The 144,179-nt window shown below is 40.8% G+C and overlaps 2 protein-coding genes across 17 annotated transcripts in view; both read right to left on the reverse strand.

The window, feature by feature from the left end:
* Positions 1-501: 501 nt before the first annotated feature.
* On the reverse strand, positions 502-78,041 carry dab2ipb (DAB2 interacting protein b). 13 transcript variants are annotated; one of them, XM_077497371.1, is made up of 21 exons: positions 77,975-78,023; positions 76,941-77,034; positions 75,380-75,657; positions 71,510-71,634; positions 69,957-70,080; positions 40,839-40,957; positions 34,010-34,128; positions 14,799-14,952; positions 12,727-12,825; positions 11,472-12,026; positions 8,146-8,290; positions 7,244-7,388; positions 6,910-7,146; positions 6,149-6,350; positions 5,021-5,208; positions 4,536-4,944; positions 3,918-4,373; positions 3,187-3,324; positions 2,225-2,427; positions 2,072-2,159; positions 502-1,287 (listed from the first exon to the last, which is right to left on the reverse strand). In XM_077497371.1, exons 3-21 carry the CDS (start codon positions 75,423-75,425, stop codon positions 1,120-1,122), a joined length of 3,720 nt encoding a protein of 1,239 aa, XP_077353497.1. In that variant the 5' UTR covers positions 75,426-75,657; positions 76,941-77,034; positions 77,975-78,023; the 3' UTR covers positions 502-1,119. The 13 variants fall into 13 exon arrangements, with proteins under 13 accessions (XP_077353497.1, XP_077353495.1, XP_077353498.1 ...); XM_077497369.1 differs by having other exon boundaries at positions 40,830-40,957; XM_077497372.1 differs by lacking the exon at positions 75,380-75,657 and having other exon boundaries at positions 40,830-40,957; positions 77,975-78,041.
* An 11,134-nt stretch (positions 78,042-89,175) lies between these two features.
* fibcd1b (fibrinogen C domain containing 1b) overlaps positions 89,176-144,179 on the reverse strand; it is a 207,701-nt gene continuing 152,697 nt past the window's right edge. For 3 of the 4 annotated variants that reach the window (XM_077496741.1, XM_077496740.1, XM_077496739.1), the window contains 2 exons: positions 130,867-131,046; positions 128,976-129,455 (listed from right to left, as the gene is read on the reverse strand). In XM_077496741.1, coding sequence (XP_077352867.1) covers positions 129,190-129,455; positions 130,867-131,046 — 446 coding nt within the window. In that variant the 3' untranslated portion in view covers positions 128,976-129,189. Of the gene's footprint in view, positions 89,314-128,975; positions 129,456-130,866; positions 131,047-144,179 lie in introns of those variants that run through there. The other variant, XM_077496742.1, reaches the window with a different exon arrangement.

Genomic DNA, 144,179 nt, shown 5'->3' on the forward strand with positions numbered 1-144,179 from the left:
AGAAGGTTCTCCTTTAACCAAGCCACATTTTGGAACCTCAACTTGGGTTGAAGTTATGACTGACTTGGAGGATTTGTTGGCGTATACAGGAGTTCAACTTTGGGATTTGGAGGTACAGTGGTAAGTTTTTTTTTTTTTTTAAGTTTCTCGGTAGGTTTATGGAGGATCCAACAACCCGGAAATAAGAAGACTCGCTTGAACCAATCACATTTTTGGACCTAAAGGAATCAGCAGACAGGTCCGGTCCGGTCCGGTCCGTTCCGTTCCGTTCCTTGATGGTCTGGTCAGTCCAGTGTATATAAGCATGTCCATCAGCACGACATCCAGCCGGTGCAAGAAAACCAACGCGCTCTCGTCAAGTCATCCTTTTAGAAGCATAAAAATAAAACTCCTAAATACAAGTCTGCTTTTACCTTTGACATTATCAAATATAGCCGCGTGTGTATACTCTAGAAGCCCAAAAAAAGGAAATGCATACATCTATATTAAATTGCATCAATATAGTATCACATAAATCTCGTTTACTTACATATTACATACACGTTTGTACAAGCTCTATCCTTTACAAATCCACATATGTATATAATTGTGCCTTTTTTTTCCTTTCTTCTTAAACTTTTTGCAGAAATTGGGAGCTGTGGAATCAAGTCACCGTCCTTAGCTTAAGGCGTTGCATGTACCAATAGCTTTCACAAAGTGCACTACCAGGGGAGGAGGGGGGGTCCGAGTGGGGCTGCAAGGGGTGTGGCGAAGGCGGACCCGCCCAATGGCTGAAAGTGTCATTTTGGACGTACAACCATCAGGATTTTTAGCTCCTATTTGGTTCTTTAGAAACGTCGACTTGAAGCTAAAGCGCTAGCGAAGTGTCCTCGACTGGCTTGTAAGTTGTCGTCGAGAAAGACGTAGTGGTTCGTCCCCGGACGTCAAATTGTCTTTTTTTGTACATACGCGTTCATATGTACAAGCTCCGACCGTGCCCTCATGGCCGAAATCCCATCCGGCGAACATCTACCGTTCTGCCTCGCGAAGGGGGTCCGGCTTGTCCCTTCCCATCGGTGGCGAACCGTCCAACACCCTCGAGAAGAAAATGTTTGGGTCCTAGGTCCCGCTTTTTTGCGTCTAACAGTTGCTGCTGTTGCGGAACTCTCCGTTCTCGGTGATCTGCAGCTTGGTGGGATTGGTGGGCGAGATGCCGTTGCGCGACTGCGTGCTGTAGCGCTCCTTCAGCTGCGTCAGAGCGCTCATCAGGCGAGCGTTGGCGGCATCCAGGGACGCGATGCGCTTCTCCTGCGTAGAAACAGACAAAAAAAAAAAAAGTTTGATGCAGCTAAAAGTTCTTTTTTCAGTTCATTGTAGCGTACCCAAAAACCATTAGTTAGTCCCTGGCGCCACCCGGTGGTTAATGGGTGTAAACACATTCAAACCCTAATTTTTGATTCACTTCACAAAACTCAGCATGGTCGGATTTTTTATTTTATTTTATTTTTTTAATGTATTAACAACGCTGGGGATATTGATGCTCCCAATTGTTTTTTCCCAGATGCTTTTTTTCTTTGAATGAAAATCAAATATCCAAAAAATGGACATGGAATCGCTTAAGGGTTAATACAGCAAAACAATTTCATTGTGTGAATGCTGAAATAATCCATGATATATTCCTACCTTTCCTCCGGCCATTATTTTGACATGCATCTACTTCCACGTCGTTCATCAGTTTCACATCATTCCAGTTTCAACATGTTCCAAAAATTCACATCTCACGGTCTATTATTTTTCTTATTTTAAAAATGCGCAGTTTTCCCCAAATGTAATTACCATTTCAACCAAAAAATTGCCCATTCATTCCCAATGGCACATTCAATATAACGAATTCACGTCGTAGATATCCACAACAGGAATCCCCAAATTACAGCTATCGGTATAAAGATGATGATTCCCTTTAACAAATACTCATTTTAATAATTGTATGTCATTATGGGATCAAATTAGGCCGGAATTCCACAGCATTTCTAACCGATCTCCATGAACTTTACCATAGCAACTGTTGCTATGCTGGCAAACGTTTCCATACCTGTGCGTCAATGATTTTCTGTTTCGAGTCCACTACCGCTTGCATATCCGAGTGGTCTTTTTTCAGCTCCTCCTCCACCGACATCAACCTGGACAAAAACACATGGAGTCAAAACGGCGGCGTGAAAAATTCCGCTTCCCTGGTTGTCCATACCTGCTGATGATGCCCTTCATCTGGAGGTCCTTGTCATCCTGCTGCCGGCGCAGGCGCTCCTCCGACTCCTCCAGCCGGGCCTGGTACTCCATCAGGACCTTCTGGGCTTGCTCGTCCTGGCCCTTGAGACGGGCCTCGTACTCCTCGAGCTTCTGCACCGATGCCCGCAGCTTCTCCTGAAGCAGCGCGATCTCCTGCTGGTACTGGACCATCGGGAAGCGTCGGCGTTAAAAAAATGCACGTCAAGATCTCAGGTGAGCTCGTCTGCGTTTGATGACATTTGTTGAGGGTTCTCAAACTTTTTAGGTCCACGAACCCTCACAGGAGAGATTTATAATTTTATAATACAATTAAACGTTCGGGCTGCACCAATTGATCGACTGATAGACGACTGATTTTCTTCATGTTGGGGGTTCGGTAGGTGACCTATCCCTTAAAATAAAAACATTCTTGTCCACCGATATCGATATTGTTTGCTTTAGTGGTGTCTCATATGAAGTTATTTTATGTTATGCTATTTTTACAAGTGGCACGACATCATTGGTGACATTATTTTGTGGACCCCCTGAAATAGAGCTCGTGGACCCCTTGGATCATGGGACCCATGTTTGAGAACCAATCTACACATCTACACGCCTCCTCAACACTAAGCGCAACCTGCAGGCGCAGTACACAGATTTCTTCCAGGACGGAGGCAGTTGATTGCGCAATGATGGTGCGGTGTTTTTTTGTTTTTTTTCTTTTTATATTGTTATTGCGGACAAAAATGCAGACGCACACATAAGCTGCTTTGCAAATGTACACGACAAGACACACACGTTCATACACGCACACTACGTCCACTCGTGCCGAGAAATAGTGCTTCTTTACTCAACTGCAGTCTCAGTATATATATTAGTGGGGTGGGGGGGATTGAGGGTGAAAGGAAGGTGGAAAATTAGGTTAATTTAAAGGCAGGTTACCTTCTGCACCTGCGTCAGATCCTCTCTGTGCCTCAGTGAGTCGTGCTCCATGGCCTCATGGTCTAAATACTGCACATTCATATTCAAAAGCCACGCTGCCGTGCGGTCCAGCGCACTGGGGTTCACGGGGGAGGGGGCCTAGTGGGAACCAACATACGCACACAAACACACACATACACATGAGCGGAGTGCACGTGAGGGGGGTGGGAGGTGGATTTGGGGAGGTGGGTGGTTGGTGGGGGGAGGGGGAGTTGCAAACAAAAACAAAAGCACAGGTACAACATAAAGAAGCTCGTAATGCACGTCCGGAAGACAAAAAGCGGGTGGAATGGACGACCTGCATGTTCTGTTCAAGGAAGCGGGAATACTGTGCCCCCCCTAAATTTGTTTGTGGCGACGGATACGTTCCACACCCACAAAGAGGTACAAGTAACATCCCACAGCCTTTAAACACAATCAAACTTAAAAACCAATTGTCTACTGTGCAGTGAAAACAAATTCACAATATTCATATTGGCAGATGCTTAAAACTCCTTCAGTGCCATTGCCGACTATAGACGTCAAAAATCCATTTGAACTGGGCGGGCAAATGAGATGGGTGGAGAAGGTCCGCCTCCGTTATCTTTTTGGAAACAATTTCATTTCAGTCATCCACCAACATGGACAACAACTATCATCTCCGTTTACCACCTTTGTTGTGTCATTGCGAAGCACTAACAAGAACCCCGTACCTGTTTGTGCGGCCCCCTCTGTTTGGTCTCCGGACTGTCCCCCTTGGACGAGGACGACTGTTGCCGCAAACGGGCGCCACACATGGGCCAGTCTGGCGACGAGGTCATCATACCGCCGCCCGAGCCGGGCCGGGCGTAGGCGCCGCTGTTGAGCAGATTTGGCGGCGTGCGGCCGCGCGTCACGCTCTGGGGCGGAGGCGGCTGGTCGATCCGCCGCTGGGGGCCGGCGCTGTTCTGCCGGGGGACGGCGGGCTGGTGCTGCGCCTCTGTGAGGGACAGCTGTCGGCGGGTGAACTCGCCCGAGCGTCTGGTGTACTCGTCACCGCTGCTCCCGCCGCCGTGGTTCAGGAAGGGGAGCTTCCCGTCTTCGTTGTTGCTGTGGGAGCTGACCGAGCTGTGGCACTCGGAGCCCGAGTCGGTCAAACCTCGAGGGGAAACCGGAAGGCAGGTGGCCATCTGGTGAACACCAAAGTGAAGAGAAAATTGCAAGAATTAAGACGTGAAAGCATGCATGGGGCAGCATGGCTCAGTGGTAGAGTGGTTATCTCCTCCCGTTCAGTAGTTAAAGCGCTATATAGAAAAAGCCAATTTTTCCAGTCCATGATCACATTTAGTTACCTGGTAGACCGGATTCTGGAAGGACAGCGGTGCGAGTAGCTGAGTGGGTCGGCCCGGAGCGCTTTCCGTGCTCGGCGTGGTCGGGGTCTGGCCGGGCCGCCTCATGTTGGGACCGCCGGGGAGGTTGCACTGCGGCACCCTGGCGGACCAGCCTCCCACTGAGACCGGAACTTCAGCTAAGGTGTCAGAGGGGCCGGGACTGGGGCCGCCGCCTTCCAGACTGCGGGGGTCTTGCAGGTCCACCATGGACAGACTCTTGCTGCCGTTGGCCATGCCCAAGTCGGGCTCGTTGGTCTCGGAGTAACTAGAGCTGCGTGCCGGGGACGGCTGGATCCCTGAGCTCCTTGTCACGAAAAATAAGTCCTTGTTTTCAGGAGTCGGGGAGGGTAGCCGTGTGAAGTCAACCAATCTGTTTGGGGGGAGACACGTGATAAGAATAACTCTAGCTTGGAACTGACACAATCTCACTGGGAGCACCGTTTTACCCCGTGAGATCGTTGTCGATGACCATCTTCTGCAGCCCCGTGGAGATGCTGCAGCCGGCCTCGGCGGGCGACGAACCCATCTGCTCCGGCGAGCCCGTGGGTGCGGCAGGGACGCCGGACGGGTTGCTCAGCGCCGCGCTCACTTCCCGCAGGATCCTTGGAAGAGGTCCCAGCTTAGAGGCGGAGCTCTTAAAGTACAAAATGGAATTTGTTTAGTGGTGAGAGCCAAATAAGCACCTGCTTTGGGCCCCGCGGCCACTTGGGGGGCCTCCAAGCAATTAAATGTCAACAAGGCCTGATGTTTATTTCTTTAAAAGACGTTCTATGTTCATATACATCCACATCATGGGTCTACTATTCAGACCTTCTACTGCCCTCTGCTGTTGACTAAAATTGTTGTCAAAAGGCTCGCATTGCGAGACCGAACCCATAATACAGGTGAGCCCTTGAGATTATGTCAGGCTGATCAGAGGATAATGTAAACACCACCAGAAATGGATTAGCAGTAGGCACACGAATGATCAATAATCCGTATCAAATTTTGCTTGTGGCGGCGTTGGAAGGTTGTGGTGAGCACTGAATTACAAAAGCCACGCAGACCGACGGATGGCTGAATTATTGAATTTTTCCTCTTCCCCAACAGATGGAACACTTGATCTAATGATTAGCAGCTTCCCCATCTGCTACCGAAGCAAATGTCCCCAAAAAAACATGATTACGACCTCCGTGGGCCATTCGCAGTGTTCCGTGCTTCCGCGCTGTTTATGTAACGCCATCATTAATTATTGATCGACGCCCCGATAAGCATCCCAAAGTATTCCGAGCACGATTCGAGGGAGCCAGTTTCTTAGTAGCTGCGGTAATTTATCCACCAGCAGCTCAGAAATACAGCTCATTTTTCTTTTCTTTTTTTTAAATTTTTTTTAAACATTATTCTTTATTATTAAGTATTGAATATAGTAAAATGAGTTTTACATGTACATTCTGGAGCGTAGAAAAGGAACAAACATCGCAGTAGGCTTTAGTCATGTTGACTAAGGGTGAGCTACAATATTTGCACACTGATCTGCGTCACCATCAACCCGATCAGCCGGTATTCCCCGCATTCCCGTGATCGGCGTTTCGTACCTGGTCCATCTGGGAGACCACCTCGGAGAGGAGCGAGTGCAGCGTGGAGAGCTCGCGGCCCAGGTCGATGTAGCCCTCGAAGCCCGCCGTGTTGGAGATGGTCTCTGGGTTGGAGATCTCCAGCAGGAAGCGTTGCATGTTGGTCCACTCGTGCTCCAGGAACTGGTTCATGAAGGACATGTACTCCTCCTTGTTCCCGAACCTGAGGAGTTCAGCACAATCAAAATTCTAAAGTTGCATTTAATTTGCCAATTGAAATGAATGGAAATGCTATTAATCTCTTTTGGTCTCAACCAAAAAAATAAATAAAATAAAATGTATAGTTTTTAATGTGTTCTTTAAAGGGATACTTGACTCACCGGGGGCAGTATAATACAGCCACAAAGACACAAACAAAGAAGACTTTCACAACTACTGTAAAGGTTAGTCATTTTTTTGCAGACAATTTTTGGTTTTAGGCCTGACTTCCTCACCATTTTTCATGGAACAACTATATTTAATGTTTATTAAGTGTTTTTGAAGATTATTTGGGGTTTAACATTTTTTTCCCCCCAAATAACCATTGCCTAATGGCTGAAAACACAATTATCAATGTTATTAGGTAGACTTTCAGTGGTGTTTTGCATTGTGTGCTAGCATTGAGCTAACTAACGTAAAACAAAACGTGTATTTTTCTGTCAGTTGAGCTAATTAAGCTACCCATTTTTATTCATTTTCTTGCTTCCAAGAATGTCAAGAAGTCTCAAAGCTCAAAGACTCACTTGGCAAAATTGGCCAGGTTCTGCGTGACCTTGGCGATGAGCGTGAGCGTGCGCGCCGTGCGGTCGTCGGGGTACTCCTGCATCAGGTTGAAAAGCGACGGCGACATGATGGCAGGGCAGAGGAAGCGCAGGAAGAGCGAGGCGCTGATCAGCCGCTCGCTGATGTCCGGCCGGCCGCGGTTGCTGCACTCCTGCCGCCACGACGCGAACACCTCCTTCAGCTCTCGCGGGAAAACGCTGGTCGGCAAAGGACAAAAAAACCCCAAAACAAAACACGTTAGCTTTCGAGGAGCGCAAACGCAGGACAGCTTGGAGCCACGTTCCCGCCGCTCACCAGTACGAGTTGATGATCTTGCAGAAGGCCAGCTCGCAGCACATTTTCAAGTTGCTCTGGTGCTCCGGGAGGTCCCCCGAGGAGCACTTAGACGGGTCCACCTCGCAGTTTTCGTCAGACTCGTACAGCGCTTTTATGAACTCGCCTTGACAACAAGTGAGATTGCACCTTAAAGTGTGAAATTATTGCCATAAACACTGAAGATGGAAAAAAAAAAACACACCAAGAGGTGCTGTTTTGTGAGGCTGGTCAATCTTTGGATCCCACTTCTGAAATTAGTTGTTACCAAGATTATTTTTTTATATAACTAAAAATGGGAATTAAAAAAAATATATTTCTTGTTGGTGGTTAATTGCTGGATCCCACTTTTGACACCAATTCCGTTTACAGTTTATGTTAAAGTAATAAATGCAGCGAAATGCCAAGAGTTGTATTTTTGTGGTTTAGTAGTAAGGTCAGTCCTTTAATCTCACTTCTGACAGCGACGATTGTGGCAATATTTTCTGTTATGTAATTAAAGTACTCAAAAAGCAGCTTGACACAAAAAAAAAGACACAAAAAGAAAAAAAAGTCTCGAATGTGGAGGCAAACGTTGCTGAAACGAGGACGACAGTTTTTTTTCGCGAGGGAACTAGCGGGTCTTTTTTTTTTTCCTTCTGTTTTTGTTTTACCACAATCTCAAGCTTTCCAAAGATTTCAACAGTTTAGCTGACGTCAAACAAACAAAAACTTCACCAGCACAGTGATGCATAATTTACAAGCCTGCTCCAATATTCCCGTCCAATCATCCCATTGAGACGGGCCCGCTTTCAACAAACAAGCCTCGCTTGTGGAGAAACTCCAAGATTGGAGTAAACGCGCCGACTATTCGTTGAAGTGTCAGAAAAGCGCTGGGCACTCACCAAGGGCATCCTGTAGGTACTTCTGGCCCACCAGTTTGAGGTACTCCTCGATGGCTTTGGTCGCCAACGTGTTCTCGCGGAAGATCAGGTGCTCGTTCTCCCCGCAGCGGTCCACTTCCGACATCATCAGGTCTGTCAGGAAGTCCTGAGGGGTCAACGGGTAAGGGGTCAGACCACAAAATTAACGTAAACGTTCATTGCAGGTATGGACACATTGAACTTATGCAAACGCAACAGACACATCCATGTCAAAATTTAGCAGTAACAAATTTAATAATTATGTATATATTTGTGGAGACGGGTCAAGTTGTATATAAATGTCCAGAATTTCAGAAATTACTTCATGTTAAAGCTTAGATAGCGTTAATATGGAAAGAAAAATGCACTGAGCTGTCACTAATGTCTTACAAAGGCAATTATGCCATCTAGTGGCATAAAAATGACCTCAACACAAATCTATCACACTCGTTTTTTTACAGTTCAGTCATTTAAACTCAATTTTAGGAATTATTATGAAATTACTGTTTAAATGACTAAAAGATGCAGCCATATTTAGTTCAACTTTTTTTTCCCCAGTTTTGTTAAAGAAGAATAGGAAAACACATTTTATTCTACATTTAGAACAATATAAAATTTGTGATTTGTGATTCTTGTCAACCAATTGTGCACTGTCTGCATTTTCATTCTCAACCAGCTTCCAGCCTGCCTTCATCTCTTCCATGCCTGCATTGGATCTCGTTTTCTCTGTGCCTGGACTCTGAACTCTCTGACCCCATAGAGCCCTTTTCCCTCAAGCCACCACAGGTGTCAAATCCAGATGCAGAAGGTAAAAACCCTGCCACAGTTTGTCTTTAGTCACATGTGCTTCGACTCAGCTGGCAGTTAAACAAGCTTGAGAGTAGAAGTACCTGTGACTCTAGTCAAACTGAGGAAGGGTTTTTATTTTCTGGACCTGGATTTGGAGCTTGCAAGCAATGTATTAGAGACTCTTCAATGAACCTCATGAAGGTTTTTGTGAATTTCCCTGGAATGAAAATGGATCTAAGAAGCGTTACGGTTACGAAACGAACCGCAAGTCTTTTCGCTTTAAAAAGAAAGTGACGCATCCTCCTCTCCCTTTTGTCCTCCATCCATCCGCTCGCTTCAGCGCTAATAAGCAGAAGTGGAACGCGCTTTGTATCGCTGCCACATCTCATCAGGCATCTAGCTTGTCAAAAAAAAAAAAGAGAGTATGAAGACACGGCTGATGGCATCTAATGAATAGAGTCCCGAGATGCTCTCTATGGACGGGCTTACTCGCCAAAAGAAATCTGTTGACATGCAGATGAATGATTAGAATATATTCTTAAAACGGGTGCTGGTGACTCCATCGATGGGACAGGATCATTGTCGCAATGCTGACACGACGTTACTTGGGAAAAGTTGTCAGAAATAACCCAATACGCTATTTCTGATGTGTTATTTATTCCCTTCGTAATGACTTGTTGAGGACACAGTGGTAAACAAATGTGATATGACAAAAATAAACACACATGCTAACGTTAGCTTAGCGCTGTTGTCGTGCCACAATCTCCACTTCACTGCAACCTCCAAATGCCCCCGACTTTGCCGCACGCGGGATGTGCGGAGGAACCCCAAACGCTCCGCACGGAAGGAGGGAATTAATGCAAAGTAATTAAGGATGCGAACCTCTCTCCGGGGTGGGGGAGGATGCTGTGCCGACTTCTCCCTCATCAATCAGCCGGAGACAGACATGACTTCTTAAAGCGCTAATCATTCACCGCGCCAACCAACTGCGATCAAGTCAAAGAAAGTTTCAAAAAGCTCCTCTCCGGTATCAGGAGACGGCGACTGATGAGGCAGCAAAAGACAAAGACGATGATGACGGGCGACTAAAAGCCGACAAGAGTTATTTTTGGTCTCCAACAACAAGAGCAACACGACGTCCTCATTTCCTGTCCTCATTTTACCGAAACGTAAATAAATCCAAGGGTCAGAAAAAGAGATCGGGAGGGTGTGGTTAATTCTGCAAATGATCGTGTCCAATTTAGATTGTTATTTGTATCACGTTTTTGAGGGCAGGCTCAGACTTTCAGCTTTAGACTTTTTATCTTACACAATCTAACTGGTGACTTAGCAACCTCATATAACGGTATAAGAAAAGTCAGATGCTTCAAGTGAGATATTTTAGTTTTTTTCACAATGAAAATATGAAAGTATGGAGCGGAAATGTACCACTTGGTGGTAGTAATGCTTCATAGTGCATCTCGCCGAGGCAGCATCGCTGGTGCGTGACGGTGTCTTGCGCCGGAATGTCACAAGGGGGTGCGGGGGATACGCATAAGGGATTCGTCTGTGCTAAAATTGTAATATAGGCTGTTGCATGCGCGGGGAAATCACCTTCCTGTCTGGTCTCTTGTCTGCAGTATTACAGTTGCGTGGGTGAAAAGTTCACCGCAAGAGCAGCAGTCGGTGAAAGAATATTTAACCTTGATGTGCGTTAAAAGTCTCTCCACGGTACCCTGGTGAAACATACCGCTTGGATATCCTGCTTTGCTAGACAATGTCCGTGGAGGGTTCAAGTGCAGGGCAGAAAATAGAATCAAATCATCAAGTAGAGTCTGTTCTTTTGGGTATTAAGTAGGCTTGGGTCGGAAAATTAAGAGCACAAATCGTTTTTGTTGATTTCTGTGCAATACATGAAAGGTGAGAGGTTGCCACTTCTGGGTTAATGCTTTCGCTCTTCAACGTGGAGGCTATGACTAAAAGGGTACGACTTTCAGACTATGATTTTAGGGCTACGACTTTAATTTTGAGTCTTGGGCCATAACTTCATGGTTCTGACTTTTGAGCTTCAATTTAGGGCTAAGACGTCCAGGTTGACTTGAGGACTGAGCCATTCAACTAAATGACCTTTGGGGTACGGATTTTGAGATAAGACCAAAGGGTTGCTATGACTTTATTGCAGTGGTGTCAAAGTCCGGTCCTCGAGGGCCTGAGTCCTACATGTTTTCATCTTGTGGGCTACATCTCCAGAGCTATGACCTCAGTTTAAAAGTTTCCCAGCTATGACTTGACTTCAGGGTTATGACTTTAAGGCTACTATTTCTAGAGTACGACTTTTGGGGAAGGACTTCTGGGCCATGACTAAAAGCCACAACTTTCACGGTGAACCATTCAGGGCTTGACGTCTGTGGCAAGACTTTGAGGTTGCTCCTTTAAGTTTACAACTTTTGTGGTTTGACTTCTGGGATACTTTGACATGATTCCGAACATAGTTCCCAAGATAAAAAAATTGCAGTTGACATTGTCACAATGAGACTTACTTTGGCTTTGCCGGTGCTCTGCAGAATATGAACCAGCGCACACGCCATCTCCTCCTTGTTCTTCACACTGATGCTGGGCTCAAGGACGGAGCAAAGCAGCATGTAGTTGTTCGTGGTGTACTCGGCAAACTCCTTGTACAGCTCCATGGGGAGGATGTTCATGCTCTGGTAGCGTGCCTTAATGCGAATCATGGGTCCGGTCGTCTTGCCCTTGGTGGGGTTGGGCGTGCTGAACGGGTACCACTTCTCCACAAACTGCCGGCCGGTCACCGCCGCTACGGGGATGCTGACCAATCCCACATAGTTGTTCTTGTCCTTCTTTTTCTTCTTGTCCGTGTCCTTGTAGAGGTGCGCCGTGATGGCGTGCACCGCCGGCAGGTTGTTGAACTCAAAGTGCTCGCCCCAGAAGACGTTGTCCGTCTTGAGCTTGCAGGTGGTGCGCGCGTACAGCGCGTCATCCAGGCACAGCTCGCAGAAGTACTTTTTTTTGGCGGGGAGGTCCTTGGCCTCGATGAGCCACAGTCGTAGCATGTTCTCCACCCGCCGGCTGTTGTCCTGCACACGAGATGGTGACATAAAAGTGGCTGAGAAAAAGATGCTGAATCGTCAAGAACTGCGAGACAATTATGCTGTCTCCTTTTTTTTTTTTTTTTTTTTTTTTTTTTTAATTATGCTGTCTCCTTTGTCCTCATCACTTGTGTCACCTGCCGGACAACCACGGGATGTAACAACATACAACAACAATACTGGCACACCTTAACTGTCAACAGGATAACCATTATCACAATAGTTTGTCAGATACTTGCATATCATGATATTCTGTGGCATACGAACCCTCCATCCATCCATCCATTTTCTTAACCGCTTACTCCTCACGAGAGTTGCGGGGGGTGCTGGAGCTTATCCCAGCTGGCTACGGGCAGTAGACAGGGTACACCCTGAACTGGTTGCCAGCCAATCGTAGGGCATAAGAACACTGTCTGATATAGTCTGTGTATCTCAAGAAGCTATAAAAAAAAAAAAAAGTACCACAGTCAGATGAAAAGAGAAGATATCTATATTTGATGCTGATGTATCAATATTGTAAATGTGTCTCTGCAGTGCCGCGACCAAAGCTCTTCACTTGGGTTTGTGATTTTTTTTTGTGAATTTCAACAAAAATGTTCTTCTTCCATCAATCCCAAGTTTCCCAACCCACTTATTGGCCTGTTGGCCACATCACAGATCAGCTACAAAATAAGGATACTATCCTCACCTTGTTTGGCTGCACGGCTCTCCTCAGGTTCTCCATCCATTTGTCCCTCTCGGCTGACGAACGGCAGGAAAAACATTTGCTTCCCGAGGAGGTCGTCACCTGCGGAGGCAAATGCCAACATGAGCGGGAACAAGAACAGAACAGCACTTGCATGAATTTCACGTATTTAGCATTGACTTTCAACTGCTCATCTTGTGGCACTGAGCCAATGAGTTGCATAAATAACATTGAGATAATTAGCTAGCTATCTTAGCACTATTGGGCTAACTAATTAGCAAAATAACTAATGTTTACTCAAACATAATCTCTCCCCTTTCACTATTGGGCTAATTAGCTAGCTAACAACATTATGACTATTAAGCTAACTAGCTAATTATACGATAACGACACCATAATAACCCTGTGTTGTTAAATAATGAGCTAACCATATATATCATGATCACGACTGAGCTAACTAATTCTCAAATAACCCATCTAACAACTAGCTAACTGACTAATGTCAATTATAACCTAATGTCCCACCTTGCATTTCTGAGCTTGCTAACTAGCAACATCATAAATAACCTTGCGCCATTAAGCTAACTAGCTGACAGACCGCTGTTCTTTAAGCTTTTTCCCCTTCTTTCTTTCAAGCACCACAACACTGTACTGTACTGTTTTTGCCAAATGTGATACGCATGTGACTCTCGGTGCTAATCAGAGGCAGCGCTGTTCGCAGCATGTAGCAAATTGCAGTGGGTTATCAAGAGGTTAAATCCCACCGCCGGCGACGCAACAGATTACCCCCTCTGCCACACTTGCATTCATTTTCAACCAGCCATTAATAAAAAAAAAAAAGCACAATAATTTCCGATTGCGTTCACCGTGAGAGCTCATTACGTCACTGTCACTTTAATCCAAAATCCAACTAAAAAGCGATTTAAGGTTCTTAATGTGTTCTCAGCGTTATAATCTTTATGTAATCTTTAGAAAGCCGGTCGCAGTGTGCCCACTCTGGCTTAAGGGTGGGGGGCATTCCTCCTTCAGCAAACTTAGCATTAGCGGCTATAATGCCAGTGTAGGTGCTATATACAACTTTGAGCTAAAGAGCAAAACATAACCACACACTAGGGGTGTGAATTGCCTAGTACCTGACGATTCGATTCGTATCACGATTCACAGGTCACGATTCGATTCGATACCGATTAATCCCGATACGAATGGTCACGATTCGATACCGATTAATCCCGATACGAATTTATAAGTCGATTGTTGCGATTTTTTTCCATTCAAATTTAGAAAATACTATCAGTAAATTTGTACATGTACACTGTAAGATTTGTATGAATATATTTATCTAAAACTTGAGGCTTATAACCGTGAGCCACTGTACACAAACAGTTTGCAATCTGTTTCACATTTGAACAGCATTAAAATAAAAATATTAAGGCTTAATGTGCCGTTCATATAACATTCTTCCATGCTCAAGGTGTGAATCCTTAAAAAAAAAAAAAAAAAAAAAAAAAAAAAAAAAAAAATCGATTCTGCCGATTATTGAATCGATTCGAGAATCGCGCGATGTAGTATCGCGATATATCGCCGAATCGATTTTTTTTAACACCCCTACCACACACCATGCGCTAATTAGAGCTAACTGCTAACTAGCTAGCTAACAAGTATCTAGCTAACAAACAATAATAAAAAAAAAATGTTGTGGTTCAGAACGAGCTGTTAGCACTTTGTGATGACAGCTCCTGAAGTGTGAACGAGCATTGCCCTGTTAACTGAGAACGCATAGGTAAAAGTTTAAAACTTTTTAAAGCCAATTTCAACTTGTAAAACAGGACTGCAGTGATGCTATCAAAGGGTGACATAAATATACCCTCCCACCAGGTGCTATTGAAGTTTGAAGTTTAGTTTATTAAAAGGACAGTGTGTAGTAACATTAAAAAGATGGCTGCATCTGGCTAGTCCTCATAAAATAAAATTACATAACAGCTAAAAATTACATACAAACAACATAGTTAACTACATCAACCAACCAACCATGCAGATTTTTGCATAATGATGCATCCCTACCATAAAGGCCTCACCTCGAAACAGTAGTCCTGGCCGAGGATGCTGCTGTGCACGGGCTTGATGATGACCTCGTCCTCCATGCTTAAGTCCAAGGCTTCCACAGCGCTGCTGGGACTGAGAAGTGACTCATGGGAGCGAGACTCCTTCAGCCTTGGCATCAGATGAGATCTACGAAGAAGCAGAAGAGGAAAAGGACTGAGTCAGAAGAAGATGGCAGTAGAGTCGACGGGAGGGCTAGCATATGCGCCGCGCACGCTAGTTAGCCAGTTGCGTGGGAGGAAAGTGTGAGGACGCCTGGAGCAAGTCCTTCCGCGACATTGCCACCATCTTCTTCACCATAGTCATCTTCAACTAATGGATGCTTGCTGTTAGACGGCCATTACATGAGTAAGACTAAGAAGCCACATTGATTAGCATTAATGCCAGACAAATGGAAACACTTCCGACTAGTAACAACAAAATGAAGCAGACAATGGATGTGGTTGGGAATCATTCACCCAATTCCTGACTCACTCGTCATCACTAGAAGGATTTTTATATAGTGGACTACATTGTTCACTCATCAGTTGAATGAAAAATAGGCTGGGCTGGGGGGGTAGTGTCACACATTCACGATCTGGAGATATTTGCGTCCCCACGAAAAAAAAACAAAAAAAAAACCCTTTATTTTGGGACAATGACATGGTCCTTAGTGAGGCAACACTGTGCACTAGTTGACAACTGCATTCTACTATTGCTAATAATGACAATTTCAAATTCTACTCGATAAAATTACACTTGTAATACAAGTTACAGTTATCAATTTTTAACAAAACGACTTCAAACTGCATTTTCACTCATTATTATCTGAAAAACATCCAGACTTTCAAACATGAGATGAAATAATTGCTGCACAGCTCCCACACAGTGAGGGAAGAGGACAACATTCCACAAACAATTTCTGAAAAAAAGTATGAAAATGACCGTACGGTATTGAACATACGAGGTTTACGGCCAACAGCGACGGTACGGACATTACGCTGGGAATCAAGGATATCGACTAAATGCTTAAGTGTCTTTCTATACTGTATAAGGTAATGCTAAAAAACAAAACGATGACATCTCTTCCAGACATAAGTGGTGCTGCAGACCCTATGACTAACAATATCCTCATCCAGACTTCAGTATTTTACCCGTGATAGAGTAGCATTGGTCTACTTCCTCTCCCTGTGCTTGCTGCTCAATAGAAACTCACTTATCTGTAAGTCAAGCAGCGTAATGGATCCTGAGTGTGTCTGGGCAGCAACCTGCACGCTTTACTTAAGTATCCTTTGGAAGGGAAAAAAAAATAATATAAGAATAGCGTTCACGTGATTGTCGGGCCATCGGAGCACTCAGACACTTTAGCGAGAGCTTAACTATTGCAACAATAAAGCCTTGGGAAGAAGAACAAAATTAGTGCAGCCTGCGCGGCGCCAGTGGCATTGTTTCAGTGCAATCGCACACAAAAGTCGGCACGTTCAGGTCCATGTGACGCTAATCTTTACCGCACTGTGTTGATGCTGTGTTAGCCTAAAAAGCAACATGCATGACAATCCTAATACCCTGCCAACACAAAACGTTTCCCCAAGAGAGGTTTTCAGAGGCTTCTTAACACAACCAGTTGCCTGTGCAACTAATACAGTGATTAGGCACTAATCCGCCACTAAAAACAATTCTGTGGTCACACTTAACAGTGAAAACTACCGATTCAGCTAGTGCAGAATCAAGTCTTCGAGTTAGTCTACAGTAAATGGGAGTCAGTAAAATGAATCATTTGAGTCTGCCGTGTACTGCAAATTTGTTTACTGAGAAATTAGCGGACTGAGTGAGGAAACCGCCGACTCAAGTGATTTGGACCAGTGAACCACATTATCCAAGCGTAGTGGCCTACATTTTTGGCAAGTCTGCTAACTCAAGCCCATGAACCGAGTCATCTAAGTCAGCGGGGTTCCTGGAAAGTTGAATAACTTGAATCAGTGAACTCAGGGATTTCGTTCTCGGACTCACTGGAAACTCCACAGAGTCAAATGATTTCATTCACTGTCTCAAGTTAGCGGTCTCACATTGGAAACGATTCAACGGTTCATTTGACTTGACTTCAATACACAATGTACTCAACTTAAGATGATTTGGTTTTCTGGAGACAGTTCAAGGACTCACACGGACAAAACACACACACTTCAGATGATTTGGTTTTCTGACTAGCATTAGCAGACTCAACAAGGAAATCACTGACTCAGGTGATTTGGACTTGAGTCTGCGAACTGGACTGAGTCTGCTAATTCAAGTTAACAAACTCACATTGAGACACCACACATGACGATGATTCAAAACACAACAGACTCAAGATGATTTTCTAACTTGAGTCCGCTAACTCTTATTAGTGGACTGAATAATCTCAGTCTGCTGTTTCTGGTGATTTGGCTAACTCAAGGAGGGGAACCCTGACAAAGTGTTTCTGGCATGTTCAATTCAATTCAGCGATCCAAATAATCAGGTAGGAATATCGACTAACATAAATCTGCAAGAAAAGTCATCTAGTTTGCAGTCTTTCTAGTGAGTCCTCCAACTCGAGTCAGTAAAGTCAATGAACCGAATCATCTGAGTCAGCAGTGCTTACTGTGATCCGGCTAACTCGCATTAGTGAACTCTACAATTTTTTTTACTGACTGGAGTTTCGGACTCACACCACCAATTCCCAGGATTTGACATAAAGTGAACTCCAAAGATTTCAATTCACAAGTTAACTGAATCATTTTAGCGACGGAATCCAAAACACTAAATTCACCACCACTACCGGATGTCCACAGAATTTAGGCCAATTTCAGTCGCTTCACACGTCCAATTGTCGGAAAAACTCAACAGACACAGCCGGAACAAAGTGGTAAAAGTAAAAATGGGCCGCTTGTCTTTCGCCTTGAGTGTTGCGTGGGAAGAAATTTGGTGCCCTCCTCCCCCACGCCCCCTTCTTGTTTTTTCCTCAGCCTTTGTCCAGTGCCACAGGGCTGATTGAATATTCAGGTCAAGAAGTGAGAAGCAGCTCTTCCGCTCCTCTTTCCAATCGCTTTGCCCGTGCAACCGTTCGTCGGCTCCCTCGAGCGCTAATGCTGCTGTTACGCAAGCACTTTTTGGTAACTACTAGTTGCAAGTGAAGTTTGTGCATCAAGGTCATTACGTAAGTATTTTAGAGAAAAACGAAAAGTCCTAATCTTGGAAGTCAGGCAATAGTTCTGTCTAATAGAAAAGTAGTGGTTTGCCGCCAGCTTTTGGCATTTAAATGGAATTATAACATTTTCTAATGGGGGGTTTGGAAGGGCATCAATTACTCAAATGATTTATGCTAGATGTCGCAGGAATTTGGTCCATATTCTCCGATTAGTAGCAAAAGACTGTTATCGTGTTTTTTTTGTTTTTTTGTTTTTTTTTTTAAATAAAAAAAGGAGTTATCCATCCATGCATTTTCATTTACATGAACATAATCTTACGGCTAAAACTCTAACGCCTTATGTTTATTTGCCACCAGGCTGCTTTCAATCACTCATTGTTGCCATGGCAACCCGCATCGGTAAGCACAGCGTGGGGCCCCACCATGAACTCAACCTTTTTTGCCCCTTGACCTCAGCTTGCTGCTTTAGCACTCAGTCATTAGTCTGACCTTTAAACTCCTGGTGCATTCACTGTTTCTGGCGTCTGCCATTGGAGTTGTGGACAAAACACCCACGTGCTTGTATCAGCTGATAACCTATTGACTTTTTGCCCTTAAACTAACTTTAATTTGGATGGTATTTTCCAGTGTATGTGTATAATAATGCACATATACATCGTGTGAGTCAACACTTATGTCTGGAACAGTTCCTCCATGTGAACATGTGAACTGACTCAAGAGTCCCCTGCTGTGTGTTCATGTGAGTCGAATCATTAGAGTCTGCAGCGGTTCCCCGAGTGTGCTAAATCTTAGTCTACTTAGTAGCAGTCGTCCAGAGGTTACTAGAGACCTCGAACCACCGATTCCTGATTCAGTACAGGGATTCCGATCATCAACATATGCGATTCAGGAAGTGAGCGTCTCTCTTATTCAGCATTGCCTGCAGCGTTGAATATTTTCTACCGTCATGCCCGCACATGCTCGTTTTTTTTTTTTTCTCTCTTCCCTCGCTGTCGTGTGGCCCGATTACTCTTCTCTGCGGACCTCTTTACAAAAAAAAAAAACGTCATTTAAAAAAAAAAAAAAAAAAAAAGTCACAGATGCAAAGCCCTGCAATTTTTTTTTCTTCCACAACTCCCGGCAGATTCCCACACCCAGGATGAGCTCGCAACACAAAGGCACACTTACACCCTGCTGCTGAACAAATGAAACATGGTGCGGCGGAGTCTCTCCAGGACGGAAGCGCGACTCCCGCGTCGCTCTCGTGGCTCGCATTCCTCAAAAGCAGATGTTGCTTGTTTCGGGTTTTTTTTTTTTCTTGCGCTTTTTGCCGACCTGCACTCCAGAGAGTCCCGGGAAACACAACGGGAGAGAGCGTCTCTGCCCCTCTGAGCTCCCCAAAGGATGTGCGTTGCTAGCAACATAACACTCCTCTCAACATTTAAAAAGACAGCGCTCCAAATGGTTGGGAGTCGACGAGGTTGGGGAAAAAACAAGGCGGGAATATTTTTACAGGCCGCATGAAAGGGCGACTATGAACTGACATCACCGTAACACCGCAACATGTGCTATAGTGTCTATAAAAAATGTTATCGAACGCTTTACTTTCAGCACAACAGGAGTGAGTGTCGGGTGTTAAATTTCACAAACCTGTCCCGGCTTTTCTGTTATACCATTTCAAACAGATGTCATCACATCTGGGAAATGACATGAAAATGCATACTATTGCAAAAGCAGGACGTTTATATTCGTCAAATGGAATCCCACCCTTTACTGCCACGCATGTATATATTAATAGTAGTATAAGTAGTAATCACGTTTGTTTTTTAATTGGTAGGCATGCTTGTCTGTGAAATTTAGGTTTGCATCACTTTAGATTTGAGATCATCACATCTTTTGAGTAGAAGGTTAATATCAGGAGGGTGAATATCAGCTTGTCATGTTGAAAGTCGGATAAATGTAGGCATCTTACACTCCAACAGAGTATTGATATGTAAGGTATATGGTTACGGACCCATTTTGGGTTGATCTTGGACACCTAGTAAAACACGTAAAAAAAAACAACTTTTTTTTTCAATACAGTACTGAAATATATCAAGTTCCACTTTGTACATAGAACATACAACATAAATGTTTACTCAATTGTAACTACAGTGCAGCTCAGCCTTTGGCTAGCAAATGTCATAGCTAGCAACTTTACTTTTGGCTGGATGCCAAACTGATTTGAAACTGCGTTTAAAAATACATACTGTACATGTATTTCTCGAGGTGAGCTTGAAACAAACATAAAAATGCTTTAGCGTCCTTAAAAGCGAAGTCGAGTCAAACATTTTGCTTTCAATGTGTCTATGCACCCCCACTAGTCCAAACACACCATTTGGACTTATATTGTGCCTATGGAATATGAATTAAGCAGAAAAAAAATCCACCCGTTTGTATTCATCTCATTTTGCCCTTGTACATTCACTTGCTGTCAATTGCTTTACACATTTACACTTTAAACGTCTTTAAAATGGATTGTTACTTTGCAACAACAGGAAGATGTGATTGCTCTGCTTTTTGATCTGAAGCAAGGAACTACCCCGTGTTCTACTGCTGATTACTAAAGAACCGAAAACGTTAAAAACAACCTTTCTCTTGTGAAACTCTTCCTTTTGCTAGGATTGCTTCTGTCACTCAACACAAATATTGTCTGTAATATCAGTCAAAATTCTCATGAACATCTGGCAAAGAACGTGTTCAAGACTAAATGTGTTGACTTTTATCAATTCCTTCTGCAAAAGAGGTCAGTTCAAACTGCTCCCAGTCTGGCCGCTAGCTGTGTGACAGTGAATCTCCCAAGGACATATATGGAGCGCGAGTTAGCCTGGCAGGAAGTAGGGCCCCTCCCTCCTTGGTTCCGCCGTAGCAGGAAACAGACAAGGAAAACATGTCCGGAGAGCCAGCGATGGTGATTTGCAGCTTTTTTTTGGCGTGGCGGGTAAACAGACGCCAGCGTCGAATAGTGGCCGGTTAATGGTTAACTGCATGGGCCCGCCTCGGGAGAAGGGTGGCGTTAAGGGGGATTTCCTCATTCCAGGCACTGCTTGTGATGATGATGTCATAGCTCACAAAAGGTTTGTTTGGAGTGCAGCTGCTGGGAAAATGCAACACGGGGCCAGATACTGCGATGGTGCTATGGTTACCGAAAACTAACAAATTGAAACATCGTTTTTGTAAAAGAAATAAAATATTAAACATAAATAAATAAAAGATTTGCTTTTAATTAAAGTGAAAATGTTTCTGTCAATTAATTCCATACATTCACTTTCAACATTAATTTTAACTGCAGTGTTTCCAATTGGAAAAGCACTGCTCAAATACACATACAACTTAATGGAATATAAATGCAAACAAACAAGAGACTATTTTGCTGTTGGTCCACATGACCTATAACCCGCATAAGTAGTCAATAAATTGTCAAAAGTGTTGGGTTCAGCCGGTTCTCCTGCCTTTAATAACATTGCCTTTCAATCGTGCCCCAAGTCGACATTTAATCCTCAGGATGGTTGGGTGTAAAAAAAAAAGAAAAAAAAAGTGGGCAATATATCAATATCTAGTTACAGTGATTGCAACTCCGGTATCCAGTTGCTTATCCTGGAAGAGCCTGATCAATCAGCTCAATGGACGTTAAAGCAAAGCGTCTCCTCAACCGCGTCGAAAGCTGCTGCAATGTCTCAAGAGTTCGTTTGATTTTCAAAATGATTCCCAGAATCCAAACTGTCCAATACTGTCGCCATTGTCAAGTCCTCGTTATTTAGGCGAGGTGGTGTGAAAGTTGACTGGAAATACCCCAAATTGGGTCAAATGATTAACAAACAAAACAATTTTGTGTTGTTTTGCAAGGCAAGGAAAGTCAGCGTTATTTATACAGCACATTTCATACACAAGGCAACTGTGCTTCATACAAACAACTAGAAGGATTTACAATCAAAACAGCTAAAGATGTTCAAAAGCAAAGCACAGAAAACAAAAGTAGTTCATTAAAATTACTAAAAGAACAAAGATTGAAAACATTGAAACAACTTACAAGAGACAAACACTTAAATTAAAGTAAAAAACGTATTTTCTAAAACTACTTTGAGATTGTACATATTGCATTTGCATGCAGCATAACAGCTACATGCCGCTTCACCATGTCTGTTTTGAACTCTGGATTCCCCTAAATGGCTCGAGTATGCAGACCTCAGAGCACTACTTTGCGGGTTACCTTTTTGGGTTCAATAAATAACTCAAAAAGCTTTGTTGGCTCCTTTTTGACCCTATTTGAGTTATTTTGTACTCAACTGTTTTTAGAGTGAAGACTGTAAATTGTCCATGTGAGAATGGTCGTTTGTGCCTTGCAGTTGGCTGGGGACCAGTACAGGGTGTCGTCAAAAGTCAGTTTCAGTTAATTGCATACTATAACTTGTCCATGTGCCCTGTGATTGGCTTATGACCAGTCATGGGTGTGCCCCACAAAACCCAAAGCCAAAAGTCTGTTTTGGTTAACTGGTTGATTTTAAATTGTCCATGGATGCAAATTGTACCTAGTCTCTCCAGCACAAAGATAACTGGGATAGGCTGTAGTTTACCCACTACTGTAAAGAGGACAATGAGTTTTAGAAAATGGACGGCGATGCATTTTGAGGCCAATTACACAGCGTACATAGAACGCTCCTAGAAGACTGTTGCATAACCGCAGCGGTCATGCGGAACCAACACCGTCGCGACGTAATTACGGCACCGGGCTCTCCACCTTCTCTTCCTTCATTTTTTTTTGCTTTGTCACTCGCATCTCACGGACGTCCTGGTTTCCCATCTCGCTTCGCTGTCATCCCGTTTCCCTCCCAACCCCCGACTTGAGACGCGATCGCCTCTGAGCCCCGCGCCCAACTAAGGATGCCATGTAAGCGTTTAGATTGTGAACATCCATTCGTGTGCATACAAGCGTTTTCTCACGCACCCCCCCTACCCTCAGGCTGGCGGCGAGGGGCGGGGGGTTGTCTGCATACAAATAAAGACTGACACAAATGTTAGCTTCCAGGGGAATCAATGCCATGATATGCCCGGTAAAAAGTACAGGGACACGGCAAAGACTATAAGTCCCTGAACCAGTGGTTTCCAAACTGGGGTCAGCGATTTTAAAATAATTAGCTATAAATTATGTTGGTTTCCAGAAAAAAAAGACACCAACAAATCTGGACAGGCGCCTCAGTAAAACAAATCAATCAATTTCTCCTCCCTACAATAGCTTTGGGACAAAAGCTCTAAATCTGACATTACTGCAGGAATAAAGCACTGTAGTAGGGCATGTCCTCTGAATGCGTGAAGAAAAAAAAAAAACTACTTAGGCTAGCATCTTATGGCTACAACACATCTAAATGTTTGCGTTGCAAAAAACATACTCACTAAATCCTCCGGTGGCGACGACTCGTTACTGGGATTTCCATGCCACTATGCTAGCTACCAGCTAGCTCGTGAGCTCAAAGTTTTAGGGATAGCATTAATAAATTAAGTAACTCACAATTGCGCCGGATAACCACCGGGGGCACAGTGTTTTAGTGAATAACAGAAAAATACATCTATATTCTCAACCTTATAACTATTTTCCGCTATGAGACATTAATTCTTTCTTGCGAGCTTTTATTACTGGTTATGACTTAAGTTTAGCTTAAACTGGGTAAGTGAGAAACGACTGCCCAGCAAATGATCAATTTAAGCCCGTTTACCTACATACATAGAAAACCATTCTTTAATATTTTCCTTAAATTCATCAAGACCTGCTTCTATTGGGTGTAGATACGGTAAACTCATTTTTAAATGTTGCCATTTTGTTTAAATTAAGTATATATCTCTTTATTTTGAGTATTTGCAGTGCAGATGGTTATTCACAGCCGTAGTAGTGGCACATTTGTGTTAGGCTTCCCTGTAGTAGCGACGGACTAATCCATTACAGTATAACCTGACCTTACAAGCAATTACCCCCAGCCCCCCTTGACAGGGACGACTGCACCGTCTTCCTCCTGCAGCCTGATTCCAAGTGGAATCAAGCCGGGACTGAGACGCAGCAACGTGCAACCGGTAATCGGAGATAAGAAAGTCAGCCACTCGGCTTGGACAGAAGGAACAGGACTCGACCTTTAGACTGAAGGTTTAGCACTGCGACGGCATGTATATTTATATAACGAGTTACACTGACAAGGGAGCCAAAAGGTTGCATTGTAGCAGGCGCAGAATAGGGAGGTTGATTTGTGATTTTGACAGATTTAAATGGCTGCTGGGTGAAAGGGAATGGCAGAAATCTGGTCCTGGGTGCCACATTTAACAACAAAGACTAAGTTCTATGCCGCGAGAAACTGCCGCTGTCCTACAGCTATTTTATATGTCACAGCAGACTGCTGCTGGAGGGCCGTCTCAGCAATGTCCTGTTTTGCTGAGTTCTCTGTGAACGGATTTTGCTATAGTGTTAGCAAATGGAACAAGATATGACCATATTAGGACTTCTTGAAAGATGAAAGACGGAATGTTCATCTGGTTTGCTCAGGTATGACGTAAATAAGGCATTGTGTCTCGCTTCAGTGGGTTATGTCTGAAAGGAAAAAGGGGATTTTGTGGAAACTTTTGACCAAAGATGCTAGTTTTAACGACTAGTAACCATAACAAGATTTGACGGCTATATAAATAAAGATGATTTGACTTGATATGATTAGAAAGTCTCCTAAGATGGTGGTCTGTTGGTTCTCTGCAGAACCAGGTATCTAAAAATGGAACATTCAACTAGTTTGATTGGACATGACGGAAATAAATCAATGTGTCTCGCTTCAGTGCGTTATGTGTGAAAGGGAAAGGGGATTTTGTGGAAATTCTTGACCAAAGATGCTAGTTTTAATGACTAGCAACAGGAACAACATGTGACTTCATTGGAAAGTCTCTGAAGATCGTGTTCTGTTGGCTCTCTGAAGTACCAGGTATCTAAAAATGTCACGTTCACCTGGTTTGATGGAAATGTGTCGTCGTGTTCCGCTTCGTTGGGTTCTGTGTGTAAGATTCACAGGCTACCATTTCATAACTAGATAAAAAAAAATTGGTTCTCTCCAGTAACACATATAGGACAAAACTCCGTGGAAACCTGCCACTGAGTCATTGGGTTCTGTGTGAAAGGGACAGATTTGTGAAATTCTTCATGCCAGATTCTAGTTTAAGCGACTCGCAACCACTATGTTGAAACTATGTTAGTCTTTCAAGATCAAATGGTCTGTTTGTGTGGTTTGTCTACAGTACCACGTGTGAAAGTCTCTTAAGATAGTACCAGGTGTCTGAGGACAGAACCTTCACGTGGTTTGCTCAGGTATGATTGAAACAGTCATCCAAACCTTTGGAATCAGGCACACAAGAAAAGTTCCCTAAATAACAAACGGAACGTCACAATCCACAAATGCACGAGTGACTCATCATCAGTGGCCAGACAAAAACCGTGACTAACCACCAAGAGTATCACCAGTAATGTCGTCCCCGCGGACACAACGCGACGGACGTGTTGCACCCCTCGGCCCGCTAGCACCTCTCTGGGAACGGATAGAAACACCCTATCGGCTGCAGAGAAATCTCTTGGTCGCCTCTACCGGAATTAAAAACAATCCCTCCCTTGCAAGTGAGGCCTGTTGGGAATTACAGGGAATTATATAATAATGACACACGCACATAGACAGGATGCAGTCCCTCCCTTAAAAAAAAACCAAACACCCAAAAGCAATCAGACGGCACGTGAAGCGGCGGGATGGAACTCACCAGGCATCGTCAGAATTCCAAAGGGCGAGCGAGCGACTGCAAGGATGGACAAGAGGAAGAGGGGATGCAGAGAGAGATAGAGGGGGGAGGAGGAGAAGAAGAACCCCCGTGAGGCAGGGATGGATGCTTTTATGTTTGTCCGTCTCCCCCCCTCTTGTTGCTTGACTTCCTCCCCTCCCTTGCTTTTCCTGATCCAGTTGAGAGCTACGACGACTCTCTCCAGTCCCGCGTCTACGTGCCCCACTTCCCCGGCTTGGGTTCGGGGGTGGTGGGTGGACAACGGCGGTTTTCGTCCCCCTTTTGTCCTCCCGTCCGGCTCAACCTCTCCCTTTCTCTGTCAGTGATTGACTGCGCCTCCCCATCGCTGTCTCCTCGTGCGGGGAGGAGCCTGGCTGTGGTGTACATGCAGGGAGGAAAGGGGGAAGGGGGTGGCGGGAGGGAGGTAGGGTGTGTTCTAGCACATGGATATGTGTGTGGTGCAGGCCAGCTCATAGACATATCTACATAGATATGCCCTTTGTGCACTGGAACGGACATCTGCGCCATATTGGATGTGGCAAAGTGGCGATTTACTTGCACTATTTGTTCATCGCGGGGATGCGTTCTAAACCTACCCACATGATATAAAAATAACATTTGACATAGCTCACAATGCTATTTATTGTTCTTACTGTCCAGTTAAGAGTCATTATTTGTCACGTCCTGTTGAAGTTTGCTCTAAAAGTACACGTAAACCAAACGTTGTATTTATAATAACTGAAATCTAACTAAAGTCTGGTAGCTTAATGCTAACATAGAATATGAAAATAGACATTAGCATAGATGTTAAAGTAATTTAGCATTCTTCAAACTGCAACAAAAACAGATCTGGCAATACTAAAAAAATAATAGCTTCATTGATATACCTGCATTTATTGAAGCACACTCTTTTAAACACTATTAGGACGCTTGAACACAAGAAAACTTTGCTAGCATAAAATGTATACAAAATACCTTTTGTATTGTAGTACATGTGTGTTATATACATTAGTCTACTCGCAGAAAGTTTTTTTTTGTTGGTTTTGGGTGAAATTTCATGATAAATTCAACCATTTGCAATCTCTTCAATGCACATTAAACATGTATTTACTTTTTTACTGTTCTCTCACAGGGAGCTAAATGGCAAAATTCACAACAGGTTTTTAATCCTTGAAAATGTCCAAGGACGTACACTTGTATGTTTTTCTGTGACTCTTCCAGTGTTTCTGTATCTCTATGGCAACCATTCATAAGTTGATCTGCCACATGCAATGTGGCTAAGCCACTGACTGAGCTTATCTATGTATGTACGTCTATGGGCCAGCATAGTCTTGCCCACTACCCACCCTCCCCATGTGGCTCCACTGGTGCTCTTTGTCCTGTCAGCTGTGGTGCAAGTTGAATTGCTGTCCCCCAGTCAGCTGTTGTTGCTTATATTCAGTAGTCCGCAATTATCCAGTGAGAATGATTAAGTAGTTAAAAAAATAAAAATAAATTGGGCTACTTCTTGGACCACCACTAATGAACGAAGTGCAGCTCTGGTGACAGCTCCAACCCCGCTATTCACTCCCTGCACGTCTCTGCTGAATGATGTCATCAAAAATGACATCATTCACACTATTCTTTTGCGGACAAACAGTATCAACACGCACGCCAACACAATGTAACCGACATAAGGGGTGAGGAGGAGTTAAAAAACAAACAAAATAAAAAACATAGGTTATCATGATTCATATGTTGCACCCCCACTAAGTTGCAGAATTTAACATGATTGTTTTTAAGGCCTACTAATTTAGTGTAGCATTCATTGCAGTACCATTTTGTGCCACAAACATGCCAGGCAGTGCTGAGTGCTCCTAGATGACGTTTTGCCATTTTAATAGTCATCAATCAATCTCACACAACAGAATTTTTTTTTTGTATGTGTTGCTGCTCCATGTGTGTGTTAAAGTAGCAGTTGTTTGAAGGTTTAAAATTACCCTAACATCTATGCTAATTTTAGTTCGTCCACCTGTTTTGAATTAGGTTAGCATTAAGCTAGCTGACAGAGATTTTTTTTTTTTTTTTTTTTTTTTTTACATACAAATCATCATAGCATATTGTTTTCGCTGAGTTGTTTGTACAAAAATGATAACTGGGTCGGCGAGTGAAAGCATTTTGAAGTAACTGCATTGTTGCTTCAGATGATATAAAATAAAAATAAGTCAAGTGTATTTATATAGCGCTTAATCTCACAAAAGTCTCAAAGGGCTTCAGTTGACAAATATCAAGGACATCTTTTGATCGAATCACAAAAGGGCAAGGAAAAACTAAAAAAACAAAACAAAGCAAAAAAAAAAAAAACGTCAGGGGAAAAAACTAAATGAAGACTTAATTTTTGTGTACAAAAATCAGATGATGTCCTCTTTTGGCCACTAGTTTATTTGAAAATGTTAACATTTTAAACATATCTTTTTTTTTTTTTTTTTTGCACATTACTTTTGGTGGACAAAATTTGTAAGATGCTGTTTTGGCTGCATATTTATTTAAAAAAATGCAAACTAATTTTAATAGGTGTGAAACAATATGATGCTATTTCAAATGTATTGAATATCAGTTTTTATTTTTATTTTTTTACAGCTGTGTTGTCAAAATTTGTCTGCTAAGCTACAGCTAGCTAGTAACGTAGGCAATAAAGAAACACAGATAAATTAAATTACAGGGCTGTGTTTTTTTCAGCAGGAAAAAATAAAAAGCTGCAGAAATTTCAACCTTGAAAAGCTCTCTGCTGCTTTACCTCAACTCCTCAAACACACTAACTTGTTGTGCAGCAACAGGGCCAAGTAGTATTTAAGACTACTGATTTAATTGCATTATATTAACAGGCAACAAGCATTCACACTCTTTGGATCGTACAGGCAGGCAGTCTGAATTCATCAGGATTATTATTTTTCCAATCAAAATGAACATTTGATATGAAACCCGATAAGCGCAGGCTTTGGATAAAGCTATGGGATCGTTTGCATAATTAGTCTAATTCCTCTAAAGTGGAGGTAAGCAAAGGTTTGTGCTCAGGGGCCACATTCGATTTTTAAAATGGACAAATGGGCCAGGTCATTTGTAGATGAGGATAAAAATAGACATTTGAATGGTGTATTAATACATAGAAAATTGTTTCTTTTGAATATTGGTGATTATTTGTGATTAATCAAGCACTTATGTGATAACCCAAAACTAAGCAGTAAATGGTAACAAGTGGATGCAGGTTTATTGAACCTTGTGCCATCTAGTGGATGACCATTTCATTATTTGCCTGTCACCACACATAACAAAGATTACTGCTGTAGATGAATATAATTTCAGTAAAATTGGGTCAAATCCTTCACAGTGGTCGCCAACTTGTGACATTCTTAACTTTCGACATTTTATTTTTTTTTAGATCTTCTTCTCGGAAACTGTGAATCTGGCTTTAAAAGTTGGTTTAAAAAGACATGGGGCCCCAGAAGGGGAAGGATGGGAGATAAGAGCGCCGTTTGAAGGCTTCATAAATGCTCGATCACGACAACAGCCCCGTCGCTCTTTTGAAGGCTGTCATGCCCGTACTGAATCTCGTCGCATTTTAATGATGATGATGAAAGGCCGCGTTATGATTTTGCTATGATTCAGTACCCAGTATATAGCGTCCTATGTTGAGAGTTCATCATTTTGCAATGTTGTTTGAATGTTTTGTGAGTATAGATTAGCCTCTCTCTTTTATGTTATTATATTAGGGACATGAGTTCTTGATCTTTGGAGGCCGTTTTCCTGATTGTGGTATTTAGCAGAATAAAGTTAAATTTGGTCCCTTAACGCTTACAACAGTAACGTTAAATTTTCCAAGAGATAGAAAAAATGGTGCCTTTGTTTTTGTTATCATGTAAAATTCAACCCAAATGGTTTTTGCTGATTTTGAACTCTTTGACCGCCAAAATCGTTTAATAACGATCAGTAAAATCACGACGTATGCCGCCATAAACGTTAAATGATGTCAATTAACTTTTTTATTTTATTGTTTTTCTCAGTGCAACGTCTAAGTGCAGCGCTTGCCTGGTCAATGGGTTGTGGAATCAAAAACACTCTATGGCCAGCAGATGGAAGCATTGTATCTCTTTTCGTGAATGATCAAAGCCTTTGTCATATCAAAGTTTTTTGTTTTGATAACGTGGCAGTAAAAGAGTTAAAGAGCTAATGTCAATCAATTATATAGAACTGTAACTTAAACAGTCGGGCCTTACGGAATATTGCCTTCATTGTATCCCGGCTGTGCATCAGAGAAAAACTGATGGTCATTAGAAAAACAGTATATTCCATGATACATTGTTTTGGTGTGGGGAAAAAAATTACACTCATCTTTTTTATTATTTATTTGTTGATTATATATTATGGTTGACCTGAGTAGTGTTCGAAATTTATTTTCAATGAACTGATGCGTGAACGAGAAGAACTAAAATATCATCTAAAATGGCTGGCAGTGAATGTTAAGGCCAAGAAGAAGAGGCAGAGAAGGTCCCCAACGAGTAGAGAGCTGAGAGATTATGGGCCTTTCACGGTGACATCTATGCTAATGTATGCTAGCCTGCCTATGATGTTTCACATGTTAGTATTAAACTACTTGAAAAATTGTAAATGTAAAAGTCCAAGATATATTGTGGGTGGTACGCAGCATTGAGAGCTTCTCAGCGTTCCCATCACACTCGAGGCTCATCCATTACAGCTCATTAACCCAAGCGAATAAAAGAGTTGAGTGGAGGAAGAAGCTCAAAGAAGCCCCCGGTGGGCTCGGATATCAACGCGGACGGATGAGCGCACGGCGCCAATGTCCGTGGTAACCATTGTTATGATTAGCAAAACTTGTGATTTTTTATTTATTTTTATTTTTTTTTAAGTTAACTATCCTTTTCCATTGAACGATCCATTCCGTTTTTTTGAGCATGGGTCTTGATTTAGCATAGTCCACCGAGAACTGATTTTCTTGCTGATTTACAATTATTTCCACATGAATGAAAATGTCTCGTAATTAGCTCCGCAGTGTTAAAAAGACGGCCAGATGGTGCGCAGCAGATGACAGGGAATGTAAGAGAAACCTTTTCAGACGGTTTCAAGTCTGGACACACTTGACACAGCGCAGCGTCTTAATAGAACGGCACAGTCATCCACTATCGGCTGTAAATGTATTAGCAGACACGCGGTATCCGTGGACAACAGCTTAGAACGTTGTTTATGGAAACAGAGCGAAAAAACTTCAACAAATAAAAAAAGAGAGACAAAAAAAAAATAAAAAATCGAGCATGTCCTTGGCTTAAAAACACTCAAAATCGCCACTCAAAAAGTGAGAAGGAAAGAATTAACGCTTGAATTACTCTTAGTTTCAATCTCCTTTCAAGAACTGACTGATGGCCTTCGTAAAAAACATGAAATCATTAGCATCCGAAACTTAAAGCATCTTCGGTGTTTAGAAAAATGTACGCCAGGCTCATTCTTTGATGTTTCAAATGACGTACGTTAGCTTCACTGAACATTCTTGTTTGTGTTAATCACAACTACACATGCTTCAATAATTTAATTGAAGACTTTTAATACTTTAATTGAAGACTTATTGTCTTTTATGTTCTCAAAACGTTTGTGAACACGCGCGCTAGGGTCACTGAAGACTAAATTGTCTGAGATTTTTACAATATGTGCAGACTAATTTTCTCTCAATTATTACATAAAAATGTACATTAGCTTTGCTGAAGACTAACTTGCTTTCAGTGTTTTCAAAAAACATGTAAGTGACTTGGAAATGACTTGGAATGTTTACAAAAAATACATACATTAATTATGTAGTATGTTTTTTTTTCTGAAAACGTACAAGTATTTATTTTTCAAAAATTTCTGATGAAAATTGTCATGTTAGGTTACATTAACGTCAAGTCAACATTAAATAAAGAGGCACCAGTCTTAAGTAGCTTTCTAATGTGTGACAAAAACGTGCGTTTATTGAACTAAAGAGTCTCAAATGTTTACGCAAAAATACACAGCTTTGTTGAAGACTAAATTGCCTTTGATTTGAAAAACACATACATTAGGTTAAGTGCCGGGTTTATGAAAAACATTAATTGAAGTTTTTCTCTGAAAACATGTATTTTGTCGTTAACAAAAATATGTACATTAGGTTACGTAAGCGTCAAGGCAAACATGAAATAATAAATTCTATTAAGTATCCTTCTAAAGTGCCCACAATAAAACCAAAATTCAGATGTGCATGGGAAGGGTTAATAGGGAGCGGCGGGGGAGCTTGATCCTGTATATTGCGGTCACAGCACCTGGGGTATGTTTACACAATTTAATAACTCCAAATGTCATCACTTTATTGGAAATATGGACAGATGTGGCACCCCACCAAAAGCCGAGCGACCCCAGTGAGCACGCACGCACGCACGCACGCATGCACGCACACACACACACACACACACACACACACACACACACACACACACACACACACACGCTCTGACAGCGCCACCTGTTGACACAACTCCAGCACTTGTTGCTAATCCTGTGAATCGAAGCTGGGTTGTGCAATTGTTTTGGAAGTTTATGAAAACGTGGATTAAAGGGACATTGAAGACAAATTAACTTTTGATGTTTGAAAAGCTGCACATTATGTTCATTGAAGACTCCTAAAGTGTTTGATGCTTAATTAAAAATAATAATAAAAAATACTTTAAAAAGGTTTACACAAACGTACGTTAGGTTAATTGCTTCAAATGGTCATTTTCTATTTTTTTAATGTTAGTGAATAATCTAAATGAAAATGTTCGCAAACCTTTGTATAATAAAGACTAAAAAATTGTCAGATTTTATGAAAAAATAAATTTGATATTTGAGAAAAAAAAAAGTTCAATATTTTCATGAACTAAATATTAGTTTTATTTACACTTGTACTGTACAACATGAATGTTTCTTTGTTACTCAAAACATTGCGTGGATACTCGAAGCGATATTTTCTGATAGTGTCTGACCCAGGATTTTCATCATTTCCTTTGGTGTGTGCGTGTTGTGCTAAATATAGAAGTGTCCAGTGACTGCCCAGCCTCTGATTATCATGGCTGAATATTTCATTTTGGGAGTTCAGCTGCTTCTGCTCCTCATCTGCAGCTCGCTCCCTCTAGTCGGCCTCGGGGGGTTCATAAAATTTTTTTTTTTTAAAAACACCATAGGCCAATACAATACACAGTGGCGTAGTGGAGGGAGGGTGTAATGTTTTTTATGAATACGTATTACATGTGCAATCAAACTGCTCCCTGTACGTACATACTGTATCTGCACATAGCAGCAGGAATTTTTTATTTTTCTTTCCGGGTATGAAATTCCCTAGTCCCTCTCTCCTCCCACGTTTCATCATCTACCATAGCCCCGCCCCCTCCACCCCTTTCATCCCCGACCGCCACGATCGGCACCCCGCGGGGGGATGTCGACTCCTCTCGCATCCCATTTCCCAGCATGGGAGAAAACCTCCCGGGAGAGTTTCATCATCTGGCTTCCTATAGGAGATCGCAGTGCCGTAGACAGTATGAAAGGGGGTAGTCGCCAGTGGTAAAATGTACATAACGTTCTCAAGTCTAACATTGTTTATGATCTATATTTAGATTTTTTAATTTCCACTGCGTTTCTTTTAGTAGTACACTGAAGGTGCACAACTCTAGCCAGCCTTTCTTATGTACAAAAATCCATTAAAAAAATAAATAAATAAATACAAATTTGTACCAAAGCAAAAACAAAAGTAAAAAAAATAAAATAAAAATAAAAAAATACACAGTGAAATTATCTTTTCATTTAATTATATACAAATATAAAGCCCCACTTTTTGTGAGGGATAGGGACCTCTGCTGCAAATGGCAATAAGGCGGCAAACCACTACCTTTTTTGACTGAAATTCCTCAACTCAATTCAGCATAGTTCCTTGGCACCAAGATGCCACGTGAAGTCTCCAAAGCACTACTTTTGCACTATTTGTCTGAGTGAAGCTCCTCAATTCACTTGATGTATTTTGGATTTTTCAAACCTCAAAAATCACAAGCAGCAGTTTCTGCAATCGGCACCATGCGGCCTCAAAACAAAAAAAACAAAAAAATCACTATTGTCATAAAAACACAACAACAACCACAAACTCAAGCGGTAGCATCCAACAACACTGCAGCTCTCACCTCCCGCTGTCCCACTTTGACCCACCTGTCATTGTCCACGTTCCTGAAGCCCGGCAAAATGTGCCTGAAGCTGGAGTTGCGGTCCAGCTTGGGTTGACTCTTGGTACGTTTGATGGAGCCCTTCAGCCGCCGACTCAGGAAGCCCTGCAGGGGGCCAAAAAAAAGAAGAAGAAAAAACTTGTGATACGTTCTCACATTTTGACCAAAAACAGCTTTTCTAAAGCCAATAACATGCATCCTGTTTCTTCAAACAAACATGACATTTACTTTTTAAAGCCACACATTCCCTTCAACATCCCAACAGAGTCAGCGCACCCGATTTGTCCGCCGTTTACGAGCCCCGTTTTTCATGTTCCAGCAGGTAAAGTCAGGACAAGGTGAAAGACATTACCTGAACTTAAAAGTGATGCGACGCCAGCAACCATCTCCGTCATTCAAAGATTACATGTTGTGGTTCCCCGCTAATGACATCACGGTCTAGCTGTGACTGGTTACTATTCAAACACAATAATCAGGCGCTAATTCGCCGGATACGCGCCTTCCCTTCTGTTTTTTTTTTTTTTTTTCACTCCACTTCTTTGTCTGAATGCGTTTACTTTCACCCTGCCGAACATCTGCAATCGCGCTCCCCAAGCGCCCCGCCGTCGCCATGGCAACTGTCAGCTGGCATTTGGAGCGAGAAGAATATTAAGAAAAAGAAAAAAAAAGAAAAAACTGGCAGGATGGTGCCAGTGTTTGCCGAGACACGAGGCTGCTTTGATTTGGCGAGAGAAGCGGGGGGTTGAATAAGGATGATTGCGAAGTGCTAATTAAATGTAGCATGTTTATGTAACCATGCGCAACTGATGACTATTTTTGTCCTGGAGAAGCTCAAAGCACCTAGCTCTAAATGTTTCCATTTCTTTGCTCCTGCTTTTATATGAAACTTAAGGAAAACGTTATAAACAAACTAACAAAACGCGTGATGACCGGTGAGGGTGCTGTGATTAGCTGTCATTAGCAATGCTAAGCTATATGCTAAAACCTGTGTTTCTGTTTGTTACCAGCATTAACAATAACCACTGCAATGACAATGAATTATAGCCAAGATTAGCAAGGTAGATGAGATTATCAGCTGTCTTTATTTTTTTTAGCCTGTGTTTCTGTTTCTCACTAGCATTAAATATATAAAATGATAATGAATGAGAGCCAAGATTAGCAAGGTGGCTGAGGATAGCTGCCTTTAGCTAGGCTGAGCTAAATGCTAAAAAGCAACAGAGCGACGTAATTATTATTTTTACTTTTGCCTGTGTTTCTGTTTATTCTGTCACTACTAGCATTAATGACAGCCAGTGACAATGAATTATAGCAGATAGCAGTTGGTGCTAGCTGTCTTTAGCGATGCTTAGCTAAATGCTTAAAAGCAACAAAGGTGATTTTATTCGCTTGCATTTCCATTTATTATGTTTCCATCAATAAAGATAACCAATGATATTTAACTCATTTGCTCCCAATAACGTATAAATATGTTTTTTTAAAATGTTTTAAGTGTCCCAAAGACGTATTTATACTTTTTTTTTTTTTTAATGCTAGAACATATAGAAGGCTTTGGTGCAGCCTCTCAACAGCAGAGAATGGTTGCAGAAATGGTAGTTATTACACAAATGGCCACCAGGTGGCAGCAGAGCAAAGGAGATCAACTGGGGCCATGTTGAAAACAAGCTGATTTCCCCACAATTCTAAACAGATTTGTGAAGACAGATTTCTGATGAAAGAAGAAGAGATCTTTCTTTTGATGAGTTCCATGTGTTTATAGCAATAGAACACAATATTCTGTGGACCTTGCAAAATCAGTCAAAATACAGTAAAACAGCCGGGAGCGAACGGGATTGCTTCTGTGAAAATGGCTGAGAGTGAATGAGTTAATTAGGGCTGCAACTAGCGTTTATTTGAATAATTGTCAATTATTTTGCCACTTAAAAGCATGTTTCAGTTTTCACCCCTATATTTCAAAACAAGACATGAATTCAAATTGACGGTGCAGAAAATGCTCAAACAAAAGCTAATGATGATCCAGTTCCCAGTTTGTGTGCATGTGTGGTAAAGTAACAGTTGCTAAAACGTTTATAATTAGTGTACAACTGTAGTGGAAAACGCAAAAAGATTGTCATCAAATCACTGATCTTATTTTGTGCTTAACGTCAACTGCTCCCACCTCAATCAATCTTGCTGAGGTCTTCACCTGACTGCTGAGTCTTGTTTGGTCCCACCGCTGCCTTGTTTTGTCTTCGCCCGCCCTCCCGCCGACATGTTTATCTACCATTTCTATTGTTCTGCGACGTCCTCGACTCCTCGCATCATCATGTTTATTACACGGCAGTCAAACTACGTAACGCCGTCACAGTTGGCCCATTAAGGCACCTGTGTAATTACCCGCCAAAGACGGATAGGTCGCCCAAGGCTTTGAAAGATAATTAGTGAGCAACTTTATGACAGGCACTTCAACACAGGCCTTTTGTTTGCTGCAACAGGAACCTGTCGCCAGGAAACAAATCGAGTACGCTTAAAATAAATAAATAAAAAATAGCAAATAAATTGTGAAATCATGTAAGTTTGTTTTCCCCCAAAGACTATCCTTAGCTCTTTTACTGCCACACATTATTAAAAAAAAAAAAAAAACAAAAACAAAAAAAACATCCACCGTAGCAGCCGATTTCGAGCATTTTAACTCATATTTTAAGGCTAACAGAATATTGTGTGCTTTTACTACAAATACAATGTGGGTACCAAATGAAAGATCGCATTTCATTCTTTCATTAGGAAAACAAAGTATGTTTCTACCTTATTCCGTTCTTAAGAAATTACCATTAAACAAACAAAAATTGAAAAGACAAGGAGAAAATAAGCTTTTTGTAAAAAGATACATTTTCTCCACAACAGTGACTTTGACACTCATATATTTTTTGTTTAGTGATGCTCTGTGAATTAGATTTAATGTGACAAAGGCTTTGATCATTCTCCTCATCATTGAAAACGTTCGATTTCATCAGATTCCGTCATGCATCACTGTAATTCCATACACTGGCAGCCCACTGAAGAGACACAATGCTGCCATCTGCTGGCCATAGTTAGTTGGTGTTTTTGATTCCATAACCCATTGACCAGGCAGTGCTGCACTTAGATTTTACACTTCCAATTAATTGAAAAAAAACAAAACAAAAACAAAAAACAGTTGATGTCATTTAACGTTTATGGCAGCATACATCTTGATTTTACTAATAAACGTTTTTGGCGATCAAAGAGTTACCTATTTGCGTACATTTGTCATGCTTACTGTGACATGTTTTTTTTTTTTTTTAGAGCCATCTCCCAACACACTATGCTATGAAAGAAACTGAGACAGCCCTGTTTGTTGAAAAGAAACACACGCATGGCTAACTAACTAATTACACAGCTTACTATAATTAGTGTAGCAGTGAGCTGTATTTTTAATCATTTGCTTTTATTTCTTTCTATGATGGTCTGTGTATGTCTTTATGTGAAACGGGTTCATGTAGCAAAAGAGGTTGCTGTTCAATTAATTGACCATGACTCAGCATACGCTCACTCTAAAATAAACAAACCAGAGTTGTAATAGTTCGGATTTTTCATTGTAAAAAAAACAAACAGAAACCCCCCCCAAAAGTATCTTCCAAGTGTGGACAATGATGATGACCAGAACGGCTGAGTTATTTCCCATCGGCATGTCAGTACTCTCTCATTGGAACCTCTCTTCTCTAACTTTCAATCAGTCCCCGTACTTACGCCTACATTAACCCCACTCACACCCTTGGGGGGGGCGGTCATCGCCACGGCTGGTTGACGGTACTGCAAAGTGCATTTAATTTGCCTTCGTCAAGAGGCTGAAACGACAAGAGAAAAAGACATGCCGAAGGGGAGTAACAAAAAGAAGCATGTTGAGAAAATTGGGGGACAGAAATAGAAATGAGTTGCCTGGGTAAGAAAATATGGACTGAGAAAATGACTGCGAGTGGAAGCTGAATGAATGGACCCGAGGAAAAAAAAAAAAGAACAGCAAAAGCATTCATTAAAACCATAAAGAACCTGTTAATGCAACAGTGAATGCAGCAATACTGATAAAGTAAAGATGCATGTAATGCTGATTAAAATAATGCAATTAGGCAAATGCTAAATGGGTAATATGCTGCCCTCTACTGGCATGGTAGCACATGGCCTGCAAATTGTCAATGCTACAATAACAAATGACTAAATAATAAGTCATAAATCAGAACCAGTATGTGAAATCCTTTCTTTTTTTTAAAATTAAAAATCTATAAATTCCAATAGTCTATTTTTTTAAGAAAAATATAGTTTCAAAGCTTTAAATATTTAATACTTTATAAATATGTGAAATGTTTTATGTGAATTTAATTTCCTTCCGTTTTTTTATCCACAATTTGCCTAAAAAAAGTTGCCAAAATAATCTGTATCGAAATTTTCGCAATTTTTTAAAAAACTTTTTAAGTCTTTTTTTTCTCTCTCAATAAAAAAAGTAATTTTATTTTGAAAAAAAAAAAAAAAAAGTCCACAAAAATTTAGCTACTTTATCATTTCAAAAAATTATAGTTTTAAAAAAACAAGATCTTTTTTTGGGTGCTTTTCAGGCAAATTTGAGATTACTGTTGGACACAAATCAGCAATTATTATCCTTGCATTTATCAATTGTCCGTGATTTATTTATTTTTCATCTATATTAGGGAAGTGGAACTTTGAAGACAGTGGAGAAGTTTGAGTGCCGCTTCCTTTCCGAGCGTCGTCTCTACCAAACAAGGTGACGGAAAAACATTTTGACAGATTTAGCTCAGGAGCACTTTAGATGTTGCCGCCGACTCTTCCGTGAGGAGAGAGAGCATCGAGAGGGTCTTTTTTTTTTTTTTTTTTCTCTGCGTTAGCTAAAAGCAGTAATGTGCACCAAAGGCATCCCACTGTTCCCAGCAGCTACAGTAAAGGACTCCCGCATAACATTCCAAAGATTTTCCAAAGTGAATACGAGGAGACGTATAATTATTAATGTAGAGAAGACAGCGATATAAATCTCAGCATGATCCCAATAAAAAAAATCTTAGATGGCATAGGGGGAAAAAAAAAGAAAAAAAAAGCTTGCCCATCTGTTTAGTACACCGGCATACAAATGGAGATTAAATAACAAAAGTCTTGGGAAGAAGTTTAATCTTAAATTTCTTTCACATTTATTTTTCTAGATTTGTATACTTCAAAATGAGTCAATTTGACACACCATGCTACTGTATGCACTCTCCAGTGTTTACACTTCACCTCTGCTGTGCCTCCTGGCTCGTTTCTTCTTTATGCAAATACCCACTGCTAATTGCTAATTAGCTTCAAATTGATGACTCCACCACATTTTCCACTCAATTAACCGCCTGTTTGTCTACGGAATTAAACGTGGCGCTCGGCATATTGCACCAGAATAAAAATGATAAACACTGTCTGCGTGCGTGCGCGTGAGCGTTGTACATTGACCGGCATGCGCTCGCCTGAACCGGCTTTGATGTCACGCAGCGAGAAATGAAAGCGAAATCTGCCGAGGACTTGCGCGGACACGCTCAAACCCAAACCCTCGGCGGTGAACATCAAAAAAAAAAAAAATGCGTTTCCACTTCATCAAAGCCAGTCGGAGCTCACATCGCGTCCATCTGGATGGCAGACTGAGACTCTCTGCTTGACGGTGGCAAAAGTACTCACATGCTGCGCTTAAGTAGAAGTCAGAGTTGGAATAGTTTTTGGACTTTGCATTATAGTTTAGGGATACTGCCGATAGTGGGCATTTTGACAAGTACCGGTATCAGTCTTTATAAAAAAAATCTGCCGGATGATAAAAGGTAAATCTAAAACCATTTTAATCTCAGGGAACTATTTATTAAAATTTTTGGTTAACTTTATAAGCGATGTGGCTGACCCTGGGACGTTCTGAACCTTTTGTTTTTGTTCGATATTAACTCATTTGCTCCCAAAAACGTATAAATATGTTTTTTTTTTTGTGTGTGTTTTTTTTTATGCTAGAGCATACAGAAGGCTTTGATGCAGCCTCTCAACTGCAAAGAACGGTTGCAGAATTAGTTTTAATACTAGCTTTGTACTAGCTTGTTAACTAATTTGCTCCCAAAAACGTATATATACGTTCTATTTTAAATATTACCATTCTCCCAAAGACGCATTTATACTTTTTTTTTTTTTTATGCTAGAGCATACTGACGGCTTTGATGCAGCCTCTGAACTGAAGACGACGGTTGAAGTATTGGTAGTTATTACAAAAATGGCCAGGCCCAGCAGGTGGCAGCAGAGTATAAGAGATCAACCAAGGCATGTTGCAGCAGGCTGTTTTCCCCCACAGTTTTAAGCAGATTTGTGAATAATGTTAAAACTATATCTATATTATAATGCTAATTGGTGCAAAATGGAAACAGATAGAAATAGACTTTTTTTGTCCTGATGAAAGAAGAGACTACCGGTTTAATCTTTCTTTTGGTAGGTTCCATATTTTTATAGCAATAGAACACAATAAATCAGTCAAAATCCAGTAAAACAGCCGCCAGTGAAGGGGACAATGAAAATGGCTGCAAGTGAATGCGTTAAATAACATTAGTCGAGTGCAGAAAAAAAAAAAAATGGGGTTGGTTCACAAAGCCAGTAAGCACGAAATGGTCCCATCCAAATTTCAGTCGCTTGTATCCGCGATGTTGCTCTTTCAACGTATTCACCGACGGCAAGACATGCCAGTAAGTATATCCAAGTATTACCACCACAAGATAAACATAAAACAAAAAGAACCAAAAAGACAGACTCACAGTACTCACGGTGACTCTGAATGGCGTAGCGGCGGCAGAGGCCGACGTGGCCTCCATGGCAGGCGGGGTTTTGTCCGTCGGGCTGCCGGGCATGCTGCGTCGGCGCCCGGACCTCTCTGGAGGAGACTCTGCAAAAAAAATACAATAAAAAATAAAATAAAATAGGTTAAATCAAAGACAGATGTGATGGTTTGACGTTTTATGTACAATAAATACATGATCTTTTAGTTTATGTAGCAATTTGCACGTAATTGAATCAATATTTAAGTTCAGCTTTAATGTTCAATATTCTGTACATATTGTTAGTGTCTTACAATAATATTAAATGTAATTTTTAGGAATATAAACTATGCTAACTATGCTATTGTATTTTAATGGCAGTCATTAAGGCAGCAGGTATTTTTATGAGGTGGAACCATTGATATAGGCAATTCTAAAAAAATATATACATATATTTTTTAATTACTCATGGGAGTTTACTGTATACCAATGTGCATGTTTTGTGTTGTTTGACACGCGCGCTTTAAAGATTTCCATACTCGTCAGCGTCACCCTGTCTGTTAGCCTGCGCCGAATTAGCCGTCTGCTGTTTAACGGGCCTGCTGACGGAATAAGCGGCGGGGCGTAACTTGGCCCGGCAGACGGAGGAATCGCAGCTTCTGGCTGCGCAGCTTGCTACCTTCCGTCGCAAAAAAAACGCCCACCTCGCCGCCCGGCGTCAACGTAAACACGAAGACAGAACAGATTTACTCTCCCAACACACCAGTCAGATCTCTTTTTTTTTCTGTCAGGACCATCTGGATCCGGGAGCGTTTACTACGATGAAAACGTTTTTTTTGTTTTTTTTGGTTTTTTTTTAAACTTTAATTGAAACAACATGCACACAAGCATCAAAGACATTTAATAGGAGGGAAACAAAACATGAATACTGTAACTGTAACTCTTTCTGAAACTTTGGCGCCATACTCCATCCACTTTAAGTACATATTGTAATCATAATTATCAGCAACAAAATTACTTAGACAATGTTGGTTTTGAATGACATATAAGGTCTGAGATGATCCCAAAATGGCTGCTTTAAACCAAAATGGCAGACTGTGTCTTTTACAGCATAGCTTTGTGAGGCTTTTTTTGCGTGTCCGTCTAGTCATGATAGACATGCCCACCAAATTTCTTGTTGCTATGTAAAACTGACTTTGGGTTTGACTATTTATCTAGTTTGCCGGGTCTTGTGTTTAATGGCATCTCATCCAACTGCCGCCATGCTCTACTCACACGCAATCACGAAAACGCAAACGCTTTATAGTTTAGATTTATTTATCTGTTTAGAATACATGATGTAAATTTAGTTGCGATCAGACAAAATCTCGAGGATAAATTCGTCTTTGAAGGACCCCTAAGAATATTAAAAACTATCCTCAACGACCTCTTCAGATCAAAATGGCTGACTTCCTGTGCCTTTTCACAACTGGTGTGTAGAAACATTTTTGTGGGTCTACTCATGATACACATGCCTGCCAAATTTCTTGTTAAGGGAATCTAACTGGGGGCTGTTTTTTTTTCATTTTTTTTTTTTTATTTAGTTAGTAGGGTTTTGTTTTTAAGTCCGTATCCCACTGAGGGGAGAACGCTTGCGACGCTAGAGGATGTTGATTTCACGTCAGGGTTCGTTCAAGGTTTTCGAAACATTCCCAAACAGTCTCAATGGTTCTCTAAACCATCTTAATGTTTTTTCAAGCCGCGAGGAAATTTTGAACATGTTTAAAAAAAAAAAAAAATCAGTGACAGACAATTTTAAAGGAACACCTATATCCTTGATTGCAAAAGTATTGCATTCCAAATTATAAGCTGATAGACAAGATGACAGCAAGCACCAGCTTCTTGACCATCCAACCAACGCCGCACCCTCCTTTCCCGCTGCTTCCTTCCCCCATTAACATTCACTAATATAGGTCACGCCGCACATTTCCTCTGTGTGGAACGCTGCACCGACCGGCCACCATCTAAAACCTCGGAGGCGAGGCCGACACGGGACATTCCCACTTGCAAACGACCGTAGACGGAAAAAGGCTAATGGCTATGAACGAGCCCGTCAAGAAAACAAAAACAAAAAAGCAAACCATGCAGGCGACTCAAACCTTGTTAGATGAGAGGAAGTTGTTAGTTAGCATGACATTGACGGCGTTTTTTTGCTGAAATGATGAGCCATGTCATTGTTTTGTTTTTTTTTCCTTCCTCACCCGAGGAGATACTAGAATGGAGTCGGAATTGTGCTGAATAAACTGCCACAGGATGATAAGGCTCTTGTGAGCCAATTTAACAGTATTTAACAGTTGTGGGGGTAAAAAAGTACACAAGTACAAATACTTCATTACTGTACTTTTTACTTTTAATCCCAACATTTGAAAATAGATATCCATACTTTCTACATGAACATGTCACATATCAGTGAATGTCGTGCATGAGCAAGACACAAGATTCTGCATCCAAAGTTCTATATTAGCGTTGGAATTAATGGTATCGGCATCTTACTTGTTCGTACTCACCGATACCACTCTTTTAATGCATTATCGGGGCCTCTGCCGATACCAGTATCGGTAGCGGAACAATACTAGTTACAGCTAGTAATTTTATGACATGGCAGATGTGAAACTACAGTATGTAGTTTTACCATAATTTATTGTTAATAAATATTACATAAAATTCAGATGAAAGTAATACAACTAATAGCCACTAATTTACTGACAATTTATAGCCAAAAACAAATTAACAGCTCGAAGCAAGCACGCTGAGGCTCTTATTTGGACAACTGTGTGAAGGAGTCTTCTTTTTGTTTACTCAAACTGATGTTAGACACAAATAAATACATTTAAAAGGTGTGTTTAGAATAATTTAAATGTGTTTCAAGTGTGTGGGAGGGAGAAGAAAAAGCACACACCAGATATGTATATATATTTTTTTGACATGGTCTCTCCAGCCCTGGATTGGCTGGCAACCAGTTCAGGGTATACCCCGCCTACTGCCCGAAGCCAGCTGGGATAGGCTCCATCATCCGCGCGACCCTATTGGGGAATAAGCGGTTAATTAAGGTAATGGATGGATGGATGGTCTCTTCATATTGCCAATTTTGACCTATCGCGGGCAGGTCCGAAACATAATCCCGTAGTGCCAAAACCAAGTCTATCTACTCATGCCAGTGATTTAGCTCGCCAACAATCTCGTCTTTTACGACCCGAGGCAAATATTTGTCTCTTTTGTAGATAACCTCCTCGCTATTTGCCGCTTTTAACCGACAACAGCTGCCGCATTTCGCACGAAACAACAAAAGGAGAATGCCGACAAAAACAGTAAAGTCACAGAAAATGAATGCAAGATGTTGTAATGGCGTAGTGGGACGGCTGCAGCGTATATGTACATCAGTAATGCAAAAATAAAAGAGGTGTGAAAATAAGAAAAAGCAAGAGATCCTGAGTGCGGCTTGTTCGCAATGACAAGAAGCTGACACCCTCAGGGCTGAAAAAAAAAATAAAAAATATCCTCCAAACAGAATGAGAAGTCTTGTGTTATGACAGGAACACAGACACGAACACTTTCAAGTTGCCTGCCTTCGATCTTAAAATAGATCTTAAAATAGACACTCTGCAGTGACTAAGCTTGTCTCCTTATTTCTTGGATTTTTTTGTTTTTGAATATTTTTCTTGGTCTAAGTGATCCCACAGGTTCAGTACACATTCATTCGGTAACTGCAAAAAAAAAGAGGTGATTTGCAGCTTTTTTTTGGGACTTCAGTCACAATGGTCTGGGAATTAAAATCCTCAGAATTCAAACTCAGAGGTTGAAAATTTGACAAGCAAACACACAAATTGTACGCCCTCTCTGTTACGTGTCTGTCAAAGGGTGCGTAGTTTTACTTCCGTTCAAATTTATTTTGCTTTATTAAGCTGCAAATTCGGTCGCTTATGGGGATTTGTTTTTATGTAAAACACTTTGAGTTGCATTTTTTTGTATGAAAAGTGCTATACATTGATTGATTGATTGATTGATTGATATAATCGGCTCATCAGCATGCGTGGTAACGATCCTGATCTTTAGTATCAGGTGTGTTGGGAGACGGAAACATCTAAAACCTGCAGGACTCCGGACCTTGAGGACTGGAATTGGTGACCCCTTTTGGCTATACCCTTACCATACACCCGAGATTTAATTCTTATCCTACCCGTACTCTTCCATTGCCCTTCATTTTAGATTTATGATTCAGTGGTTGACAAAAACAAAACAAAACATAGGCCTACTTTCAGATCTGTCTGCCTGACAGAAAGACTGGAGAAACTGTCAAAAACTTGGCTGCGTTGTTTAGATCCTCTGCGGGCCGACAAGATGTTCGGTTGGAAAAATAAAACAAAAAAAAATCTCACAGCTGTCAGGAAGATTGTTTGCCATCCACCCCCCACCTCTCCTCACTCCCGCCCACCTTTCAGGTGCGAGACGACCCGCCTCAACGGGCTTACGCACCGTCTCTTGAATTTAAATGCTTTGCGTTAATGTCAATCACGGAACAATGCAATGCGAGGCAATTTGGCCTCCTGCGAAGAGCTGTCTCATTAGCGACTCATCGCTTGAATGGTGATCCGTGTAATAGAGGTCACAAGACACGGCGCACATTTCAGGCACAGTTTTGCCCATCATTATGGCTCGCAGGGAACAAAAGAAAAACATGTTCACGTGTGCGAGAGAAGAAACAACAGGACTTCTTTGTCTGCGCAATGACATAGTGCTGGACTTTTGACCCCAGTGATGTAGTATTTACTTGAGACAATAGGCTGATAAAGAGGTGCACAGATTAGTTTCATGTCCAAGTGTTCACACCTAAAACACAACGAACTCAAGACTACCTCCATTGGTTCACTGACTCGAGTTAGCGAATTCACTGGAAACACGATGGATGCAGACAATTCAGATTAATCGGCTCACTGACTCAAGTTATCAGACTCACTAGACACACAATAGACTTAAATGATTCCCTTATTGAGTCAATGCCGCAAGGTAGCGGACCTGCTCACCGGAAAGATTGGGGATTCAAGACGACTGGGTTGTATCGGTTCACTGACTAGAGTTATCTGACTCATTGGAAAAATGACAGATCCAAAATGTTTCACTTTAGTATCAGTTGTCAGACATTATTTACTTGTATCAGTTGATTGACTTGAATTTGGGGACTCGACAGAAACTTGGAGGAAGAAACGAATGTTAGGCGGAGGAAGTTCATGTTTATGCAAAAATCAATCGTGATTCAGCAGCAACTGTGCACTCCGTCCCTTTAAAATCAGCACTGTCTGGCTCTTCTGTGTAATCTTGAATCCATATTTACGGATTACAGGCAGGATTAGCCTGCACCTGCCGCTGTTATTGCAGTCTTACGGTGATGCTCAGAAAAAGCACTAAGTCATCTGGACCGTCTCCGCCATTTGCCCAAGGCTTGTAGACTGAGACAGCAGGGAAAGATGGTAGCTTGAAGTTCTGGATGATTCGGGTGCACTGACTCAAGTTAGCGGACTCAAATGATTCGGTTGTATCGTTTTATTTGTTTGGCCAAGCGGGCTCACTGGAAACAACTGGACTCTAATTATTTGTTTGTATCAGTTGACTTGACTCGAGTTTGTAGAGTCAGATGATTCAAGTCAAGTCAAGTCAAGTCAAGTCAAGTCAAGTCAAGTCGTAATTGTCCACTGAATCAAAGAAGGGAACTCGATGGAAACACCACAAATTCAGGTCATTTGATTTTGTTGAACGTTAGTGGACTCAACGGAAACACGGTGGAGTCAGATGACTTGTTGTATTGGTTTACTGAGTCAAGGGAGTGGAATCATCAGAAACACAGATCTCGGAGGATTTGGTTGTATTAGTGGACTAATTTGAATTAGTGGTCTAAGATCATTTAGGTGAAACAGTTCTTAGCAGACTCAGATGATTCTATCGTATCAGTTGACTGGCTCAGTTAGGGGATTCAGATGATTCTGTTTTATCAGTTCACTGACTGCGGTTGGTGGAGTCAAAGTGATCCTGTTGTATCAGTTCATTGTTAGTGATTCGCTGACTCAGTTTACTCAAACATGGGATCCCCCAAAAAACAAGGTCACTCAACCTGTGGGATTGTGTTTGAGTTACAAGCGTCCGGTGCCTATGAAAACAGACAAAGACCGAAGAACAGATTTTTGAAGCAAGCCAGAGCGACAGCCTAACATTTGGTTCTATGCTGAGACAAAACTGGTTTTCATAAGCACAGCTAAAGGCAATCTTGTCTGGTTTCTCTTCCTCCACTGCTAATGTTCTCCCTGCCTGGGAATCCGCCCATGCACGGGAACAAAACAAGTTTGACGAAAACACAAATACTCGGCTCGAAATGTTGGACTTTTTTGAGGGATTTGAAAAGCCTGAAGGAGCTTTTGCTTTTTACATTTGAACATTTAGCTGGGGAAATTCTGAGGTAAAATAACACAGCATTCCCAAGCTATATAAAGAGAGAATACAGTAAATGCTTGTGAGTACCGTTGTAGCTGTGGGATGGTTTAAAATTTGCCAAGATTTCTTGTTACTTGGCAGTTTTTGTGTAAGGGAATTTCTCTAGCTAATCTAATACGATTATACAACTTGCTATTTAGATTTCATTATTGGCTGATCTTAGAATAAGAAATTCCATAATTCGATGAGTGCAGGTAGTACAAATATACCAGTTTTAAGACAAGTGGTAATTTTTTAAGCTTGCTATGTTTACTTGTTTGAACAAACATTTCCAAGTCAAACATTCCTGAGATCATTTTGCTTTAAAATTAAATAACAGATACCGAATTGAATGACTTTTTGTTCTTGTTTTTCAGGCACAGTTTTCCCAGTGTACACGGTGTCATGTGCTATGCAAATATCACCAAACTGACGAGGGAGAGAAAGGGGAAACAGAGCCGACTGATAGCAGACTTTCCATCCGCACGCACAAAAAACAATAACACATGAGCTCACGTGGAAGCCGCGGGGACAACGAGCATGTCAAGAGGTGCCTGTGAGACCAACCACAACATTCAGACTCCGACGGCGGTCTAAGATCAAGGCAAAGTGTGTTTTTTTGGAAATGCGCTTTTCTGCGCGGATGATCTCGAAACAACAGTTTAACGCAACTCTTTCATCTTTCACAGCGCCAACAAACACTTAGCAACAGCCTTGAGTTTTGGGCTTTTTGAAGTTGTCAAGTGTGTACTTCCTAATTTGGAGTAATTCAGATGACACTGGTGGCGATGGTTAAGTACTACATCATTTGAACTCGACTTTAGAACAGTTTTGAATGATACAACCTCAAAACCTGGAAAATTTGCAGGTCAAAACCTGGAAAATTTGCAGGTCAACTTCAATTCATCATTCAAATCAGTACTTTTCACACAGACAATGCATAAAAAAAATAAAAAAATAAAAATCTACTTTTGGAAGGAAGTGTGAAAGGTGCTGTCACGGGTCAACCTCAACTTTAATTTTGCGTCTTACCTTTCACACAGAACAACAAACCAGGAAAAAAAAAAAACAGCTGCAATAGCCAATGTGAAAGGGCCTATTGACTCCAAGCGCACAAAAACACACCAACCCTTCCCCCCGCTCCCTGAACAGGCAGTTTGACCCCGAGGTATCATCTGTCAACTGTTGCCACGGCGACCTCGAGGTAGCGGCAGCGCGCGAATGCCAACGCCAAACTGTCATGAGCTGCGGTGGAGCCGGAAATGAATGCTTGTTGATTGAAATCAATCCAACATAATCAATATCACCTTAGCGAATGGCTATCTTGGCATTTATTGCAGGGACCCAAAAGTGGGCTGGGCACCACCTTCATAGGGCGTGTTACTAACAGGTAGTCAAAAGAATTACATGGGGTCCTCGATTTACAATGGTATGGACATATCTTTTTTTTTTTAAAGCACACTGCACATACTGTATAGCTTCAGTATACATTACAGTATGATAACTATACAGTAGCTAAATGCTAATGCTAATAGCTACTAAGGGTGTCACGATTTCGATTTTTTATCGAAATCGATCGAAATTACGTCACGATTTCGAGCATCGAAATAGAAGAGAGGACACACGATTCGATGCCCCCCCCCACCCCCCGCGCCCGCCGCCACCGCCACCTCCCAGGAAAGCAAATGAGACGCAGCCATTCAGCTACTAGCTAACGGCACTTGTTAGCTGACTTCTCCTGCAGTCATGATGGCAAGCGCGGACAGACACAGCAATGGTGCTTCAAGCCGCTCCCGCTTCTCTCGTCACCAGTTTGGAAACATTTTGCGTTCCCGGTGAGTTATGTCGACAACGTTCACGTTGTCGATAAAAAGACCACAGTTGCAAGATATGCTATGTGCGCGTACTGTACTCGGCCACGGTGTTACGCCCGGCTCGTCAAGGGGAAGGGAAGTAACACAATAACAGAAAATATAGAGTAGATAAACACGGGTCGACTTTAACATCTGAGTAGTTTTAATTGAAATTTCAGGCAGGGGTTTGACAAGGGAGTGAAAGTGGAAGGTGAACAAATAATAACCGCATTTGACAGAACTGACAGAACGGAGGAGAAACAACAATAACCAATAGGGGTATAATACACGGATACACAATAGCGTCGCGCTGGCACAGTCGTCCAATCGGAGTGTCGCGCTGGCACAGTCGTCCAATCGGAGTGTCGCGCTGGCACAGTCCTCCAATCAGAGTGTCGCGCTGGCGCATTCAAACTGAAGTACCATTATACGGGCACCAGCCGACACAAACACACACATACATACTAGGGGAGCGGAGCCGGCGGCGGGCCCGAGCCGCCAGCCGTAACAACGGGAAACACGACAAACATGACGGGACATTTACGCAGGCATCACAAAGATTTAGATTTATCAAATTCAACTAGAAGTGGGAAAACAACGGTCCAACCAACTATTTCATCCTCATTTACAGTGAAACTTCCACACACTTCAGCTCGCGCGAAACGCCAGATCCATAGGTCTATTTATAGCAGCAGACCTGCAGCCTTGGAAAACGCTGGATTCAAACATTTAATTAGTGTACTTGAACCACGCTACAGTATGCCCAGCAACTGTAAATGTTGGGATATAGTTTGTTCAGGCTGTATTTGTTCCATGACTTTGGATACAATATATTTTTTGTTGTTGTTGCACATTGCACATTATTTTAAGAGGAACGCACAGCACACTGTTGTAACCAAAAACAGTCAATAGATGGCAGGCACCCACTGTGACTTTTTGTTTTTGTTTTTTTATTTTTTATTTTACACTTCAGTAAGAACAAGACGGTTAACTTTATATTGTAAATAAATTCTTTGAATTTGATCATTCCTGCCTAATGTCAATTATTATATATTACATAAATTTACACAAAAATAATATGGAAATTGCATCACCTATATGTAGCCGATCTTTTGAAATAAGATTTACTGTACAATGAATAGAACCAATGATCATAGACTAGCCTTAGCCTACAGAAGCATATGCCTCTGTGTTATAAAGTGGGGGAGCGGAAAAAAAAAAAAAAAAAAAAATCGAAAAAAAAATCGAATCGTGACCCCAAAATCGAAATTTAAATCGAATCGTGGAGTTGGCGAATCGTGACACCCCTAATAGCTACACAACAGCTACACTATGATAACTATACAATGCTATGAGCTAGCCTATCACACTATATTACTAATAATTATAGTCAGCCTGTTAAAGTACTCTTGTTGAAATATATTTAATTATACCAGCCTGGATTTTGTTAGTCTAAAAGCATACTTGCCCAAGGTAACATAAATACTGACAATAAAAGGATTTTAGTCTGATTTTAGACTTATGGGCTAAAGGTGTTTTTCATACCAATATTTACTGCATTAGCTTAGACAAGTGATAGCTTCCGGTCCGCCATAGGGACAACTTTTGCTATGTAAAGTACCACAGGTATACTCCGTGTACAAACACAGTGCAGCTCAGCCTCTGTCTACAGATGCCCTGGCTAGCGATATGCTTTCAGTGGATGAACTTGAACCAGACAACATTAATGAGGAGTGCAACGGAGTCAGAGAAGCAAAATATTTCCCGTCGCTCCCCATGTTTAAGAGAACTGTTTGATGCTGTCGGCTACACGAATTATTTGTGGTCAACACGTTGTGTCTTGTGCCAGCCTTAAAGCTACCAGCTTCTGGCGTTCAAAAAATGTTTTCAGTCATTATCAATATCTATTTAGCCTTTTTTTGTTTTTCAGTTCACAATGTTAGCAATGCGACTGGAATATGTAGTTTTAGCTAGCTCTTAAACAACAACATGCAGTTTGACATGATTTTTTTTATCTTCTCCGGATAAGGCACGTATATAATTGGCAGAAAAACTTTCTTTTTATTACTTTGGTACTTTTAGACCTTGAACAAGTACAAGTGTTAAATCAGTACTACTTTCACTACAGTCTTGTGAGTACTATTTCCACTTGTGTCCCAGAGTGACAACAGTTGAGAACATTTGTACTAGATGTCATTTACTAGACAGCATTTATTACCCCTGCTTGCGGCCGGACGGGTTCGACTGCGAGAGCGACTGCGCTGACGCTGCAGTCGGGACTTGCCCAAGAATCTGTAGTAGTACGACCGTCTCCCGGATCCCTTCCTGGTAATCCCCGCCATCTTTTTGCCGCTACCCTGAAGTCTTTGTTACAAACTCAAGTCCTCTTCAGTGTGAGTAAAAAAAAAAAAAAAAAAAGTTCTCATAGGAAAGTGCTCCTGCACTGAAACTCCTCCATTGTCCAAACATTCCACAGGGTAGAATGAAGAGATTGCAGCAGCTCGTGTCCTGCCTGTCCCTGCAGCTCCACCTTTAAAACACTCCCTCCCACCCTACTACTTCCCAAAAACAAAAAACAAAAAACAAAAAAAGTTTTCCCACAACGAGATCCCAGAGGTCCGGAATACTGCGTGTGTGAGCGTGTATCCTGGCGGGCATTTTCTCTTCCCAGTGCGGTAGACAGAAGGAATTTTATCTAAAAAAAAAAAAAAATGCCACTGTTCCTTGTTTGATACAACACAGAAAGATCCCATTGTAATGCAGTGAAAGTTCATGCAAAACCACTCGCACTAAAGAGGAAGAGAGTACGCGACCGACAACAAACGCAAACAAGCACGGATAAAGACTTCAAAGAAACAAGCAGCAGATATTAGAGAACAACACGCTTTTACGGATGTGAAGCGTAAATGTTACGAGATCAACCGGCAACTGGTGTTTTGTTCACAGCTGCTTTCCAGTCATTCGGGTCATGCTCCTCAACAAAGCTTCAATTGAAGGCATACAGAAGAGGAACAAGTCGGTTTGCCTTTGAAAGGAAAGAAAAGGAAAGCGCCTCCCCGCCCAGGAGATCAGCTAACAACCAACCGTCGTGATCTCTGGGTTTGAGCCCCTTTACGCTGCTTTTGTTAAAACCCAGCAGTTGCCTGTCTTTTTTGCCAGGTCGCTGTGTTGAAGTCGAGCCGAACTTTGACCAACCAAACCGGGGTTTTACGTTTGTTGTCCTGGAAGGTTCAAGTGAACCCGTAAATATGCCGGCATCAGAAAGCTCCATTAACCTGCAAATTTTCTGGCTTCCGAAGTTTCACTGGAAACCTTTCACACAGGCCATCGAAGCCCGATTTTTCCGTACCGACGCGGGATTGGACAGGTTGATGTCCACCCGCAAATCTTTCGGCTTTGTCTGTAGCATCAGAAGCTCCTTTCAAACTGGCCATCGACGGAGCGTTCTACCTAATTTGCGGCCCTTTGTGTAAGGTACTGATAAATGAGGGCTTAAAGTCAATCTGTGAATTTACCGAGGTAGCATCAGAAACCCATTTCGCAATACCCGTCTCACCCAGTTTTTTTCCCTACTTGCTGTCTTGTGAGGAAGGTACCGAGATTAGTTCGAAGTAGACTCACAAATTTGCAGGCTTTCAAGGTAGCAGGTCAAAGTCGACTTTCGGTTTTTTTTGTGGAACACCAAAAGTTGTGGTTTTTAGGCTGTCACAAGACATTGTAGCAAACAACATAAATGATTTTCGGAAGTAAGGCCACAGATGGGGCATATTTTGCTTCTACCTATAAACCTACATACCTATAATGTACCTGAAAAACTTTGCTACTTGCCACCACTGTCAAGACTGTCAACAGTTACATATGTAACAGTCAAGCAGAGGTCTACAAGTTTTAGGCCATAATGTACTAAAAATGTGTGTTATCCAAAAGTGTGCCTTTCTAGGGAAAAAAATGATTTGGCTGATTATTTTAAAGGTGCCTTTGGGAAATCAACATCCAAAGGAACATCAATGTAGAAATAAGAAAATGAGACGAGAGAATAATTCCTTCTTATTCAATTAAAAATAGAGCGTCGGTGCATGTGGTGCAGTCTACGTAATTTTAATGCCACCCCCAGGCCCACCCTCAAGTGCTGCCACCATGAGTGAAAATACATCCACTGCCTTTACAGCTCCGTGTTTTTTTTCCCCAACGGTCTGGGCTTCACTTCCATAAGTAGAAGCCGCTCGCCTAGTTGCAACCACCTCAATGTTTCTACTACATGCACAGGTCCGCACAATAATTGCTAAGCGTAAGTGAAGTGCTGCCTCTATGAGGGAAAATGCTTTTATTGCCTTTCCTATTTTTTCAAATTCCAAGCTTCACTTCCTATGTATGTGAGACGGGGTTAACTATGGGTCACTTAATAGGCTAATTTAATCAAGACAAGAAGTAGAGTTTGTAGTATTTTGACAAAAGGTCACAGTTATGTCATGAAGACACGAGAACTCTTAAATAGCTTGATAACTGGAAATGCACCTGAAAACAAACAAAAGAAAAATCCAAAAGGTTCTAAAACATTAAAGGCAAATGTGTTGTACTTTAAAGTTAAATACAACTGAAGTGTACTACTCGGCAGTGATTCTTCCCTGCATATAGCAACAGCACACTGATGAAGAGATTACAGATGCAAAGGAAGCCGCATCGATCGCTAACACTCAGCCCTATTGTCCCCGTATCAATAAGAGAGAGCCTCGCGCAGAATGCGCTTGCCTGTTGTTTATTCAGCCATCGCCCGGCCGGAGGTGGACACGGAGCCCGCGTGCTCAGGAAGCGTCTGTAAATGACGAGGAGCTCTTTTGTTGCAATTTCCAGCAAACGCTGAATCGTTAAGGATGAGGGCCAAGATTCCCCAAACTGCATTTCCTCTTTAACAGTGTTTACCAACCCTTATTGAGCCAGGGCACTTTATTTGACTTGAGAAAAAGAGTTCAACATCACCAAACAAAAACATCACAAGATGGACAGTACAGTGAACTCCAAGTTTACTGTCAAACTAAAGAGAATTAATGACACTTTGTACATTTAAAACGAGCACATAAAGGTCTGCTTATCTGAATGCTAATGCAAAATAAGAAACGTGACATCACAGATCTTGGGTCAACGAAAAGCATCGGTGTCGCAGTGTTGTTGTTTTTTAGAACCCTTTAAGCAACCAGTGTTTGCACTGTATATCAATACATCTGTATTGCCACCAGGTGGCCAATCAGCAGAATTACGCTCCTGCTTAGGGCCCTGCAAAAGTTACATGTTTGGATTATGGACTTTTTTTTGCACATTTGTACATAGTTTGAAAATAAAAATTAGTAATTATTATTGTTTGTTTTTTTTGTTTTTGTTTTTTAAACCTCGGTTTAGTTTTTAGATTTAGTTGGTTGTTGCACATTCTAAACCATAAACCATACATAAAATGCCATGTTTTACAATGAATGCATACTATACTGGTTTATTTTTGTTCCTTTTAGTAGGCCGTAATGATATTCAGCGCGGCACTTAACACTTATTACTTAACTAAAAACATACATGACTTACGATAGTCGGGTAACACTGCAGCAATGAGCTCATAGGAGGTGTATGAATGATCAATAATGAACATCATTGGCAGAAATCTGATTGTGCTTAGTTACCAAAGAGACTACAAGTGAAATGGATATTAGAATGCAGTCCAATACCTCCCCCTTGTGGATAGAGCGGCAATGCACAACTCCAAACGATTCCACATTTGCAAAGTATACTTAGTGGAATACTTCCAGGGAGACTTGTGTATTTTACTGGCCGAATAATAAATTCTAATACTCCAAGATAAGTTTCGCCAGACCCAAAAATGAGAGGATGCCCGCAGGGAGATTTAAGCGTTAAGCCGGTCAGAGGTCACTGCATCATCATAACCCATGTTACTTTTTATCTCCCTCCTCGGTGGGCTTTTCTAATCGCAACTGTTAAGCTGCCTTTCGTTGTGTTCTCTTCCAGGCAACAGAAATTTTTAGGTGCTTGGGTCAATTTGACACTGACAAAAGTGTCCAAAACAAGAGGGGGAGAGAGAGAGCGAGCGAGAGAGAGAGAAATTTACAGTTTTATGACATTATTAAGTCCATTACATTACATTGTATTTAGCTGCCATATTTATTAAAACTTAAAGCAAGTGTCAGTATGACCTGGTGAATTTTAAATGTGTGTGCGCGCGCGCGTGTGTAGGGGGTATGAACACTATTAATAAATTATTAACTCTACTGTTACGATTAATTTCAGTGCAATTTCCTGAATTTATTATTATTATTTTTTTGTAGTCTTAAAACTTCAAATTGGGTCAATTTCACCCAGGGATGTCTATTAATACAAAAGTCACAAAATAATAAGTCATTAAAAATGGTTTGCATCACACATTAACGCCATTGTGAACCATTTAATTACAATTCATCATTATTATTATTATTATTATCATCTATTTCTTATTTGTGGTCAATGGGTCAATTTGGTCTGAGATTTTTTAATTATCCCAAAGAGCCAGAAATGAAAAAAATTAATTAAATAAATAAATAAATAAATAAATAAATAAATAAATAAATAATCACAATAAACACTGTTTATAATGTATGACATTACTAACCATTTCATTGTAAATTTCTTTTTTTTGTATTATATGTTTTGGTATTTCTTAAAATGGTCTCTTTTCATTTTCTTACTACTTTACCATAGTCTCTTTTTTTACACAACTATCTGTACTTCTACTGAATTTGCCACATCAGCATATTTACCGTGGTCAAAAGTCACCAAAATTTAATCGCTAGGAGTACACAACTCAAAATCAATGGACAACAAGTGGGGGGAAAAAACAAAAAGCCTAGTCCAGTGGTCTTTACATTGTGCTGACGTTTAAATAGCTGCTACCGAGCGTCATTTTGACACCGTCACATGTCAAACAACGAGACAATAATATCGGGATTACGGTAAGAACGCTTACGTCGCAGGAATCCGTTTCAATCAAACCTGCGCGGATCAAACAAAACACGTGACAGATGCAGCAAAATGGAAAAAGTGCATCCCTACCCCAAACAGAAAGACAGAGACCTCATTGATCCCCACCGAGAGCTCACGCATGTTAGCACACGCTTTAAAAATAAAAGCCGTCGTCCTCCGCCTCCTCCTCCTAACTCGTAATCCTGTTCTTTTTTAATCTAGCAGCCAAGTGCCGTGTAAATCCCCCCCAGCCCTTGGCAGACAACATCCTAGCAAAAGAGGAGCGAAAGAAGGAAGAAGCAAAAAGAGAAAGCCTTGAGTGTGCAATTGGGAAACCACCTTGCCAGTTAGCCTCTTTGGCTAACTCTGCTGGGGAATGGCTAACTCAAAGCGGTGTTTCTCGTCTGGGTACTCGAATAGTGAACATTTAGTTTAGCCAAACTTAATCTTCAGTCGCTTACTCATCGTCGTTGATGTGATCATGGAAGATTATGGATATGAAATTTAATTTATTCGAGTGTGCGTTTGGATTGAACGTGAGCTCATAATTCAAAGCTTCAGGTTAAATAATCTAAAAGTTTTTTTTATTATTATTATTATGCATATACAGTATGTGATTCTTGTGTGATGTTGCTAGATTTCTATAATGATTGTTGATTGGCTAACAATAAAGCAAACATTGGGAAAGTGGCTAAAGTACTTTAGTGGTTATACAGCTAGCATATAAGATAGCTAAAATGTATATTTTTTTCCTCCAACTTGTTTGTAAAAAGTTTACATATACTAGTAATACAATTCATATTAAAAAGCCTATGTAGGAAAATACAAGCCAATTTTTTGTTTTGTTAGGTGCAGTCACTAAGACGTAAATGTATTGTGACAGCGACTAGCAACTTTGCTAACATTATTTGTGGACCAGCACTGTCAGACTGACTATTAATTTACGTTCATGCTACAGTCACTTGAATTATGTTTTTTTTTTTGTCACATTTGTTGAAGCTACTAATACCAAAACCTTAATAGTCTTGATATTACATTATATCTGACTGAATACCCATTTTTAATCTGTATTTATTTCTAGTCATTCCACAGTTGGTTGTAAATCGCATTAAGTATAAATAAAGTCACTAGTTCGTTTTCAAGAAATCTTTCCAACAAACACAACAAGTTTGTCTTTCTCAATGAAGAACTTTATCCAATGCCTTTTATTCCTTACAGGCCCACGTACCTCGGAGGCTAATAACATCCTGTAACTAGTAACTAGTCCAGGAAAACAACAGACAGTTTGGCTCATTAATAAAAAGTCTGAATATGCTGAATATTGGTTGCTGTGTCTTTGCCTTTTTTTTTTTTTTTTCTTTTTTTTTTTAAATCTTGCATGTACGATATTTGAAGTCCTTCTTGCATGGCAACATTTGAGACAAGGTTGACATTGAGGCAAAAAGACTGTAGAAGCATTATATTGGATTTAGCTGTCCACTCATTGTATTGAGTAATACTCAGTGTTCTGATGTCGGAATTTGAAGAATTCACGGCTTCTCATGCAGCCACAGAGGCTTCATTGTTGACATTAACAATGGGCGTAATTTGTTAAATGGCCATGTGCATTTTAAGTGGTCCGAAAACAGAGAGCAAGATTGCAAACGCATGCTTTGTAATCGCATGTAATGTCATGTAGTCGAATGTAGGATATGGCTAGCGAGAGGCTAACGGAGCCGATCATCACAGAAGGATGGACACTATTCGCAGAAGATCCAGATAAAAAGACTTTTCTTCACACAACAGTACACCTCAGTTAGCTGGCAGCTAAATGGCTAGCGGATAGCTCGAGCTAAGCTAAGATAGCAGTCCCCACTCAGTAGTCCTCATTTTCAAACAAGCACTATTTTGTTTACGAGTTTTGTGTCGGTATTGACTTCTAGTCTAGCTTGCATTCTACCAAACTAAACTGGTAATGCCAGTGACTAATAACACACTAAAGAGATAACACACAAACAAGCTAGTAGCTAGCGCAACATAAACATTTGTCAAACCGAGATGGACACACCCAATATAGAACATCCAAATTTAATTCTATTTTCACAAAAGGTTTGCAGTACTGACTTAAAGCTCTATATCACGCCAACAGGAACCAGATACTGCATTGCATTTTGTGGCACTTTTACAAATATTCTCACACATCTCCTCTCAATTATGTCCTTTTCTTGTCAATCACTAAGGGACGGTAGACACTCAAGAGGAGGAAGAAGAGGAGGAAGGAAAGTTCAGTCCGCACACAGCTGCTTCAACAAAGACACTCACAGCATTTTTCTTAAAAATAGCACTCCTGTTGCGGCTTGGGCGGACCACGTGACAGGAAGTGAGGTACGTTTGAAGGGAAAAAGGGGAACCTCAGGGAGCGGAGTTTATGTTCCTTCTTTCCTGTTTTCTGTTTGGTTCCCACCCCAACTTCTCTTCCTTTCCTGTCCAATCCTGGAAATGGGAATCAAATATTGATGCTACCCTTTGCCACATATTAGATGGCCAAGGAGATATAGCTTTGTAATTAAGTGCCACTCATCTGTCTGGCATATAAAAAATGTTCCTCGTTTGCAGCAAAATTGCTGCTTTCAAACAAAAATGGTTGATTTCCTGTTCCAATTCATGGATGGGTCATTGATGATTTGGATTGGTGGTGTGCCCTGAGATTTTTCTCTGGCTCAAAGGTAGAGCAATACTGCCCTCTAACAGATACATTGTCACTAGAATGCACATTCTTCTAGCAAAAATTGGCTTTGTGAACGTTGTGTCTACCCCCCCTAAAAATGATCCATTATTCTGCTGCTGGCATGATTTCCGTTTCCTGCCTGACCCAATGAGAAGCTAAAAACATCTTAAGAGGCGGACAAAAGTCTTCATTGTTGTCTGGACGGTTGTTGTTTTGTAGCCTAATAGCATTCATTATACTAATAGCATAAAAAGCATTATAGTAGCGTTTCAGAACATCCGAAAAGTAATTGACAGCAAATCAAAGTGAGGGAAGCGCTAATTAGCAACACGCGTTCCCTGATACGCCCCTCCTTCCGAAACGTTCGATGCTTCGCACGCGACCGCACGACACGCCAACAAACGCCACCTTTCAAAGACGCCACTGCTACATACGGCTGTCAGACACCCTCACTTGTCTGTGGATTTATGAGTGGCTAATTACATAGCCGCTCTTCGAAAACCTGGAAGGAAAGCGGAGGAAACAAGAGCCGAACCTCCTCAGCAAAAAACACACTGAGGTGTTTGTGAGGTGGGTGGTGGGAGAGGGAGAGACGCTATGTCACCTTCTCCCAAACACCCCATTAAATACTCCCACTTTTTCAGTTTCTGCATTTACTCAGGTAGTAGGGACGAAGAATTCAAATCAACCCCCCTGGGGAAGGTTGTAATGGCCAGAGTAGTCTTCCACTTTCACAACTCTTGGAGTTCTTCCCCAAAAAGTTTTGATCAAGACTGCAGGGAGCTTATAGGAGATTGAATATCTCTCTCAGACAGAGCTTGAAGGTTAGTATGTCTCAGTTGTTGAACAACCATGTCCTGTCAGAAGACCGAAAATTCCCACAGCTTGACTTCAGCCTTCCCAGTCCGGCTTCAGTACCTTAAACACTTGGAAAATACTGGCTTCAGATCATTTGATGTGTGAAAACTCAGCGAGACAAGGACAATTGCCAATGACCTGAAGGGCTCCAGGCAGTAAAGTTTGCATGTTAAACTACACACCTCATTTCTGATACTACATCGGAAATGTCTCTGGGTCAACTTCAGCCCTCCACATTCCTGCAACGGTACCTTACAAAGGGGGAGAACGAGCTTTGAAAAAGCCGGCTTCGGATTGTTGGATGCGTGAACCCTCAGTCCGGCAACAAAGGGATCTTGGTAGTACTGTATGTCTCTGTCTCAGGTGTTAAACAGCACACTTTGTCTCTGATACTACATCAGAAGTTTCCCTGGCTCAACTTCAGCCCTCCACAATCCTGCAACGGTACCTTACAAACTGGGACAGGTGACTTTCAAAAAGCCGGCTTCGGTTCATTAGATGCGTGAAAATCTCTGATAGGTCAGACATTGACAGATCCCTAGGGTCAACTTTAGTATCCTAATCCTGCTTGAGTATCTTACACACGGAAAAAGCAATCTTGGAAAAAGGCTTCAGGCAATAATCAGAAGCAAGAAACATTTGCATGAGAGTGACAAATGTTTGTCATAAAGGGATCGGAGTAGATAAGTCTCGCTTCTTAAACTACCTATATACACTTCCTCCTTGATAATATGTTTGAAGAAAGCAAATTCCCCGGGTCAGCCCCGCCAATCTTTTATCTGTACCTTACACGTCAGGACAGAAAGCTGAGGAAAATCCAGCTTCAATGACCTGTGTGAAAGGCATCAACCTCAAAATCTTTACTTCCACTGTGGATTTCTGACTACCACCACTTTTGGGAACGCCGTCCCCAAAAATCAGTCCGTATTTCCCGCTGGATCACCCCCTCAACCCCCCCTCGCCCCATTTCTTCCACCCCCCCCCCCCCCCCCCCCCCCCAATGGTAATCCCGCTTCTCTGCCTTACTTCCTTCCCCACAGCTGCTGGCGCTCTAATAATAGGACAACAATGCCCCCAGACACATTCACAGACACTTACTACTACTACCACTGCATGGAAAAGTTCACATAATGGAATATGAAAACTAAATAAAGTCTAATAAGGACCGTGGCGCAATGTGTGGCATGTAAACACATGTTGGCGGTGGGGAAAGATGACGGTGCGAAATCTGGGGGAGGCTTTTCCTTACCTCAGACTCTCATCCCAAGGAAGAAATCCCAACCAAAGCAACAAGTAGGAGCTGGGGTTTTCCTTTTTTTGCTCCTTCTGCTTCCTTTTCCCCGTCATGCAGGCTCCCAGCCTAGTGAGCTGACCAACCAAGCAACTCCTCTGCTATGTGAGAGTGTGTGAAAGAGAGCGAGAGAGTGCATGTGTGTCCTGACTGAGGACTCCTGCAGGGCTCACCCTCCCAGCCCCCATCTACCAATGCAGCACCTCCGCCTCCCACACACTTTCTCACAAAGCTGGAGCGTCCCGTTCTTTTCTTTTCGTCCTTGCTGATTTCAGTTAGGAAGTAAACTGTTTAGTCCCCCCCTCATTGTTGAAGGTAGAGGGAACAACGTGTTGTTCCTCCGGGCGAAGGGAGCAGGAGGTGGGAGAAGGTGGGAGGAGGAGGAGGTGGAGTTGGGAGCCAAATTCCAACATCGCCGTCCAGCCAATGGGAGGCTTTGTTGCGGCCCAAGCGAAAAACCGCGGGGCCAGGCTCGGGCCTCACCAGAAACACTCCAGTTCTTCGCCACTGAAACCCCTCCTGGATTTTTGATATCATCACTACAGTAACTCGATCCACTCAAAGCAAAATAAAATATCTAAAATCTCAAAATATGCTTCTGGTACTCTATTTTAGTAGTTTTTCTTACTTGTTGGCCATTTTTTTAAACCTTCTCAAGATCCCAAAAAGGTATTATAACTTATTTTATTTATTTATTTATTTATTTATTTTTTAACTGATTAAGCTTTGCTTTGTACAAATAAGACATGTACTTGTTGGGGAGATGTTTTTTTTTATTTTTATTATGTAATATATCCTTCATTTCATGGCTTTTTTTCCAGCCCATTTTTTTTTTTCCGAGATGGACTACGATAAAGCGTTACATACAGCTCGCTAACTCGCTAGTGTCTGTCTAGATAGATAGAAAGAAAATTGCAAAATATACAATCATACATGAATATGCAAAGTGGTGTGAAGATGAATTGTGCATGTGACAACAGATTTTGAATCAGATGTTTCTATTTTAATTACAAAATCTTTTAAATCTGTTTTCTGTTGATTTGATGTCTCTTTTCACACTGCCTATAAAACTCTTTTTTTTTTTTTTTTTTTTTTGTGAATGCACTTAAGTCTTAAGAGGCAACTAACACAAAGACCAACCAAGCAAGTTTTAAAACTGAAAGAGACCCCCCTCCCCCAATGTTCCCGCCTCCTCCCATTTCTGAAGAATGACACTCGTGTTTCTGCTTGGGACATTTGTCAAGCCAAACATTTGTCCATGGAGGGAAGCCCCCCCAAACTTCTCAGTGCACCCTCGCCTTCTTCACTTCACATGACACTTCATCCCACCATCCAGTCACACTACTCAAAAGCCTGGAGGCCGTCTGTTTGTCTCATCGTGGCGTACGATTACAAACAATGGTGCAGTATAGCTGCTCCCCTTTCAGACATGAACACCAAAGTCCCTTATGATAACTGTTGGGATGATGATGACGATTATTATTAGTATTATTAATATTATTATTATTATTATTAACAAGGATATATTTGTATTTTGGGGGGTAAATATATGCTTGCGGAAAATCCATAATAATAAAATATTAGTAATAATAATAATAATAATAATAATTATTATTATTATTAAAAACATGTATCATAAATGAATATATAAAAAAATATAACACGTCAACACCAAGGGGTAAAAAGTGCAACGCTGCAGACCCACAAAGGACATGGTGAGCAAATACGTTGTGGTATGCGGCCTATAGAATTACAAAGTGACGTGCCGGAGTCCGCGGGAACGCCGCTCTTCGTCTTTCAACTACTCGCCCTGTCCCTAATCCTGCACTGGCGGTCGCTCACTCTCTGTTTTTGTCACACCTGAGAAGGTGCGAAAAGGGAATAAGGACTACAACGTGGTTTAACGTGATCGATTGCTATCAAGCATGAAGCTGCATGGCAAGCAAGCACTTTTGATGACGGACGCAATTCTACTGACTTTTGTCAGTGTGACGTCACCTTTTTGACTATTCAGGGCCACCGTATGTACATGAAAAACAAGAATTATAAGTGTATCATAGCCACATCATTCTACTTGTATGTTGGGTGCTTTGGTTATGGTTAGAATTAAGGTTTAGGATTAGGTTTAGATGCAGGTAGGATTGTGTTTACAGTGTTCCCTCGTTTTCCGCTGGGGTTAGGTTCCAAAAAATACCCGCAATAAATGAAATCCGCGAAGTAGTTAGCTTTATGTTTTACAACTCTTATAAATGTTTTAAGGCTCTAAAATCCCCGACCGCACAATTTATACACTTTTCTCATTGAGGCATTTACATGTTCTCACATTTCAAACAATGTTCAAACATTGACAATGTTCAAACCTTCATAAATTTTATAAAATGGGTATATTACTGTAAAAAAATATGCAAAATTGCACTTAAAAAAAAATCCACAATACAGCGAGACCGCGAAAAGTGAACCGCGTTATAGCGAGGGAAGACTGCAATTTGGGGTAAAAATGAACTAGAGATATTTTTCAACTTTTCAAAAACCCAAAGACAAAAAAAATAGAATTTTTAAAACTCGGTTGTTGACATGTAAGCATAATCTACTCTCGCCTCCTCCAGCGTCCTATTTTGATGCGGAAAGACTTGCCGGACTGCATTCTGTCTCGACTGCTTGCTTGGTATCACACTGCGGCGATATATTACCGCGTTTTGTTTTTCCTCACCTCTCTTTCTCCTGTCGCTCTCACCAGCGCCCCCGGCACACTTCGCTCAGTGTGGGATTGATGCATTTACATAAGAATTAGCAGTCATGAAATGCTTCGGGCTACGTTGAGGAAAAAAAAAAAAAAAAAAAGTCTACACACCCCTGATAAAATCTCAGATTTCTGTCATGAAAAAAGTAACCAGGGTAAATAATTTCAAAACTTTTACAACATTTTTACCAAAATCACCTCAGAAGCTGAACTAAAAACAAGAAACTGAAGTAATGTGGTTGCACAAGCGTGCACACCTTCACAACTACGGATCAGTCTGATTTCAGAATAACGCGTACACATATCACCATTTAAAGCGCTCAAATACAGTTCAGATGTTCTAGTAGGCTTTTCATAACCACAACAGCAAAATGGAGACCGAGTACAACACAGAAAAATCAAGGCTGAGCTAGCAGCAACGGTTTACATGACACAAAGGACACCAAGGGCAACAAACTGGATGTTTTTTTTTTTTTTTCTTAAATCAGTTGTCGGCAAAGATTGTGACCTCACAAGGTTCATGACTCCCGGGTTCTCTGGGCTAAATTTAATTCTGCGGCCTGCCACAAAATCGACTCCCCTCTCTTAAAACGAGATTACAGCGTTAAACTAAACACACACACACACACACACACACACGTACGCACAAAAACTGCAGGCCAGGTTCCTAAAATACTCAAATATACACGCCTGGTTCCGCGCAGCACTAAATTCGGGCGAGATGGTTAGCACATGACAAAACAAGTGAGGCTACGCTTGTATAAAGAGCGACGCGCATTCTTCCTTGGCAGAAGCACACACACACAAAAAAAAAAAAAAACGCCGCCGAAGGCGCTTGAAAACCACAAAACCACTGCTTACATCTGGATGAAATCTGGTCAATTCTGAAAAAGGTTCAAGACACGGCCGCGTGGAAAATGGAACAAAAGGTGTGCTTTTGTCCATCAGCAAGGATGAGAAGAAAATATTTTCACAATTCTAATTCAATATATGTAAATAATAACTAAAGTAGTAGTATTGCAAAATGTTTGCAGCTTGGCAGCACATGCCGGGTCAAAAGTAAGTCAGGGTCGCACAAGGTCGCTAAGTTTACTTGGTATCAGCTTTATGAAAAGGTCTTGGGAAAAAATGTCTCACTTGTAAATAGTCCAAGCATTATTTGACAAACCTGCCCTAAAAGACAACGTGCCGCCATTATTATTTTATTGGATTTATTGATATTTTCTCCTAGCTTTAGCACTTAGCATGCCTTTGGGTGCTTCTTAAGAGAAATAGGATTCCCCCTTTGAATTCCAAAACAAAATTGCTGAGTGGACGGGAGCGGCGTCCAAATGTAGACGGGAGTCGGTGAAACGGCGGCGCGACGCTTGCTGCAGCTCAAAACGCAGCTCTGTTATTTGAGTTATGCAGTGTCGCCGTGGATCCAAAACATACGCTAAGTGCGGGAGAATGTCCAGCATCAGCAGAACTCCCACCGGCGGCAACTCGGGAAAAAAAGAAAAAAAAGAAAAAAAAGAAAACAATTTGAAAGATGTAGCCTTATTTGAGGACGTGTCCAAATCAACTCCAGACACCCTAACCTCCATAGGGTTACAATGGTGTAGAGATAGATTTATGAAGTTGGGGGGTTCGGTTTGGGGGTTGGGCTAGTCCCACTGGTCAAAATATGATGTTCTGGTTAATATTGCCTTAGTGGAATATGAGTTAAGTAGCAAAATCCATCACAGCGGTGGCCATTTTGTCACTTGCTGGTGACTGATGATGACAATGTTGCTCAGGGCTCAGGTAACAACCAATCACAGCGCAGCTTCAGAAAACAGCTGAGCTGTGCTTGGTTGTTGCCTGAGCCCTGAGCAACACTGATGCCATCATCAGTCGACAGCAAGTGTCAAAATGGCCGCCCCCTGAGGTGGATAAAAACAGCTGGATTTTGCTCTTATTCCACAAACTTAACATTAAGCAGAATGTCATGTTTAGACTAGTCAGGTCACATATAACATATTATCGTCAAGAAATGTTTAGGGTTAACTAAAACTTTATTTATTTATTTATTTTTTTGGCAACAGAGGCTTTGCTTTTTAGGCACAGGTACATAATAATATATACACAAAAGGTTTTATTGCACACAACATACAACAATGTTAACGGAATTTTTGCTGCGAAAGCTAACATGTCCCCATTGGTTGTTTAGCTGCGCAATTAACGACAGGGGCAGCAGAACATTTTTGGTCCTAGTTAACCCTCCTCGAATTTCAGTCTACAAGCATTCTTTTTCATTGGATTCGTCATCTCGGGGAGATTGATTAAACAATTCCCAGCAGCCACGAGGACAAAAACAACATCTTTTCAGGTTTAGTTAAAGCCAACTTTTATTGCTTCCCAGCCCCCCAGACCCCCCCCCCCCCTTTTTTTTTCTTTCTCTTCTTATTCTTAATGATCCGGTTGAGCCTCAAACATTCCGGGCGGCCGGGAGCAGCGAGGAGGCCGCCGAAGAAGATGAAGGGGGGAAGGAGAAAAAATACTACACTGTCGCCTTGATCCTCGCGGGATTTATCTGTGTACATAACTCTTTTTCTCTCCCTCTGACTAAACCCCTCCCCCCCATGCTGCCCCCTCGCTCTTTCTCGCCGTCGCCCGCACACAAACACCCACAGGCGAGCGACACGCTGCATACAAATCAGGATTGGCAGAAGCATGGCATTATCGCGCCCACCGCAGCCCTCCCGTTGTTGCCTTGGTAGATGACTGCGAAAGTGAAAGGCGGAGGAAAAGTACCGCACGTGGCGTTGGTGACATTTAAGTGGAAGGGAGTCAACTTAAAGATGACAAAGCATAAACAACATTTTGCCACTTGCTGTCGACTGAAGATGACGTCACAGTTGCTCAGGGCTCAGGCAACGACCAATCACAGCTCATCTGTTTACTGAAGCTGAGTTGTGATTGGTTGTTACCTGAGCAACTGTGATGTCATTTTCACTCGACAGCAAATGGCAAAATGGCCGCCTTCTGATGTTGATAAAAACTGATGGATTTTGCTGCTTAACTCCACTAATGCAATATTCATCAGAATATCATATCTAGACTTGTGGGGCTCTAAAGAATAAATTATTGTCAAAATTTTTTGGGGGGGTTAACTTCCCCTTTAAAAAGAGACACATTTGCTGCTTTAGACAAATGTCCTATTGAAAACCAATCAAAATTGCAAATTTCTACGACTGATAATGTGTTATTTGTCCAACATTTGTCAATGACATTCTAACACATTTGCTTTCCATTCGAATCTGAGACCTTGCGGGCCACATGACACTGGCGAGGAAAACTGGGCCAAATTTGGACAGTTTCACTTAGGAGTCCCCTCGCTTTTGTTGGAAGCGATGTGTTGGAGGAAGAACAGTTCAAAATTTGACAGATTTTCGGTGAGGCTATAATGACTGACGTGACGCCATGCAGGAAGGCGGGACTTGTTCATGGAATAAGCAGATTATTCCATCCATTCTCCAATCTCAGGGTGCTGCCATTTTGCTTGATACCTCCCTCTACTAGCGACTGAAAAAGTGGCCATCACGTGACCAAATTCAGCAAACAGGTGAGCTGTGATGTCGCAATGCGAGCCCGAGGGTACTTTGACGTCAATTTCAGTCGACAGCAGAGGACGGTTAATTGCGGTTAAACACTTCCGAACGTAACTGTATAAAATTATGGGGGGGGGGAATATTAACCAGAATAAGACTTTTTTTTTTTTTAGACTAGCGGCGGCACTTACAAGACATTATTGCAAGGAAAGTTTTTGCCTTCAGTTCTCCTTTAAGGATGACAGACACATCGCCTCTTCAGCCGGACGCGACTTTTTAGCTCTCAAAAAGTGTCGGGTTGTAACTTTTGGGTGTCTTAAGATGGTCACTCACCATTTTGAGCATCCAGTTCGGGCTCCATGGTAACTCAAACATCCATGGTCAAAAGGTCCAAAAGTGCTGCTAATGCAACAGTTTTCTTTTTTTGTCCGCGGACCGAGCTGCTGCTCCGATTCAACTCGCATGAGTGGTGTGAAAAAAAAAAAAAAAAGACAGGGAGGGAGAGCCAGTACAGTACAGCAGTGGATTGGAGGGAGGAGGCAAAGAGCCGGTGAGGGGGTGGAGAGAGAGCGAAAAGAGCGAGAGCGAGAGCGAGAGAGAGAGGCTTGTGGTTGCAGAGGAGCTTTTTGGCCCAGCGGTTTCAACTCTGATGCCGATCAGCACATTTTTTTTTTCCCCTCGGCGGGGAAATTTAGCCGCTGGGAAAACCGAGGTAAAGCGTGTCATTTTTGGTTGTTTTCTGGCACCTTCAGAGCATTTTTTTGGAATACAAATGGCATGCAGGATGGCATGTTAAAGAATATTCTTGAAAGAATTAAAAAAAAACAAAAAAACAGATCTATACTATATACAATGGATATAAAAAGACCACATTTTCCCACGTGTGTGGGAGATTTTCTTATAGTCAGATGAAACTGATGTTTTGGAGCGGTTCCAAATTGCAGTCATTCTTAATACAAAACCTTTAGACTTCTGTGAGAAGGCAAAGTATATGCCATTTGTTTGAATAAAAATATAAGAGCAAAATTGCATGCCTTGAAATGAAATAAAATGACATGTGATCCATGTATTTTATTTGAATTAAACTGAATAATATTAAATGAAACCTTTTTAAATTAAAGAAAACAATGTATTTAAAATAAATAAAATTGTGTGTACTTCATTTAAAATTCACTTACTTTCACTTTTAAAACAAAATACACATGTTAAAATTAAAGAATATTCAAACTAATACCACATATATTTAAATAAAATCTAATTAGAAGTTATTATACACGGATATGAAGTATCTACCTAAGTAGCTAGCTAGAAATCAATTCATCTTGCAAGCTAGCTACTTTGCTAGCTAGCTATTAATCTAGCTAGCTTGCTGCATCTCCCCCTCTCTCTCTGAATGCATTTTGGTTTTTAAATATTCCTCAATTTTTTTCATTTTTTTCCCCTTCCCATTTTCTGCATTTAGGCCAACAGACAAAAGCACCCATCAGCATTTGGTGTCACAGAGACAGAAAAGAGGCCGTTCATCCATATTCATATTTGTAATTCATATTCATACACTTGCATTGAATTGTGTCGTTTTGATCTAGGAAATATGATTTCATATTTTACGGCAGACTTAAATGTGAGCAATGCAAAGGATGCACAGGGAGAAGGACACGCGGCTTGTCTCACTTATTTGGCCTTCATCATCCTGTCGACATATTTTAAAGGTTACATTTTTATCATTTTGAAAATTCTTAGGGTTACTTGCCGGAAAGATTTGATTTGGTTCAAGACTAAATCTACAATCATAGCAATCATGTGGTTGCTATTTTTGTGAATAAATGTCTCCCTCTATTGGTCAACAGGTATATACCAACTCTTAGTGGGCTAAACCGGTGATAGGGATGGGTCTTTGACAAAAGTTTCAGCATTGGGAAATTTCATGATCGATTCATTGATTAATGAATGTTCTGAACTCCTGTGTCCTTACCAGAAATCACGTAGTTGCTCAAAAATTTCACAAAAGTGAGAATAAATACCAACATCTACACATTTATCCAGATCTAGGGAAAATCAACAATTCCTTCCCCGATAAATAGTTGGGAGTCAACACCTCTGAATGTTCCTGCTTCCATGGCAAAAGTCACAGCCTTGCTCAAAATTATTCAAAATGTCAAAACAAATAAATGCGTCCACAAATGTATGCAGTATAAGGGATGGGCATTTGACAAAATTTGGACATTGATGATCGATTAATGGTTTAGTAGAACCACTTTCTTGGAATGTTCTGAACTCCCGCTTCAATACCCCAAATCACACAGTTTTTAAAAAAAAGTCCAAAAAGTTATCATTTTTCCAAACTTTGTGATGGGCATTTGGTTAAATTTCAACTCCAGGGAAAACTTACAATCAATTCATCGATGAACAACAGGGTGAATCGCTTTCATGAAATGTACTGAACTCCTGCTTCCACACCAAAAGTAAAAAATCTTGCAAACAAATACACAAACCTTTGCAGAAGTGATCATTTCTTACTACTAAATACCAGCAATGGAGTGTCTTCTCTCTTGCATAAGTACGAGTGTTGAATATTTAACACCTGGCTTGTTAAATGATTGAAGAGTTGTACTCACCGCTCTCGGTGGACGGCTGCCGGCCGCGCAACTCGCTCAAGTGCGTTTCGGCCGGCACGCTGATGGTGCGCCGTAGAACAGCAGCCCTGCCCGACGTGCATCTTCTGTGCTCCTGCAGCAACATCTGGAGCGGAAGAAAATTCCAATCAATTGATCAATATCGTGATATTAAAACTGCCACAATATCGTCGTCGTCATGTTCACAATATTTAAAAGCAGCGCATCTGTTCAAAAAGTCAGGTTGATTTCCGTTTGTGCAGTTCTAACACCCTGTGGTGGCTAGTTTTTTTTTTTTTTTAGTGCAGTTTAATTTTCATTAGGGATGTTTTGGCCCTTCTATGTTTAAAATGCACACTAATTGTCAGACGAAGGGGAACGTAATATGCCGGTGAACCGAGTCAATATGTCGGAACTCAATGTGTGCGTGTATTAAAAGTAAGGGCCTTAATATTAAGTGCTATTAGAGATTATAGGTGGCTTATTAGCATTGCTGTTATGTACAAAAGCACTTTTTTTTTCTAGACCTTTTTTAAATATCGCCCACCTCTCCACAATATCGTGATAATTATCATATCGTGAGCTTCATATCGTGATAATATCGTAATGTTTGGATACCGTTACATCCCTAGTCAATACATTTGAAACTCAATCAATTAATTATTATTATAAGTGTAGCATAGCATGATCTGTTCATGCCTAATGACTGGGCTTTTCTGTTTAGCCTCATCACCTTCCTACCAGCAAAATGATGCATAGCCTTATTGCCTAATGACAAACCAAATCCGTTATTTTTTATTTTTCTTAATGAGCACTGTCTGGTTGACTAATGACAAGCAAAATAGTATAGCTTTGTTGCCAAAATCCTGTAGCATAGCAGCATAAACTTTCTTCAGATGAGATGTAGCATAGCCTTTAATGTCCAGCCAATTTTATTATTATTATTATTATTATTTAAAAAAAAAAAACATAGCAAACATTTCGGGGAATTCCTCAAATTTGTGTCCGTGTGAAATGGTCTGACGAGGTAAAAATGACCCATGGGCCGTAGGTTGGCCACCTCTGCATTCTTACAACAACACAGCTGTGGAACGCGTGATAAATGAGTGTAAAAGGGGCAATGGCATCAGCGTGCGTCAGGACTTGGTTCTTCAAAGGCTCCATCACAAACGTTCGATGGTAGCAGATTAGCTGGACAAAGAGAGGACCAAAAGAAAAACAGCCAATCCACCTCTTAAGCGTGCGGTAACGCAACCCTTTTGTCCGGTGTTTGTGTCGTAGCGCCCTTAACAAACAAAACAGAAGCAGCGGATTTTTGAGAAGAAAGCATGTCACGGAACTGTACTGAATTACATTGCAGAGTCCATACTTTTTCTTCCTTTAATTTAGAAGAGTTAAATCAGTACTTTACATGTGGTGGTTTTGGGCACGTGCGTTTTGTTCATGTGTGGCGGCACATTAAAAACTACAAGAAATTGTAGTTTGTTGTTCTTGCCCTGAGCTCCATTCATGCTGCTCTTAAGACTACGTCAAGAACGGCGGGCGGATGTCGCTACCTGCTCTTCATTCACGAGCGCGGCGCGGCCACCATCCCGAACAGCGCCGCGCTGCGGCCTCCACGCGTTTCGCTCGTCGAAGGATCGGCCACGTGACAGCCAGCGTTGCGAAGGGCGCCGGACGTCTGCGGAGAGAAGGGGGGGGGGGACGAACTTTATCGGAAGATCATTTCATTTGCAAGCCTGTGGTTGAATTCTTCTGGCACTGCTTTGCTGTGTTGCGTATCGGGCCGCGTCGCAATCTGCAATTCAATGACGGCGGCGGTGCAAGGAGAGATATGCGCGGCTATTCAGTGGCCTTGTGCGTGTGAGTGCTACTGTCATGCATGAGCGCGCTCCATGTTACACTGTGTGGGAAAGATAAGCCGTGTTCCAATCAGATAGCAGATTGCCCTCACCGTGCATTTGCATGCATTTGGTCGCTGCTGCCTCCTGGTGGTCGAACCGCAGATTGCATCAGCCACTGTGGTTGGCTGTTTTTTTTTTTTTTTGATGGTTGGTTAGATGGTTGTTAGGTTAGATTTCATCAGTCATTTGGTTTGTGGTTAGTTGGTAAGTTTATGAGATAGTTGGTTAGTTAGAATAAATAGTTGGTCTGTAGTTTAGTTAGTTGATGGGTTGGCTAGGTGTTTCCTTGAATAGATGGTTGGTTAGTTGCTTAGATTGGTCATTAGTTGGTCAGGTGCATAGTTTGGCAGTCAGTCATGTCAGTGAGTGAGTCAGTTTCAGTATATTACTGGTTGTTTGGTTAGGTTTGGTGATTCCATGTTCAGATGATTGCTTGGTTGTTGGATGGTTATTTTGTAGGTTAGATTACTACTTAATTGGTCAATGCTATTAGTATGTCAGTTAGTCTGTTACATGGTTGGTCTGTTGGCAATTGTTAGGCAGTTAGCTACTTGTTTCAATGGCTGTAAGTCAATTAGTCTGTTGCTCTGTTGGTTACTTAGTTAGGGAAAGTGGGTTAGTCAGAAGGTTGGTTGTTTTGTGTGTTCATCAGTTCTTTAGTTGATTAGATTGTTTTTGGTTAGTCATTTTTGGTTAGTTATTTGGGTCAATGGTTGCTGCTTGGTTAGATTTATTAGTTGGGTGCTTGTTCTGTTTGTTGCTTGGTTAAGTAGATAGACAGGGTTCATTGGATAGCAGTTAGTCAGTTATCCAGTTGTCTGGTTAGTTGGGAAAGTAGTTAGTCTGTTAGTTGGCTGGGTAATTGTTCAGTCAGTCAGTTTGTTTAGTTGGATGGTGGTGGTGGATGGGTGGTTAGTCTGTTGTCTGGTTGGTTATTTAGTTAGATAGTATGTCGCTGGTTAGTCAATCAATCGATCGGTTGGACAGTTGGTTGGTTGGCTGAGAAGTCAGCCCGTTAGTTATTTGTGTTTATTACTGTATTTACAAATGTCATTTCCTTAGGTTGCTTGATTTGGTGAAAGCACTGGAGTTTGTTTTTGTTTTGCAACTTAAGTTCCATTGAACTCAACGACGCTGAAAGCACTTTGAGAAGATCATCACGTTCTTACTCTGCCAAGTTCGCCTGAAAATGTGCGTGTGTCGTTTGAGGCTGCTGACAAACAAAGCCGCAGCGATGAAATAAACATAACCTCCCGGGCCGGAAAAAGCAAACGTGCTTCCAAATGTTTGAAATATTCAAAACGGCCAACTCGGCGCGGAAACGAACAGGGAATCGTCACAACATTGCTGAGCACGAGCACTTAGGACTATTGATATGCGCTTGAAGGATTACCATGATAAGTAAATGAATGGATGTCAATAAGACTGATTGTTTATTCCGTGGTTGGCATAGTAATCCATTAGCTGATTATTATCAAGTACGTCCTTTAGGCAAATTTGAGTGCACTAAGTAAATCAAGTGAATTTTGTGCATTCCTATAAAGAAATAGTAGGGAGGAAAAAAAATCCCGTGGGTAGAATGTTCTGTCAACCGGAGCATCAGCCTCTCAAAGGAATACAAAAATGCACATGGAAACAGGAGTTCAGAACATTTACGGGTAGCAATATTTGAATTAAATGAATTAAAAATAATTTACCATAAAACATTATACATTACACATAAAAATTCACAGCCCTTGTTGACTAATTAAAACAAATAATAGGAAATAATACAAAAATGTCAATACCTGGACTAATAAGTGGTTTAAACCTTTATTTTTCAATATATATATTGTTTTACTTTTTTTTAATCTTACTCAAGTAACATCTTTTAGCAACTCGTTAATTGTTGCAGCAAATGTGACGCGGACCTAACGAGCTGACCTGAAATCAGCGGCCTGAGCGACTGTTGCCGTGGTGACGCTCGGTCGAAGCGTGACGAGAAGGACGGATCGAGCCTCGGGCCTCAGATATCTGAGGTCGGTCAGTAACACGATCAATGAGCGGCTTCTCCGCTTCGACGCGAGGCTTTTCGATAAGTTCAGGAATTTTGTACAGCGGCACGTTCACTGACGAGCGTCACAATTTGAGAGTTTTTCAAGTCACAAGCCGTCTTTAGGTGGATTTGTTACTTTCCTTAGCGAGCAGTTACTATGTACTTTTTTTTTTTCTTTGCCATGTTCCACAATCATGACAGTTACATAATCTTGCTGGCCACCTGCCATGCTGCCACTGCTCCGGGCGGCTATGCGGCACACTTGAGCATAAATAATGCTGAGCTAGCGTTGCTAATTGCAACCGTCTGGCTGGACAAAAATAAATAAATAAATGAATAAATAAAAATTGAAAAATGAACATCTGCATCTCAGAGCTCTGAAATTTCCCTCTCTTATTTTATAGTAAATAAATACTTTTTATTGTAAAGCACAATTTTCCCATCAATATATATATAATATATAAAGGAGGATCAGTCAATAAATAAGGTGAATTTTTTGGTATAAGGACTTCTAATACAGATAGAATTTTACTTTTCTTTTTTTTTTTTTTTTTTTAATTGATCTTCTGCACCGTCACACACTTTTCCCATCTGTGCACAAGCTTCCGTATTCCCTCAGCATAAACATCTTTGGACTGAAGTCTCAGCCAGTCGCTCACAGCACTTTTGACTTCATCGTCACTTTCAAACTTTGTGCCTCATGAACGCTTTCAAGGGACCAAAACAGGTGAAAGCCCGAAGGGGCAAGGTCTCCTATGAATTTCAACTTGCTTGCACCCTTCTGTAACCAAAAAACTTAATAATTGAACCTGTTCAATCCTGGAGCATGCTTCTAGGTCGACCATCTTTGTTAATCGCCAAAACTCTGAATGTTTGTCTTTAATCTGTAAAAAAAAATAAAATAAATCCATGTGGAAAAAGAAGTAAAATATATATAATTAAATTTGTATTAGAAGTCATAATACCGAAAAATTCACCTTATTTATTGAATGACCCTTATCTAAAAAAAAAATAAAAATTTCTAAAATTCAATTTTTGTACACAAAAAATATGTTGTAATATTTGAACATTTTCTCCAAAAATGCAACTTCATTGTCATAAGATTTACTCATTAAAAAAAATCTACTTTAAATCATTCAAGATACTTTTTTTTTTTTCCTCAACTTTTCAACCAGACTCCAAACTACACTTTCATGAAAACTATGTTGCTCTCTTAAAATATGTGAAAATGTAAAATTACAATTGTATTTATTTATTTAAAATAACGCAGCTTAATTTTGGAAAAATTATGACTGCCACTTTTTTTTTTCCCGAGTCGGATGGATGGATAGATAGATAGATAGATAGATAGATAGATAGATAGATAGATAGATAGATAGATAGATAGATAGATAGATAGATAGATAGATAGATAGATAGATAGATAGATAGATAGATAGATAGATAGATAGATAGATAGATAGATAGATAGATAGGCGCTCTCTCACCTGACAGGTAATCAGATGCCACGCTGTCTTGTGGTTGCATCCCCATCCTTTGGCTTTCACTCTGTGTGCATGTGTGGGTATACACGCGCGTGTCAGCTCAGTAAGGGAGCAAGGTGGCAGCGATAATGACCAGCCAGGAGGAGAGCGCAAGCTTCACCCGGCCACCATCACTCATCTTGTGTATGTTGCCATCGTACGCAAAGTGAGTGTGACACAAACGAGTGTGTGTGGGGGGGAGGAAGAGGAAGAGCGGGACGGGAGGGAGTGCTGGGAAGAGCCTGAGAAAGGGAAGGGAGGGGCCAGATTTCAGGAGAAGAGGAATATTTCATATCACACGCACCTAATGTATTCTCCCATACATTTAAAAAAGACACTCACACAAAACTCTCATACACTACACTACAAAATTCTCTCACATAGACCAGAAAAACACCTCTCGCACACTACAACTCCCCCCCCAAACCCCCCCCCAAAAAAAATCTCTCTCACATACCAAAAACTTCATACACTCCAAAGCAACTCTCTCCCTACAGTATAAAAAAAATCTGACACACAAAATAACAATCAAATAAAAACCTTTCATCTACACTTACAAAAATCTCTCATGTCCTCTCTCTCTCTTCCATTTTCTCTCTCAAATTCTCCTCTCTCATTCTCCCTCTCATACTATACCTCCCGCCCATTCACTTTCTTACATTCTCTCACTCACATTTTTTTTAAGACCCTCAAAACTCATATTCACTTAAACCTCTTGCACACACACTCACACACAAAAAAAACAAACCCCTCTCACAAGCACTGGAAGAAAATATTACACCCAAAAAAAAAAAAGTCATAAAACTCAAAAATTTGCACAAAAAGTGCACGGGGGACTTTTTAGTCACGCACTAAATGCCTGTTGACACAGTTAAAAACAAACTCTCTCACTCACTCACATAAAACCCCCCACAAATTCTCATATGCACAAAAAAAAACATACACTCACACACAAAAAAAAAACATCTTGCACTCACCAAAAAAATCAATAAATAAAAAAATGTAGTTGCCCAATAAAGTCTCACACTTGCCAAAAAAGTTTTTCATTCACATAAGCCTGCTCTTACATAAATAAAACAGGCCTCTCACACGCTTCTACTGTTTTCTTGTTTGTTTTTGTAGAAGAAATATGTATATAAATGTATTTATAAATATAGATTTTCCTATTATAAATATATATTTTTCTCCTAATAGTATATTATTGTCATTGAATAGTATACATAAATATAATAGCACCTTTGGAAATGAAAACATGATTATTCAATTCATTAAAGACAACTTCGTATGAAGTAATTGAATGTGCTAAGTACGTTAAGTGACACAATGACCGCTGGCGTCGACTAAATCCGTCCACATGTGACAGAATCCGTCGAACCACGTTAGGCTTATTTCCATCCGCATGGCTTAATTTGGTGGCTGCGCATTAACGCAAACGCTAATCCGCGCGTGGCGCCGCTTTAAAGGCGAAGCAACTTCTACTCGACGACTAACGGAATCATTGAGACGCATTTGCAAATATTCCTACCTTGTTGACCCATGGCTAGGTTTCCACGGTAACCGCGAACGTGCACGGCGATTTGTTTGGTGAGGGGTCAGGTGCGTCTTCTGTGGTCACACACCTGCGTTTGAAAACATCAAGGACTATTTATAGTACTCAATGAACTGAACAAAGATGTTTAGTGAACGTCAAAGACAACTTGAGTCTTCATAATGTGCTTATTTATCAGAAATATCAAGACCATCTAGCAATGTATTTACTGTTTACTGTTTTGTAAGTTCCAAAACCAGTGAATGTAAGGAAATGTGTTTTTACCAACATTAATGAGGGCATTTTTGTAAGTTATTGTTTCAACTTTGTTGGCATGTCGAAGAAAAAGAAAGGATGATATCAAATAAAATCCATAAATTGGCGTCATCCTGCAACAATGCTGTGCTTCATTAGGCAAACAGCAGAGGGTGCCACAGCCTCAATGTTGCACTTTAAACTACTGAGTCTTTCACTTTCAATCAAATGCATGTCTTATAATGTTTGTCTATTATTATTATCTATTATATTAAACATATATTTGTTCTGTCTTCACTATATGTACTGTTCTATCCAGCTAGGCAGACAGTTAACAGACGAGATGTTTTATCGCCTATCGTTTTGTCTTGTTTCTTCTCTCTTATATTTGGTAAACTACAGTACAACATGAATACAGTATTCTTGCTAAATTAGTATACACCTGTTCCAAAAAATGAACAAGTAAATAAAATAAAATACAATTTACCACACCATAAAGTGCATTTTTATGTTTAGAACATGAATTACATTATAAAGCATGCGTTTTGAATTTGAAGTAGAAGAGCTAACACAACGAAAAGTACACTAACACGGTTAGCTTAGTTAGCAACACTCAGGTGCGCTAGCATAACATGCTAACGACTGCTAACGTCTTAAATGACTCGTTCTCAACACATTTTTTTTTAGCAACATTTATATCCCCCAGAACGTACAAATTGACTAGCTATATATCTTGCGGGAAATTATACAATTGGCCACAAAAAATCGGCACTTACAGCCTCAGGTGAGCGGCGAGGGTCAAACACGCCACCAGGTACGTGTTGCTCTTCAGTAACATCATTGAACACTGACGTGACGTCACATCTCAAGGCAATCTGATGTATACTACACATTTCGCCACTAGAGGGCTCTAAAGGTTAACATAAATCAATGAAAATACAGTGATGGCTAAAACTATACAGTGCACAAATGCTGGGGTTCTGTAGTTGCCAAGACTTCCACATAGGGGCGCTGTTGCTCCATCCCTTTCTACTCCAATGCTCCCATGCTTTTTTTTTTTTTTTTTTTTTGAATGAGAAATCAGTGGACTGTTCATTTAGCACACGTAAGAAGAAGAAGAAGGGAAAAAAATGAACTAAATGTAAATGCGACTCGGTGAGATGCATGACTCATCTCACTCCGTCTTCACACATTCGAATGGGGAACCAGACAGGCAACAGGGGGCGCCAAATACATCACAGTCCGCCCCCACCGCCCTAAAAATATCAAATAAAATATATAAAGCCCATCTCCAGCACATTAGTGCATATTTGCCCCTGTAGAGGCAGGCGGACTTTTAAGTGGTGTCTGTCTGCGTAATGAGTGGACGCGGTCCAGCACCGAGGCTACGAGCGGCAGGTGGCCTCTCGTCTTCAATATTCCAAAAGATAATTTATCTCCTTTTCCGGTGGCTTCCATTCATTTGCCCGGCTAGTTACATCTTGGGCCGGCAAGACTCGGCAAAGAAGATGTCATTAATCTCCGTTAGGGTTGTTAAAAAGCAGATGAAAATTTGTGTGTGGTGGGGGAAAAAAAAAAAAAAAAAAACATGCTCATGAAAGTGGAAATGCAAACCAGGATTCATTTTAAAGCAGCTAATACTCGTTGTTTGTCAACATCAAAGGCAAATTTGTGTCTTCATGCATTATTTCCTAATCCTCAAAGACAATTTTGTCTTGTAAAACCAGTTTCATCGCAAGTGAAACTATCGTAAACAGTAAAGATAGTTTAGTTTTTTAAAGGCAATCTGGAGCGATCAATGGAACAAACTTTTTAAACCGCAAAGAGAATTTAATCTTCAATTAGCCCTACATAATTAGCAAAGACTAGTTTGAGTGTTCAACAAAAGACACTTAAAATTGTAACAAAATTTTCTGCAAACATTAAAGCCAATTTCATCATCAATTCAATGAATGTAGCCAATTGGGATTTTGGAAACATCAAAGACCATTTTGTCTTCAATTAACCAAATGTAAACATCAGAAAGATAATGACAGTTTAGACCAGTGGTGTCCAAACTACGGCCCGGGGGCCATTTGTGGCCCACCGTCCATTTTTCAGTGGCCCGCGACATATGCTAAAAATGCCATTTGACTCAGTTCAAATAAAATAAACAAAACAAAAATGTTTGGAGATGGTCAAAGTAAGAACGGGATTAAAGGTTATTTTAGTTAACTAAAACTAAAATTAAAAAAAAAATATATATATTGTTACCAAAATAGAATAAAAACGAAAATGCTTTAAAAAAAAAAAAAAAAAAAAAGAAAACTAACTGAAACTACATTTTATGTTTACAAAACTAACTAAAACTAACTATAATTATAGCAAACATGTCCTTTGTTTTCGTTTTTGGTAATAAACATGAGCTTTTGGGGATGGTTTTAAATGTAATTGTTATGGGATTTATTTTGATATAAACCGGAATAATGACGTTTGAAAGTATGTCACACAGAAGTGACGTCATCTAGCAGCAGCCAATAGAAAAGCACCTTCAGATGACGTTGCTCCCATGGTGTTTTTTTAAATATTGCGCACAAGTAATACACATAAAAAAAGCTAATACTAATACTGAAACTAACAAACTAAACTAAAACTAAGCATGTTCTAAAGAACTAATAAAAACTACCAGAATCATCCTGAAAACTAATAAAAACTAACTAAAATGAAAAATTACCATATTATAAATAAATTGGTTTATACACTGTAGCATTTTTCTAAATATGCAAAAGCACAAATAAATTATTTGTACAATTTTTGGGACTAAACACAATTTCTCTTCATAACATTAAGTGGCCCTTGCGTCCTTCTGATTTTCTGTATGTGGCCCTCAAATGAAGAAGTTTGGACACCCCTGCCCTACAAGGACCCTAAACAACAACAACAACAAAAACCAAACATATTAAGAGTTCGATGTTTTTGTCAACATTGGCAATGAAGACAATTCATTAGGGGTGTTAAAAAAATCGATTCGGCAATATATCGCGATACTAAAGCACGCAATTCTCGAATCGATTCAATAGGCAGCCGAATCGATTTTTTAACATCCATTTTTGCTGAAAAAATATTCAACAAAACGTCTAACTTTCACACCTTAAGCATGGAAGAATGTTATATTAATGGAACATTAAGCCTTACTATTTTATTTCAATGCTGTTCTAACATGAAAAAGGTTACAACCTGTTTGTTAAATACAGTGGCTCACAGTTATAACACTGAAGTTTGAGATCAATAAATAATACATTTTCATACAAATCTTACAGTGTACATTACAAGTTTGCTGAATAGTATTTTCTAAATTTGAGTGAAAAAAAATCACAACAATCGACTTGTAAATTCATATCGGGATTAATCGGTATTGAATCGAATCGTGGCCTATGAATCGTGATACGGATCGAATCGTCAGGTACTAGGCCATTCGCACCCCTACAATTCATAGCCTTGAGTGACCCTCCAATTCCGAGAAGGGCAAACATTGTGAATTCCATTTCAGTGAGGGACATTTTACATAAAAGCACCCGAACAGACCGCTCCAATCTGTATTCGAGCGCTCTACGCTGGCATGTAATTTCCAAACATCCCGGCATCCCATAATGCAGTGCAAAGAGGTCGCCGTTAAGGCTTGAGTGATGCATAGCAACGTTCAAAAGCGAGGTCACGTAGAGTGGAAGCACCGAGGGGCTCGCTCCACTTGCCGGCGGTCTCGCTCGCTCGCTCGCTCGCTCGTCGTCGTCGTCGTGGCGGCTCACTTCGGCGCTGCCCTGGCAGAAGGAGGACGACGCGGGACAGCCTCAGGTCGCATTAGCCAGATACTTCCAGGGACGTGATTAAGTCCAAACGGCGGAGACGACAGACCTCCCAAAGAGGTTCATTTAAAAAAAAAAAAGTGTTTGGTTGGAATGGGGAGGTTGCTTCATCGGCGGAACCATCAGTGGAACCCGGTGACCTCTCCTCTCCATCACCACCGATTCTCTGCTCTTGAATGTGTCCTTCTCATTTTTGTGAACATCAAAGACCATTTAAATTCTTTACTGAAGCTGACATTAGTGGTTTGTAAACACCAAAGAAGTTTGGTGGTTATCAATGGACCTAATGCACAGATTTGGTAAACATCAAAGACACTTCAGAGTCTTCAATGAACCTAAGACACGTTTTGTAAACATCAAAGACAATTTAGTCTTTAACTCATTTGCTCCCAATAACGTGTAAATACGTTTTTGTTTTCATGTTTTAAGTGTCCCAAAGACATATTTATACGTTTTTGTTTGTTTGATTGTTTTTTAATGCTAGATCATACAGAAGGCTTTGATGCAGCCTCTCAACTGCAAAGAACGGTTGCAGAAATGGTAGTTATTACACAAACGGCCAGCAGGTGGCAGAAGAGCAAAGGAGATCAACCCGGGCCATGTAGAAAAAAAGCGAAATTACTTGTAATTTTAAATAGATTTGTGAAAACTGATTAAACTTGACTCTCTTCTAATGCTAATTGCTGCAAAACGGAAACAGATAGAAACTTCCTTTTTTTGCTGATAAAAGAAGAGACATTAATCTTTCTTTTGATAGGTTCCATGCTTTTATAGCAATAGAACACAATATTCTGTGGGCCTTGCAAAATCAGTCAAAATCCAGTAAAACAGTCGGGAGCGAACGGGATTGCTTCTGTGAAAATGGCGGCGAGTGAATGAGTTAATGAACCAAGTTTGTTTTTCAGCATCAAAGATGTTTTTTTTTTTAAATACTTTTATAAATATAAAACATTAATGATCAACATCAAAGACAATCTACAACACAGTAAAAGCACGTTTGCTAATGAAGACAATTTATTCTTCAAAAACTTTTACATACATGTTTTTTTTTTTTTTAAACAAAGACAATATTCACTACAACTAATGGACATGTTTTTGTAAATATCAAAGACAACATTTCAGTGAATCTCCAAGGTCTTTAACAAATTCAGGGTACATGTTTGTTTTTTTTAAAATCAAAATCAAAGACAATTTAGTCATCCAAAAGATAAATGACAAACACGTTTTTAAACATCAAAGACAGTCATGGATATACCCAATGAACGGTGTTTTTGTGAATACCAGAGACATATTTTACAGCAAACTTCAAAAAGTCGTCAACAAACTCAATGTACATTTTTGCAAACAAGACAATTTAGATTTTTTTTTTTTTTTTTTTAAACATCAAAGAATGACATTTTCATTATCCAAAGGTGCAGTTTGTGAATATCAAAGACACATGACTTTTTAACACAACTAATGTCAACAAAGACAGTCTTCAGCCAACTAAATGTACATGTTTTGTCTTTATAAGAGCTCGTTTTTAATAAATGTATAATGTTTAATACATATTGTAAATAAATGTAATACACGTCTCTCTATGTCAGCATCAAAGACAGCCCTCAGCAAATGCAATGTATATTTTTTGTAAACGTTAACGACAATTCCATCTTCAAAGATCCCAATATACATTAACATCAAGACAAATCAGCCTTCAAAGAACATTTTTTGTTTTGTGTGTGTGTGTGTGACTCGTTTTTCTAATCATCAAAGACATTTCCGCGCAACATACAGTCGATGCTTTTGTAGTCCTGGATGGCGCTCAGGTGCATTCGGCGCACTTTTTCACTCCATCACGGCTGACTCTCCGGCCTGACATCGCATTGCAGCGCCTCCCAAACACCGACCCACCCCACCGTCTGACAAGCAGGAAAAAAAAAAAAAAAAAAAAAGTCTCCGGAGTAATGAAAGCTCTCCCCTCTCAGGGATCAGACAAACAACATATCTTGTCATCTTCCCTCCATTCTGCTCTTCGATCGCCACCTCCTTAGCTTCCCCTCTGCCCTCAAAGTCACAACAAGAGCAGTGCACACCAATGCCATTTATCAGAAAAAAGAAAAAAAAAAAAAACAGAACGCCACGCCGTTTATTTCTCCCGCCGACTCCCCGGAGAAAAGAAAAGATTACCCGAGTAAAGTATTTACGTTGGCTTAGCAACCGAGGCAAAGTGTTCATATCCAAAAGCGAGAGTAAAGCATTTTAAGCCCTTCTCTCGCCGGGAGGGGGGAGTGTGAAAAAAAAAAAAAAAAAAAAAAGTACAGGAGCATCGCCTTCCCTGACAAAACATGAAAGAGCAGGAAAGCGAAAAATCCTCCAGCAATCCTTGCGGACGAAATATAAAGCAAAAAATATGAAGCCGGGCTTTTTTCATCCCCGTTTCCCAGACTTCTTGGAAGCCGCCACAAAAGCTGTCGTAGCGTGCAAAACACACACAATGAGGCAGGTGGGTACCTCATAGGCAAAAAATAACATTTACCTCTCACATACAACAGGAAACTCTCACATGTGGAAACTCTCACAAAACACCAGCAAACATAGCGCAGCAAATCTCTGACATACACCAAAAAAAAATAAATCTTTGTTTGTCTTAATATCTTAGGTGGATTGGCTCAGTGACATAATTCATTTCTAGCCCTTTACCCTAACAATCACAACTGATTGGCTAACCTTTAACCCCAACCAAAATCCAATTCAGACCTAAACTCTAAAACAAAGTTTGACCCTCAAAAAAAAAAAAAAAAAAAAAAAGGTCTGGACTTGTGGGGCCCACCAAATGTGCCCACGAGGACAACACGGTCCCCACAACGATAGTTAAACATAGAATAATAATGTAATTAGGGGTGCACCGATCCCAATTTTCCGGCCGATCACCGATCTTTTAAGAAGTCTGACCTGCCGATCCCCATTTTTGCCGATACCGATTTTCTTCATTACAAGCAGCATATAGCTTCAGTCATCTCAACATCTCACATTCAAAAAAAATCTCACACATACCAAAACAAATTCTCACTCAACAAATAAATCTCTGACTCAAAATTGCTCATGAAATACCAAAACTCTCATTTTCAACAAAATCCTCTCACTGAAGAAAGTCTCTTATATGTAAAAAACAAAAAAACAAAACAACTATTAAAAAAAAACAACCCTCATGTCAGAGACAAAGCGCTCTCACACATTAAAACCCCTCATACTTACCCAACAACTGTCTCTCACACAAGAAATCTTACACAAAGTAAAAATATTCTTATATGCACACTCCAAACAAACTAACAAACAAACAAACGATTTTTGTGTGTGGCTGTGAGCGTATGTGAGACAGAGTGAGAGAGCGAGCGCAAGTGCGAGAGAAAGAGAGTTAGAGTTATATTGGTTCGTGTGAGTTCATGTCTGTGCGAGAGGTTTTTATTGCAAGTAAGGGATTTTCACCGCTAAAGAAAAACTTTCATTCTCACAAAAAAAAAAAAAAAAACTCTGGGAAGTGTGAGAGGTTTGTTGGCGTAAATGAGAGGTCACACAGAAAGCAAAAACAGAAAGCACTCACACTACAAAAACACTAACGCAGACCAATAAAATCCTGTGTGTGAGAACGGTTAGAGTTTTTTTTTTTTTTTTGGGTGCGTGGAATAATTTTTTTGCTGCGCATGAGATGTAAATGCTTGGTTTTCACGACGGGTTTAAGGTGAATCTAAGAGTTTTTGTATTTATGTGTGAGAGGTAAGTGTTATTTCTGGCTGTCACAACACCTCACGCAAAACACGGCAAAGCAAGTTACGAAATGTGTTTTCGGTTTGACCGCGGTCGGAGAAGAAAAGCCCCAAGCCAGTCGTACGTTTTTCCCCTAAATGGGTTCTTCACGGCACTGACCCGAGGCGTGGCGCCTGATTGGCTGCCAAGGAGAGCCCATTGCCCAGGATGGAGGACAGACTCCGGGACAGGTTGAGGACTTCTATTTTTTTTTTTTTTGTGTGTGTGTGTGTGTGCGTGCGTTTGCGTGTGTGCGTTTGCGTGCGTGCGTTTGCGTGCGTGCGTGCGTGCAAATACGTATAAATTTATACTCATTAATTCACCTAAAGCCTTATAAATATCCCATTACCCTTCGCCTTAACCAGGTACTTCAGAATCTTGCCAGAGTCGTGAAGTTTAAATGGTCAGGAGACCAGAGAAAAGGTCAGAAAAAAATAAAGAGAAAAGAAAGATAAATCAAAGTGAAATCCAGCACCGACCAAACACTTCCTGCCTTCCCCATGATTACAAAATCAAAGTCTTACGCCAACCCCGGAAGCCTCTAAATTCCAGCAAATTTAGCGAGATCTCAAGAGACCAGAGGAAAAACTAAAGAGAGGAAGGAGGGAAGGATCGATAAGGCAGAGTGAGATCCATAGAAGGTTGAAGACTTCTTATGGCGAGTCAGCGGGAATAAACCGAAAGACTTGACAGTTGACAGTGTTTTGTAGTGTTGGATTCCGTCTCAACCATGTGACCGACTGGGAACCAATCCGGTCTTCCCAAAGTTTTTGTTGCTGTTTCTCCCCGTCTATCTGCAGATTAGTCTGTTGTCGTCTTTTGTTATTTCTTTTGACCACTCGCACCGCATGACCGAACAGCTAAAAAAAAAAACATCTTTGCTCCTGTTTACCTTATTTTTCACTATCTCAAACCGCCTTTCCCCACCTACGGGCCCTTCATCAAATCCCTTCACCTACCTCTCGGGGCTCTCTGGTGAGGAAAAAGAAAAAAACCCCAACAAGCTTGTTCTTCTTCTCCTGAATTAATCGTTTTCCACCAGGGCCCGCTCGCCGGAGCTGCTGTTATTATTCAGCCCCTTTTCGCCCAGCGTCCGATAACCTCCGACGGCTGCCGACAATTAACAAGAGCTTAACCGCCAGAAGAAATCCCTTTAAAGCCGCGCTAGGACGGAGACGGCGCGGGTAAACGAGAGGGAGGAAAGGAACGTGAGATCTCTTGATTAAAAAGGGTCTTTAGGACTGCGATCGATGCAAATGAACGGCTCGATCCATGATAAGGAAACAGCCAGCGTTGGCTTCTTTGACCTGATAAGGAGCTTTATCAAATAAGCGGGTCGATATCCAAGGAAGGGCGGTTTGCAATGATTGGGTCACGAGGGTGCGGAACCATAGGAAGGGGCATCTGTCTCGGCACAGGAGGGCGTACGCCATAGATATGAACGCGAGATGGCTCGTCCGCGCTGTGAGACAATGGTAAGAAATTTAAACCCAGGGCGGCCATCTTGGGACAGGGCTGCCAGATCACTCATAACAAAACAATCAATGGAGCACGGACTTTGAAATAGACGATAGATTGCTCAACTCGCCCAAATTCTTCAACCGGTTTTCATTATTGTTGTTAAATATGACACAAGCAACTATGTTTAAAATGTTTTATTTTTAAGAATTCAGCCTGACTCATTAACTCATTCACTCCCAGCCATTTTCACAGAAGCAGTCCCCGTTCGCTCCCGGCTGTTTTACTGGATTTTGACTGATTTTGCAAGGCCCACAGAATATTGTGTTCAATTGCTATAAAAGCATGGAACCTATCAAACGAAAGATTAAAGTCTCTTCTTTCATCAGGAAAAAAAAAAAAGAATGTTTCTATCTGTTTCCGTTTTGCAACAATTAGCATTAGAAGAGAGCTAAGTTTCATCAGTTTTCACAAATCTATTTAAAATTCTTTTTTTCTAGATGACCCTGGTTGATCTCCTTTGTTCTGCTGCCACCTGCTGGCCGTTTGTGTAATAACTACTACTGCAAGCGTTCTTTGCAGTTGAGAGGCTGCATCAAAGCCTTCTGTATGCTCGAGCATAAAAACAAAAAAACATATAAATACGTCTTTGGGACACTTACAACATAAAAAAAACAACGTATTTACACGTTATTGGGAGCAAATGAGTTAACCTTGATGAATTCTCGCGGTATATGTGAGTCCACAAACTCCGGAGAATAAATCTTGTACCGCTCCCGTTGATTTCGAACCACTGGTGGTCCGGACCAATCGCAGAGCGACATCGTGTTTGGGGGCGGGATATGCAACTGTGACGAAACCAGGAAGCCAGCGCAGAGGCCGGCGCTAACAAACAAAGCTAACATGGACGAACGGACGCTGCAATTAATTCTGTTCTCGCAGAACTGCTCACCGTTTCCTTGTTGAATGTTGAACGGCGAGGGGCACTTAGCTGGTAAGATGTTCGTGTTTTTCACCCATGGCCGTGATTGGTTAAAACAAGCGTGTGGGATGCCGCATCGTCCAATCAGCTTGAATTATTGTACAGAATGTCCCTCCTTTCCCGACCAGATTACCGTGGAGAGGGTACCAGATGGATATGCGCTTCACTCAAGGGAGTTCTCCGCAATATCCATCTGGCTATTGCCAGGTTACTGAATCATAGCTCCGTCAATAAGCTTTGTAATAAATCAATCCGTTTTTAAATTCATCAAGAATTCAGCGAGTTACAAGTACTTAAGTGGGTAAATCAACCTATCCTAAAATGGCCGACCAGTGGACACGTTTCCGACTCCACCTTGAGACAGCTAGTGTTCATATCCATGGCGTACACCATTAAACAAAAAAATTTACCTACGGTTTTGTGCATTATCGCCAGCAACTGAAATCAAAGCAGAAGTTTGTTCGCAACACAAAAGATTTCATCGTCAAATTTACTGGTCGCATATGCGCCGGCAGATGAAAAGTTTACTCGCACTGTCTCAAATTTTACTATTATCGCGTGTTTATCCTCGGGTTCCAACAGATGTTGTTGTTGTCTTTTTCTTATTGCTTTCTTGATTGTCCTTGCTTACGACCAAAGTACCGGAGTTGTTGTCTTTTGTGCGCCAACCACACTTTCCCCAACAAGGTACCAGGATTTGTTGTTATTGTTAGACTTGTAAAATACGTTCATTATAACCTCATAATGTCACTTTGAGAGCAAGGATACAAAAGTACGGTAAGTTGTTGTTCCCGTCTTCCTCTGACATTGCATATTGCAAACAAGATGTCTTATGGTTTTTCGTTTGTCAAGATTGTTTTTCATGATTTGGATTCTTCACCTTATCCCTAACAAAAATAGCTCTACTATATTTTTTTTTACAACAAAGTCAGTCTCATTTAACGGGGGAAATCAGAGAATTCAAGGCAGCGCCGTGCTCCAGGTCTCCCGAACCGAAAGTAGGAAGGTCTGATAAAATGCTCCAAATTAGCAATGAATCCAACTAATGGTGATATTTGCTCTACCTATTCAACAACTCACTCTGTAGGGAGGGGCGGAGCTTTACGGCAGGATAACAATAGACGCTGGAGTCGCCGAGATCAAACGATTTTATTTCGGCTGTAACCGGGAGAAGGAGCGGGAGTCGGGTAAAGGGGGTGGGGGGGTGGTGGGGGCGCTCTCTTCTGGGAACGCTGCTCCAGATTCTGATATCCACTTTGTTTTGTCTCTCTCCCTTGGCCCTTTGAAATATTTAGTAGGAATTCTTGACTAACACGCTGGCAATCGCCGCGTTTTTTTTTTCTTCCCCGAGAGGCATCCATCCGTCAACCGGCCGCCGCGCGGTCAACATCTGGATGCGGACAGCTGTTCCCTCCGGACACACTGGGATGGCCGCGTCGTAGCGTGGACTCCCCGTGCCGAGTGGCTGCTTCCGGACTTGCTTCCGTCCCTGGCCCAGTGGAGACGCTCTCGTCCCTCATGCCACAAAATCCGTTTATCTGTATCATGTATCCATTTCAGGCTTATGGGCAGGGACGGGGGCCCCTTCCCCCTTGCTGGCTTGGGGCATACCGAGGGTGGGTTCACCATCTGTAGTTTCTGAAGCAATTAATGGGTTTGAAAAGAATTGCCTCCCCCTAGGTTTGGTTCACACGGTATTCCGAGGGCACCGAAAATGCTTCACGATCGTGTTGTCACGCGTACTTAGCGTTTGGCAGAAGACAGAGCGCTCGCCGATGGACCCACTAGTAAACAATCTTGTCCAAAGGGTTAATCCGGAACCTAATTAGGGTTGCCCCTAACCATTGGAGGTGAATCTCCAACCTCCTAGTCCGGCACACTTGGCCTTTGAAAGTCCAGATCCCCACGAGATGCAATTTTTCTACTCGGCAATGAGAATTGGACACAGAAGACAGTAAGTTGGCTCTCCGCAAAGTGGAAATAAAGTTTCAACTGGAGCTTGGAAGTTCCAGAAGTCCCCTTGACTTCCAAGGTCAAACCCATCAGGAGCCTGGAAATAGAACGTGGAAGTACTCGCTTATTTGTTGTTTTCGTGTCAGGCCAAAGCTCTGTCTAATGTCAAAGTGATGCTTTGGCGCCTTCTAGTGGCATCTTGGTACCAAGGGACTACGTTGAAGTGAGTTGAGGAGCTTTATTTAGATTGGACATGACCCTGTCTAATATAAAAGCAGTGCCTGGGGGCGCCTATAGACAATTATAAACCTTTTCGGAAATGGTGGGGGGGGGGGGGGGGTTATTCTCAAGTTTTTGCTATTTGTGATCAGGTCTTACTTTCTCTCAATGTATTGATTTGTGATTAAATGTGTTATTAACTATATTTAACACAGGGGAGTTTTTCATTTGAGGGCCACATACAGAAAATCAGAAGGACGCAAGGACCACATAATGTTATGAAGAGAAATTGTGTTTAGTCGTAAAAATTGTACAAATAATTTATTTGTGCTTTTGTATACTTAGAAAACTGCTCCAGTATATAAACCAATTTATTTGTAATATGGCAGTAGAGTTATTATAGTCATTTTAGTTATTTTTTATTAGTTTTCAGGGTGGTTCTGTTAGTTTTTATTAGTTTAGTTCTTTAAAAAATACTTAGTTTTAGTTTAGTTTGTTAGTTTCAGTATTAGTATTAGTTTTTTTTAAAACGTGTATTATTTGTGCGCAATATTTAAAAAACAACATGGGAGCAATGTCATCATTTGGTGCTTTTCTATTGGCTGCTGCTAGATGACATCACTTCTGTGTGACATACTTTCAAACGAAGGACATGTTTGCTATAATTATAGCTAGTTTTAGTTTTGTAAACATAAAATGTAGTTTAAGTTAGTTTTCGTTTTTATTTTATTTTGGTAACAATAGTGTTTTTTGAATTTTAGTTTTTTCATTAGTTTTAATGAACTAAAATAACCTTGAATAGCACCTGTATTTTTCGACTCCCTCCCTTCTTACTTTGACCATCTCCAAACATTTTTGTTTTGTTTATTTTATTTGAACTGAGTCAAATGACATTTTTAGCATACGTCGCGGGCCACTAAAAAAAAATGGACGGCGGGCCGCAAATGGCCCCCGGGCAGTAGTTTGGATACCACTGATTCAACATTTTGGATTTCACTTGGTCTGGAACGCGATGGAGGTGGGTCACAGTATTTTTATACAAGACATAAACAAATACATTCTCCATATCGTGTCCCCATTAAAGGAGTAAAACTACTTCGACCCGACGGACCTGTTTCTGTGCTGTGATTGGCCACTGTACGTTTCCGGGCAAAATATCAGCAGAACCCACGCAGCTGTGCAGGTTAATCTACATACAGGCCAAGGTTAAACTGATGGACATAATGCTGTGCGACCCCTGCGCCGCCGACTCCGTGCGGCCTTTTACCCCGACTCAACAAAACGCTCCCGCAGCGCGCCCTCGCCTTGTTAGGGCGCTCGCGCCATACGACGACTTTTGTATTAGCCATGCTAATGCGTGTCCTCTTATCCATATAGATGAGAGCGGGAGAACAGATGGCCGGGGGTGGGGGGCGGTGAGCGGGAGTCACCTAGCACAAAATTAACCGCTGCCGCCCATCTCCGCATCCCCCTTTGGGAGCTGAAGATTCACAAGATTCGCCAGTAAAAATGTCACAGCTCGACGATTATTCGCCGCAAAGACTTGGCAACACCCCAGTTGGGCGATTGTGCGGAAAAGTTACAAGGAAGGAGGGGGGAATTCATCTCGGTGTTCTTCTTTTTTTTTGTCGTCATCTAATGCTGCAATAACTCCGCAGGTCCGAGTGCCAATTCCAATTTAAGGCCAACATCCGACAGGCAAATTGCACGTCGATATCGAGACAAGCGTCAACATCGGGCAGAGATGACAACAGAAGTAATCAGTACAATAACCCCCACAATTTGCGGACGCTTCGGCGGAGACCTGAAAATGTTCGTAATTGCCTATATTAAATACTTCAAATTGTAAATATACCACAAACTATGATCAAAAATACTTGAATATTGCCTTTTGAAGTTACTGTATATAACTCTTTGACTACCAAATATTATCCAAAAAAACAACCCCAATAGTGCCAGCTGATTTCGAGCATTTTCACTCACTTTTCAAGGTAAAAAAAAATATTGTACGCTACGACTTCATAAACATAAAAAAAAAGTATGTTTCTACCTTATTCTGTTCTTAAGTAATCACCATTCAAAAATAGGTAATTTGAGTGACATTGAAAAGATACATTTCTTTGCACAACAGTGACATAGACACAATTTTTTTTTGTTTATTGACGCTCTGTGAATTAGATTTAATGTGACAAAGGCTTTGATCATTCACGTCATCCTTGAAAACGTTCAATTTCATCATATCAGTCGTGTTTCATTGTAATTTCATATACCGTGAGCCCATTGAAAAAGAGATGCAATGCTGCCATCTGCTGGCCATAGTTAGTGGGTGTTTTTGATTCCACAACCCATTGAGCAGGCAGTGCTGCACAAGACATTGCGCTGCCCATTGAGGGGGGAAAAAAAAACAAAAAAAACAAAAAAAAAAAACAACCTTAGTAAATGTCAATTAACATTTATGGTAGCATTCATTAGGATTAAAGAAGATAAATGGTTTACAGATTATTTGATCTCGAAATAAAATGCACCGGAAGCACATATATACAAGCACATTGGCACCATAGCGTACTACTACTTTCCAACTTAGAAGCCATCTTTAGTATCTTTAGTAAAACTCATCGTACAATATTATGCTTAAAAGTAAATCAGCATACAATGTCTTGTTAACAGACTTTCCATAACTTCCACTAACAATCACTATACATATATATTAGGGGTTCAAAATCTGAAAATGTACGATCCTCGACTCGCATCGGACCCATATACCATCGTCTCTTATTAGAGATACACACTATGTATGCTACATATTAGTTAACATGACAATAGCTGCGATACAGTACAATATCAAATCGATTCCTAGACACTACTTTCCTATTAGCCGGGGGCTTTGGCTCCATCTCGTGGCATCTTAGGGTGTTACAGAAAAAAGCACAATCACTAAATAGCTCAGGATGAATTCCACAGAAAAAAAAAGGTACATTTGTGAGTAGATAACCAACCACAAATAGCCTCACTCTAAAGCTAAATGGTTGCTTTTGAAGCGGCTAAAGCTAGCTAATGTCTACTGTGTGCTCACACCCATAACACAGTATTCTGTAAATGTGTCCCCATTTTATTTCAATTTTTTTCCACAGCTGAATAATTGGTGGTTTATTGACCCTAAATCACCTTGCATGATCATCTTTTAAAAGTCAGAGGCGATTGAAGCGGAATGTGGACTAGCGAAACAAAGGAAGGCGAGTAAAACAGTGCCTTGGTACGAGAAGTAGCCGAGCGTTAGCCAAGTATCGCGTTATGATTCATGCTTTTGGCCTACTGCGAAACCCCCAGCGGGACGCCCCGGCAGAAGATCATTAGTTTGCTTGTCATTGCTAACTGTATTACGCCAGAGACTTGCGCAAGCAGCCCGGCATATTGCTCTAATATTGCTGCAGTTGAGATAACGCGGCGGCAGGGCGCAATGAGCCGCATTGATTTCCACTCAAACCTGAAAATAATCAGAGCGTTCGGACAAATTGCAGATGGAGTGAAACGGAGTCACTCTCTTTTCGTGTCCGTCACTTGTCAAAGATTTTTATTTTTTATTTTTTGCTGACCGCAGACTTTCGGGTAATAACCGCCGCAGTTTATAATAACATGGCGGTGCGTTGAAATCGGCGTTAAAATAGATATTCGTCCTGACGTGCTGCAAGCGCACAAATCACGTCCGAGCGCGACCATGGATGACGTTGATCGATTTAGTGACATTCATTCATTCACTCCATGTTCACTGAAGCAACCCCTTTCGCTCCCGGCTGTTTTACTAGATTATGACTGATTTTGCCACGCCCACAGAATATTGCGTTCTATTGTTATAAAAACATGGAACCTACCAAAAGAAAGATTAGACTCTCTTCTTTCATTAGGAACCCCCCCCCGGATATTTCTGTTTCCGTCTTGCAGCAATTAGTATTAGAATATAGCTAAGTTTCATTATTATTCACAAATCTGTTTTAAACTGTGGGGAAAACCAGCTTGTTTTAACATGGCCCTGGTTGATCTCTTATACTCTGCTGCCACCTGCTGGCCGTTTTTGTAATAACTACCATTGCTTCAACCGTTCTCTGCAGTGGAGGGGCTGCATCAAAGCCTTCTGTATGCGCTAGCATTAAAAAACAAAAAACAAAAACAAAAACGTATAAATACGTCTTTGGGACACCTAAAACACAATACAAATGGTATCCTAAATCTTCTTCCAATCACATTAATATTCTCTACACGTTTCATTTCCTTAATCTGCATGTTTGTAAATGTTGAATAAATGTTTTTTAGGATGACTTTTTAAGGGTGCATTTTGCAGCAATGTTTATTAATGTGCATTGACCCTGTTCAATAAAACAACAAAGGGAGGGGGGGTGGCGGGGGGATCACATTTCACTCTGTCCTCTCAGCAATTTGCCTTTCAAAATAATCTCATTCCCTTTTGAGGTGTCATTTTTTTGGGGCTACATCTAACAGACTTTGGAAAAGTGGGACATTGGCGTGTCTTTTGTGTCGTAAATTCCCCCCACCACAATAACAGCCCCCCCCCCCCCCCCTCGCCCCCCCACCCCACCCCACCCCCCATCGAGATCATTAGATGAGTGATGACATCAGCACAATGACAATAATTTGCTTTTGACTAGTGCTGGCAATCAATAATAATAATAATAATAATAAAAACTAATTAATCATACATTTTCCGTAATTAATCGCGATTAATCGCATTCATTTAGATACACTTTGGACCACTTTACCCTCCCCAAAATATCAATTCTTATACTTTTACTGCTCCTCCTGCCCAGGTTGCCTGTTGTCTTTGCTCCTTTGAGCTGGAAATCACCTCCATTGGTGCTTATTCTGTCAAAGTTTCAAAGTTTCAGTGACGGATTGACGGCCCTTCCGTCTCGAATGAAAAACTGTTGATGACACGGTTTTACTGTCAGCCATTACAGTTGGACGCTCGTGAGTCACCCCCTATAGTAGACGAACCGTTTGGCGCACTTATAACAGCCGGCCAATGGGTGGCAGTGTATTGTTATGACAACCCCGTGCAGTGAAGTGACTGATGCGCAATTCTCAACTTTTTCCAAGTGCCCTAAATAAACTCGAAACGACCTCACAGTCTAATCAGTGATGTCTTCTTCACACAGTTTGTTACTAGTCAAAAAAAAAAAAAAAAAAAAAAAGTCTACAAAAGACACTCAAGGACTTGGAAGCCAGGCCTGATAAATAAACGATGGAGGCTCCCGATATCTCGCCTGGAAACCTGCTTGGCCCTGTCAGCGCGGGAGGCGCTTGCATCAGTCTTCGCTCTACCTGGAATGCTGAAAAGAGGATTAGAGGCGAGGAAGAACAGCCAGCGGGGCGGAGAGGAGAAGAGGAGGAAAAAAATAAAAAAACAACAGAAAAAATAAAAACAACAGTCATTCCTTGGTAATCCACCAGCCGGATCTTTACGGAGGATTAAGACACGATAAATCTGATTCGCTTTGGTCGATAATGACTCTGATCAAGGGGTCAGGCTGGGTCGATCAGCGCAGCGTGTGCCGTGCGGCTTGTGACAAATGCGCATTTGCATTACGCTTGGTTGAAATATGACAGCTTATGTTGTCACACGTGGCCTAAAATGGATTCTTTCGCTGCAGCCACTGTGCATGAAAAAGCGTGACCCTCACTACAGTTGGATCCAATAAGCTTGTTTTCTTCAAAAGTTGCAAGAAAAATATGCCACAGTAGGATTTTGCTTCCCGCGCTTTGACTCTTGCGGTCTTAATAGGACGGCCACTCCTGGGGAGCGCGGCCAGCAGTGCTGAACTTCCTTCATTTACAGAACATCGGCCTTACAATGAGGTCATGAAGGATTTTAGACGGACTTTTGTGGTTCTTTGCAGCTTCGTGCAAGATAAAAATTCTTAATGAGAGGTATTCAAAGAACTCTGCACGCCACGGTCAAAGAACTCAAGGCATTTTTGTGTCCAAGACGACCGCGACCAGAACTTGCTGAAACCAAGACAAAACCGAGACTTTTGGGAGTCGAGACCAAGCCAAGAGCGAGACAAACCAAGGCAAGACGAAACCGCGAAAATATGAAGACCTTTTAAATACATCGGACAGCCCAAAAAGAACCACTTCTAAAACTCTTTCAAAGCAAAATTCTTAGCACTTTAGTAATTACATTCATACAAAAAAATATGTGTTTAAAAATGGCATCTAACTCTTTGACCGCCAAAAACGTTTAATGACGTTTAATGCTAAAATCCTAATGAATGCCGCCATAAACATTGACGTTTACTGAGGTTTTTTTTTTTTTTTTTTTCCTCAATGGGCAGTGCAATGTCTTGTGCATCACTGCCTGCTCAATGGGTTGTGGAATAAAAAACACCCACTAACTATGGCCAGCAGATGGCAGCATTTCATCTCTTTTTCAATGGGCTCACGGTATATTAAATTACAATGAAACGCGACTGATATGATGAAATTGAACGTTTTCAAGGATGAGGTGAATGATCAAAACCTTTGTCACATTAAATCAAATTTACAGAGCGTCAATAGACAAAACAAAAAATAGTGTCTAAGTCACTGTTGTGCAAAAAAATTTATCTTTTCAATATCACTCAAATTACCTATTTTCAAATGGTGATTACTAAAGAACGGAATAAGGTAGAAACATACTTTTTTTTTTTTTTTTATGTTTATGTAGTCGTAGCTTACAATATTTTGTTTGCCTGGAAAGATGAGTGAAAATGCTCGAAATCGGCTGGCAGCTAGGTCAAGACCAAGTCTTAAGGGAGTTGAGTCCGGGACAAGACCAAGACTTTTGAAAATGTGGTCTTGAGTGCCAAGACTGGTCGGCAGTTTTACAACCTTAACTCCAAGTTGGCTCTTTAATCTTGATGAAGTCATCCGTCTTGGGATTCACGAAGCTAAAGCTAATTGATATGGGATAATTTTCATGTCAATTATGTGCTTAAATGAGAAAACAAAGAAAGGAAACGACAGGGACTGGTTTTGGCACCAATGAAAATACTATATGATTTTAAATGTGTTGAAAAATACCCCGAGAATGCATATTGTGATTGCATAACTTTTCTGAACTCAATTAACAACCTGACTAAAGTTTAGCGGGGGCCTCGACTTTGTTGATTTTTTGCCACAGTAACTTGGGACGTGTTTGAAACTTGAAAGTCAAGACTTGAGACTTATGTATGACTTGCGCATACCGTGACTCACTCCCACATCTGGCGGTAGTGTCAACGGGTATCCGACTCCTGCGCGATGCGGCGGAAAAGCTGTTGTGTTGTGCAAATTAGCAAGCGGCGACCTGATAAGGTGAAAACGTTTGCTAACAGATGCTGTTGCCGCAACTAAAAAAAGATTTGCCATCTGCAATTGTGCTTAAGTTAACTTTCTTTTAAAAAAAAAAAACGCTGTAAGACTTTTTCTTGCACGAGATGGAACCATAGTTTTAATGGACCGCACCAGTTAGTGACTTTTAGTTAAAAACATGGCTATTGTATTGGTGGTTAAGAAAATGGATGGATGGATGGATGGATGGATGGATGGATGGATGGATGGATGGATGGATGGATGGAACACAATTCTATGGGTTGTTTTGTCTGTTATTCATTTGACCCAACTTTTTGGGTAAATTGAAAAACCAAAGAAGTTGGGTCAGTCCCTTTTTGACCCAATTTGTGTTTTTTTTTTTTTTTTTTTGACCCAACTGCTTTTCGAGTGTACGGCTCTCAGGCGCTAAGCTAATGCCCAAATATCTTTATTAATTAGGGATGACTAAAAGCAATGTCGGCAAAAGCCTCTGTGCAATTCAAGAGACCAAACTGTTGCTTGGTGGTTATTACGGCAGCCCTCTAGGTTGATATTTTGATTAATACTTAATACTGAAGTCGACTGATGAGATAGTGCTTGCAATCTTTTTTTCAGTCTGGGTGGCCAAAGTACTATTGATTTTTTTTCTTCTATCCCTTCTGCAGGTGGATTAAGAAACAAGCTCGCCTCTTTTGACGGAGCAACCCGGCGATGGCTAAATATGAAACGGCCTTGCGGGTGTCTGACATTTAGCTATTTCCTCACCTGACATTTATATCTAACAGTCGGACAAACAAGCGACAATTTGTCAGGAGCCGCAGACAAAGTGCAATATTTTGAAACGGCTGAAAGTGATTTGATCAGGATGAGTGCGAGAGCAACGAAATAACCGTATCGATTTTTGAAAAAGCTTGTGAATAAAATGATGGAGTTACTGCTGGAGTCCAAGGTAAATACATCAGTTTCAAAAGGTAGGACACACTCATTTTTTTTATTGTATTTTGTGGAAGCATAAATCCTAATGATTAAGGTTTTGTCACGAGTTTCAATTTTTTGGCACGAGTTTTCACGAGTGTTCCGGCTACAGCCGGTTGGTTATTTGGCAACGATTAATTTTCTGTTGTTTGGTTGGTTGGTGGTTCTGTCAAGGTTTGTTGGTTAAATGTTGGTCTGGCAGAAATGGTTGGCCTGCCAATGGTTAGCAATGGTAGCAAGGATGGTTGGTTTGGCAATGATGGTCAGTTGGGAGGCATTAGTGATCGGTCTCTCGGTTGGTTGGATGAAGATTGGTTTGTCAAAGATGGTCTGTTGGAATGTCAAGTCAAGATTCGATCGATTGTGGGTTCATTTAGCAAGGATGATTGACCAGTGGTTTTGTCAAGGTCTGTTGGTCAACCGGTAGAGGGTTGGCTTGGCAAGAATGGTTGGTCAATGGTTGGTTTCGCAAAGACGGTTGGTCTGTTGATCCCTGGTTGGTTTGGCAAGGATAAGTTCAATGGCAATAGCGTTCGGTCTTCTGGTTGGTGGGATGAAGATTGGTTTGTCAAAGATGGTCGGTTGGAAAGTCATGTCAAGATTCGATCGATTGTGGGTTCATTTAGCAAGGATGATTGACCAGTGGTTTTGTCAAGGTCTGTTGGTCAACCGGTAGAGGGTTGGCTTGGCAAGAATGGTTGGTCTGTTGGTCAATAGTTGGTTTGGCAAGGATAAATTCAGTGGCATTAGCGTTCGGTCTTCAGGTTGGTGGGTTGATGATTTGTTTGACGAAGGTGGTTGGTCTGTTGAAAAGTCAAGTGACATTTATTTACAGAGTCTCAGAGGGCTTCACAGTTCACAAAAACTCAGAGACGGGTTTAACCCATTTTGTCAAGTCAAGTCAAGTCATCTTTACTCATGCCAAATCACGTTAGAGAGTTCTTGGTTTTTGCTATGTTTGGTACGTGATGGGTGTGGCCAGGACGATAGTTCTGTTGGCCAGTCTGATTGTTAAATTGGCAACACTGACTGCTTTCATAAAGTAGCTCCTCCCTGTTTGCAGCCCTGTCAGGCAAGCAGTCTCGGTGAGTAAATAATAATAAATCAACAAAAATATTCTCACAGCATTTAACTCATTCACTGCACTGCCATTGACGGAAAAAGACGTCAAATGATGCATTGTTTTTTTTGCTGGTCTGGCAATGAATGTGTTAATTTTTGCTACGACAATATTAAGGGTGCACATGCAGGTTATATTTAGTTAATGTTAGAATTACGGAGGCATCCTTGGAAAGAATTCTCAAGTTTGAATGCTTGAATAATCTAAGCAGTATTTTTTATTTATTTATTTTTTTCAGAAAATGCTTTCCTAAAGAAACATTCTGAGTCGCGTCGCCTGCATATCCCGCCTGCTGGTGACAGTCGAGACAAATCCGAAACGTCTGAGTGCCTTCTCAGTCGCTGTACCTGCTCCGCCATCGCAAAAAAAAAAAAAAAAAAAAAAGGTAAAGACCCTTTTCTTTACTGACGTCCCGACGCTGACACCGTCAGCTCAGCGTCTCCGCAAGACGCCGCGCCAAATGACATTGCGGAGCCCTCATACGCCGTCGCCCTATCACAGCGCGGGGCAGCCAGCACCCGAAAAAGGGACAGAAAAAGAACCGAATCACATTCTGCTAATATCCGCAGAGTTGACAGCCTCTGTTCACTTCAGCAACACCGCTGTGGAAAAATACCAGCGCGTTTAGAAAACTGCGCTTGAGTCGCTGCTCAGGTAAACAAAGAAAATGTCAAGGAAAGCATCAAAGACAAGACACATTTAAGTCCCTTTTTTTTTTTTTTTTACTGAAGTGAATGTCACGGTATGATGACTCGACACAGCAGATGAGCTTTAGAGGTCCTCAGGGGTCTAGGACTTGTACTGGAAGACCACATGAACTTGGTGGTTGTCATGGTAGCAAAATCCAGACTCACCTGAAGCACACCACAGTAGAGGGAGTGGGAAAGGTTAAATTTATATTACCTTCATATGCGTTTGAGTACGTTTGAGTTTTATGCAGATTTTGGACAATCAAAGTTTTCTGTGAATGTTTTTTGCAAACTGAGTCAAATTAAAAAAACGAGGATTTTTATGTTGATTTAGGATTGTCCACAGTTCTGTAGGAATTGAGAGGAATGTTTTTCTGAATATTCCAAATCATACGACCCAGGCGTAGTTTTCCTACAGATTTACGTCAATGTCCGAATCTTACGTCTTTGGAAAAAAAAAAATGAAATAAAAAAAAAAAATTCTGGCTAAAATGACATCCAAAGTTCTGTGTAAATTTAGCGGTGTAGTTTTCCAGAACTGTTTGGTAAAATTCCTAATCATAAAACATCACAACATTCTTCTTTTTTATTTTTTAATTTTTTTAATTTTTTTAATTTTTTTTTTTTTTTAAAGTTACCATTTTTCCCTCCCTACAGACTTCGGATCTTATGACAGTTGAAGTTTTGTACAAATTTACAGGTCCATGAATGACCAAAAATGCATGTCAAAATCTATTATTGGTAACACCGCAGTGAAATTTCTTTTTTTCAACATAACCGAAATGATGGTAGAAATTTCTTGTGACTTTAGAAACAAACAACACATTTCAAAATCACATGACCTAATTGAAGTTTTCTTTTCGGATTTCAGATCAAAATAACGCACCAAGTCAGATGTAGAGCTTCCCTGAAAAATTTCGCCAAATTCTCAATCAAACAACCTCTTGGAAGTTTTTTTTTTTTTTTCCAGATTCTGGATCAGAATGACAGCTAAATTTTTGTAGAATTTTAGAGACAAGTTTTCCTGAAAATGTTACTCACATTCTAAATCATGTACGTTTTTTCCCCTGAATCTTACATTTTATTTGTTAAAATCATGAAAAAATATTCCAAGATAATAGCAGGTTAATGAGTGTACACTAATTCTTGATCCTTGTGGTATTTTCATCAAATCGCAGTTTCCTTGCGTTCTTTTGAACATTTGCCCAGTCGTGCAAAAATACCATCGCCTAATTCTCGTGGCACCGGCTGTCTTCCAACAACAAGAATCAAATTGTTGGCATCATCAGCAATGTTTTTCAAATTCGTACACGACACACTGACCCTTCAACCCCGCCCACCCCGCAGTTTTGATATGCCCTGGCGCAACATTCCGAGGTTAGCGTGTGCAGCGAGGCGCGGAGACGGCGGTCTCAGGTCTCTGCAGGTTCACGTCGTGGCAAAGTGGCGGGTGTGAGATTTGCGGCGTGGGCGGCGACAGATGTCATGTTTTGTCAAGATAGCCTCTCCTCGGCTGCTCGGTCGGTGGGTGTTTGGCTGGCGCTGTCTGCGGTGATGTACAGTCGACGGCGCTCAGACCGCGTAACCGGCTCGACGGCTCTTATTAGCCTTCCTTCTGCTTCACAAGGCGACTGCGTTATTGTCGCCGGTGCTGCTAATGTTAATACGTAGCGGCGGGCTGTGGAGTCGCAACCTCGTTCTTCTGTAGGGTGTGCAACGATATCCAAACATCACGATACGATATTATCACGATATGAAGGTCACGATACGATAATTATCACGATATTGTTGGCGATATTGAACTCATTCACTCGCCGCCATTTTCACATTTCGCAATCTCGTTCGCTCCCGGCTGTTTTACTGGATTTTGACTGATTTTGCAAAGAATATTGTGATCTATTGCTATAAAAGCATGGAATCTATTTAAAGAAAGATTAGAGTCTCTTCTTTTATCAGCAAAAAAAAAGTATGTTTCTATCTGTTTCCGTTTTGCAGCAATTAGCATTAGAAGAGAGCTAAGTTTCATCAGTTTTCACAAATCTATTTAAAATTCAAAGTAATTTAGTTTTTTTTTTCTAGATGGCCCTGGTTGATCTCCTTTGCTCTGCTGCCACCTGCTGGCCGCTTGTGTAATAACTACCATTTCTGCAACCGTTATTTGCAGTTGAGATGCTGCATCAAAGCCTTCTGTATGCTCTAGCATTAAAAAAACAACAACAACGTATAAATACGTCTTTGGGACACTTAGAACATTTAAAAATAAACATATTTATACGTTATTGGGAGTAAATGAGTTAAAAAAGGTCACAATATTGTAAAAAATAGCTCATACAAAAAAAGCACAATATTGTGCTTTTGTACATAACAGCAATGCATATAAACCACCTACAATCTCTAATAACAATATTGAGGCTCTTACTTGCTAATGCAAGCACACGATCGCTTCACAAGCAAATTAGGTTCCCCTTCATCTGACAATTAGCATAGATTTGAAACATAGAAGGCCAAAACATCCCTCATGAAAATTAAATAGCACTAATAAACTAGCCACTAGAGGGTGCTAGAACTGCACAAATGGAAATCAATCTAACTTTTTTAACAAATGTGTTCCTTTTAAATATTGTGAACATGACGACGACGATATTGTGGCAGTTTTAATATCGCGATATCACGATATTGCCCTTATCGTGACATCCCTTACCAGTCCTAATCTAATTACCGACATCACGTCGCAATGATAGAAACCGTCAATATAACACGTGGCATCATGTGGCGCAGTTCAGAATCAATATTTTGCTAACATGACACAACAGAACGACCGCCATTATTGCCTCTCCAGACATGCTGATTATGAAATGCATCCGTGTTGACGTTTTGCGTGAACTCTCATAACCTCTGTGAATGTGGATGCCATCAAACGTGCTCATTCATGCGTCAACCATCAAAGGGGGCGGAGCCGGCGACACGAGCGACACACCCGCCGTCATCTGAAGGCGCGCCGCCGCCGTGGTGGCGGATCTCCAGCGTCACAACCTCCCGGGACTTTAATGAGGAAAAAATGTTAACGTTGGATTTTTCGCACCGGGTGGGACGTGCCCGCCGGCGTCACGCGGCGAGTTTTGAACTCTTACATGTTGCAAGCGTGATGCAAATCAACACGTGGCGAGGGAAGCGCGCGGGCCGCTTTGAATCATCAAAGGCGGTTTGAACGGCGTTCGCGTACGTGCTGCTGCTGAGATCGTTTTACGCAGGTGAAAAAAATAAAATAAAAAATGCCGACGCCCCATTGCGCTATTAGCTTCCTATCCGCGTTTGTGTCCCTGCCGCGTGAATTTTGCCTCACAGGCCTCGCTCGCTTGCTCCAGAGCAGCACGCCGGATATTTACTGCAGCTGTAATGCTATTTTCCCCTGGAAAGGTGACCTCCACTCCCGACCGTGATGAATCTGTCGCAGCTTTCTCTGCCACGTTGCTATGCGAAGGCTTTTTTTTTTTTTTTGAGTAAACTCCGAAAGTAAGTTAATGAAGCCTATAAATAGTGAATGAATGGCGAACACCGAGAGGGCGAAAAAAAAAAAAAATGTACCAAGCCTGGAAACATGCAAATCATGTGAGCTGAATGACCTTCAGAATAAAAGAACGTTTAAAACTGAGTGGAAACCAATATATCCAATTACCTTAGCTGCTCATCCTCAAAACATTCAATGATCTACTTTAAGTTCATATTTCACGTTTTTTTTTTTCATGGCTCATTAAAACAGAGTGAAATTGAAGTAAAAAAAACAGATGGCTAGTCTCTCCACTAGGGGTGTGAATTTCCTCGTACCTGACGATTCGATTCGTATCACGATTAATCCCGATACGAATTTATAAGTTGATTGTTGCGATTATTATTATTTTTTTTTAATTTAGAAAATCCTAATCAATACATTTTTACAGTGTAAGATTTGTATGAAAATGTATTATTTATTTATCTGAAATTTCAGTCTTATAAAGGTTGTAATCTGTTTCATGTTTGAACAGCATTAAATTAAAACGTTAAGGCTTAATGTTCCATTAATATAACATTTTTCCATGCTTGAACCCGAAGACGTTTGGTGAATATTTTCCCATCAAAAATGGATATTTAAAAATCGATTCGACCGCCTATTGAATCGATTCGAGAATTGCGCAATGTAATATCGCGATATATTGCCGAATCGATTTTTTTTTTAAAGACCCCTAATCTCCACCATCTCCTCAAAACATTCTGATTCTGGTATTACAATCATAATCTACTTTTTTTGACGTTTGATTCATTAAAACAAAGTAAGGCCAGTTACGTGTTGCTGACACCTTCATGAGAGTTTTCGTTGATACTTAAAACAGCCTTCTTCAGTTATCACTTCATTTATAATCTGCCATTTTTCATTAATACAAAGTAAGTTGCAGTTGTCTATTGTCCCCATCAGTCACTGATCCTCAAAAACTCTGCTTCAGGCATCAGAACATGAATAATCCACCGTTGTCACATTTTGGTTCATTAAAAGAAAGTAAAGGCCGGTCAGCTATCGACTCCACTATTTCGAGAATCTTTGCGTATCCTTAAAACATTCTGCTTCTGGTATCATGACATTTATAATCCATGTTTGCCAAGACACGGTTCATTAAAACAAACTAAAATGAGTTGGCTATTGTTTGCGCCATTTTGTGAGTTTTTGCTGAGTCTCAAAACACACTTCAGGTGTCATGGGGTGATTCATCCACTGTTATCGCAAACAAAAACAACAATGGCACAACCGTCCTTTCCACCTTTTCGGGAGTCTTTGCTCTTCTTCAAAGCATTCTGCCTCAGGTCCCATTAAGTTCATTTATCCACGGTTGTTGACACCCTGTTAATTAAAACAAAAGTCGGGGCCATCCTGAGAGGCTTTGTTGTTCTTCAAAACAAAGCAAACGCCATCCAGCATTGAAGACAAAGAGGAATGCGCCGACTCGAGTCCGGAGCACCGACGGAACGAGTCATAACGTCGGGCCCCGCAAAAAGAGCAGCGGCGGCGGCGGCGGGGGGGTTGTTGGGTGGGCACGCCATGTAAAACGCGGCACTCCATTAATACCGCGGGAGCCGTAAAGCTGTCGCCGGCGCGCCGCCGTCGATCCCGCATAAAAGTGATTTGTGGCGGCGCCGGTGTGCCAGCCCTCAGTTCCCCTAATGACGGCGGGATCCATCACGCTCATTTAATCAACGCTGAAAGGAAAGCAAAGACGATGGATGGCGCCATCGTGCGCCTCGATGGCCACTTCATAAAGTCGCTCTCCCGCCCTGTCCCGCGCCCGAGAAATCTCGATATTATCACCAGCCGTTAAAGTGCTTCTTTCTTAAACGGACTGTGTAGTCATAATATAAAAGCCATTCTGACTAAGTAGTCCGGTATCTTCTATGACATCGGAACTTCCCAAGAGATTTACCCCCACCCCCCAAAAATAGGAGCAAACCACCTACAAGGTATTTCCAAGGCTTTGCTTTATGCATTCTGTTGATTAAAGATGAGGGGATATCGCTTACTTTGTGCATTCGTTACTCGTCTTGCAAGTGTGTTTTATCAATTCATTTGTAAAATGTTATAATCTACAAACCCTTACCCGACATTTATCCCCAATTGCTAACCTGAACAAACAAAACCCTCACACTCAATGCTAATTCTCTAACCTAGAGCTACTCTTACCTGAACCACCTAATCACGAAACCTTCTCCAAATGTGAACACTTTACTACCTGACCCTAAAACCACTAACCTTGCTCTCGCAAGATGAATTCTCACGGTATTTGTGAGTTCACAAACTCCGGAGAATACATCTTGTACCGCTCCCGTTGATTTCCGCCGATCCGAACCACTGGTTCGGACCAATCACAGAGCGACGTTGTGTTTTGGGGGGGGGGCTATGCAGCGGTGACGAAACCAGGAAGCCGGCGCCGACGTCGGAGCTAACAAACAAAGCTAACGTGGACGAATGGACGCTGCAACGAATTCTGTTCTCGCAGAATTTACTCACCGTTTCCTTCGAGGAGCGCTTCGTGCATTTCTAGCTGGTAAGATGTTTGTGAAACACAAAATTTTCACCCAGGGCCGTGATTGGTTAAAACAAACATGTAGAATGTCGCATCGCCCAATCAGCTCGAAGTATAGAATGTCCTGCCTTTTCCCGCCGAAATTCCTGTGGAGAGGTACCTATTGCCAGGTTATCTAATCACTAACCCTACTCCAAATCAGAACTCTTTACTCTTAACACTAACTACCTAACCCTAAAACCACATCACAAAGTCTGAACACCAATGACCTCACCCTATAAAATAAATCTGTAGGTGTATAAAGCAGGATTGAAGAGGATTTAAACATACAACAGTCTCCAGCAAAAACTAGGTTGAGTTGAAATTAGTGCTGTCAAAGTTAAAGCATTAACTAATGAATTAATCACAAAAAATTATCGCATTAATCATTGTGTTACCACAGATTAATCACATTATTAATTTTGACCGCAGATGATCCTTTTTAGCCGACAGTGGATGGTTACGTTAAAGGTAGCTGTTGGAGTTTGAGGAATAAACATAACTACATGCATTAAAGCATTTAATAAATGTTTACATATGCCGTAGTTCATTTTTTCCCATTTTAAATTATGTAAATAATTAATTGACGAGGAAAAGCAGGATGAGCGTGTGCAGTAGATATAAATTTTTGAAGACGTCCTCATAACATTAAATGTCGAAAAAATTAACACATAACTGGTGCGTTTCAAATTTATCGCAAAATATGTTGGGGGGGGGGGGGAAAGCCTTTTTAAGTCAGTGATTAATCACGATTAATCAAAATTCTAAGATGCGATTAATCTGATTAAAAAATGTAATCGTTTGACAGCTCTAGTTGAAATACTTCCTGCTTTCATTCTTCTTTCAAATTGAGTGTCAGCAAACACTGTTCTGCCATCAAGTGGTTGACAAAAATAAAATGGGAGTAAAATAGGTACAAACTATACAAAAAAACAAAAACAATACGGAACCCACAACGGAGGGGGTTCGCAGATCGCCAACTCTTACTTTTAATGATGTAACTATCTGCTTTGACCAATACCATTTTCTGAAAATTCCTTAAGTACTGGATCACTCTGGTACTTTTTCAAATAACTGTTAACAAACTAACTTTCAACGAACCCCCTCATTGGGTTGTGGCCGGATTCGTGATCATCACTAACAAGTAGAACCAGATTCTTGTCATGTTGTGTTGGGCTTTTTGGGTCGGTATTGATCAGAATATGAGAACGCGCCTTGAGTAAGCAACGAAGTAATGCCAATGTCACCAACGGCGGCAAAACAAAACAAAACAGTAGCACAGACTTAGAAGACAGGACGAAGAACATCCAAACGAGGCTGTGTTGCATACTACACTGTCAAATATCTGTCTACCCCGCTGAACGGCTTTACAAAGCCTCGTAACGCATCTCAAGGACAAGTCATCTTTGGCTTAGCATGGGAAGAAAAAAAAAAAAAAAAAGGTTGCTTGAAAGATTTCCAAATGGGCCGTCAGCGGCGGCTTTTTTGACGGACAGGCGCAATTTTAAAAGTCAAATCAGAAAACAGTCGATTACTCATGGGCGGATGCAGCGAGTTTGACCAAGTGCAAATGCGGATCACATATGCGGTCGAGTGGGCAGGTCAAGGTCAAGGTCGTGCCATCTCTGGAAGTTAGATTATAGTTTTATGTATTGGTTGTCCATTGCAACAGGCAAAAAAAATATCATTCTCTTATATAGTCATTCTCTTGGGATTGTTCTGACTCCAAGCTCTGACTGGTTCCATGCCGCTGTTTTCATTTTGCTTTTCCTGTTCAATTATATGAAAAAATATGTCAATAATCATGCCCAAAGATGTACATTATAAAATTAACGTACAGCTGTTGTTTTCTGTAGGCGTAAAATGCAGGATGATAGAGGATCGAGAGTTACAACAACGTTTCTAATCTTTTGAGCAAACAATTCCTGTTTTCTCTTCTTCTTTCAAATTGACACCATCATATGCTGCCACCTATAGGCCAAAAAGTGGCATTGTATCCCAAACTAAAGAACAAAATTGCGTGATAATCGGACAAAAGCAAATTCTGTGACCCCGGAACTTGTGATGGCTGAAAGTACACAAATGAGTGTGGCTAAAACTCTTCGATTTACAAAGTTGTAGATTTAGGATTTGTATCGGACTCTAAAACTAAGTACAGTGTTGGCATTGCTGGAGCCCCAAACACTGTCAACCAAACATGTACTGTGTATTTGTAATAATAATAATAAATAAGAAGAAAAAAAAAATCCTGCAGCGAGCGAGCTGTCCATCACCAGCCTACATTCTGCTTCCCCGCAGCCTGACCTAGTTGCTCGCCATCCATCGGCAGCCTCCCAAATCAAAGCCACGTATTGCGGCTCATGTCGGTCGACACAAAACCTCATTTGGGGACCCCGGCGCGAGCCGGCCGCCGTTGACAGCTCGTGGAAAAGCGAGAGCTGCAAGGCGCACAGGCGCGGGAGAGGTTGTTTGGAAATGCGATGCCAGACAGCGGAATGATGCTCGGGCTGCAAATGCGTGCAAACGGCAAACGATGTGAAAAAGATGAGGCTCTCTGCATGTACGACATAATATTTCATATCATGTGTTTAATAGGGTTTCCATACGGAAAATATTAAGTTCGAGACAAGGGCTCTACATACACGCCTTGGCTATAAACAAACACAGTGCAGCTCAGCTTCTGGCTAACGCATGTCATGGCTAGCAATATTGTAAAAACAAAAAAAAAAAACAGCAACATTTAACATGTCAAAGCGATAACAAATGCTACTATTGGTGTATTCATAGCATAATAATTCAAATGAATTATTTCTTAAAAATAAGAAACTATTGTTGACATTTAACTTCCATTAAAAAGCAGTGCTTCTCAATTATTTTCTGTCATGCGCCCCCCCCAGGAAGAAGAAAACATCTCGCGCCCCCAATGAGAGCGCCACTGCCCCCTAATGTAGTGGAGGTGCAATTGCACTTTATTCTAAGACAGTAAAAAAATAAAAAATAAAAATAAAAATAAAAAAGCATGTTCCCCGAGGTCAAACGCGCCCCCCTTGACGAAATCTCGCGCCCCCCAAAATTTTATGTTGCAAGATGAAAATGGCTTTCAGGATTAAAAAAAACACAACAACAACAACAACAACAAACATTGGTTAAGTATGCTTAGTTCAGATTTGGTAGCGATTGGACAAAAATTCAAGACCCCTGAAAATGATCAAAATGACCCATTTGAAACCAACATGGCTGACTTCCTGTTTCATTTTAGGCGTGGCTTCTTGAGACTTTTTTTTTGTTTATTGACAGACATGCCACCAAATTTTACGTTGCAAGATGAAAATGGCTTTCGGGGTTAAATAATATAATAATAAAAGAAATAATAAATAATATAATAATAATAAAATAAATAATAATAATAATAATAATAATAATAAATTTTATGTTGCAAGATGAAAATGGCTTTCGGGGTTAAATAATATAATAATAATATGCTTAGTTCAGATTTGGTAGCAATTGGACAAAATTTCAAGACCCCTGAAAATGATCAAAATGACCCATTTGAAACCAACATGGCTGACTTCCTGTTTCATTTTAGGCGTGGCTTCTTGAGACTTTTTTTTTGTTTATCTACTCATGCTAGACATGTCTACCAAATTTCATGTTGCTAAGTGAAACTGCCTTCGGGCTTACTATTTCTCTCTACCAAGCCAACGTGCATATTGAAGAGCGCTTCAATATTTACACCCATACAATATGATGTGTACCAAAGTTAAGTGACTTCTCATTTTCTCTGACATGTGCAAACATCCCCCAGCCTGCGACCTCGCCTGCGGTTGAAGACTTCACCGAACATTAGCCCCTTTTGATGGAAGTACCATGTAGAAGGCCCCGGCGGGACCCGGCGGCAGCGGCTGGTCGTAATATGGCCGCCGACAGACACAGGCGAAGGTAATCTGGAGCCTGATTATTACCGGTGACACTTAACAAATGTGGTGCGGCGGCATAACGGCCGAGCGCATCACCGCGAGAGCGCCCGGATTGAGAGATGTCGGCCGGCGGAAATGGAGGTTTAGGCAAACACGGCGTGATTGAAATGCCGCCAACGGGGGTGCGCAGAACTCACACCGCCAAGTGCGGCTCCAGGAAAGAAAAAAGCTAAAGTACATATTGACGCAGGTACGACGCACTTCATAAGAGCTGCGTGAGACCTTTTCATCTCAGCCGCTTGAAGACCCCCCGGGAGGATTCCGAACTGTGGAAAGGTTCAGTCATAACTCGGTGATGAAGACAAGCTCAGAGCAAGCCGGAAAATAGTCAAAAGTATTGTTCAACTAAAACTTGGTAAAAAATGGAAAACTTTGTACATCAGAATGACAGTAAGTCAGAAGACAGAAGACCCTTTTACACCTTTTATATTCATGGTACAACGGATCACAAATGTCACGGTTCGGATTGGATCGTTTTTCGGATCAGAAAAAAAACACACAAAAAAACAAAAACAAATTTAAAAAAATATTTGTTCTTCATTTATTTTATAAAACACTTTTTCCCCATTGAAATAAATGAAATTAAATAAATGAATAAATAAATGAATAAATAAATAAAAACAAAATGTCTACTATAGCCCTTTTGGATTTAGGAACGCAACTTTAAGAAGCATTTTTATTTTAATTTTTTTATGCTCCATGTGCAAAATAACCAACTATTAATGGATGAAAGTTGTGTTCCTAAAATCTAAATGGCCATGTTTGACATTTTGAGATGAATGTTGTTGTTTTTTTTTAATGAGCACAACGGTTTTATAAATTAAATGAAGAAGTTCTGTTTTTTAAAATTATTATTATCATTTTTTTAATAATAATGAAAAGACCTCAAAGTGCACTTTAAGGCTCATTCCCGTCCTTAAAACATGGAGAGTGAATTACAAAGTAGCCCTGGTCCAGAATATTGAAAAAGAATGAAAGCCAGGTACCAGCTGGTCCTCGATCGTAGGCAATGCTAACAGCTAGCTGCTAGCAACTTGCGTCCGAGACTTCTGCCATATCACACAATGAAATGAGCGGTTTCTTAGCGTCCTAAACTAGCGATTGAATATGAGTTCGGGATCGTGTTGTACTGATGTTGGTCGCCACTACAATGTTGATCAAAACGACGATAGAGAAAGCGTAAACGTTTCAAAGGGAAGTCAAGTTAGCCATCACGCCACGACGTGGGCCAACTTCAAAGTAAAAGTCAACGAAGGCTATTTGAATTGCCGTCAATGTATTACTATATTTTGCTCAACTTTATTTTGAAGTTAGACGTGGGCGGCGTGTTACGTTGAGTATGTTTCAGCTTCCTTGAAATGTCTGCGCACCGTTGACCCCCCAACCAACCAATCTGCGGATCGTAGGTGATCCAAATTTTTACCCACCCGCCTTCCTCCAATTTAGAACCATCTCTTCAAAAATTGTGGTCAGCTACATTTAAAAAAAAAAAAAATGCAAGTCATTATTGGTATGACAATGAACAAAAAAAGGTGCGAAAACGGCTGACGATTTTCCGCACGAGGGTCCTGCTGTTGGTTTACGCGCAACGCCGACAGCTCTAAAGTGTCTCGCAGGCAGCCGGTGGCAGCTGCGATGCTCTCTAATTGTTTTCCTCGGGGACGCGGCGGGAAACGGGCCAAGCGCCGGGTGGTCTCGCTTCCACCGCCGTTGCCGAGTTGAACCAAAGCCACGTCAAGTTTTGTCGCGTAATTCCCGAGTCGGGTTGCGTTTAGGGCGACCGGGTCGTCTATATCAAATCTAAACGTCGTCGTTCCGCCTTAGCAAGCAAATGGGACAACAGGATTTCCCCGCTCGGATGCTAACAGCTAGACGCTAGCTAAACGATAGCCTCATTGCGTCAATGTAAAAGTGTGATTGGGCAACAAAGTCGAGCCATCTGCTGGCTCCACAATGGCGGCTTTTTGTTCGTTTTTCACACCATTCACTGACATGAGAGGTGTGAGGATTTTTGTCTGCGCTGTTTACTGAACAGCAAACTGAAAACATGTACATTGGAAGCAGACTAAGTGAGAGTTTATTGTACGCTTTGTACAGGACTATATTCGAATCCATGTTTACAAAAAACACGTCCGGTACACAGTAGATGGAAAAGTTTGAAAAAGAAAAACAAAAAATGTCCAAAAGAGGAAAATCTATGAAATTGTCAGAGAAATACATTAAATAAAAAAAAAAAAGGTAACCATAAATGTCCGAAAACAAAAGAAGAAACCCTGAAAATTGCCATAAAATAGCCACAAATTGCCAGACATGTAAATGTCAGAATATTTGTAGCAAAAACAGCAGGAACAAATGTCAAAAAATGTCATAAAATGCCATAAAATGTCAAAAATAGAGGAACAAATGCAGAAAAATTACCGTATGTCCATAAAATTGCCAAAAAATAAATAAATAAATTATATATATATATATATATATATATATATATATATATATATATATATATGAAAAATTAATGAATGTCTACGCATGAGATGCTGCTGTCGTAATTCTGTGTTTTGGTGCAGCTCTAATTAGTTCTTTGGCCCTCTGCACATTAGACAATCTTCAAATGTTTTTGTGGCTCCAGACAATTTTTTTTTGTGATTTATTTGGCCTAAAATAGCTCTTTTGACAGTATTTTGTCAACCTCTGTGCTAGGCTAAGTAGACTGACCACTTCCACCGATCCGCCAGATCCAATTACCATCACCGGGTCTAACCCGCCTCCGCGCTGAAACACTCCACGCGTCGTGCGGGATGGAAATTTTTTTATTTTTTTTTTCGCTGTGGCTAAAACGGGTTAAAGCAGGATCTCCAGCCAAGAAGTCGTGCCCAACAAATCACGTGTGTGACTCGCTGCGGTGACCCCTGATTTGACAAGCGGCAACAACAACCGTCAGAAATACATATTCATATTTATACCCGCATTACATCCTCCATCTGGCCACAATTTCACTCACCCTCACGGGCATGGGGAGACGTGACGTGAGGGCTCGTTCTGCAAGCTTTGATTGCCCTCTGTGTTCACCGCGCGGGTCTATATTGATGTGCGCTATAAAGCGCAACACTGCACAGATGTACTATTGTGGCAACGGCGCGCGTGCTCATGCCTCGCAGGCTCCTGCAGATGTCCTACAACCCCTCCCTGGCTTATTAAGGCAAACCCGGAGCACTTGGGGAACCGGCAGCCCAAAAATAACCTCCGGCGGCGAGGGAGACTCGAGTGAAGACGTCCTAATCAGATGCTCCCGCCGCCACAGTTTGACGCAAAGCACAAAAGGAGCAACTGTTGCAGGAAAAGGTCACTTACTTGCATGAAGAAGAAGAAGGAGAAAAAAAAAAAAAAGAATTCCGAGCAGAATCATCAGCTTGCATCTGCTGTTTGGATTTTATTCGCACGACAGCCTTTGAACGGGGAGGGAAAGATCAGGATTGACACACAATTTGGAGACGTCAACAAACCCGCAAGATGTGTTTTCGTAAGACAATTTAGTTTTCAACAAACCCGATATACAAGCACTGAAGACACTTCAGAAAAACTTTTTTTCTTTTCTTTTCTTTTCCTGACCTTGAATCCAATTTAATCTTCAGTGAACTTTAAAATGTGTGTTGGGGAAAATCAAAGACGATTTGATGTCTTAATGAATCTCACTTGGGTGTTTTCATAAACAAATTAGGGTGGTAAAGACTAAACAATTCGTTTCTGTAAACGGATAAGATTTCATTAAGATTTAGTTGTAAGCACTGAAAACTATTTGGAGACTTTGATGGACCTCAAGTTTCTCATGAATGGTTGAAACAGACGAAATTTTGCATTTTCAAGACAGTTTCTTAAGTCTTAAGTAAACTTAATTCGGTTCTTAAAGGGATACTTCACTTATTTAGCCCATTATAGCAGTAAAAAGTTTATATTTTGTCTATAATTAATAAGGATGTAACGATATCCAAACATCACGAGACGATATTATCACGATATGAAGGTCACGATACGATAATTATCACAATATATGGGGGCGTTGGCGATATTTAAAAAAGGTCACAATATGGTAAAAAAAGAGCTCATACAAAAAAAAAGCACAATATTGTGCTTTTGAGGCTGCATCAAAACCTTCTGTATGCTCTAGCATAAAAAAACAAAAAAACAAAAAACAAAAAACGTATAAATACGTCTTTGGGACACTTAGAACATAAAAAAAAACGTATTTATACTTTATTGGGAGTAAATGAGTTAAAAATAGGTCACAATATGATAAAAAAAGAGCACATACAAAAAAAAAGCACAATATTGTGCTTTTGTACATAACAGGAATGCATATAAACCACCTCCAATCTAATAATAATAATTGAGGCTCTTACTTGCTAATGCAAGCACACATTGATCGCTTCACAAGCAAATTAGGTTCCCATTTATCTGGCAATTAGCATAGATTTTAAACATAGAAGGCCAAAACATCCCTCATGAAAATTAAATAGCACCAATAAACTAGCCACTAAAGGGTGATAGAACTGCACAAATGGAAATCAACCTGACTTTTTTTTAACAAATGTGTTCCTTTTAAATATTTTGAACATGACGACGACGATATTGTGGCAGTTTTAATATCGCGATATCACGATATTGCCCTTATCGTGACATCCCTAATAATTAATTTGATACGTTCATCGTTTAAATAATCTTTTTTAATCTAACGCATGAACCTATTTAAAAGATATTTTATCTAAAAAATAAATGTGTACATTTTTTTTTTGCCTTTCTACATTTTTTTTTGGGGGGGGGGAGAACCACGTGGCTTCAGAGCCGCACGTTGCAGACACCCGGCCTAGCAAAATGGCTCCTTTTATCATTTTGAATGTCATGTACGAGTCTCAACATGGCGGAAGCACATCGGTGCCTGGAACCGAGCACTTGGAGACCATTTCGTTTCTCACATTTATCAATGAAATATGTCTGACATCCAGCACACGTGTCCATGGAGCGATCTGTGCCCCAATCAGATTCACAGAGTCCAGACCTCAACCAACATCTGCAAATTCTGAAAGAACGGTCAAAAATTCCACTCCAAAACATCATGCCGAGAGGAGTTGAAGCTGTTCCAGATGTCAAGTCTTATTAAGCCAAATAGGAAAAAAATAAAACAAATGGGATGTCGCTGAAATTCACATGCGAGTCAAGGCTAGTGAGCAAATTCTTTTGACAATATTCTGACAAACACGCAATGACAAGAACACAAATTCTTTGTAATTTTTGCCTTGCTTAGCGTTGCCTCAGTAACCTGCGCGCGTGTGGGAGGTAATTACAGAGCCTTGAAGAAAATGACACTTGCATAAGATCAGTAATGGCTTTGTTTTTCCCTTATTTTTTAGTGCAGCAAAGTGCAACTCTAACAAAAAAATAAAAAAATAAAAAAATAAAAAAATCCTCGATTGGTATTCTTGATACCTTCCCCATCCCACGGTCTGATGAGGCATGACGGGCATTGGGCGCAAAAGGCCAGCGGATTCCAAATGTAGCGCGGAGAATTAAATTACATCACTTCGCCCTCGTCCCATTATGGAAAATCAAGTCATTAAAGCCGCCATTCCGCTCACGACTCCACGATTTCCCGCTGAAGTGACACGGGGCCGCTAACTCGGTGGCGAGGGCTTGGCTGGGGCGGCGAGTGACCCCCGACGAGGACTTAATGGACTTCTCGCCATTTTCCAAGCAGTTGGATTGAGTGCCGAAAAAGTCTGAAGAGTTTGCGTCGTTGAGTCGGGTGGAACATGGCAGCGAAGGTAAAAGGTTTTGCTCATTTTTTGGGGGGAAAATTCAGCCCCCGGAACCTGTTTTACTTAGCAACATGACATTTGGTAAATGTATCCATTATGAAAAGACCCACAAAAAAGCCTCAAGAAGCCATGCCCGAAAACACACCAGACTTTTACTACGTTGGTTTGAAGCAGACATTGCATGGCCATTGAATCATTCTTTATACAATTTCACAGTTAACTATTTAAAACAGGACTTGAGATGCTTGTCTGTCCAAGATGAATTTATCATAGATTTTTTTTTCATTTTTTTGTCTGTTTGTGACCAAATCTTGGCAGCGAATTTGATGACTCGTGATAGATAAGTCAAAACGCTCAGTCACTTTTAAAAAAAATTCAGCCCATGAATTTAGTTTCACATAGAAACATGAAATTTGGCAAACCCATCGATCTTAAGTAGACGCACAAAAAAGTCTCAAGAAGCCATGCCCGAAAACACACCAGACTTTTACTATGTTGGTTTGAAGCAGACATTGCATGGCCATTGAATCACTCTTTATACAATTTTGTAGTTAACTATTTAAAACAGGACTTGAGATGCTTGTCTGTCCAAGATGGATTTATCATAAAAACATTTTTCATTTTTTTTGTCTGTTTGTGACCAAATCTTGGCAGTGAATTTGATGACTCGTGATAGATAAGTCAAAATGCTCAGTCACTTTTGAAAAAAATTCAGCCCATGAATTTAGTTTCACATAGAAACATGACATTTGGCAAACCCATCGATCTTAAGTAGACGCACAAAAAAGTCTCAAGAAGCCATGCCCGAAAACACACCAGACTTTTACTATGTTGGTTTGAAGCAGACATTGCATGGCCATTGAATCACTCTTTATACAATTTTGTAGTTAACTATTTAAAACAGGACTTGAGATGCTTGTCTGTCCAAGATGGATTTATCATAAAAATTTTTTTTGTCTGTTTCTGACCAAATCTTGGCAGCGAATTTGATGACTCGTGATAGATAAGTCAAAACGCTCAGTCATTTAAAAAAAAAAAAATTCAGCCCCTGAATTTAGTTTCACATAGCAACATGAAATTTGGCAAACCCATCGATCTTCAGTAGACGTACAAATCTTGAAATGTTTTGCAGCTCAAAACAGATCTTTTTTGTATTTTATTTGGCCTAAAATAGCTCTTCTGACAGGAAAGGTTGACAACACCCGGAGTAGGCGGAAACATGGCGATGAACTTGAAACACTTGGCTATGAAACGCCAATTTCTATTATTAGATATTGAATCCCTGAAACCTGATATTGTAAATCAATATGATATTTGGCAAACCCATCTCTCATGTGTTGACCCACAAAACGGTGTCAAGGATCATACCCGACAACCCACCACAAGTCTGCCATGTTGGATTGGAGCGGACGTTTTATGCAACTCTACATTTCTTTTCCTAACATTTTTACCGTTTTACTTCAGTATGTAAAACATAATGCAGCTTCTCCCATTATGAGTGGCTCGATTGATAAGCATGCACACTGTAAATTACACACTCAAGCATCTGTCATATGTATATATATATATATATATATATATATATATATATATATATATATATATATATATATATGTATATATATATATATATGTATATATATATATATATATATGTATATATATATTGGTGGACGGGGATATAAAAGCAAAATGGCTGTTGCGCGTTGCCCCGAACAAATAGCTGACTTGGTATTCCAGCAGGCAAAACGAGGTTACTTCGACATCGGCGCTGCCCAATAAACACCGCAATCAGGTTACGGCCCAATGCCAGACAGGACTTATCACATGTGCGTGTTTGTGTGTGTGTTTGTGTGTAGGAGGAGGCGGAGACACCTACAGTACAAACGCCGTTTGTGAGCCTTGTGGGACGAAAAGTTCCACCATATTAGATTTCCTCCTTTATTGCCTCAACCAAACTCCGCCGCCTGAGGACTTTCTCCCGTTCGTTCAAACGCACCTCCACTTTCAACCTTCCTCCCCCTCAAAACAAAACTGAACAAACGTATAAAAACAGCCCCGAATGCACACTTTGTCACGGCGTTGCTAATTAGCTAAACTCTTTGTTTTGTTTTGTTTTTTTCCAAATCTCGACGCGTTTCACTTTCATCCGCAGTGGAAAACAACGCGCGAGGATATATCATTATAAGATGGTGGTTGTATATTACATATCTGTGTAAAAAAAAAAAAAAAAGCAGAAGGCTTTGTGTAACTTCATCCGCGATAACATAGAAGCTGCAAAACGTAGCGATTGCAATCTTCACGCCGGCTCTCGGCGTATTGATCTTATGCAGCTTTTTTGTCCCGCTCGTCTGTCTCGCTCGGCAATCTTGCAGAGGGGGGAATTGCTCGCCCGTCCCCGAGCTTGCTTAAGATAGTGCCAAGAAAATGCACGTTTAATTCAAAGTCATCTCACAAATCTGTGACTGTGTCGTATCTTTCTACAAAAAAAAGGAAGAATATCGGTAGAGCTCGCGCAATGACCTTTTGTATTTGTTTTTTTTTTTTTTGTAGAAATGTCATTGATGTGTAAACAGACACCAACTTGAATCCGTGCGCATCCAAAACAAGCAAGCAATTAAGGTGAGATGCAATTTGATGACGCTAAAATGTTACTTTCCAGTTTTCGCCACAAATAAAACGACGTTCAATTTTTCCAGCTAAGCACAATGTGATGACTTCAAACGTAAAAAATCAAACGCCTCCGTTCCATCAGGTCAGAGAAAGTTTGACTTTAATTTGATTACTTGCCATAAAAAGGCCAAATGCTCGTTATTTTTTTTTTTTAAATTCAGCCCCCGACGGCTGTTTCACTCAGCAACATGAAATTTGGAGAATACGTCTACCACAAGTAGACCCACAAAAAAGTCTCGAGGAGCAATGTCCAAAAAGACACAGGAAGTCTCCCATTTAGGTTTAAAGTGGACATTTTAGGGTCATTTGGGTTGTTTTTGGGTGTCGTCGAGATTTTGTCTGATTTTGCTACCGAATTTGAGCCACTTACAGAAAAGTACACGTAAGGGCAACGTTAAATGGCTAAATTGTGTTTTTGTCTTGTTGGTGGAAAACGGCAACAAGGTTTTATGACTTGCAATAAAACCACAAAAGCGGCGTCATTTTGGGAAATCACAAGTAGACCAACAAAAAAAAATCTGGAGGTGGTGGAAGTGGAATCTGACCTTTAACATTTCTTGACAATAATATGTTATTTGTGACCTCACTAGTCTAAAAATTACATTCTGATTAACATGTGTGGAATATGAGTTATGAAGCACAATCCAGACGTTTTTTATCCATCTCAGGGGGCGGCCATTTTGCCACTTGCTGTCACCTAAAAATGACATCACAGTTGCTTAGGGCTCAGGTAACAACCAATCACAGCTCAGCTTCAGAAAACAGGTGAGCTGTGATTGGCCGTTGCCCGAGCCCTGAGCAACTGTGATGTCATCTTCAGTCGACAGCAAGTGGCAAAATGGCCGCCCCCTGATATCTGTCTCAGGGGGGTTAGGGTTCGGGTTAGATACCCATCTCAAAAGGGGCGGCCATTTTGCCACTTGCTGTCGACTGAAGATGACATCACAGTTGCGCAGGGCTCAAGCAAAAACCAATCACAGCTCACCTATTTTCTGAAGCTGCGCTGTGATTGGTTATTACCTGAGAACTGAGCAACTGTGACGTCATTTTCACTCGACAGCAAGTGGCAAAATGGCCGCCTTCTGATACTGATAAAAACTGCTGAATTTTGCTGCTGCACTCATTTCCCATTAACGCAATATTAACCAGATTACCATATTTAGACTAAGTGGGGCTGCATAGAACATATTATTGTCACAACTTCTTTTTTTTGTTTTTTTTTTTGCCTAAAATGTCATAGGAAGTCTTCCATTTTGTTTTAAAGTGGCCATTTTGGGCTCACATTGGCCATTTGACACACTAACAATAAAGCAATAAAATAAGAGATTATCAATATGAACATGTAATCCCGCATTTAATTTGATTTGCAACTAGCTCGTCATGTGACTTCCTTTATTCACATGATCCTCAATTTGTCTTTCATGGACCGCCGTCTCCTCAACTATTGCGCCTGAAACAATATATATGCCGCCATTCCGACGTTGCCCATTAACAGCACTTTCCAAGCAGAGAAAACGATGAAGTGCCCCCCCCACGAATCCATTGAGATATTATTGGTCTCGGCTGCCGATTACGACTCTCCTCCCCCATCATTTGCATTGCCTTCGCCGCGCAACGTACAATCGGAGTAAATAAATTGCAAAGAAAACGTGCCGAGCTGCTAAACGCGTCCCTTCCTTCATCATTTATTCACGCGCCGTTAGTGTTGCTGACGCTGCATATGATGGCAACTCCGGTTACCATCATTTCTTGAAAGCGTATATGTGTACGTTGTGTGTCCGACTGCTGGGTGCGGAGACATTGATTTCCACAATTTAAACCTGATGTTTGAATAACATGTCTGTGACATGCTCTCGGGGTGTGCTAAAAAGAAATCGGGATTCTCATTTAGTACAATTCAGAATCGATCTTAAATGTCCTAAGATCGATTTTATTTACATTATTTTATCCTGTCTTGCCCTTGTTTGTGTACTGGGAACGCTGTTCATGTTGTACCCGATTTGGCAGTTAAGTTGTAGCCACATTAGAGAGTAGAAGGAAAAAGTCACGATCAATTTATGTCAATAAAAGTTGATTTTTTTTTTCTTTTTCAGCATAGAAAGAGCATATGCCGATGAGTAATGTTAAGATGCTTCTCTGTGTACATTCCTGAAGCGTTTTGTATGAATAGCCGTTCTTTTGAGGGAATGAAAGTGCCGCGAGTAGCGCGCTAATTAGCATTAGCGTTAGGCTGGAGTAGATCATGACAATTATTTGCTCATCTGTAAAATGAAGCAGAAATCGTTGTCAATAAAATCATTTTGAATCGAAAATCAATTCTGACCCAAAAATCGGAATCGAATCGAATCATGAGACAGTCAAAGACTCCCACCCCTGATGTTTTCACGAACACATTACGTGAAACGTTCAGCTGTTCCTTGCATTTGCGGTGTGGAGTCCCACAAGGTTCAATGTCGGGTCCCTTCCTTTTTTTTCCTCCTCAACTTCAAATTAGTTCATTGATAAACATGCCACAAGATGGCAGCCAAGCACTACTTAAGTCCCACAACTCACCTCAACATAACTCTTTATTAGCAAGATGATACACCAAAGCACTACTTTTGTCTAAATGAAGCCCCTTGACTCACTTCGACATATTTTCATCCTTCCTAGTATGCCACAAGATGGCAGCCAAGAAATGAAGCTCTGCGTCAGAACACTACTTTTATCTGAATGAAGCCGATCAAATCACTTCAAAATAGTTCCTTGGTAACCAAGTTATCACAAAATGGTGGCAACACAATATTTACGCGAATACGTGGCTTTTGCGAGCACCAAATCGCAAATATGCGGCGGTTTGCTGTTACCATGACAACCAGCAAGCGGCGTTGTAACTAGGATGGCTTCTCCTTGCAGAAAATGAAGGCCAGTGTGTCGAAAAAAAAAGCAAATGTCTCTACAGACAGTAAAAGAAACAGCTTATAAGAACCAAAACAAAACAAAAAAAAAAACCTCTTACTGTTTCTCCCGTTCGTCACGGTCATCACGCACGTAATTTAATCGACGTTGCGGAATTGCGCCAGAGTTCAAAGTCAATTTGGGCCTGGCGTGCCGCGGCGGCTTGCAGGTGAGCAATAAGAAAGCACTTTTGACACTCCCGGGGAGAGATGTCGACCTGACATTCGCCTCTCGTCCCTGCGGGCTTCTCCGGTTATCTCCGTCTGCCAGGTATTTAGTCCTGCAAGGTCACTACCGCCGCTTTGCTCCACTGGCGGGCTCAAAGTCGCGGCGTACAACATCTGGATGACGGCTTGCCTTACCGTCTCGAGGCACCAGACCCGTCGCCCACCCGGACGAGCCGGCCTCTTCGCAGCGCGCCGTCGTCGGGATGTATAAAGCGGCTGCGACAAGGGTGGGAAGAGGACCTGGAAATCGGAATAAATTAAAACCTGATTCCGATCTCTGTAGTATCTGTGACGTTGAATGTGTGACTGGAGTGGCCTACAATTGGTTCTAACTAGCGACTAGCGGCTATATTAAATTAGCTCACGATATTCATGGTAGTACCGTATTTTTCGGATTATACATCGCTCCGGATTATAAATCGCACCAGCCAAAAAATGCATAATTAAGAAGGAAAAAACATATAAGTCGCATTTTTGGGGGAAATTTATTTGATATACATTTAGTATTAACCAACAATCGAGTTTGCGATTTAAATTTGGTAGAATCAGAAAAAAAATCTGACAAAAAAATGACCGAAATGATCGTAAAATGGTGATTTCAAAGCCAACTTTCAGATAACCTGTGTCTTTTCAGGAAATGGATTCTCAAGAATTTTTGTGGGTCTAATAACATAAAATTCTATCAGGTCTACCAAATTCCAAAGTTGTGTTCATAAGAGGAATATTTTGATCTGGTTCTGAACTTGTGATTTGGTAAGTTTTGTGTTTTTTTTTATAGTGTGTCGTCTAACCATTTTTTTTTTTTATGCCATGCCCCACCAATATGTAATGACGAAAATCCAAAACCCAATGGATCTACTGTACATATGATCCATGTATATGCCAAAATTAACTCATTTGCTTCCAAAGACGTATTTATCCATTTTTTAAATGTTTTTTATGCTAGAGCATACAGAAGGCTTTGATGCAGCCTCTGAACTGAAGAGAATGCTTGAAGCAATGGTTGTATTACAAAAACGGCCAGCAGGTGGCAGCAGAGTATAAGAGATCAACCAGGGCCATCTTGCAAAAAGCTCTTTTCCCCACTGTTTTAAACAGAATTGTTAATAATAATGAAACTTAGCTATATTCTAATGCCAATTGCTGTAAATCGGAAACAGAAGTAAATTTTTTAGACTCGCCAACCTGTTGTTGGGTTCTGGTGAAAAAAACAAAAATCCTTTGAGCACTGAGATTCTTTCTTATTATGAACAGAAGAAGTGTCTGTTTTGTATTCTGTGGTGGAAGTATATCCATTTGCCGCCACGTTGGGTTCCCAACAAAATCAGGGACTCGTCAGACCGCGTCGGCCCCGCCCAGCTCCCTCGGATGGTCCCGATTGGGAAGCAGCTTCTCCTCGCCGTTTTTTATTTTTATTTTTTATTATCATTAGCATTCCCGTCTTGTATCGTTCAGCGTTTGCCGGCTGGATTAAGATGCAGCAGCGACGACGACGCTCGCTATCGTCGTATCGGCGCATCCGAGCGGTAAATTCCGTCCGTTTTGTCGCCGCGCTAGATCTGATAGAGTCTCTACCCGGTGGCTCTGACACTGATAAGGCGACTCGCAGTTGTTGCCATGGTTCGCCTGCTCGAACACCCAAAGGAAAGAGAGGGGGGGGTGGGGTGGGGGGCATATTACAAGAAGAAGCTTCCAGCCGAGATTGGAATGTAAAACGGAATTGTGAGAACATTTGTTATCATCAAAGTTTGATGGCATCAGAAGGCCCCGCTTGAATTAAATGCAGGCGGGCTTGGATTTTTGTCAATGTGGCCCCGCTTTTAAGTATTTATTACCGTTGGGTGTGCAAATAAAAAAAAAAAAAAAAAGCTGCTGCTTTGGCGTGCATGTCAAAAACGATGAAGTTTGCTGAAGGACTCCAATTGAAGGGTTTGGCTGATGAAATCAGTTGCCACGTGTTACAACGGCACTTGTTCAAAGGTTTAATAATTACCCGAATTTCTTTAGTATTTTGCATGATATATTAGCAGTAAGGTAGAAGACTTCTGTTTGATGAAATTGTAAGGCAGGGGTGAACAAACGTTTTCATTTGAGGGCCACATACAGAAAATCAGAAGGACGCAAGGGCCACATAATGTTACGAAGAGAAATTGTGTTTAGCCCTAAAAATTGTACAAATAATAATTTATTTGTGCTTTTGCATTTTTCGAAAAAAAAATGCTACAGTATATAAACCAATTTATTTGTAATATGGCAGTAGGGTTATTATAGTTTCGGAATTTTTTATTTTAGTTTTTATTTTGTTTTGAGTTTTTTTGAGTTAGTTTTCATTATTTTTCAGGGTGGTTCTGTTAGTTTTTTATTAGTTTTAGACAGTTCTTTAATAAATGCTTAGTTTTAGTTTAGTTAGTTTCAGAGGAAAGTAGTGCGCAGAACTATTGAATTTAAAAAAAGAAATGTTTGCATTTTGTTTGTTTTTTCTTCATTTTAGATAGGATATCTAAATAAAACAGTGTCTGTTTCTACCCTTTTCTATTTATGGTAAACAGTATACAGTGCAGTTTATGGTGTAAAATAGTAAAAAAAAAAAAAAATAAAGACTTGGAACGGATTAAAATTATTTACATTAATTATAATGGGAAACACTGTTTCGGATTTCGAACAAATCACTTTTAGAACAGCCTTCTGGAACGGATTATGTTCGAAAACCGAGGTTTGACTGTCTATTTAAAAAGCGCGTTTTAAGGGGTTAAGTATTTTCAATACATTTTTGAAAATGTTTTTAATATGGTCTCTGTATTACAGATTGGAAACATTCGGTTGGAAGGGGGAAAAAAAGATTTATGGTACTAATGGGTTCCTTGAGATGACCCCCAAAATGGCCGCCTTCCTTTGCCTTTTCAGGCATTGCGTCTTTGGACCTTTTTTTTTTTTTTTTTTTTTGTGGGTCTGCTCGTGATAGACGCGTTCAGCAAATTTCATGCCGCTAAGCGAAACTGTCGTCAGTTGGCTGAATTAAAAAGAAAAATCCATTTTTTTAATCAAGGAAAAAGATCAAATGCTCGTCCCGATTGAGCGTTTCCAGAGCAAAGGAAGACACACTTGAGGATCCCCTCGCCTCCATTTATAAAATGTGAACGTTTATTCAATGCGGACAAGAACAATAAAACACGGAAACGACAATCCAGCCCCTCGAAAAAAGAAAAAAAGAAAAAGAATGAAAATAAAACAGTTCGCTAGCACTTCACGGGGAAATTAAAAAGGTTTAGTGCTGCTGTTTGGGCAGTTTAGGGGATGTTTAGGGAAGCTATGGAGACGTTTTAGGAAAACTTTGGCGCAATTTGAGGATATTTTATTCAAGGCTTCGGGAGTTTTGGGGAAGTTTAAGAACGGTGTTGAGACATTTCACAAAATTTTGATGACGTTTTGGGGAAGTGTGGGAATGTGTTAGTAAAGTTTGGTGAACACTTGAAAGGTGTAGGCTGTGGAAAATTTTTGAGCATACGTGGGAATTATTTTTGGGAAGGTTTGAGGACCTTTAGGGCAAGAGTGGAATTGTTTTGGGCAGCCTTTGTAGACTTTTGGCTAAGTGTGGAAATGTTTTGAGAAGGTCAAGGTTCCTTTTGGGCAACTTTGAGAATGTTTTGGAAAGCTCTGGGGAACTTTTAGGAAGGTTTGAGGACTTTTGGGGGTAAATATGGGAATATTTTGTGAAGGTTTGAGGACCTTTTGGGTAAGTATGTGAATGTTTGGGCTTTGAGGACTTTTTAGCTAGTGTGAGAATGTTTTGGGAAGCAATGGGGACATTTTTAGGAAGGTTTGAGGACCTTTTGGGCAAGTGTAGAATTGTTTTGGGAAGGTTTGAGGACGTTTTGGGCAACTTTTGTAGACCTTTTGGCTAAGTGTGGACATGTTTTGAGAAGGTCAAATGACCTTTTGGGCATGTTTGAGAATGTTTTGGGAAGCTATGGGGACCTTTTAAGAAGGTTTGAGGACGTTTGGGGCATGTGGGAATGTTTTAGGAAGCTCTGAGGTCCTTTTGGGCATGTGTGGGAATGTTTGAGGTACATTTGGGCAAGTATGGGAACGTTTTATGAAGGTTTGAGGACCTTTTGGGCAAGTAAGTATGTGGATGTTTTGGAGTTTGAGAACTTTTTAGCTGGTGTGAGAATGTTTTGGGAAGCAATGGGGACATTTTTAGGAAAGTTTACGAACCTTTTGGGCGACTATGTGAATGTTTCATGAAGGTTAAAGTACCTTTGGGGCAAGTATGTGAGAGTTTTGGGTAGGCTTGAGGACCTCTTGGGCATGTGTAGGAATGTTTGGGAAGGTTTGAGGACCGTTTGGGCAAGCGCGTGGGGATGTTTTATGAAGCTTTGAGGAACTTTTGGGAAGCTTTATCGATATTTTTGAATGGTTGGGGTTGTTTCAGGAATGTTCTGAGAACTTTTAGGGCCTTTTGGTCAAGGATTGGGCAAGTTTTGTAAGGTGTGGGGAAATATTATTGAAGCTTGTGGAAGTTTTGGGAGCTTTCCGACTAAATGGGCCTCAGGGGAAGACAGACAGCAGATGCATTCTGGTTTTATTCTTTTTACGTCGCCTTAAAACAACAACAAAACCAAACAAAACAAAAAAAGGTGGGTGGGCAACGAGGGTGGGCGGATTTCAGGTGACGCTCGGCTCCAACATTTATTGAACAAAGCAGCAACGTATACAATAAGCACAACGTGGCGGTGTGGTTGGAGGCGGGGGCGGCGGGGGCGGGGTGCAAGCGCAGTTCAACACAGTACCAGTAGGCGGCGTCCACTCCATTGGGTTCACGATCACGATAAGTAAAAGCTCCGTCTAGAACAATGCGTGAAATCCGTCCGTCGGTCAACACAAAGAGCAGCAAAGGGTCCGTTTGGGGCGGGGTTTAGGTGGGGGGGGGGTTCATACACAAGCATCATGTGACTTGGACTCGCGCTGAGGACACGTCCACACGCACATGCGGGTATTTTTCATTTCTTTATTTCATTATTTTAATTTTAATTTTGGGCGTTTATTCAGTCAAATTGAAATATTAGGTCAAAGAGTTCTGGAAATCTTGATGGAGAAAAAAAAATCAATGTGCAACAATAATAATAATAGTAATAATAATAATGAAAATAATAATAATAATAATAATAATAATAATTGATCGTCTTTCTGTCCGATGAAAACATTTAGATCAAAATTGAGCAATTTTTAATTTGATATTTAACTAAAAAACAAGAAAAATATATTTATTTTTACTTTGAATTAAAAAGAAAAAATGAAAATACTGTTCAGGCTTATTAAGAAAAACAAAAATCACTATTAAAAACAACAATAAGAAAAAAAACTGTCCAAAAAAAACAAAAAAACAAACTGCTTCCACATGTTTTAGACCTGCTCGCAGCTCTAGTTACTACTACCACTACTACTACTTTATCAAGTAAAAAGGGCAATAGCTAATTTTCCTGGACATAACAAAATAAATAAATAAATAAATTGAGCTGAACACCGAACACATGACTAGCACTAATAAAATTAATAATCCATTTCAAATTCATTCAATCACGACAATTGTAAAATTGCATTAGCACAAGGATTAGAATCAGAAATTTCTGTAACGTTAGTGTACATATTTCGTTTTTGCGCCTTTTCCAGAAGCGATTTTCTTCTCGTTTCTGATTGGTTGAAAAGCAAATTGTGCATTTTAGGCCCTTGCGTTCTAGAAAATATATATAAATAAAAAATACCCTCTTCTACGTGTGGAACTGGCCTCTCTCTCTCTTCCCCTCTTGCTCGTCCTTTTGTTTTGTACACGTGCGCACATTGCCCACACGTGCACACGCGTGTATTTGCATTTGCACGCGTGGTCACACTCGGTCCGGCCGCTGCCTCTCCAGCGGTTTTGTACGGCTTGTTTGTCGCGTCCTCACGCAAGGCGACGTTCAAAAAAAAACATCGGCGGGATCTGCGTGCGCGCGAGAGAGTTCATTTGGGACATGTGCTTTAGGGGGGCGCACGGCGGTCCGAGGTTCCGCCGGGCGTCACGCTCTGTGCAATACTCCAGCTCGCCACCAGAAGGAGTCCGGCAAATGCTGAGAGTCTCTCCGACAAGTTGATGGTTGGAATGTCCGCCTTGTACATTTTCACTGGGTTTTCTTTTTCTTTCATTTTTTTTTGCATGTGCTTCAGTTCTGCTTTTTCCTTTTTTTTTTAGGCATCGTAAGAAAAACCGGACATGCTCTAAAAGTCATACACGCTGTACAGTCAAATTTACATTTTTTTTTTTTTTTTTTTTTTTTTTTTTTTTTTAAAGCTTTCAGTACATCCAAAGAAAGGGAGGAAGGAGGGAAAGCACCACACTGGAGGGGTAATAAAAATGCAATTGTGGAGAATTAACACTTTTTGCATAAAAACAAACTCTCTCATTAAAGTTTGATTGTTTTTCTAAGAAAATATGTGAGAAGCTAACATTAATTTCATAGAGGGAAATGAGTAGGGCCTGATGGATCTTTGTGACCGATGCTGATTCTGATAATTGTGGGAATGCTTCAGCATTCCCACAATTATCAGAATCAGCATCATATGTTATTGTGATTTTTGGTTCTCCACACTTTTTTGCCGCGTAACAACTCTCACATAATACTTCCAATTGTTCAAATTTCAACTAGTTTCAAAAATTCACACCTCCTATATATTGTCTGATTTCACATTACTTACAGTATTTGCACATTCAGCTTTCAGCATTCCCACGCAATTTCTCCAGAAATTGCACTTAGTCGAGTTGGCAGAATAAAATTCAGATAACCGCTGAATTGAAAATTATTTTAAGCAATAAAATGACTTACTGGCATAACAGTTAACAGTTTTACAATATTTCAATTTCACAACAAAGGAAAAACTGCAAAAGTCAATTCATTTTTTTTTGTGACAATTTTTCACAAAGTTTGTTTGAATGTCATCTTGATCTTATGCTTAACCCTTAGGCAGGCCGGTTGGGGTACAATTATGAGAAAAAAACAATTTTCATGATGAAATATTGCAAAAAAGATTTTTTTTTCTGGAAAAAATAAGCAAAATAAAACATTCAAGCTGCATTAAAGTGGTTAGTCAATACATTATTAAAGCGCTCTTTTGGAAAATATAGTAACTTTTTTGTTGTGTTTGTTTAGTGTTGTGTTAGCAGAAAATTAATGTTTTATTTTTAGCAAAAATTAAAAAAATTTGATATAATTCTATGGAATTAAAGAAGATTTTTTCCAAGAAAAATAGGTGACAAAAAAAAAAAATAATGACAAGATTAGAGCTGTTTTTTTTTAAATGAGCTTATATGCGAAAAAAACAAACATAAAAATAACAAACAAACCAAAAAAAAACAAAGGGTGTGTGTGCGCGTGTGTCAAAATATTTAAAAAAAATTACCCCTCCAATGTGGACCTGACGCACTCCTTCGTAGAAATGAGAAAGATTTCACCAATGAAAATAAGTTGACGTACAAATCGGAAATTGCACTCTTTGTCTCTGTAACATTATTTTTCTTTGTATGTATATATATATAGATTTATTTATATATATATATATATATTTATATGGTGCTTTTTGTCACATTTGCATCAAAGTACAGAACAAAATCTAAAAAAAAACAAAAAAAAACAACAAAACAAAACAAAACAAAAACAGATGACTGAATTGAAGAACTTTTTTTTTTTTTTTTTTGGCCCGGGTCAGAGGAATGGCGCCCTCTGTTGTCTCCTCCTCTACTTCCTGTTTGGTCCTCGCAGGTTCCACAAAAAAAACAAAAAAAAACAAAGAAAACATAGGTTTCCTTTCCCGACGAAAGAAGCAACAAAAAGGGGCGGAGACAGCAGAAAGTGTCAAACAAAAAAAAACGGGAAGGGAGGTCCTCATTTGCTGTCCGGGTCGCGGGTGGGCCGGATCTTCATCTCGGAGAACTTGAGCGAGTACTGCCAGCCGGTCCAGGCCGACCACTCGACGCCGTCGGCGTAGGACGTGTGCTGGCCGCGCAGGTACTGCCCGTTCAGGTTGGACGTGTGGCAGTTGCGGTACCACCAGGCTCCGTGGTAGAACGAGGCGCAGTTGTTCTCCGAGTGGTCGTTGTCGCGGTCCTTGGTGGTGAACTTCATGCCGTTGTGCTTCAGGAGGGAGTCGCCTGCAGCGGGGTGGAGGAGGGGGCGGGGCCGAAGGAAGGAACCACAAAATGGAGGGGGCGGGAGGCGGTAAACACAAATCACCGTCATGAGATGTCACATTTGGGGAGGATTTCCTTCATTCCTTCCCTCCCTCTATCTTCGCTTTTGTTCCTTCCTTCCTTTCCTTCGTTTTTCTTCTTTCCATCCCACTTACCTACTTTCTGCCTTCCCTCTTTTGTACCTTCCCTACTAGATTCCTTCCTACCTTACCTCCCTCCTTCCCTCTGCCACACCTTTCCTTCTTTTCTTTGTTCCAATGTTCCTTCCTTGCTTCCTTCCTTCCTTCCTATGTTCGTTCGTTCGTTTCTTCCTTCCTTCTTTCCTTCCTTCCTAACCTTCCTCCCTTCCTTCCTTCCTTTCTTCCTTCTTTCCTTTCTTCCTTCCTCTGTTTCTTCCTTCCTCTGTTCCTTCCTTCCTTCCTTCTTTCCAATGTTTGTTCCTTGCTTCCTATCTTCCTTCCTTCCTTCCAACTTCCCGACTTCCTTCCCTCCCTCATCCCTTCTTCTTACTCTCTTCTTTCCCTCTCTTCCTTTTTTCATCATCCATCCTTCCTTCGTTCCTTCCCTCCGCACCTTCTTCCTTCCTTCATTCGCTCCATTAGATATTTCTTCCTTCTTTCGCATCCTTCTTTGCTTCTTTCCCTCCATCACTCATTCCTTTGTTCATTCCTTCCCTCTTTCTTTCCTTCCATCCATCTTTCCCTTCTTTCTTCCTTCCCTATGTTCTTTTCCTACTTCATTCCTTCTCTCTGTCCCTCCTTTCTTACTTTTCTTCTTCCCTCTGTCACTCGTTTCTTCCTTCCTTTCCTTCGTACATCCCTTTTTGTTTCCATCTATCCCTCATTCCCTCCCAACTTCCTTCCTTCCCACTCTGACCTTATAGTGTTTGGAATGAGGAAGAATCAAATAAAGCATTGAAATGGAATCTGTTTTTCTTCTTTAAAGGAGACTATTCCTTTCATTTCTTTTTATTTTTATTAATTTTGTAATCTATTTAGTCATGTTGTGTGTGTGCGCTGATCTCAAGCAAGCTTTCCGTTGCAATCGTTCCATCACGCGGCCCCGTCGTTTCCATCGCTCACATCTGTCCCCATTCTCTCCGGGCAGAGCGATGCTCCCGAAAGGTTTGGCAAATTGCTTTTTGTCCCCAACCCCCCCACCACACCGTCTCCCCCACCTCGGGCTTTTGTTTATGCTGCGGCTCAATTAATCTCCTGTAATTTCATCAGGATGACGGGCGAGCTGCCTCCCGTCGGCGCTTCACCTGACGCAACGCACGCCGCGGCTGATTTCGCAAACGGACATCTTGACATCTTTCCCGGTTGCACCGGACCCCCCCCCCCCCCCCCAAAAAAAAAAAAAAAATAGTTACCTGCGTTGCCCGAGTAGTCTCCCACCGTCAGCGGGTATCCGTCGTCATCCGGGTCCACCGAGAAGAGGCCCACGCCGAAGGTGCCGTACTGGGCGTACGCCGTGCCGTTCTCAAAGTCCTCCAGGTCGATGCGGAGCTCGTAATTGCCCTGGATGGACAGCGCGTGGATCTGCTTCAACCCTGGAGTGGGGAAAAGTCACATCAGGTTCATATAGGATCGATACTTTTTTTTTTTTTTTTTTTTGGATGAACATAACATCATGGAGATTTTTCAGTCTGGTTTTAAGATGCTGCATAGCCAGATTCAGCCCTGTTATGAGTTTTTAATGACATCCTCCTGCCTAACGACGCTGGAGACTGTGCGCTTCCTGTTCTGTTGCACCTGACTGCAGCATTCAGGGTGGACCGCAGTATTCTGTTGGCTCGTTTGCAGCACCAGGTGAGCACGAGTGGGAACACTCTAGAACGGTTTAGATCCTACTTTGCGGGCAGGAAACACAAAAAGTCCCGTACTGTCCCAATCTTGTATGGTGTTCCGCAGGGTTCAATTTCAGGGCCCATGTTAATTTAATTGCATGCTATATGGATGACAGATTTTTTTGTATTTTTTATTTTTTATGACAGTTAGATTTACTGTATGTCTTATCGATGTAATTTGTGCTGCCTGGAGGTAGTCAAAGCTTGGATGGCAATGCAATTTTTATTTGATGAAAAAAAAAAAAAGTTACTCTAAAAAAAAATAAAAAAAATCCAACTTAAAAAAAAATATAATTTTAAAGGAAAATTATTTGCATAAAACTGAATATTTTTTCCTTGCAAATATCCATTTTTTCAAAAATCCTTTTTTTAATTCAAATTATTTTAAAGCAGTTTTTTTTTTTGGAATGCAATTTTTGCTCTGAAAACATTTTTTTCCGTTGATATCTGAGACGTTTAGTTTGTTTTGACTTGATAAACGCTGCTGTTGCTTTTACATTTGTTGTGGGCGGAGGCAGCTGCCAAGTCAGGTAAGCTTGCATTTTCTCTGACAAGTCTCACTGGTGGAGGGGGGAAAAATATATATATATAAAAAATAAAACGACCATCAGCTTCGACTTGACTTTCGCATGTCAAACCATTTTAATTGTTGCTCGGTCGTGAAATGGAAGCATGTCGAGACCGAGAAGCGATAAAAGCTCGACGCTTTCCTTCTGGAGCGCCCGCTGAGTGGGAGCGCCGCTTCCCGGGCAGGTTCGCCTCCCCCGGTTTGATCAAAGACGAGTGGCAGGCCCCACAAACGCGACAGCCGACGGCGGGAGACGAACGCTGAGGCCCAGAGGAGACAAATCCGCTCTCTTGCCAGGTGGTTTCAAGAGTTGGAGGTGTGAATCTGACACAAGATGTCGAACGAAGCGAGACCACTTTTTTTTTTTTTTGGTGGTATTCGCGCCGCCTCGACAGGTCAAACGTTGCAAGGTGCTGCGACGACGTTTAGCAATGATGACACTTTTGAAAATATTGTACCAGAATGCCTTGTTTCCAAACACTCCCATCTCAAATCATCTTTCCGAATTGAAATGAATGCAAATGCCGTTAATCTGTTCCAGCGCCACAAAAAAATTTCTAACATGAAATTCAACCTAAAAAAAAAAAAATTCTTCGAGATGAAATAAAACCTTTAGATTAGGCTACTATTTTGTACCCAAAAATAAAACTTTTCAGAGATTTTTTTTTTTTACCCCCCAACCAGAATAATAAAAAAAAAAAAAAAACTTTTTTTTTCACGACTAAAAATAAGTAAAAAATAAATAAATAAAATAAATAAATTAATAAATTAAAGGTTTGGAGGGCTAAATTACTAAAGCTTTCTCCAAAACTACAAACTTTTCTAGAGAGAGAAAAAAACCTTTTCTAGAAAAAAATCCAGATTTTATCACAAATGTAAACTTGTTCTTTTATAATAGACAATTTAATTCTAAAAAAGAGAAAATATTGAAACAATACAATGTTATTCTCAAATTAACACCAACAAAATAATATTATCGTGAGATAAATTAATTAGTTGAAATAATTCCACACAGAAATTTTTTTTTTTTGTCATAAAAAAACTCATAACAATTTTCAATTTTTTATTCTCATAACATTCCGCCAAAAAATACATTTTCTCAAAAATATTGTTACTTATATTTCCATTTCTATCTTTATTTTGTAAGATTTACTTTTCGTGTCCAAAATATCTTTTTTTTCCTGAAAAAAAATCTCCCAACTCATAAGAATCAAGCAGGACTTGAAAAATATTAATTGTTCTTAAGTTTTCCCAACACCACAAAAAAAAAAACTAATTTAAAAAAACAAAAAAAAACAAAAAAACCTTAAAGCAACAAACATTTTGTCTAATTTTGCTCCCTGCTTGGCTATCCAGTAGTACTCGACCCAAACCAATCACACGTTAGAAAGTGCAGGTGGTGGTTGACGGTTTTAGCCACTTTCAATCAAGCTCTCATCTGTGCCGTTTTTTGTTTTTTGCTCAAGTGTGAACAACAATCATCAGTTCCGACCGCCCCAGGAACATGTACGAGTCTCTTTCCGTTTTTTTGATCTGTCCGCGAGCCAATCCGACGGACAAATTAACCACAGAGATTTGACGTCTGCAAATTTCTCCTCGTATGTTTTTGCATCCAGCGCTAATTAGCATGAAGGTCACAAGGGTCGCGTGGCTTCGACTTCTTTTCTGTTTGTGACTTCCCGTTGCGAGGCGTTGCTAAACAGCCCGTCTCGGAGTCGTCCCCCGGCGGGGCAATCAGCTTCCGCCGCGTTCATTCGGCGAGCAAAATACCTGCAAATGTTCCGTGTGGCGGCGAGCGCCCGTTTGGAAACAAAAGCATTTAATTAACAGCACGGCTACACCTGAGCATTTACATTCCGACGCTGAGACGCGTCTGCCGCCACTTCGCTTGTGTTGCTCTTTAATTATTCCAAATTAGAGCGGAGCCGGGATTCTCCGGGGCTTTAATTAGAGACGGAATTAAAGTTATGTAAATACACTCTCGCAGTCTTATAAATAGTTGCGCTCGCGCGTGCGTGCGTGCGTGCGTGCGTGCGCATCTAGATTATTATTTTCTGTTTTCTGTTTTTTTTTTTTTTTTTTTTTTTTCTCGCCTTCCGAAACAGAGAACGGCCCAAAGTCTTTTGAAGTTTGTCAAACGACTCCACAGGGGGGCGCTCCCGGAGGTGACGGAGCGACAAGGCGCTCTTTTTCAAAGGGGAACAACATGCAAACTATTTCTGTCAATGTGGCTTTTATTTGTTTTTTTTTTTTTGTTTTGTTTTCTTATCATAGATTCAAAATGTGTCGCCTCGCTGGTGCGTCCCCGAGATTTCGACTTGCCACGCGTGATTTGAATTTGTGTTGAGCGGGAACGATCACAGGGAGCCGGCGATCGCAAATCACCCCGTGATTATAATGAAAGAAATACAGAATGCCGATATGTTGACTTAAAACAATACACAGCTGCAAACAACCACATGTGCCACACTGAATAATAAAAAAAAAAATCATTTTGTCCCTGGAAATCTGGGAAAAAAAATATTGAACTAAAAAAAAAAAAAAAAAATCATCAAATAAATACATAAAAACATTTTTTTTTTTTTTTTTTTTTACACAGCAACAAGTTTATTCTGAACATAATTTTTGTAATAAAAACATCCTCACAAATATGCATTTTTACTTTATGAAGATATGCACTTTTTTGTTTGTGCAAAAGAATTTTTTTTAGGTTTAATCAAAAATACCAACTTCAACATTATCCAGTTAAAAAAAAAAAAAAAAAAATCTAAAGAAAACATTACAACGTGCTTTTCAAAAATCATTTTCATGGAATTAAAAAAGTAAAACATCTTCCAAGAATTTGTGTTTGAAAGAAATACATTCTTTTCTTGAAAATATGCAATTTTATTTTTTTCCCCTTTTTTGGTGAAAAATACATAATATTAAATATTATTTTTTTAATTTTACGTATTGTAATTTTTTTCAGCTGCATTATTTATTTATTTTTTTCTTCACTTTTTTAAAACTGTCACTCAAAAAAAACCAACTAAGATTTGCTTAGATTAAAAGCAAAAATATTGAAAAACACAACTTTTTTCTTTCTTTCTCAAAATCACAACTTTTTTCTCATGAGAATATCTCAGACCCCCCCCCGCCCCCTCAAAATAAATCTTGGAATATATCTTAAATGAATACTTGACTAATTGAACCATTTTCATCTGTAAAAAAATATATATATATATTTTGTCTATAATTATTGTGGTAACTTCATTATTTTTCATGTACAATTATTACCTTTAAAAAATAATTTTTCTACTTGCTGTCAACTGATGATGACATCAACTGTGCTGAGGAAGTCGGTCATGACCAATCATAGCTCAGTTTACTGACCAAACCCAGAAAACAGGTGAGCCATGATTGGCCGTTAGCGACTTCCTCAGCACAGGTGATGTCATCATCAGTCGACAGCAAGTAGAAAAAAAATACTTTTTAAAGGTATTAATTGTACATGAAAAATAATTAAGTTATCAAATTCATTCTGGACAAAAATATTAACTTTTCACTGCTGAAAATTGTTCAATGAGTCAAGAATCCCTTTAACTCATTTGCTCCCAAAGACGTATTTATACGTTTTTTAATGTTTTTTTACGCTAGAGCATACAGAAGGCTTTGATGCAGCCTCGGAACTGAAGAAAACGCTTGAAGCAATGGTAGTTATTACAAAAACAGCCAGCAGGTGGCAGAAGAGTATAAGAGATCAAACAGAGCCATGTAGCAAAAAACATTTCCCCACTGTTTTAAACAGATTTGGGATGAAACTTAGCTATATTCTAATGCTAATTGCTGCAAAACGGAAACAGATAGAAATATACCTTTTTTTTTTCCTGATGAAATGCTAATTTTTCTTTTGGTCGAGTCCATGTTTTATAGCAATAGAATATAATACTCTGTGGGCCTTGCAAAAGCAATCAAAATCCAGTAAAGGGGTTGCTTCAGTGAAAATGGCCGGGAGTGAATGAGTTAAAAGAAAATCGTGCTTTTCCAAAGAAAATGCACAAAAAAGGATCCAAAGTAACTTATTATCAACGTAAAATACGAGGGGGACTTTACTGCGTGCCCCATTTTGATAGCCGTTTCCACCCAATTCATGTCAATCGGCGAAACTGATGTAACAATAAAAAATAAGGAAAAATGTCACGCGAGGCAAATCTCATTCAGTCGGCCTCGAGTCAAACAAACGGACGGAACATGATGAAATTGTGCCGCCTTAACCTTCACATGAAAACAAATATTACATTAAACATGATGAGAAGACAAAGCATGTCCTTCCCTTCCAAAAAAAACAAAAAAAACAACAGGCCGCTATTAAATTTAGAAACCATCCACGTGGGAACAAAGCATTGTTCCGTCCATAAAAGATGATGTATATCTGCAATTACCTCATTAAACTGGGTCACCGTGATCCATAACTCATTTTCCACAGCTGAGCTTTCGCGCAGGAAAGCGGGACAAATTTAGCTTGTTCGGAATACGGCGACGCTCGTTTGTCATTTGTTCCTTTTTGTCGTCAAATACGGCGAAGCGAAAAGTTTACACGTTGAAGCGTGGACGTTGGTCGACGGCAAATCAAACGTGAAAACACGACTCAAACGTCGGCGTGTTCTCGCGGGGAATTGAGGTGGAAACGGAATTAATAACAAACCCGAAGAAAGTCCTTTCTGGGAAAGGTGCACAATATTGCTAGATTAGGGCTCTTCATGACTTGATAGATGACTTGAGCTAGGCCGTTGTGTCGCTGCTATTTGTCCTTGCTTGGCGCCTTTCTATCTGTCTGCATTCTGACATACGTATCCAGTAAAAACCAGTTAAGACCATCAGGCCACACATTCTCACATGGGGCGGGCGGCCTAGACAGTATAAGTTAAGGGACGATTTTGAATAGATCAGTTCCTCTTCCGCACACTAATAGAAGAGAAGATAGATTTTTAGGGGGTGGGGGAAACTTTCTTTTGAGAGAAAAAAAAAAAAAGATCTGGAGTTAATTTTAAAAGGTCCTCATGTTAATTTAAGTAACAGTATTTTTGAGAAAATATATTTAATGGAAGAATGTTGTGAGAAAAAAAAATGTTATGAGTTTTTTTTTTTTTTTAGGACAGAAAAGGCCTTTTTTTCTGTGTGGAATTATTTCAGCACAATAATACGGTTGTATTAATTTGAGAATAACGTATTGTTTAACTATTTTCTCTCTTTTTTTTATAATCAAATAAAAGAACATGTCTACATTTCTAACAAAATTTGGATTTTTTTTCTAGAAAAGACTTTTTTTAAAGTTTTTTTTTTTTTTTCTTTCTCTAGAAGTTTGTAGTTTGGGATAAAAAACATTAGTAATTTAGCTCTCCACTTTATTAATTAATTAATTAATGTATTTATTTTATTTCTTGTTTATTTCTTGTTTTTAGACAAGAAAAAAAACTTTTTCTTCTCATAGTATTCTGATTGCAGGGGGAAAAAAATTCTCTACAATATATATATATATATATATATATATATATATATATATATATATATATAAAATGTTAATATGATCCCTAAATCCACCAGAGGAATGATTACACTTGTATATGCCGCTTGTGACATTTCTTGCAGTTAATTATTCATCATGCTTTTCTCCCTCTGTTGCCTGGAGGGCAGCTCCTGAGACGACTCCACAGGAGAGAAGCAGCTCCTATCTTTGCATCACCATAACTCAACCCATCCTTGTGTTTTTTTTTATTTTTTCTAGACCGCCCCCCCAAGCCCCTTTCCCCAACCCTGCAACACTCACAACCCTCAAACCTTTTCACTCCCGTCCTTTTAATTCATCTTCCTGTCAAGCGCTGCTGAGATTGTTGCTAGGAAAACGTACAAGGAGGAAGAAGATTTCTTCAAATTGCGAGGACAGTCAGTGGGTGGCCCGGGATTTGGTGATGGTCGGTGGCGGTTTGAGGGGTTCGTGTCAGGCATTTTTGGTCATTAGGGTGGCATGGGTTGATCGTGAGTGATCACAGGTGTCATTTTTAGAGAAGTCAACCTCGGACAGCCACGTTATGATAGGGGGCAATCGGGTCACAATTGTGGAGGTGCTACCGATGGACAACATTTGAAGCATTACAGAAAAATTTGACAGTCTTTTCAAAGACAGTCGACATTCCCTTCGTCACTGGGCCCGACGTCGGCGGACGCCGGGCGGCGGCGGGCTTTCGTTCTTTGACGGCGAGCGTCATCCGCTTTTGAAGGGTTACGCAAAAGCTTTGGCTTTGTCGTCGCGAGCAAACCTGACATCAAAAGGTTAGAATAAAGGAACAGAGACAGGTGTGCGCTGAACTGTGACACCCCAAGACCACCCCCGCCGCCGCCCCGGTCCCGAAGGCGACAGTGACATTTGGCGGCACAAAGAAAGAAAGAAAATAATTGTCTGATTCTGTCACATCCCGCTTTTTTTCTTCTAAAGCGTCTTCTTGCAAAGACCGACTGCGGACCCCCGCCAACCCGACTGCCTTTTGGTTATCGAGACAATTCGCCTTTTAAAGCTGCCGAGGGATGCTTGATGACGGGAGGGAGGTTTCAGAAGCTCCCAATCCAGCTACGCAGGAAAGAAAATAGGTCTGTTTCTTACTTAGGCTGGCACATCAACCCCGATTGACAAATGGGACGCGCACAAAAACAAAAAAACATCCTGATCCCATCACGAGAGTTTGACTGAATACCGACCGACTGCCGAACGCGGAGTTTTCCTCCGGCTCGAGAGGCGGTGGCGGCGGGAGATGCGCCGCGTCCCCAGGCGGAGTCTAACTTGGGAATAATTATCCCGGGAATGTTTGTTCACTTCGCCCACAGCGCCCTCATTACCCCTCTCAGGAGCGACATTGCAACGGTTTTGAAACACTTACATTTTCAACACAGCTGCTGCCAGGGACTTACCACAAATGCATTCAGCCGTCATAGTGGGAGGTGCCTCCACCCGAGCTTGATGACAGGCTGCAGATAACCGTGGGTCAAAGGTGCCGGAAGGGGTGCTTTTAAAGGGCGGGAGTTGTTTTGATTTTCAAATGCAACAAGCAAATTAGTGGCAGATAATAACCCGTTGCTTTGTGTTCTGGGATGATGATGTTGGTACAATTGACCCTAAAGCATCTCAAAATGTGAATTATTGGACTCGAAGGTAGCTGTTTGTTGTACCAGAGTCTCAAACCAAACACTCTGTCCTCGTAAACAAGGCAAGACTGGCTATAGACTATGGAACAGATACCAGGATAGTGGTTAGAACTGAGGCTGAGAATGTGGGACATCTAAGGAGCCAGATCTCAGATGACTTCCTCTCACTCCCAGTACCAGGTAAATTAAAAACTAATCTTGACCACTCTTGTGAAGACTGGTATTAGACTAAGTAAGGAGCACAACAAGATAGGGGTTGTCACTAGTGGCTGAATCCATCCATCCATCCATTTTCTTGACAATCCATTCCTCACAAGGGCCGCGGAGCCTATCTCAGCTGGCTTTGGGCAGTAGGCGGGGTACACCCTGGACTGGTTGCCAGCCAATCACAGGGCACACTGACTAATGGCTGCAGAGCACAAGAGACCGAACCTTCAATGACTTCCTCTTGTGGAACTACAGTATGTGGGTCCATTTCAAAACGCAACTCAACAAAAATCTCTCTTGTCGAGAACAGAAATGCACCTGACCAGGACTATGGACCATATGAACCTCTGATGGCTTCCTCATACGCATCTACGCCAGCTCATTTAAAAATTGGACTCTAGTCTTTATTGTGAAGACGGTGATGGACCAAAAAAGGATCATGGACCAAGTGTGACGTCTGGCAGTGCTTGCTTTAAAGCTTCAGACATCCTTGAGTGAGAAACCAAACTTTCAAAGACTTCATGGTACCAAATACGTCACTCAGTTCATGCTGAACTCAACATGACCAGATCAGGAACATAGACCAGATCCCACAGACCAAGGATGAGGTCAAATTGAACTCACCATGACGCTTAACTGTCAAGACCAAACGAGGACTATGGACTAAGAATGAAGTCGGGAGTGCTTGCTGTAGATCAAGAAGAAATCTTTGAGCGAGAAACCAAACTTTCAAGGAGTTTATGGTACCAAATACGCCACTCAGTTCATGCTGAACCCAACATGACCAGATCAGGAACATAGACCAGATCTTACAGACCAAGGCTGAGTCCTAAAGAGTACTTGCTGGAGAGTGCGAAGAATCCTCAACTGAAGCTTTTGTGAACCAACCTTCTCACGCAACTCTCCCCTCGACTTCAGAGATTCAACGTTACTACTAAAACAAAGCCAGACCGGGTGTTAGACCAATGCCAGGACCAGCTCGGTTCACGCTGAACTCCACTCGACTCTCTCCAAACTCCCGCCTCCTTCTGCTCCTCCGCTGCCGCCAGCTGTCACTCGGCCCGGCGTTACCTCCCAGCGCTCATTCCAAATGAATGAACGCCGGCGCGCTCGGTCGCTTGTTGACGCCGACGGTGTGAGCTCAAAGCCAACTACAAAGTACAAGTCAATGAAACAAGTATTCCGCTTGTATCGGGTGGTCCGAAGAAAGAGTAACCGAGTAGAATTTTCAAATATCTGTACTTGAGTATTCATTCGAGGCACACAGATCCGGATGGAAGTACCATCCTCAAAATGGCTGTTGTATTGCTTTGCAAAAATAATGACACAATTCACTCTGGCTAGCGATGTCCTATTAGCCTACTGTATGTGCATGACTTGATGCAGCTTGGGCAAAACATCTTCTCAGAGTTGAATCTGTTCTTTTAGCAGAATCTTTTTTTTTTTACGATGTCTACTTTAATCCAAAGTCTGAGCATTTTCACCACCTCTGCTTGCACTGTGTATTATTCGGCCGCCTCTGCCGATTCCCGCAGGGTATATTTTCTTTAGCGAGGGGTGGGTGTCATGCTAATTGGCAGTCGCCGCTGATGATTTAGCAGCACGCCAGTAGATTTATACTTCCACTTTATCGCCGCGTCACCCACCCACGCGATCATTTTCCTCCCGTGTCGCCGCACTCGCACATGACGTCGTGCATTAAACATGGTGGCGAGAATAATTCACACGCTGGTAATTTAACACTGAGGAGGCAGTAAAAAAATGTCTGCCGTGACGACGCCATTCACCAGGATGATGGACGGCGTGTGCCTTTTTATATTCGATACCACCGCCAAGAGGGTTTTGTGCCCGTACCAACTTAGATCATGTTGTTATCGTCATTAACTTGGGAGTCTTCGCTACATTGCACATGTTTGTTGGCTCACTGTCTTTTTATTTTTACAATAATTCAAAAGCAACAAGTCTTTACAAAGTTGTAACCAGCTTGGAGCGCATATAGTCCATTAGCTTAAAAGGCTTACGTTAGCTCGTGAGCTAGTCCTATGTGCGTTTAGCTAGCTCTGTATTTACAATTACAATCATTCAAAAACAAAACGTACTGAATTTTTTTTTAAAAGAATAGCACCTGGCTATCCTCAATAAGTTAGCAGGGTATGCTTTGTCAGGATGTACAGTAGGTAGCCTCGTTAGCTTAGAATGCTAGGTTTTGTTTGTCAGATAGCCTAATTATTACATAACAAATATTTATGTCAATACAAAAATTGCAAAAAGGAGCACATAGTTAGCCCATTAGCTTAGAAGACTATTTTATGTTAGTTTGTGGCTAACCTTGCTAGTGTAGTAGGCTACGCCTGTGTGTGTTTCTTGGCACGTTCGGTATTTACTGTACAATCACGCAGACTCAAAATGAAAAAGCACAACACTGAACAAACATCGAATATAATAGCACTTAGCTACCTTTGATAGCTTAGCAGGATGTTTTTTGGTAGCATGGTGGCAGATTAATTAGCTTAGGATGCTATATTAATTTTGTTGGTCAGATAACTATTTAACATCACAAAGATTTAAAAGAAATACTATACTAGTACTACAAAAGTTGCGACCAGAAGCACTAATTAGCCTTGTTAGATGCTATCTAGTTAGATAATAGATAGATGACAAAGGAGCATGTCGCTAGCCTTGACAGCACAGCGGCCATGTCATGGATTTGTTTGGTGGTAGCCTATGTGATGAGATTTTTTTCAGTCAGGTCTTTCAAGTGATTTTTTTTTTTTTTATCCCTTCAAAGATGAATTTGTGAATGTTCTTCATTTACATTCCAGACTTTCAGATATGTGAAGGTCCAGCGTATGCGACATACAGTACGTCAGAAAACAAGCCGACGAATTGAAGTTCCACTGCAACCAGGACCATGAACATGACACGAATGTCAGATCCAAGATCAGGCCTAACTTGAAACCGATTGGACACTTACATCCTTTTTTTTCTCCCCCTGAGGGTTTGACCTTGCTCTTTTGGAGAGGCGCGTGTGAAATAACTCCTAAAAAAAAAATAGTGAGGGAGCGAGCCCATCGGAATGCAGATGAGACGACAAGCCACGAGGAAACTGGACAACAGGATGCAAACGAAAACCTTGAAGCTGTCTGGTTGATATACAGATTTTTTTTAATGATTTTTTTTTTTTTTTTTTTAAGCGAGTAATGAGAATCTTGCACAAGCGAACGAGTGTCCAAAGGGAGCCTGCAGCTTTAAGAGCCTCCAGCAGTGCTTGCCTGATGTGACATTGCTACATGTTCATCACTAATTAAGCACGGGGCATCATTAAAATGCTACCATTTGCAAAGACTCCTTCAAAGTTGTAGAAATGTTATATTGTGACGAATAATGAACCCCGGCGCCACAAGCGATACGATTTTTGCTGGTGGGAAATTAAATAAATGTAACAGCAATTTGATGAATTTAATTAAAATGTTAAATGGTTCATTTCAAATGTGAAATGTAATGTTTTTTTGTTTTGTTTTTAACTGTTACCGAGTGAATAAAAAATGTCAATGCACTGTCTATTTTTTTTAACAAATAACATTCCAATATTATTGATTCATTTATTATTTAATGGCATTTCAACATTTTTATAGGAAATATTATTACTATTATTATTATTATTGTTATTATGTTTTATTATTTATTTATTGTTAAATACAAATTTATTATTATTATTATTATACGTTTTATTTATTGTTAAATAATAATAATAATTAGTAGTAGTAGTATTATTAAATAAATACTTATTTTTATATGTTTTATTATTTATTATTAAACAAATATTATTATTATTATTATTATTATTATTATAGCTTTGCCTAATTTTGTCAGGCCTATTGGAAAACTAGATATTTTTCATTTATTTAATGGCAATTTTATTGATTTAATGACAGAATACCAAAGAGAAGTTGTATAATATGTATTCATTCAAATATATACATATATATATATATATATATATTTTTATCATTTGTTTAAATGGTATTAGAATTCAGAAAAATAATGACTTTAATGACATTTTTAAAAATGCATGGACCAACATATTTATTTGATGGTCATGTACTTCGTTCAGCTTCGTTCTATTTGGCCAATCAGATCATCAGTCCCACCCACCACTTCCTTGCTGGGCAAATCCAACAGATTCATTTATTTCATTCAATCGGTTCAATAATGATATTTCACAAATGTATTTAAAATCTACTTATTTTAATGCTTTATATTTATATCGAGTAGCTGTGGCACAAACAAGCTTTCACAGAATCAACAAAATGCAAACACCTCACGTTCAAGCATGCAGCCATGTTGAAGACATGAACACGACTTTTGACAGCTTTTAAAACGCCGAACATTCCTGCTGTCGGATGAATATTTCACCGCCGCCAGAGGAACAAAAATTCCCGTAATCTCCCGTGCACAATCTCGCTTGCAGGGAAGGAACAATAGGGCAGCAAGCGTATGCTTATCTCAGCTCCCGAGAGAGATTTCTTAATTGATCGTGCATGTTGATCATCTCTTCTTAAAGGAACAGAGAACAAAAAAGGGTCCTAAATAACTCATGTATACAGACAAAATGTCATACGTGCGCCAAAGCAACAGATGGCGCTATAACACCGCTAATCCCAAAGAGTTTTAGACGATCAGAAGGTATAGATTTATTTTTCATTTAATATTTTGATTTAAAAAAAAAATAAAAATACGTAAACTCGCACCCAAAGTTATTTCAGCCAATCAAAAACCTGAACAACAACAGCACAACAAAATGTTCAAACGAGAACTCATTTGTGAGTTTTGGATATGAAGAATTAATCCATATAAGTATATTTATTTAAAAAAAAAAAAGGCG

Source organism: Festucalex cinctus, chromosome 15 (genome assembly GCF_051991245.1).
Source record: "Festucalex cinctus isolate MCC-2025b chromosome 15, RoL_Fcin_1.0, whole genome shotgun sequence".
NCBI classification, from domain to species: Eukaryota; Metazoa; Chordata; class Actinopteri; order Syngnathiformes; family Syngnathidae; genus Festucalex; species Festucalex cinctus.

Coding starts and splice junctions, on each gene's coding strand:
- dab2ipb (XM_077497369.1), bottom strand. CDS start 75,425: ATGGGGATGCAACCACAAGACAGCGTGGCATCTGATTACCTGTCAG. Junction 7,389..8,145: donor GTACCTACAGGATGCCCTTG/GTGAGTGCCCAG, acceptor CTTGTTGTCAAG/GCGAGTTCATAAAAGCGCTG. Junction 6,351..6,909: donor AACCTGGCCAATTTTGCCAA/GTGAGTCTTTGA, acceptor TGAACTCCTCAG/GTTCGGGAACAAGGAGGAGT.